Consider the following 144,179-nt stretch of genomic DNA (forward strand, 5'->3'; position numbering starts at 1 on the left):
TTCCGCAGGCACAAACATCCTCCACTGCAACCACTAAACGTTCAAGGTATGGACACTGAGGCTGTGGACAGCTACAGGTACCTGTTTATCTGAACAATAAATTGGACTGGACTCATAATTCAGATGCCTGCTACAGAAAAGGGCAGAGCAAGCTGTACCTGCTGCGGAGACCCAGGTCTTTTGGAGTGAAGGGCCCACTCCTGACGATCTGCTATGATTTTGTGGTGGCCTCAGCTATATTTTACAGTGTGGTCTGCTGGGGTGGCAGCATCTCTGCTGGGGACAGGAAGAGACTGAACAGGCTGATCCAGAGGGCCAGCTAGAGTAAGTGAAATCCTTTTCACTAAATAGAATCTGTAATATTACCCAATTTACATCTAACTGAGTTATTATGCACTTATTTTAAGATCCATGAAAGTTCTGTGAATATACGCAGCTTCAGTATCAATAAACAAACAGCACACACAGTATATGATCCACCTGCAGACATCTTTGAGCATGAAATACATGCAGAGATTCAGGCCTATCTTTCAGAATGTGTATTTTTGTGGAGATGAAACTGGGAAAAAGACAAGTGACTATAAAGACTGTTTTGACACCTCAAGATACTCCCTGCGGCTATCACACACACACACACACACACACACACGCACACACACACAAAGTGGGAATGAAACAGATATTTCTCTTCACTCCACCATGATTGCTCAGGCTCGCCTGTCTCATTTCATCCCTCTCATTCTGTCCCAGATTGTTTCTCCTCTAAGACACAGATTGAAATACAGCATGGCAAGAGAAACCCTGTTCATTGTTTCAGAGGTGCACAATGTGTGTGTGCTGCAACTCCGACCTGTCCCACGATCTGGCTAGATTTTAAGTGAACCCAGCATGTCATCTGTTTTGTAGGATTAGTACCAGTAGTAGTAGTAGTAGTTGTTATGGTTAAATGCCCTATGGACTGCTTGGTCATCCATGATTTAGATTCACCTAAAAATATCTCAAAACGCCTTTTAAATTGGCATAACAATAAAGCCGACCGACGTTAGTGAAAGTGTTTTTGTGTGTGATGTCTCTACAGCTATTGTATGGATTGTGATGGTTGTTTTTAGGACAACCTTATAATAATAAATTTCAGTAGCCCATAAATGCATGAACTAGTTTTTAGCATCTCTCTGTGACAGGATGTTTCTAATTTTAGAGGTATTGTCCAAATGCAAGAAAGCAGTGCTACACGTTTGTTTAATATGTGCATTGAAGGACATATCCTGGTCATAAACGACTCCAAGATTCCCCACAGTATTACTGAGGGCCAAAGTAATGTCATCCAGAGTAAGCATTGGGTTACACACCATGGTTCTAAGACTTTTAGGCCTGAGTACAATAACCTCAGTTTTATCTGAATTTAGAAGCAGAAAATTAGAGGTTAACAAGTCTTTATGTCTTTAAGAAATTCTTGCAGTTTAACTAATTGATGTGTGTTATCTGGCTTAATGGTTAGATAAAGCTGGGTATCATCTGCATAGCAGTGAAAATGTATACTATGCCTTCTATTGATACTGCCTAAGGGAAGCATGTATAGCGTAAATAGAATTGGTCCCGGCACAGAACCCTGTGGAACGCCATAATTAACCGTAGCGTGTCATAAGTCTGTTAAATACCTTCAATTTCTACAGCATGCTCTAATGTCTTTAATAAACTGTTATGGTCAACAGTACTGAGTGCTGTGCTGAGGTCAAGCAGGACAAGCACATAGATGAGTCCACAGCCAGGGGCCATAAGAAGATCATTTGTAACCTTCACTAAAGCTGTTTCTGAACTGTGATGTGCTCTGAATTCCAGCTGAAACTCTTCAAATAAACCATCCCTCTTCTGACTCTCTTAAGACTTTTTGAGATTAAAGGAAATTTGGAGATTGACCTATAATTACCTAAAACAACTGGGTCAAGTGATGTTTTTCTAAGTAATGGATCACTGGAATGGAATACTGACACGTTTAAAGACCTGTGGTATGCAGCCCATTAATTTGATAGATTGATCATATTTAAGACTGCAGCATTCAAAAATCCCATACCAATCTGAAACAAAATCTGCCATTGAAACTGCAAACAAACAGAGCACTATAATACAATACAATGTTTTTTGAGGGTACACTCCCCAGACCTCAAGTCAGATTTGGCCCCTATCCATGCAGTGACTACTGCCTTATACGCATCAGCCTTTATAATTGATAGAAAGCGAAAGCTGAATATAACAGGTCAGCAATTTAGTACATTTCCAGTGTTGTTTGGATTGTTTTTGAACCCAAATGAGGATTTGTCCTTCATGAAAATGATAACTCACCAGAACTTCATGGGGCCCTGAGGATTATCAGCACAGATTTAGGACAGTGTTTAAACGTGATGTATTGTTCATATTGAGGTCATTGCAAAGGGTGTGGTGGAGGTTAAGAGACATGTGCTCTTCAGAATGGACCACACTGATTATCATCAGGTATTTCTGTGTTTGTTTTATGTTCCATTTCAAACAATAGTTTGTTATGTAATGATCTCTTACTCTCCAGGCTTCTTTCACCTGACTCTGGTTTTCCTTTTTTCCTGCTTTTTTCCTTAGCTATCATTTCTTCCCTCTCTGCTCCCCTTCCTTATCCCTTCTCATTCTTCTTTTCTCCTTCCACATATCACTTTACGGATGGTGTCCCACCCCAAGGTACAAGGTGTCTCTGTTTTTCTCTCTCACACACACACACTGGTGTTATATAACTGTGGTGACCTTTCGTTTACTCGAGCAGGGCCCTTTTAAACCTACAAATACCAATTTAACAATTGAAGCTATATTGTGGGAGGTTTTGACCACAGGTGGAGTTTTAATGCTCTTGTTGCAGTAATAATGGAGCAATGGGCCAAAGAAGAAGACAATAAGTTGATTAAAACTGCACAATGTAGATATTTTTGCAAGAGTGTATATATACACTCAACAAAAATATAAACGCAACACCTTTGTTACTGCTCCCATTCCCCATGGGATGGACGTAGAGACCTAAAATTCATCCCAGATACACAATATAACCATCCCTCCCAAACAGTGGTCACAAATCAGTCCAAATGTGTGGTAGTGGGCACATCTGCTATATTGAGATAATCCATCCCACCTCACAGGTGTGCCACATCAGGATGCTGATCTGACATCATGAGTAGTGCACAGGTGTACCTCAGACTGCCCACAACAAAAGGCCACCCTGGAATGTGCAGTTTTGTCTCACAGCAAAATGCCACAGATGCCACAAGCAATGAGGGAGCGTGCAATTGGCATGCTGACAGCAGGAATGTCAACCAGATCTGTCGCTCGTGCATTGAATGTTCATTTCTCAACCATAAGCCGTCTCCACAGGCGTTTCAGAGAATATGGCAGCACATCCAACCGGCCTCACAACCGCAGACCTCGTGTAACCACACCAGCCCAGGACCTCCACATCCAGCAGGTTCACCTCCAAGATCGTCTGAGACCAGCCACCCAGACAGCTGCTGGAACAATTGGTTTGCACAACCAAACAATTTCTGCACAAACTGTCAGAAACCGTCTCAGGGACGCTCAACTGCATGCCCGTCGTCCTCATCGGGGTCTTGACCTGACTCCAGCTCGTCGCCGTAACAGACTTGTGTGGGCAAATGCTCACATTCGATGGCGTCTGGCACGTTGGAGAGGTGTGCGCTTCACGGATGAATCATGGTTCACATTGTTCAGGGCAGATGGCAGCTGAGAATGTCCCAGTTCTTGCATGGCCAGCATACTCACCGGACATGTCACCCATTGAGCATGTTCGGGATGTGCTTGACCGGCGTATACGACAGCGTGTACCAGTTCCCACGAATATCCAACAACCTCGCACAGCCATTGAAGTGGAGTGGACCAACATTCCACAGGCCACAATTGACAATCTGATAGACTCCATGCGATGATGTGTTGCACTGCATGAGGCAAATGGTGGTCACACCAGATACTGACCGGTTCTGGGTCCCCAGACCCCCAATAGCGCAAAAAACTGCACATTCCAGGGTGGCCTTTTGTTGTGGGCAGTCTGAGGTACACCTGTGCACTACTCATGATGTCAGATCAGCATCCTGATGTGGCACACCTGTGAGGTGGGATGGATTATCTCAATATGGCAGATGTGCCCACTACCACACATTTGGACTGATTTGTGACCACTGTTTGGGAGGGATGGTTATATTGTGTATCTGGAATGAATTTTAGGTCTCTACGTCCATCCCATGGGGAATGGGAGCAGTAACAAAGGTGTTGCGTTTATATTTTTGTTGAGTGTATATATATATATATATATACAGTGGGGCAAAAAAGTATTTAGTCAGCCACCGATTGTGCAAGTTCCCCCACTTAAAATGATGACAGAGGTCAGTAATTTGCACCAGAGGTACACTTCAACTGTGAGAGACAGAATGTGAAAAAAAAAAAATCCATGAATCCACATGGTAGGATTTGTAAAGAATTTATTCGTAAATTAGGGTGGAAAATAAGTATTTGGTCACCTCAAACAAGGAAAATCTCTGGCTCTCACAGACCTGTAACGTCTTCTGTAAGAAGCTTTTCTGTCCCCCACTCGTTACCTGTATGAATGGCACCTGTTTGAACTCATCATCTGTATAAAAGACACCTGTCCACAGCCTCAAACAGTCAGACTCCAAACTCCGCCATGGCCAAGACCAAAGAGCTCTCGAAGGACACCAGGAAAAGTATTGTAGACCTGCACCAGACTGGGAAGAGTGAATCTACAATAGGCAAGCAGCTTGGTGTGAAAAAATCAACTGTGGGAGCAATCATCAGAAAATGGAAGACATACAAGACCACTGATAATCTCCCTTGATCTGGGGCTCCACGCAAGATCTCATCCCGTGGGGTCAAAATGATCATGAGAACGGTGAGCAAAGATCCCAGAACCACACGGGGGGACCTGGTGAATGACCTGCAGAGAGCTGGGACCAAAGTAACAAAGGTCACCATCAGTAACACACTACAACGGCAGGGAATCAAATCCCGCAGTGCCAGACGTGTTCCGCTGCTGAAGCCAGTGCATGTCCAGGCCCGTCTGAAGTTTGCCAGAGAGCACATGGATGATACAGCAGAGGATTGGGAGAATGTCATGTGGTCAGATGAAACCAAAGTAGAACTTTTTGGTATAAACTCAACTCGTCGTGTTTGGAGGAAGAAGAATACTGAGTTGCATCCCAAGAACACCATACCTACTGTGAAGCATGGGGGTGGAAACATCATGCTATGGGGCTGTTTTTCTGCCAAGGGGACAGGACGACTGATCCGTGTTAAGGACAGAATGAATGGGGCCATGTATCGTGAGATTTTGAGCCAAAACCTCCTTCCATCAGTGAGAACTTTGAAGATGAAACGAGGCTGGGTCTTCCAACATGACAATGATCCAAAACACACCGCCCGGGCAACAAAGGAGTGGCTACGTAAGAAGCATTTGAAAGTCCTGGAGTGGCCTAGCCAGTCTCCAGACCTCAACCCCATAGGAAATCTGTGGCGGGAGTTGAAAGTCCGTGTTGCTCGGTGACAGCCCCAAAACATCACTGCTCTCGAGAAGATCTGCATGGAGGAATGGGCCAAAATACCAGCTACTGTGTGTGCAAACCTGGTAAAGACCTATAGTAAACGTTTGACCTCTGTTATTGCCAACAAAGGTTATGTTACAAAGTATTGAGTTGTATTTTTGTTATTGACCAAATACTTATTTTCCACCCTGATTTACGAATAAATTCTTTACAAATCCTACCATGTGGATTCATGGATTTTTTTTTCACATTCTGTCTCTCACAGTTGAAGTGTACCTCTGGTGCAAATTACTGACCTCTGTCATCATTTTAAGTGGGGGAACTTGCACAATCGGTGGCTGACTAAATACTTTTTTGCCCCACTGTATATATCACTATATAGGGGTTTAATGACATGTTCTTCCTTTTTTCTCCAATACATGAATCTTACAAATGTAGCTATTGTTAACTTTTGAAATTATACAGACAGAACATACATTATTCCATGCAGTGCAGTCCAAAAGGAAATCAACTACTTCCAAAGTTTTTGCTCTCTTTGTGCTGGTTAGTTCTTTCCTCTCCCATCAATCATCTCAAGACTACTTAGATTTGTCTTTTGACCCTTGTGAGGACACTGGCCCCTAGGCTAGAAACCACTGGTCTAAAATATAAATGACTTTATATAAAGTAGCTCTTTCTCCAACCTCTGCAACAGTAAAATTATGCTAGAGGCTAGACACTACAGGCAAAACTTTTTTTTCTTCCCCATGCACTGGTAAACATGGGCTTACTTTGCTTCTATAAAAATGTGCACATTTTTATTTTAGGTGGGGGAACTTGCACAATCGGTGGCTGACTAAATACTTTTTTGCCCCACTGTATATGGGCGGTCTTCATCCGTCTTCATTTTTCAAGCTCAGGTCCTCTTACCTTCACCCTCCACATCTTCTTGAGCTTTTGTCTCAGCCCTTGGTATCTGTTCCTGTCATTTGATATAGCTACATCTATCGCTACAGCCATCTTCCTCTGCTTGTCCACCACTGCTATGTCCGGTTGGTTGGCCATCACTAGTTTGTCTGTATGTATCTGGAAGTCCCACAGGATCTTGGCTCGGTCATTCTTGGACCATGCTGGAGGGCATGTCCCATTTTGATATAATCTCCTGATTGACTCTGGCAATGAAAAAGAAAAAGAAAAGAAAAGAAAAGAAAAAACAACAACATTTTGTATAATTCTAGCAAATTTGAACGTATGACCACCTTTATTCTTCAGCAAAGCCTGAACTCTCTGAGTCAGCTTTGGTACAAAAATACCGTTTTATGTGTGTCATATTGTATGTCATAAAGATTTAATTAAAGAAATGTGAAGAAACGATACACGTTTGTGACGGGCTGGTAGTAACAAAGTGCCTAAAGATATAATTTGAAATGGTTCTTTGCTAAGTTGTCTGATATTTTAGGCACAACAATGGTTCTTCCCTTGAGTTAGATAACTCAACACTTAGTTAGATAACAAAACTTTGAAAGACCTTCAGATAGAACGATTGCTCAAACCACTTAAAAAAATTATTAAAAAAATTCCTATTGAAAGCAGAAACAGTAAACAGTTGCCCTGCTTTGGCCCTCTTGATAGAATAATCTGTCTCTTTACCTGTTAAATGGTCTTGTTTTTACCAGACAACTTTGCCTACCATGAATGTATATTGTGTGTTTTTCAGACCTTTTCAGTAAAATACAGCCGTCTGCCTGATGAAAGTGCTTAAACCAAAGCATTGGGCTCTAATTTTTCTATTTTGTGCCAACATGTCTCGTCTGCCCTCTGTCCACCAGCCTTTGATTCTGAAATCGATTTCAGTGCTCATCTTTGAAGGATGTCTCAATTCCTAAAGTACATTTCCACCAGAGATGAGCAAGAAGAGAGGATGTTTGCCTGTTGAACTATCCATTGCAGGACTGTTTTTGGCTCCTGTGAAAGAGAAGCAAACAGCTTGACCCATTATGTGACTTTGTGCTTTTTAAAAAAATCCTTATTTCCTCTGTCTAAAACAAGCTGAAAACAAGATAACCTGCAGGGAATGAGAGAGTCAATCTCCTGATTGACTCTGGCAATGAAAAAGACAAAGAAAAGAAAAGAAAAAACAACAGCAGATGGGTGGAGGTTTTGTGTTCACAACCAGAGCTCTGTGTCTGAGATGACCTGGTATGAGATGACCATATTGGGGATATCTCCTCTCACTGGTGTCCTAGTGACCTAAGAGTAGAAAAAAAAAGGCTGACACTGAACCTTTAGAGCAGCCTGAAGCCCGTGGTTTTGCCTCACAAGGATTCCTTGTATATACATTGACATCATTATTTACTTAAACTTTGGCCATATTTAATATTAGCAACCACTGTAGCAACCACAGTATAATTATGACAGATAATAAGAAAAAAGAAGATCACCTCTGATAATCAATTACAAATCTAAATCACTGTTATCTCAAATCACTGCTAATCTCTTAGCAGTGACTTAAATATTTCTAAACTGCAGCTTATGGATGTAAACAATCATTATATTAGCAAAGTCTGAAAAACTCGCTTTGATCAGCAGATTTGAGACATCTTTTTTGGATACAACGTGTTCACTTCACCTGGAAACAGCAGAGTGAGAGACAAATAAAGTTTAACATTTCATTTAATATTAATATATTCAAAGTAGGTGAATAATCTTACTTTTAAGGTATACATTTACATGTGATTAAAGTTTAAGTTGGTCTAACAGCAACACATCTCAGTACAAACTTAAAAGAAACTCAAAGCCTGCTTAAATGCACATGCTTCCCTATTGGCTGTCTATCTGCTAACGTATGTGACAGGCAGCTTGTGATTGGCTGTTTCTATAACGATGCAGGTATGACTCATGTTCTATTCTGAGTCAGAGTTGAAGAGGGGTCCTGACCTTTCATCTCCTTGGTGACCGTTATGATGTCACCACACCTCCTTGCTGTCATCATCCTCTTCTGGCTCCCTCTGTCTCTGTCACTAATCCACACAGGTCGGTTGGCATCACAGGCGAGGAGAGCAGTGACATAAAAGCTCAAAGGCAGAGGACATTCAGTTTATCTCTGCGTGAGTAAATGATGTGCCCACTCTCCACCACACAGTCACTACCAGGCAATTACTATTAACCCTGCCTCTGCTGACCCTGATAACAGGCCTGAGCGCATTCATTCATGGCCAGTAGACACGAGAGGCTGTCCACTGCTGATCTTCATTAATATCCAGTCATACTTTTTTATCACTGACTTTCTTATCCAAGTCTGTTGATGTTAAACTACAGTGTCAGAGCTGGTAGTGAAGATACTGAGGGAAAATATATTTGGTACATAAACAAACAAATTAAATAAATTGTGCACCTGAACTTTTGCCCTTTGCCAGGAGGGATAGGTTCCATCCCCCCATCACGATAAACTGCATAAGCAGTTAAGAATATGGATGGAGGAAAATAATACAGGAAAACATGGAAACAACAGGTACAAACAGGGAAAATAAATCATAACAAATGTATGTTAACACAAAGGCAACCTCAACAAGAAATGCAGTGGAGGAGTGGTTCATAGTTTTGCCTCACTGCCAGAAATTCCTGGGTTCAAATCCACCGTCTGACCATTTTCTCTATGTGGGGTTTGCACTGTGGGGTTGTTTTGATTTGTGATTATAAGTGGGCCACATGTGTTAATGCGACAGATCAGTGACACATCCGGGGTGTGCCCAGCCTGTTGCCCTATGGCAGCTGGAATCTGCTCCAGCGCCCCAGAATTGGATAAGCAGAAGAAAATGAATGATTGGAGTTAATGCCTACAAAATTATTTTAGTGCACATAATGGCCTGATAATTTATCTGTTGAGATGATTATTATTTCTAATTTTGGCACTTTCTGTGCTCCGTACCCACTGACCAATATGTCACAATCTATGCCCAACTAGTGCCACAAGTAATGTATTGAGAGATGAGAGTTGAGCATATCAGTCGTTTGGACTCACAGCACTTAAAAATTAAAAAATGCGCTCCTCCTTAGTTTACAAGAAAAATCAGTTTGTCCCAACAATCCTTCTGTCATCTTGATCAGTAACAATGACAGAAATATAAACAGGTAATCACAGAATTATCATTAACTGAATATCTTTTCACTGTAAACAGCATAACACTGAGGGTTTATGAGAAAAAAATCCAATTATAACTTTAAAGCTAAGATCGGTAATTCTCTGAAGATGTTGATCTCTGTGTTTATATATAAAGCGTTTGGGGTTCTGTGGCTGCTTGTTGGTGGCAACTGGGTGGAGCAGTTGATGGTCACGGAGTGGACAGAGCGGAGTGATGGAGAGCAAGCACATATCCAATTTTCCATTATGTCTGTACGAATAGCCGGAGATAGATTGGTGAGTATGAGCAGTGAAGTCTGTAAGAAGCCCAGTATTTTTCCTCCCTGTTGGAGTCTGACTTATTTTCTGTCTCTCACAGTCTTGCTTTGCACCGTCTGCCTTTTTTAGATGTCTCTCGCTGATCATAAAGTTCAGAAGTTCAGACAAAAGGGGAGATGCATAGGAAAAAGCAGAGACATGGTCGAGTAATGCCAAGACTGTAATGAAAGCCAGCCTCATTCTTCACACACTGTTACATCATCCACACACTCCAACAACAAAGCCAAGTCAAAGTGTTTCTCACACACTGATGAACTCTGCTGACTAGAAGGATTCCAGTGTTGATGAATAAATTATAAATGAAAACATTAAAGCACAAAAATGACCTTGTAAAAATAAATATGTGATTTTCAGTCTTCCATGGCAAAGATATTGGCATTATATTCTGCTATACTAGTCTTTCTCTTTTCAGGGAAGTTTTTTCCACAAGATTTTACAATTTACTGACAAAAAAACCCTGTAAAGGGATTGAGGTCAGGTCTTTGTGGGGGTCACTCAACTCCTTCCACACCAAAGTGGGTGGTTAAATATGTATTGTTTGTGCATGATGTCTGCACCAAACCAAATGATTGTACCGCCCCCTGCTGGTGGGTGGAACATATTTAAAAAACCAACAACATGTTTTTTGTGAATAGAAAATAAATGCAAACGCTTGCGTTTGCACCTAGTAAACATACATACCAGACTAATAACATTAACATATTGTATTTGTGTTTTCAGTCATCCTACATCATTCCAGGGTATCTAAAGTTCAATCTGATTATCTCTAGAGCCACTCCTAATGCCTATAACCACTGGGACCACTTTGGACTTTACCTTCCACATCTGCTCCAGTTGGTACTTCTCTATTATCTCATGCTCCTTCTTCCCGATGTTGCTGATAGATTGCCACATCTATCACAGTTGTGGTCTTCTGCTCCTTGTCAACCATCACTGTGTCTGGTTGGTTGACCAGTAGCCGGTTCTCTTTTTTTAACTGGAAGTCCCACAGGACTTTAGCCCGTTGTTCTCAACTACCTTTGGGGGTGTCTCCCATCAGGATTTGGGGACTTCTGGTCCATATGGGGCAGACATGATCCTGTACACTATCCCAGTCACTTGGTGTGTCAGTGTTCATGGTTCTTACATTCTGCTACTTTATGCAGGATAGTCTTCAGGGCACCTTTGCACAGTCTGCAGCTTGGGTCCTGGTAGATTTTTGACTCGATGGATCTTTCTTCTGAGGCCTGTTCTTGTGCTGCCATGATCAGAGCCTCTCTGCTGTACTTTAAGCCGCTGGTACCTACTTCCTTAATCTGCCAATGGTACATCCCATGCAGGGCTTGGTCATCTATGACAATTCCTCCTCCTTTACTTCATCACCATCTGTCTTCAGCTGCCTCGGGCTTTCTTGGAGTAGCTCATCTCAGGTGGATGTTTCAGATGTATTTATGGATGCTGACACTTTCTAATCATCTCTTATTCTTTCTTTATTGCCTCAGGCTGGACTTTAGAAGGAGACCTCTCTGTGTTGTGAAATGCTTTTGTGTCTTCACATAAGTGGCATCCATCTCCTCTGGTGGCCAGATTCCAAATGAGTATCTGATGAATGATGGCGTGGATTCTGCTGGTTTCTCACGGCCTGTCTTACCTTTTCAAGGTATTTGGCTGTGGCTAACCTTTGTGCATCTTTATCATTGCTTCCTCTGGGATACCCATTTAGTTGTAAATGTCCTGTATATCTGCTATCCTCCCTTCTGGTAGCTCCACCCATTCAGTCTGGATCACCTCTCCTCTCTTTACAACCCTTCGACCACATTTATCCAGTCCAAATCAGATCCTGATGTTCTCGTTGTAGATCCTCGTTAGATAGATCAGTGAGTTAATGTTTCAGTCACTCCTGGGATGCAACGTAATGTCATCCATTTGCAGGTGGTAGCTCACGGTCACTCCACTCCTGAATCTATAACTGGATCCACTCTCAGTGATGAGCTGGCTCATGTGGTTGAGGCCTATGCAGAACAGCAGTAGGTGCATTGGAGCTGGTCTCCAGTGTTGTCTTCCACAGTCCCATTAAGTTCTGAATAAATGTTATTAGTGTACTATTAGCCTTTACAAGTATCCATATGTGGGGCACTGAGTCGTAGGCTTTCTAGCAGTCAGTTCAGACACCACTCAAGTGTATTGCAGCAACTCATGTGATTAGCTGATTGTGTACATGCCTAGACATGGGCATTTTGATCTCATGATCAAAATGGGAAAGAAACGTGATTTTACTGATTTGAGTTTACAGGAAGTCAACTGAATAACCGTTTTTTACAACTCTGAATTTACAAAGCAGATGGGCTACAGCAGCAACACTGAGGCTACAATTTGCACAGGCTCAAAAAAACAAACAAACAAAAAAAAAAAACTGGACAAATGTTACCTGGTCTGATGAATATTGATTTGGCCCAATTAACATGAAAGTATGTTGGAAAGGTACATGTACATTCTGCCTTGTACCGATAATTCAGTGGTAGTTTAATGGGGTGAACGATATTTCTGTTATGTATTATTTAAATGCCACACCAGACCTTGCTGTTGCTGCTAACCATTTCCGTGCCTTTATGACCACACTGAACTCATTTTCTGATAGCAGCATAACACATGATGTGTGACAGAGCTCAGATCATCTCAAACTGGTTTCCTTAACATGCCAGTTTACTGTACTCAAATGGCCTCCACAGTCATCAGATCTCAATCCAACAGAACACATTTGTGATGTGGTGGAGCAACAGATTCAGAGAGTTGACAAATTTGCTGCAACTGTGATGCTGTCATGTTAATGGATCAAAAGAGTCAGTGAAGAATGCTTCCAGTAACTTTTTGAATGTATGCTATAAAGAATTAAGACATTTTTAAAGACAAAAAAAGACTCCAACCCAGTAGTATCAAGGGATAACTAATAAAAAGTGTCTGGCGAGTTTCTATTTTTTAAATCCTGGTCTCATCACCCATAAATCCAGAAACCCAGACGTTGCATGATAACTCTCAGTCTGGATGTGAGATACGGGAGATATCTAACACTAAAAGAACTAAAGCAAAAAACAAACAAAAAACCCCCCAACCCATTTTACACTACAGTTTTTTCCATGGGGGTTTGTTTGCTGTTGTCACCACTGCATGGTCTTAGATCTGGTCAGTTTCCTGGTCAGAGCGTGACGAACAGTCAACATGTAGGAGCGACGTTCAGGCAGAGGGCGCTGCTGATCCAACACCAACCTGTGGCACACACACACACATACACACACACACAATCAAACAGCACATGAAAAAGAATCATAAAATCCTCTGGGCTCTAACAGTACACCCTAGAGAGATGTCTAATTATTGTTTTTGCTTTCCAGTATCGTTCAGGATCTTTCCTATCACCATCTATAAGAAAATCTTTTGTACTACCTTTGTTTATTGCTGTGTGACAGGGCGCAGTCCATCAGGAGCAGTACTGACTGTTGTTTTGAGTATATTTAATTAATAAAAATGTTGCATTCATAGTCGAAACACTGAAAACACGATTAAAATCTGACTAGCATGGATATCACATGTCTGACAAAACACAGAAGAAACAAACCTGATGAGCTGAAGCACTGCTGCTTCCACTGCTAGGACTGCTTCAGCCACAGACAACTCTCTGAAACCACACCTAAAGACACAGAACGAAATCAATGGCTCATTTAGTTAGCATGCAAGGAAATAGTTTTTACTTACTTTATTTAGCACTCAGACTTTGTAGGCACCATATAGTGGAATTCAGGCTGAGCAGAATTGATATCCAATACATACACTACTATACATAAATATTTAATTCTGTAACAAAAATGTGAAATTCATTAATAAAATATTGACCATGTAGTCAAAAAAAGCTTGTTTCCATATAATTTATAGTAGACTACATGCTGTGTGCCTCACCATCCCTCCATGTGTACATTATACATGAAGTAAGAGGGAGTAACAGCAGAAGCTCCAGCTCAGAGCACAGCATGAATCAGTGACAGCAAATTTGGCATGGATTAAGTCAGAAACAGCATAAAAGGGGGCACTGGGGTTGCAAAGTGGTTTGCAGATGGACAGCAAAGATGGGCAGGCTAAAACAGCTTCAGCTGGGATTTGCCAGCTGGTTGTGTACAAGAGTATCAGCTTACGGTTACAGCCCAGCTTGACTGGACTGACATTATTCTTAATCAATGACAAAGTTATTTTATTATCAAGTATAACAAAGACAAGAAAAGCATTGTACAGTATTACCATGCACATATGAAAACATGAGCACTCAAACCTTAAATCCTTGGCTAGTCTCTGTCCTTCGTCTGTTGTCACCTGCCTGCCGATTTCCAAATCTGCCTTATTGGCGACCAGGACCGCGGGAACCACTGACACACAGACACACAAAGTGAAGTGACAATAAACCATCACGATGACCCTATGGCAGCAGTTTGGAGTCATTCTGTCAGCACACTACTAACAGAAGACAGGGTGGCACAACCAAACATGGAATCTACGTCCACTCAATCTGTGAATATGTGGGTGTGTTTATGTGTGTATGTAAAGGTGAAAGAGAGACAGAACAGAGGCCTGATGTTTGTGTGAAGAACAGACTGTTAGTTCAGTTTTCAGCAGCCGTTTTCTCATACAGATCAAAATATCTCCCCACCCAGATTCTGCTTGGTTTGGTCAATGAGCGTCTTGAGTTGTGGGACCTCCAGGAAGCTGAAGCGCTGTGTGATGGAGTACAGCAGCAGGAAACCATCAGCCCAGCGAATGGAAGACTCCAGAGAAGCTACAGAGCTCTCCTAGAGGAGAATATATCATCAAAAAGTTTTCAGATTTATTCATAAATAATAGACATAGCTGGATATGTGTTAACAACAATATGAAATAAACATAAATTTATATATTATGAACATATTATACATACTATATCAGAACAGGAAGCGGTAGAGCCCTACTCCTTTGATCTTTGGAAAGTTAATTAGTATTCTGTGTCCTACCAACACTTAGTCCATGGTTGATGGAATTTAACTTATATGATGTCTTTTTAACTTTCAGCTAGTACTCAAAGCACTTTTACACTCCAAGCTGCATCCACAGGTATTTTTATTTTATCACTCATGCACACCCACAAAGAGGATCTTCAGTATCTTTCCCAAGCACAACATACAGATGCAGAAGCTGGAAACTGAACTACCTACTGGTACTGGAATTAGGAAACAAGCAAGAAGTGTAATGGGTGTAACAACTGAAACAAATGGCATTACTTGTCCAACTACACTGCAGACTGTGGAGGACTGTGAGTGACAAAATGAATGAACTAAACACAACATTAAATAATTAATTTAACATTGAGTAAATTAATTAAAAAAGGAAATAAATAAAACATTTTTCTGAAGTTTTAAAAGAAATGAATTGCTATTTAATTAATTAATTACATATTTATAAAATAATTTCAATTTTAATTACTGACATAGTCAATTAATTATTTAGTGATGCAATTAGTTAATCTATTTTGGCACTTGTGACCCTCCATACAAAACTTGTTTGCAAATTATTTAAAAACAGCAACAACAAACCCCCCTCTAAAGTTGACTTTTACGTGGCAGAACAAAAAACATTTGAAAATTTTGCAAAATAAATGCTTTGATTTGAAAAACATAACAAATAATTTGGACACAGCAAAAGTCTAGCCTTTTTAAAAACTACAAATAAAAGTCAATATTTACCTTCCAAGTTAAGTCCAGAATCTCCAGATCGACAGCTTCCTGATCCACCACCCGGCTGCATTTGTAGGTCACCTCTGAAGAACACACACACACAGACACACGCAGAGAACTGTGTCACTTTCAAAAATCCTGCCAGTGAAGAACTCAGGTAAGTTATGTAATGTTTACTGTCAGCAATGCAAAAATATTTACCCAGGTCTTACCCTTTTTATGGTCGTATTCACCAATAAATCGCTTGGTTATGAAACGAACACACAGCGCTGGAGACACAAAACAGACACAGTGACTGAAGGCGAGAAGCATATTTCTAACACATTCTGCACAGTCGCACACACACAAAGTTCCTTTTAGTCATTTGAATCTGATCTAAAGCATCCCGTGCTCACGTCATGCCTCCTTATGTGAGTGTTGCCTTCAGAACGACCCTCTTTGTGACTTTATTTAAATAAATGCACAAGTGCTTCCTTTGTGTTTGGGTGGAAAGAGCTCAAAGGCTCGTGTCTGTTTGACTTTCATGTCTGCTATTTAAGGCCTTGCTGTATTTTATCAGGATACATTAAAAGGTTAAACACGCTTGTTTAAATCATCACTTGAGCCTTTACACCTGGAAAAACACTGAGTTTATTTTCAGGCATGCTGCCCACCACTGTCACAATCGAATCCCAGCATGCAGACTTTGTTGACATTGTGCATAGATGTTTTGTTCCCTGAAATTTACTCTGGTCCTTCTAATATGAAGGAAATTAATGGAATTTGATGTGTGAGCCTTTAAACCATTGACAAAGTGCCGACAGCTAAATCTGGCATTGCTATTTTTGGAGTTTGCTATTCGCATTAGTCATTATACTGTAAGAATGTATGATAATTTTTACTCATCACACGTCTTATGTTTCCTCAGTTATTTTCGTAGGAATATGTGTAATATTAAAATGTTATGGGTGTGTTGTAATGTCTCTATAACTGTGCCATGAATCTGTCTTCTCAGTGCATGAAAGCAGCTGAGCTCATAGTCGAGCGCACAAACATTTGAAATGAAGCAACAAGTTTGTCTATTACACTCAACTGAAGACGAGCTATTTTTAGAGCTGGACAAAAGTAGCAGACCTATATGACATTCAAAACATAGCAGTGGAGGTGATGGAGGTACATGTCAGTGCTATGAAAGATAAACACTCTAGGTTTTCCATTTTTAGCAAAAACCTTTAAACCGTGGCTCGCAGTTAACCCTAAACTTAACCTCTTTCATGCACTGCTGAGATGTTATCTGATTCAGAACTTAAAAAGCACGTCCCCCTCTCTGCGTGCCTGTGGTTTTCAGCTGCTTTGTCTCCAGCTTACCTGTTTTCCCAGTGTTCTGAGCTCCCAGAATGAGAAGTTTAACTGGAACCATTTTCCTGTTGTAGCCAAAATTAGTCCAGCGTGTGCCCTGCTGTTTGTCCCCGATTGATGCCCTGCAGGGAAGAGCAGAGGATGCTGAGCCAGCTTTGGGAGACAAAACAAAAGTAAATGTAAAAATAATAAAAACTGCACACAGTCTCAAAGAACTGAGAAAGAGCACGAACAATGAAGCTAGAAACTGAATAGAAGACTTACTACTGCCATAGTACTGACCATAAAGTGAAAATAAACTCCAGATATGGGGAGTAGTAAAAAACAATAAATGAACTCGCTGCTTGGTCTTAGACACTGAGCAGACAAAGAGTGGAGAGATGAGACCGTCTCCTCTTCTCTCCTGTGTCCCCCCCCTCTCTCTCTTAGGTAACTGCATATGACAGGAGCCATTTGTCTGTGGGAATGGCGTCCAACTCCGAGCGCACATCCTATTTTGGATCCATTGAGAACAAGCACACAGGCACTCCTTTAACTACTTAATCACATCAAAAGCTCGCCTCTATCTACAGAAGTTCTTTGACAACAGATATCGACCCAGAGTCCAGAACGATCTCGAGCCTCACTATAATAACTTTGAGACTCAGATGAGTGGCTCTGAGTGCACATACTTCAATTTCAGAATGTCAACTGGGCCAAGAGCATATTTTGGAGCTCAAGTGTTTCTTAGAGTTTATTTTTCTGTCTGTTATAGAATGAATATTAAAAAACTTTTAAACAGCTACATTTCAGAAGGAAGGTGTGAAACCCATCGTGCTTTTCTTTACCTTCTGCCATGCAGATATACTGCTTCAATGCTGGATGCTCATATAAAACATGAAGTCACTCTGTGAGTCAAAAGCTCAGGCTTCACATATTGTTTTGTGCACTTGGATCTACATGCCATAGAGATAGGACGTCCTTATATGGTCATCTCAGTCACAGCATCTGCAGTCTTTTGTTTGTGAGGGGCAGCCAGTCAGAAGAAAGGAAGGGAGAGGAGCTAAAACTTGTTTCCAACAGTGGATCAAATGAGGAGCTGCACTGCAGCTCAGTGTAAATAAGGATTATTTTAAACTCAGAACATGCAGAGCTCCTACAGGAGTCCAAATTCTGACTTATTACTTCATTTCTAGAGTCTAGTAATATAATACATATTTTAAAAAACATACATTGCAAAAATAAAGTGAAGAATATGAGGACTCGTTTGATTTTAAAGCATTTGGAAGGCGTCATAAGTGATATAATTTGAATGTTATTAAAATGATGCAATGGAGGAAAAAAAAACACCTTAAAACCGGAGTAAAGACATTTTTAGGATTTTATTTATATTTTGTATGTTTCTCAGATTTATTCCACAAAGCTGGTTCTCAGCGGCGAAAACGATTCAACAGTATACACAAGCATTGAGGGCGACTTCAAGACACAAAGTTCAGAGATGTGTGTTGCTTCAGAGGAAAAAGGCAGAGCTGTCGTCATATCAAGTGTTCAGCAAACAGATGGCTCGTCGACGGCGGCGGCTCCTTCTGTGACGGCTTTGACGCACTTCGCCATTGTTTGGGAAGCCCTGCTGATGGAGTCTGAAGACAGAACGAAGCAGCACAGATTATGATACATATTTGCTTGCACATTATTTTGAGAGAAAAAAAATAGCTATTATATATATAAAAAAATAAGTAAACAAACATACCTGTCATGTAGAAGTCCTTTACTGTAAGCTGAGGCGGCACCAGAGGAGCTGCTAAGAGCTCCTGGTTCACAGTCTGAGAGGAACAGAGTGAGGAGATAAACAGCTGAATCAAGTTGTCAGGTAAATCAGAGGCAGACCAACTAACTGTGTTTCTGTACCATAGCGAGCTCATTGGCTTGTTTAAAGTAGTTCGCCTCCTCTACATCGTCGTAACGGACCAGGTTAGGAGAGACTTCGGCTAGCCTGGATCGGATCTCATCTAAGGAGTCGTAGGGCAGCGTTACACCCGTCAGCTGAAAACGCACAGAGACGTTAAGATGACTGGTTTCGTGTTAATAGTGAACATCAGTACGGAATACTCAAAACACTTCCTGCTTACTTCAGACAAAGCTCTGATGATCTTCCAGTCCTCTCTGGCGACTCCAGGAGCAGTGACGGCTATCTTGGTGTGCTGGCTCCTGCCTTCAGTGTTGACATAAGTGCCGTTTTTCTCCGTGTATGCAGCACTGGGTAGGATGATGTCTGCCATCGGTGCTCCTACGTCACCGTGATGACCTGAAGGGGTTGCAAATTGATGTTCATTCATGTCCCCAGATTAGCAGCATTTGGTTTGTCAAATCTGTGTGTGTGTGTGTGTGTGTGTGTGTGTGTGTGTGTGTGTATACCCTGGTAGATGATGAGGCTGTCTTTGGGCAGGTCAGCTCTGCTGATGCAGCCCGCATCAGCTCCCAGCAGGAAAAGCACTTTAGGTGGATTCTTCCTGATGGCGTCCACTCCGGCCTTGTAGCCTAGATCGAGGGCAGCCACTTGACTCGCCACCCTGCTCTCACACACACACACAGACACACACACACAGTATGAGCATCTACTGTATCTCATTGCATTAGGGTTACTTGAAATCAGCTGCTTAGCTGTACCTGTGCAGGACGTTAAGGACTTTCCAGCTGTCCTCCACTCCGCTGCTGGCTCGAGCGTTCTGAGCAATGGTGGAGACGGCGCTCAAAATTGCAACTCCATCTTCTCTTTGCAGAGCGCCGCTGCCCACAACCACAACTGGACGCTTGGCAGCTGAAAGGACCTGCCAGGAGAGAACGGAAAAAAGATATTCAGTCTGGAAATGACTGCCCCTGCCTGAGCCCGGTTCTGCTGGAGGTTTCTTCCTGTTAAAAGGGAGTTTTTCCTTCCCACTGTCTTCAAGCGCTCACTCATAGCGGGCAATCTGATTGTTGGAGTTCATTCTCTATATATTCAAGCGTTTAAGGCCATTTACCATTTTGAATCTCACTGGACGACGTGAGTGCCCATTACCTTGCAGAAAGCATGTGTGCCATTGGCCAGCTGCTTCAGGACTGAAGTGTCTTCTCCTAGGTGATCGTACGTGTAACTCAGGTCAACCTTGTGGCCCACCGTAGCAATCTGCAGCTCATTATGGAGCCAGCTGACGGAGTGAGACGATAACAATTACAAAACTTTAAAAAAAAAAAAAACAACTTAAAACTTAGACTTAAATAACAAACCGTTAACTGTGATATGTGTTTACCTCTTGCGGATTCTGGCATTGAACAGTGGGGCTTCATAGCGAGGGTTCGTTCCCACGAGCAGCAGCAGGTCACAGTCCTCAATGCCAGCAATGCGAGAGTTTAGCAGGTAGTTGGAACGCAGGTCAGTTCTGCAGAAAGCAAAAAAAGAAGTAAAAAATAACACTGTCAGCTAATAAAGCCATGTATTTTAGCACCTAAGGGATGATGAGAGGTTCTTCCTTACCCTGCACCTGCCATGGGGAACAGCTCCTCAGTGCACAGGTTTTCTGAGTTGAGTCTGTTGAGGAGATCTTTGAGGGCGACCAGAGCTTCAGCGTCCGCCATCCCTCCCACTATGGCTGCCACCTCACTCCCCTGCACGCTCTGCAGCTGCACAAACACAAACATTTATGCATGACGACAGCCCCAAACTTCCTGACTACAAACAACAACAAACCTTAAAGTTTCCCAGAATTTATTTATGATTAATTTAATTACCAAGCAAGAGCCAATAAAGAAGCAAAAGCACTTACTGCTCCAGCAACACGAGTGAGAGCATCCTCCCAGGTGGTCGGGGTCAGCTGACCTGATTCATCCTTCACCATTGGTTGGGTCAGCCTCTGCCTCTTCAACCCATCATATGCAAACCTGCAGATACAGTTTAGTTCAGATACAGTGGAATAGATATATATATTTAAAACAAAAACACACCCAACTGTTTTAAAGATGATTATAAAGTGTGAGACTTTATGTCCAGTTCTGTATTACCTGGTCTTATCAGAAATCCATTCCTCATTGATGTCATCGTGGAGCCTGGGCAGTATCCTCATCACCTCGCCTCCACGTGTGCTCACAACAATATTGCTACCGACAGCGTCCAACACATCGATTGACTCGGTTTTCCTGCAAAGACGGCGGAACAACATGACGTAAAACTGCTCCGGGAAGTTCAAGAGAACTCGTGTTAAATACAATCGAGCATCAGACCCTTTCCTACCTAGTCTCCCACGGTCTTGCAGTGAAGGCGTAGGGCTTGGAGGTGAGCGCCCCCACAGGACAGATATCGATAACGTTGCCCGACAGCTCCGACATGAACATCTTCTCCACGTACGTCCCGATCTGCAAGTCGTTTCCTCTTCCTGTCGTTCCCAGGTCTTCAACGCCGGCAATCTCGCTTGCAAAACTACAAACACACGCAGGCAGGGCAAGCTGTTTGAATATCCACCTCCATGCAAATGTTACAGCTCCATCAAAGCATGAACTGGTTTTAATCACTGTACATCAAATCTTTCAACACTGCTTTTAGTTATTTATTCACCCTTTATTACAGAAGTGCAATATTTTCTTTAATTACTGTGACCTTTCCCTCTTGAAGCACACATTGATGTCTAGCACTGTGCATGTATGTGTGCGTTTTAGATGAATAAGTGTGTTATCGGTCTTTATTATGTCCTCATGTTCGGTTTCTAGGTAGTTTAAAACACAATTATAAAGGAATTGTGGACCTTCCATGAATGTAACGTGTCTTTTGCCACATTACATCGCTGTTAATGCCACATTATTACATTATTCGTGACTGACGTGTACATGGCACTCACCGGACGCAGCGCGTGCACTGAATGCAGCGGGTCATGATGGTTTTAATGAGAGGCCCGATGTTTTTGTCCTCCACTGCTCTCTTTCCTTCTGAGAAGCGGCTGCGGTCTGAACCGAACTGCATGGACTGATCCTGAGAAAAGAGGAGAAAAAGACGGGAAAAAAGCTGATCCTTTGATCTAAATGCACTCATGAGAATAACTTAAATTACACTTCTGCAAGGTTACCTGCAGGTCACACTCTCCTCCCTGATCACAAATAGGGCAGTCCAGTGGGTGGTTGGCCAACAGGAACTCCATTACTCCCTCTCTGATGAGACACAAACACATGAATACACGCCTTTAGTTTTCCTTAGTTTGACTTGTTGTTTTCAAAGTGTGCCCAAAGTTTGAATAACATTAAGCTAGAACCAGAGACCGCTACAGTTTTTACCTGGCTTTTCGTGTTTTCTCTGAGTTGGTGAGGATGTTCCAGCCTTTCATGACGGGCATGGCGCAGGCTGCTACTGGCTGAGGGCACATGACACAATACGCATACATTACAAATAAATTAATCATTAATCATTAATAGATTAATCATTTATGCTGAGATTGGTCCCAAAGCATCTTAAACTCAGTCTCAGCTAAAATCCTTTTCATCAAGTATAAGCAGTAGCCTGACGTTACCTTTGGTGCTTTCTCAATCTCCACCAGACACATGCGGCAGTTTCCTGCCACAGAGAGGCGCTCGTGGTAACAGAACCTGGGGATTTGAACCCCGACCTTCTCACAGGCCTAGCCAGGAAAAGAAACAAGGCAATTTGGTTAATATACGTGATGTGAAATTACAATCCAGGCTTTAGCGAATAGATTGCCAGGTATTTTACGTTTTCTTGCTAATTTTGTGGTCTGCCTTCTTTAGAATTAAAATGTGAAAATGACTAACAGATGAGTCAAAGCTTTGCTAAAATATGCACATTCCTATTGCACTAATATTCCTTTATAAAACAGGAAAGTGACTAAATGTCAGCTGATCTGTCCTAAGTGGTTACTGCCCAGTTGACTGGTGCTTGAAGGAATCATAAATCCAGACTGCGTGGTGTTATTTCACAGTGTTTGAAAACTAGGCCAAAACTTAATCCAGAGATTAGCTAGCTACCTAAAACTGACCCATTTGTTCATCACCCCTATCCTCGCTACTCTACACTGGCTACCTGTTAGATACAGAATTAGTGTATTTGAGCCCATTTTTGAATATGAAGCTCAGATTCACTTTGATTCACATTGATGCACGAAATTACTGTCATGAAAACACAGATACCACAAAGTACTACACAGCATGAGCTGGCAACACTATGTGACATCTACAACAGCTTGCAGTAAAATTGTGTACTGAAGCTTTCGTACCTGCAGCACAGTAGTTCCAGGCTCCACCTCCACTGGTTTCCCATCCACAAATACCTCCACCATGTTGCTGGCTGCACGCACTGGGGTACGCACTTGAAGTGCATGCACATAGAAAGAAAAGATCCTACTCAATCAACAGGCACATTTTTATGCCTGTTACATGCATACAGTAGGTGCTATATTTAGAAACTTGCATTAACTGCTATGTAATCTCTACTCTAACTCACAGACCATACCTGGGTTGGAAGAAGCCAGGCTGCCCTTGGCAGCTCCAGCTAGAGCCCGGCCAACGGTCGGCAGTCGCAACATGACTCTGTGAGAGAAAACATATGAGCGCAACTCAATGTGCTAATGCTGAAGTCATCATAATTACTGAAAGTGTACACAAGTGTTTGCAAAGAAGAAAGCAAGCATAAATGCCAGATCGTTACTTTTGTTTTTATAACACAATCACTACAGTGCAGAAAAACAACAGTGCACTAAAGGCCTCTGCTGTTGCCACTTTTGTCCCCATCTATATTCTGAAAATGCTCTATTACATGGTTGTTATGTTTGATTTAGTAAGTCTAGTTTAGGTGACAAACTCCTACTCCTGAGCCACGGTACCCAGTGCGTCTGGGCTTTGCAGCTGTCAACAATAACAAGTGTTATGGCCGCGATTTCAGTGTTCAGCATTTTAACAAAATAATGCAGAGAAATGAAGAATTTACAAATAATATCGAGACAACAAAACATCAAACAGCACAGCACAACGGCTTTAAATAATACTCTGCTTATGTGGATGTGCTAATGAGCTGCGGGCTAACAGTGACAGCTAACAGTATTACTCAAGGACACAGAGACGCTGCATGTTCGTAGAGGGTAACTGAAGTTATAAGCTCAAATATTTCCTTTTTCGTTTCCTTCCATTTAATTACACATATATGTCGATGCGTTCATGTATGCATCACATTTGTTTGGTTCTTACCTTTCGCTATTTGGCCTTCTTGACCAGAACAGCGGTGATCTTAGTTATACCACCAATTGAAACGGCTATGGCGTTAGCGGAAATAGCAGGATGTCGTGTTTCCGCTTGAATACGAGGTCACACTTTTCACAATAAAAGTCTTAAAATCGTTCAAACACTAATATTCAGCATAAATTGCAGTTTTTATTTACAGTCTGTAGCTTCAATGTAGCAACAAAATGTCCCCGACTTAAAAAATTAAAACAATTAAAGTAAAGTAAATTAAAACTCTAAAATAAAATTTGAAATCTCAATTATTTAAAACATGACGGTGTTTGAAAAAAAAAGAAACTGAACTCGGTTTGTAAATTTTATCTTGTGGACATAAAATGTATTAATAATATGGAACAAAGTAATGATATATTGGTCTGTGTTTTGGGAAAAAACAAAATAAAACAAACAAACAAACAAAAAACCCACTGATAACTACACGGCGTTTTAAATTGCCACACTGGAGACTTTCTCACCGTATGAAAGTTCAAACTTCACCTTTGACTACATTTCCCATGAGGAAGGGAACGTTACCGGAACTATCTACGTGTGCATTTTCGCGACAGTTCAGGAAGCATCATATGCAAACAGCTACAGAAAACGAGCAGTAGTTTGGGCTTTCTCATGTGAAGGACTGCAAGAGAAACAGGTAATTTTGTCGTTAAGTGAGGAATTTCAGTCGTTTACCAAAAAACTAAATAGCTACTGAGCAATTTGCGTTATGGTTATTGCTGGTGAGACTTAACGGGCCGTCTCATCTTATTAAAGTAGCTAGCAACGTGCTAACTGTGTCTGCTAGCAAACAAAGCGACAAGGAGATTAAAACATATCAGTGTTTATGCAGGAAGTCACTATTATTATTTAGTGTGTGTCCTATTTAATTGATACGTATGAGATGACTTTACATAATGTGTAGATGTTTAATCCAACTTAGTGAAAATGCACCAGATAGCTGCTTCTGTGCTGTTCTTTTTAAGCAGTTGTTTTTTTTTTAATTGAAGAAAGCCAAGAATGCTTATCAATCACAACTTGCTGTAGGACATATATAATATTACAGGTTAAGAAGATATAGTGTACAAGTTTGCTTTGCAGGACTATGTGCCAAATTTGAAACCAGAATTTACAGCTAAGGTACAGCTTATATATAACTTACACTAGGCTGTAGGGCATCGTGTCTAGGAGTTAAGCTTGATGAACTTCTCTATGGCTGTCCATGGTTTTCCAAAATGGCTTTATTGTGGGTTCCTTATCAATTTTACAATCACGCACCAAATCCTTCATACTAAGCATTTAAGCACATTTATATGGCAAACGTATCACACAGAGCATGTCAGGTGTAATAAAAATGAGTGGAAATGCACGTAAATCATCCATCATTGCTCTGGAAGCTTTGAGAGTAGGCATAAAATGGCATAATACAGTATAGTTATAAATTCATCCTAATTTTGTCTCAGGTTAGAGTCCTTTTCACTTTTCACTCTTCTCATCTGATTTTCAGCACCATGTTGCCAACCACAAACAGCAACGGTGCCCTGGCTTCCAGGGACGCTGCACGCCACACAGCGGGTGCGAAGCGCTACAAGTATCTGCGGCGGCTGCTTCATTTCAGACAAATGGACTTTGAGTTCGCCCTGTGGCAGATGCTTTACCTGTTTACCTCTCCTCAGAGGGTGTATCGCAACTTCCAGTACAGGAAACAGACTAAAGATCAGTGGGCCAGAGATGATCCTGCTTTCCTGGTCCTGCTCAGTATCTGGCTATGTGGTAAGTCAATACTCATTCCCTAAATAATTAAAGAGCACTGTGGTCAAGGTTTGATGAGGATATTTGTGAATTTTACCTCTAACCTAATCTGTTTGACTACATTTAAACAATCACTTGTCCTGCCAGTGAAACCCCGATGTTGGCTGTCTGCTATGATACCTAAACACTCCCTGTGTTGTTGTGCAGTGTCAACAATAGGCTTCGGTCTTGTGTTGGAAATGGGAGTCGTGGAGACGCTGAAGCTGCTGCTCTGGGTCGTCTTTGTTGACTGTATAGGAGTCGGTCTGCTCATATCAACTATAATGTGGTGAGCAGTAGCATTGAATAAATTAATGAGATGTCCTCTTATTTACTCTAATTAAGGCGTATTGTTTGTTCTTTACTGCATGCCAAATCTTATGTGTTCTTCTCCAGGGTGGTCACCAACAGGTACCTGCTGAAACAACCCAGCAGAAACTTTGACGTGGAGTGGGGCTACGCATTTGACGTTCACCTCAATGCTTTCTACCCGCTTTTAGTCATCCTGCACTTCCTGCAACTTTTCTTCATCAACCGTGAGTAGCCTGTAGATCTGTATGAGTTTAATCAGCATGTGTGAAATTAAATCATCTGATTCAAACCAACAAATGTTTGTCAGTACAGTTAAAATAAAATTTAAAGGGCTAAAGAAATGTTTATGATGCTCTTGCTTCACTACATTTCTCTTTTTCATTTCTTATTTCTTTAATTTCGTACCATGGCAGTTGCTAATATTTAGGCTTGATAATTTCTCCATAGATGCATTACAGCACTGATGACTCTTCTTGTGTGTTGTTTTGTGTGTTTTTTAGATCTTGTGATGATAAGTTCAGATTGGTTCTTGGGATATTTTGTCGGAAACACTCTATGGTTGATTGCTATTGGTTATTATCTCTACATAACCTTCTTAGGGTACAACGGTAAGTACCCTGCACATCATAATGCTGCATGCATTTTCTTAATCTGTTTTTGATTTATTGCTGAAAATTCAATTTCATTATATCTTAGTTACATTAGAAATGAAAAAAAAATCTTATTTTTTTTAATTTATGAATTTTCAGGTTCATCATTTGTTGATTTTCTTAGTCTTAATCTGTGAAAATACTGACTGTTGATTTCTCCAACAATGTGTCACTTTGTTATCACTAAAAAGCTGCTGTAAATTGGTGATTAACGCCAAAAGGTGATCAGAAAAGTAGCATAACATTTTCTACTGCGCATGAAAATGTTTCATAAATTTTTGTAACTTAACAACTATAATTTTGCTATAATTTACAAAGTCCAATCAGCCCTAATTTTCAACATTATTAGTATTTTATGGGCTTAGATGTGCAATAACAAAATGTAATGCAGCACTAAACTGTGATCTTGGTTTTGCTACCATCTAGTGGCCATTTGGTGACATTGACACACATCTACAGGTGTTTTCGCTAAAGTAAAGTGAGAAGGCTTTAACTTATTAGAGATTCATTTTCTTTGTGGCTATAAGGCAGCATGACCACCATGGAGCACGTATACCTTGAGAGAAATGTAGTTCTTGCTGTCAGTGGTTCATGTAAAGAGTCTTCTCTTTCAATCCTCACAGCTCTACCCTTCCTGAAGAACACCGTGGTGCTGCTCTACCCCTTTGCTTTGCTCGGCCTTCTCTACATCCTCTCCATATCTCTGGGCTGGAACTTCACTCGGGGTCTCTGCTCTTTTTACAAGTACAGAGTCATGCAGGACCGGCTTGCCTCTGAGATTGGACACTAGCTGGCTCCAGGCTGACGCAAAATCTGTTTTCAGCTCATCTCTACGTGACAATGACTCCACGTCCAGCTGCTGTCAGACAGGATTTTGCTGAGAGGGACCTCTGGTGGACTCTTGGTAAACTGGTTGATTGATGCCGAGCTGGGTGACACTGCTCAGCTCTCTCTTGATTTTCTGTTTGGCTGTGATGTTGAGCTGCGGCTACAAAGTCCGTAAACGGTGATGTGTTCAGACTGGTGACAGAAACGATGGGGGGGTGGGGATGAGACGCAGCTTTTACTGTTGTTTTTTTTGAATGATTTGTAAATATGACTCTGGCAGGTTGTAATATAAACACAGAGGTTTGTTTTTGATGAGTTTGCTTTGTTTCTTTGAGTTTTCTTAAAAAAAAAATCAGATTCTGCTTATTGAAGAAGGAAAAAAAGTTAAGTTAGAAACATGGGATGCAAACTTATTTTCTTTCTTTTCTTTTCTAAAAGTGTACATTCCAAAGCACTTTCAATAAAAGGTTTTAACTTAAGGTGCCTCAGTTTTATGTGCTGGCACAGGTTCAGCACAGTTTAGTTTAAAGCTCCCAGCAGCAGCAGCGTTTTTGTTCTCTGGATTGCTTTTGTAGTAACACGCTTCAGTCTCATGGTGTCGCTGTTGCAGTTGCAATCACAACTGAGAAACTCGCTGAAGCATCGCTGATGCTTTTGCTTTCTGTGTAAATGAAGAGTGACTATTACAAAGGCTGGAAGATCTTAGCAGATGTGTTCAGTGTGTCCCATCAGTTCATACTGATGATACAAAGCAAAAAAGGGTAAAATAGTCATCGTGCTATCCTGTGATGTTCTAAATAAAATGGAAAATTAATGTAGTCTTAACTTTATGAAAGTTATGTTACCAGTAGGGATAAATAAATAGCCCTAAAGGTAGAAAATTTATCTTAAAGTCCATAAAAATGTAATTTTATTTAAGAAAACATAATATCCAGCCTGCACGCATTAAAGAACTCATTCAAGTAATTTCAATAATTATGGGATGTTTGCCTTTCTGTGTGTGCATGTCAGTGGCCTCATTCAAAATGTCATGAGTGAGAAACTGATTTTCCCAAATTCCGCACCAATAAACTGAACTCAGTTCTGCTTAATATTCATTTTATTTTTTCATAAATGGCTGTTGGTAAGAGCAGATGTTAAAATTAGGCAATGGAAAGGTAAAATAGGCATGTTAAAATGTTATCACTATTTAATCAACATTCCCAGAGCAAAAAGTACATATTTTTGCAAAAAAAGTTTAACTTTATACAAAGTGCAGCTGCTGTTTTGCTTGTAGTTGAATTACTTCATCTGCAGTTTTTTCCCCTTGTAACAGTAACAGAAATGCACACATGAAGGTAGCTCCAAGGAACATCTTCTCAGCATCTCTTAAGTTTTCAGAAAAGATTAAAAGTCCATCAGTGATACTGGTGTGCTCTGACAGTAACAAAAGTGAATAAATCACTTACTGTCATCCATTTCACTGAGTGCATTGATGCCAGCTCCTCTGTAATCTCAAACTCTTTTGTTATCCCACGCTCTCATCGCTCACTGAGTGACACGCAGTCTGACGACGCCACATTTTTGGATTGCCTTGGATCGCTTGGAACCCTGGCTCAATAGGTGCTAAGAAAGGACTTGGTACCAGGTGCTGCCACCTATTAGAAAACCCTTAAATATGTGTTGAGTTGACTCGAGTAGATACTAATGGAGAAGGGCTGTGTGAAGACGTATTAAATGTAGGATTTAGTGTGTGAATGTAATCAGCACCGTCACTTTAACCTCCTAAGACCCGAACTCTTCCACGGCATGCATTTTTAATTTCCCTTTGATATTTGGGCTGATTGGGTCCTGATGAATGTAAAAACAAAGAATTACCAGATTTGTTTTTTTTACCTAATTTTTGTCTCTAAGAAAAATGAGAGCCACATGAGGATATTCGTTTAAAACTTTGATAGAACAGTAGCAGTATAATGTCCTAGTAAGTGGATATCAGGCCCTTGTAGAGCAAAATTGAGTATTTTGGTCTAAATAACCCAAAATGTGATGTCCACATATGTGGACGCCAGGTCCTAGGAGGTTAAATATTTAAATATATTTGATGTTTCCTACTCAGGATTTAACCTAATGACCATGAACACCAAAGCCTGCTCTGTACCAGTCCAATTGTGCATCACTGTGATCTTCACCACAGTTCTGCAAACGAACTAGTTTTGTGTGCACTCGACTGTATCTAACTGCCTGGTACAATATTTCCATGCAGTCTTTCAATAACACAAAATTTTGCATGACGTTTCACAAAAAACACAATTTAATCACATTATGTGATTGAGTTAATTTTCCAGCTGATAAAATGTTTCTCTCAAATGTACAGTTCTAACCTTTGAAAATTACTTACCATCTTCCTCTGCTGTCTTTCTCACACCTTTCTCCATCTCTCAGTGTGCATATTTTTTTCTCTCAATGGGAAATAAAGTAGCTGTACTTTTATCTAGCAGATAAATTTAATGAGAAAGAGCATTCAGCCGTCAAGTCAAGTGGCGTTTTATTGTCATTTCAATCATGTACAGTGGTACAGTACAGAGTAAAATGAAAATAGGTTCCTCCAAGACCCTGGTGACAGACAATCGGCACAGGACTACGTAAAGTGCAATGTGCAAAAATTGCAAAAAAACAAGACAAGATAGTGCAACATTAGACATATCAGGATGATACAGACACAAGACAGTGCAATGGAAATGTGCAAAATACTGACTGCTGGATTTCCCAGAGGACCCCACACGAGGGATTAATAAAGTTTTATCTAATCTGTTGTGCCAAAAGTATCTTGGTGTGAGGGGTCTTTGCAGATGGAGCGGGTGCTATAAGTGTCCGTGATGGAGGGGAGAGAGGCTCCAATGATCTTCTCAGCTGCTCTCACTATCCGTTGCTGGGTATTGCAATCCAATACGGTGCAGCTACCATACCAGACAGATATGCAATTACTTGGGACGCTCTTGATAGTCCCACCGCAGAACGTGGGGAGAATGGATGGAGGGAGATGGGCTTTTCTCAGCTTCCGCAGGAAGTAGAGATGCTGTTTGACCTTCTTAGTTGAGGGATCAGGCCCCTCCTCTGTGGAACCAGCTTCCAGTTTGGATTCAGGAGACTGCCCCTCCCTGAGTCTGCTCTGCTGGAGGTTTCTCCCTGTTAAAAGGGAGTTTTTCCTTCCTACTGTCACCTTCCCTAAATATAATTGTTGGGGTTTTCTCTGTTTTCTTTGTATTGTTGTAGGGTATTTACCTTGAAATGTAAAATGTCTTGAGGCAACTTTTGTTGTGATTTGGTGCTAATATATATATACAGTGGGGCAAAAAAGTATTTAGTCAGCCATCGATTGTGCAAGTTCCCCCACTTAAAATGATGACAGAGGTCAGTAATTTGCACCAGAGGTACACTTCAACTGTGAGAGACAGAATGTGAAAAAAAAATCCATGAATCCACATGGTAGGATTTGTAAAGAATTTATTCGTAAATCAGGGTGGAAAATAAGTATTTGGTCACCTCAAACAAGGAAAATCTCTGGCTCTCACAGACCTGTAACGTCTTCTGTAAGAAGCTTTTCTGTCCCCCACTCGTTACCTGTATGAATGGCACCTGTTTGAACTCATCATCTGTATAAAAGACACCTGTCCACAGCCTCAAACAGTCAGACTCCAAACTCCGCCATGGCCAAGACCAAAGAGCTTTCGAAGGACACCAGGAAAAGTATTGTAGACCTGCACCAGACTGGGAAGAGTGAATCTACAATAGGCAAGCAGCTTGGTGTGAAAAATCAACTGTGGGAGCAATCATCAGAAAATGGAAGACATACAAGACCACTGATAATCTCCCTCGATCTGGGGCTCCACGCAAGATCTCATCCCGTGGGGTCAAAATGATCATGAGAACGGTGAGCAAAGATCCCAGAACTACACGGGGGGACCTGGTGAATGACCTGCAGAGAGCTGGGACCAAAGTAACAAAGGTCACCATCAGTAACACACTACAACGGCAGGGAATCAAATCCCGCAGTGCCAGACGTGTTCCGCTGCTGAAGCCAGTGCATGTCCAGGCCTGTCTGAAGTTTGCCAGAGAGCACATGGATGATACAGCAGAGGATTGGGAGAATGTCATGTGGTCAGATGAAACCAAAGTAGAACTTTTTGGTATAAACTCAACTCGTCGTGTTTGGAGGAAGACGAATACTGAGTTGCATCCCAAGAACACCATACCTACTGTGAAGCATGGGGGTGGAAACATCATGCTATAGGGCTGTTTTTCTGCCAAGGGGACAGGACGACTGATCCGTGTTAAGGACAGAATGAATGGGGCCATGTATCGTGAGATTTTGAGCCAAAACCTCCTTCCATCAGTGAGAACTTTGAAGATGAAACGAGGCTGGGTCTTCCAACATGACAATGATCCAAAACACACCGCCCGGGCAACAAAGGAGTGGCTACGTAAGAAGCATTTGAAAGTCCTGGAGTGGCCTAGCCAGTCTCCAGACCTCAACCCCATAGAAAATCTGTGGCGGGAGTTGAAAGTCCGTGTTGCTCGGCGACAGCCCCAAAACATCACTGCTCTCGAGAAGATCTGCATGGAGGAATGGGCCAAAATACCAGCTACTGTGTGTGCAAACCTGGTAAAGACCTATAGTAAACGTTTGACCTCTGTTATTGCCAACAAAGGTTATGTTACAAAGTATTGAGTTGTATTTTTGTTATTGACCAAATACTTATTTTCCACCCTGATTTACGAATAAATTCTTTACAAATCCTACCATGTGGATTCATGGATTTTTTTTTTTCACATTCTGTCTCTCACAGTTGAAGTGTACCTCTGGTGCAGATTACTGACCTCTGTCATCATTTTAAGTGGGGGAACTTGCACAATCGGTGGCTGACTAAATACTTTTTTGAGATATTCCATTTATGTATTGCAACTGCTGCTTTATCTAGCCTGGACTGTGACTAGATTATGGGAATGACAACTAAAAGAGGGTCAAAGGGGGTCAGTTAACCTCACAGGATGAGCAGAGATTGCATGCTACAAAACTAAATGCAACAGCTTGAGTTCAGCTTTGACTTATGCTATCTAATATAACCAAAAAAAATAATGTTTTAATGTTTAAAAAGTAAAGGTTGAGCATGTAAGCAGACTGTGGGATGACATTATATTGTCATTAGGAACTTAGCAAGTATCTCCAGTAATATGTGTGCACATCAGAACTAATGGGAACAAGTTCTTATCATCAATTGATAGCATCTGAACACTGTACACTTTATCCCCTGAATTATGCTACACATAAAAATAGATAAGTGATAAAATCCAAAGTTTATCACAATTTATTCAACAACGGCTTTTAACTTTATGTGAAGTGCTGTTTCTATTTTGCTTGTAGTTAATTACTTTGAAAGCAACAATGTAGCATTTTCATATTTTACAATTCTTGTAGCATTCGTTGTCATGGTCATCATCCTGATATCCTGTTGCAATTATGACGTAAGTGTTAGGATGTTAGGATGAATGGGTTAGGGGTTAGGGTTTGTTTTTAAGGATTTAGCAATTGCACAATGTGATCATGGCAACTTGGCCTCACAAAACTCCCTGACTGAAATGAGCCATCAATCCCTTTTTCATTTATTGTAATTGTTTATTTGTATATATATACAAAATCTGTACTTTTTAAAGAGTCTTCATATGTTTTTTTTATCATCAAATTTATATTGCAAATGTAAATAAATATACATGATAGTATCGATCCCAAGTCGGCATCGGTATCGGATCGATACTAGCCTGGTGAGATCGATTCTTTACTTTGAGTTCTGCTTGTATGCTATGCTGTGCTTTCGGCAAAAACGAAACAACCAGGTCGCTGGACTCACCGCTCCTGTGTCAGCGGAGAGCACTTTGCTCCCTCTCCCCCACTTTTATGTTTCGGTGTAGCACTGACACGTCACGTGACTTAGACACTTTGGGGGTTGTTAAGTTGTTTACATATTAATTATATATATTTTTTTTGTTTTTGTTGTTGAGAATTTTAATTGTGATTTTTTTTGTATTATAGTTTATCAACAGTATTTGTTTTAATTTGTTTACTGGTTTGCGTGCACTTAAGATTTAAAAAAAAAAAAAAAGATCGCCACCACGGCAGACCCGATGGCATTTTCATAATTAATTCTTACAATAATCACACGGTTGCTGTAACAGTACATTCAACGGCTGCAGCTCTCCCGCTGGCAGCCGTACACATCACCACCACCAAACCTGCAGCGGCATCGCAGAACACGCCCTGCCACATACCCCCATCGCCCGCTTCACCTCACCCCGCGAGCAGCAGAGGGAATCGACTCGGACCATCGGCGCCCCATGCCCCAGCCCAGCGATGGGGAAGTGTCAACTCTGGTTGCCCGCGCCTCGGAACTAGCCTGATGGCCACCCATATCGCAAGCAGCGGCGGCGCAGCAGGCGTGGAAGTGAGCTGGCGACCATGCAGCCTGCCGAAGTGGACAGCATGCCGCCTTCAGGTGTGGCAGGACCCCCACGCACCTCGACCTCCGTCTCCAGCTTGGCAGGTCCTGCTGGCGCGCCATCCTCCGGCTCACCCCGAGCCGCGCGTTGTCCACCCTTACAGTGATCACACGGTTGCTGTAACAGTAGCCTACATTCATATATTGTTTCTCCTAATTATGCCCCGGGTTTTAACTAATTATTAATACCAAAGGAAACATCACAAAAAACACTTAAGGTCATGAAAATTAATTGGATTTAGCAATTCAGTGAGGCATCCACCTTATTTATTGAAAAGTATCGTATCGGTATTGGTATCGGCGATACTGGCCCGAATTTACTTGGTATCGGATCAATACCAAAATATGCAGCATCGCACACCACTACAGGCTACTGAACTGCTGAAATGTTGGACAATGGACAACACTGAGGGGACTAACTTCACTAACTTTCACATTGGTACTTAATGTGGTACTTAAAAGTACCACCACAACACATGAGGTGCAGATTACAATACAAATATCGTGGTTTCATTCAACTTTTAGGTTCATTGTTAAAGAGCATGTACAAAAACATTATGACATCTTTCATTAGCATGATACACCACCTTCCCCCAGAGACAGAGTTGTGCTAAAACAGGTGCACGTGTCTTAATGAAAGAGGCTCACCCCGACATAAAGTCAGACTTTATGTTCATTTGATCACCACAGAACTTGTGTGGTTACATCATTAGCAAAAACCTCGATTTAATTCTTTCACCTCTGCAGTGGAGTTTAGTCTGTGGACACTCAACAAAAAGGTGCTATTGTAATAGGGGGCCATTTCTTACTCCTATGAGAAGCAAGAGTTAACTTGAGGATCAGGTTGTACGTGTCTGTTGGTGGTTGGCATCCCAATGACACTTCTTCCAGGGCTGAAGTGGGACTGTTAAAAAGTGTGTTAACGCATTAGTATTACAGGCTGTGCCAAACTGCATTCTTGACACTTGATTCGGGAAGGTGTGAAAGGTAATCCTGCAGCATATTTTGCCACTCACACTTGACAATACACCTGTGTTTGCTAACATCTTGCTGCCACGGTACAGTGTAAATATAAGCAAATGAATGAATGAATTAAAAAAGGAAAATACATTGATAATTTTCTGCTAGGACATTATGTGTTTTTTAAGAAGTCAGCTAATTGGATTATATTTCAGAAAAGCTTTTTAAGTATTTTTTAATTTTATTTTTAAATTTAATGTTATTTTTTCGCCATTATAAAGCAAGCGACTGCTCCACCAGAACCTGAGTTTTTACATGTTTGCATGAGGAGATTTTGGCTGGACATAAAAAAACAGTTTTGAGGAACACTTTCCCTTTTTATTGTTTGCTTACACGTATATGATTTATTTAAAGATGAAATAACTTGGTGTCATTGTAAAGTGTGGGATCAGATTTATTAATTTAAAAGATGGCTGAGTGCTGTTTAAGTGAACAGTCTGCTCACTGGAGTTCAATCATTAAACCTTCTAATAACTAAAAACAGAAAGATTTATGTAGCTTTAATTTACACATTTCATGCCACAGAGTAAAATCCATGCATAAAAGTGAACTTCACACATAATTTGAGCTTTAAGAAAGTGACATCTGGTTCTTTGACAGTCACTCAGTCAAACAGATACGAAGATTATTTGATAAGACATCCCGAGAAACTGAAACTTCAACACAGATATACCAACAGATGAACTGTTGATGTAAAAGTTTGTACTTGTTTGTAAAGTGACATTGCCATTTTGCTTTTAGTTTAATTATTTTATCTGCAGGTTTTTTCTTGTTAATTGACAGAAATCCAGTCTGCTGTCCACTTATATTTCTGTCAGAGGAGGACAGCTGTCCTTTTCAGATCCCTCAGTCAGATGTGTGTAAATACTTTTAAAAGGTAAACACACGGAAAGCTCCCCGACCAGATAACATCCCAGGTCGTGCTCTCAAAGCATGTACACATGAAGTGGTAGCTGTCTTCACAGACATCTTCAACCTCTCCCTGTTTTTGTCTGTAGTCTTCTCATACTTTAAGAGGACGGCCATCATCCCTGTCCCAAAGAAACCTAATGTGAGTTAACTGAATGACTGTCACCCAGTAGCACTCATCTCTATCGTTATTCACATCTTCACTGCCTGCTACACTTGATCCTTTTCAGTTTTCATACAGGCAAAATAGATTCACAATGAACTTTTTAACTATCAAATAAGGGACACTCTGGCATGCCAGAAGCACAATGCGCAACCAGCTGGGTACAATGTAAATATACAGTGTAAATATACAGAGATTTAAGGTTGACTAAGGGAACCAATTTTTGCTCATCATACAAGACCTCCTGGCTAAAATGGGATAGTTGGCAACCCTAGCTCTCCCACCGGGACCATAACAACACATGTGTGGATGCTGTTTATTGACTACAGCTCAACTTTCAACATTATAATTCCATCCAGACTCATCACGAAGTTTGGGAATCTGCACATCAGCATCTCCTTATGCAGCTGAATTTTGACTTGTTCCTGAGCCATAGCAGTTACATTTTTTTCTTCTTATCTTGGTAGAACGTGCGCTTTGAGCGTCTGAGGTCTCGGTTCTTGGCAGTCACTCGCTTACACAGATAAAAAGATCATCTGATTAGAGATCCAGAGAAACCCAAACTTCAACATACCGACTAACAAGTTGTTGTTGCCAATGTTTATCCATGGCCACTATCCTCAAATCTTTGGTACATTCTTCTTTGTTTACAGTGATCTTATGCAGGAGCAGCAATATTCAAACTTCCTGCTGTCAGATTTTCCCCAGGTGCATTTAACAATAACTGAGTTTAAAAACAGAAAGGACGAAGATGTTGATGGTTTTAACATGATACGTGCTTCATAAAAAACGTACTGGATTTCTCCACAAATGTTCAGTATGTCCCATCATTATTTATTTTCCTGTGTGCAGATCCCGTGGAGAAAACAATGTTGTGGTGAGCTGTTCAGGATTAATTCTAAAGTGTGTGAAGTGTGAAGTGGTTTGGATCTGTCAATGCCCTGTGGAATATCGCTCGCTATCATAATGAACAATAAGCTCATTTTTAACTTTGTTTCTTGAAAGGATATATTTTGCAAACTCTTGAGTCATGAGTTCTGTAGCTGCGTCTTTGGCTCAGTGAATTTGAATATCTTACTTTCACAGCTGTCTGTTGCTTATCTCTGCTCAGATATAGCGTTCTCATTTCTGGTTTTTTAATCAGTATAAAATGGTTTGTAAGGAACTTACAAAGCAGTTTCACCACTGAGCACCATATATGGTTAGTCTTTCTTTTACAGGCATTTATCAGAAATGCATCATCACTACCAGTATGAAGACAATGACTGCAGCGCTATTTGATCAGAATATGTTGTCTTTATATTGCTTGTTTTATGCTAGCATCTTCTTGCAATTGGGGCCTTCATTTGTTTCTCTATTTGGCTCCAGGAAGGCAACTATAAAATACTACAAGGTCAAATATCAACCATGGCTTTCGCTCTAGCATCCACATCACATAGACTATCTAGTCTTTTTATGCGGTACATGATCCCAGTTGTAGCAGAGTAACAAGCACATTACACATTTTAAGATTACTTTGATGCTTTTTTTTCTGATTTTGAAGTTTTCTCAGGTGTATGTTCAGGACAATTACTGGAAGCCACATTTCCTTACCCTTACCTCTAATGAATCTCTGTAGCCAATAAAGGCCCAAATACAGCTGCCCTCAGTTCTTATAACATACCAAAAGTTTGTCATGGCCTGAGGCATCTCATAGTAACGTGAAAGGTATCTTTCCGCATCCTTATGAGATGCTCCAGATTCCCATTTGAAAACAACCGAACGCTGCTCGCAGCAGTAACACACACTTGGAGCAGAGGCTCCTAACATTAACTCTATCCATAACTTTAACCTTAACCCTATCAGGTAGTGTTTTTCAAAGCGATTCATGATTAGAACAAAAAACACATTTACATGTATAGATTCATTCCAAACGGCTCTCATGCCTCCAAACACATACTGATGACTTGTCACATAGCATCGTTACCTGTTGGGATGAGAACGTGTTGTTTCCAAAGCACCATAAATTGGGGTGTCTGTAGCTCAGGTAGGAAACCTACTAATCAGAAAGTTACTGGTTCAATCCCCCTCTGCTCCAGCCTGCATGCCAAATATCCTTGGGCAAGATGCTAACCCCAAGTTGCTCTCCGATGCATCCATCGGGAGGATGAATGTGTATTAATGTTAGATAGAAAGCACTTACAGAGAAAAAAAAGAAGTGATTGGGTGAATGAGGCAAGTTGTAGAGAGTAGAAAGGTTTTATATAAGAACCAGTTCATTTTTATATTTCAGATTTACTTTCAGTTTTCTACTTTTTACATGTAAGATTGATGTACATGTATCACACCTAACTCGGTGACAGCAAATTTGAACAACTGTAATCATTTCTTTCCGGCATCTGAAATATTAGTTTAGTTTGGGGTTGTTGTTGTTTTTGTTTCCTTTTGGCTCCTGATATTAGTCAACTACTATTTGTCAATGTTGAATAATGATAAATGAATTATCTACAGTTGCCTCAAAGCGGTGTATAATGCAATTTCACCAGCTGAGACCGCATCCTTTTTTTAGGTTTGATAGCATTTTTAGTAGATAATGGCAGATGGCTTGAGCATGAATTTAAGCTGCAGTTTGGGGAAGGTCACAGAGGGGACAGCCAGCAACTCCTGAGCTGTGCAGATCCCTGAGTGCTAATGAGAAGTAAACGAATTGGAAAAAGGAGGGAGTGCGGGGCTCAAAAGCAAGAACATACAGCTTGTAGTGCTGAGTGAAAACAAATATGTTCAAATTATACATTTTCACAATTTATTATCAAATGGTCAGAATTTCAAAGTAGTTTTACATGACGCCATGGACCTCCATCTCTCTGGCTCAAAGACAAAGGCCAAGAGCAAGAAAAAAACAAGAGGATGCAATGACAGAAGAAGCTGTGTCAACACACAGCTTCGATGGAAATGATGATGCAGCTTCAATAAGTGGTGCAAAAGTTAACATGAACGGTGCTCTGAGCTGAAACTGCTTTGCAGCTCCCAAAAAAGTTGATTCTGAAAACGTTACATCCAGATGAAGAGAATCAAAGTTTTCGTTATATGGATGATTGAGCAGCGTTTGATTAAATGAACAATAACTGCTCTTATTTGAATAAAGGAAAAAAATGAGTACAACATAATATCTGAACAGAGATATATCGGACCATGAAAGAACTTTCTGCAGCCATTAACAAACACCAGAATAAACACCCCGAGGCTGCTTTTATTGTTGCTGGCGACTTCAACCACACCAACTTAAAGACAGTCCTCCCCAGATTCCACCAACATGTCTCCTGCCACACCAGAGGAGACAAGACTTTAGACCATGTGTATTCCAACCTGGCTGGAGCCGTTTCTGGTCACCACCCAGAAACGGATCACCATGTACCCCAACCAGAAGCCTTGGATGAACCGGGATGTTCGTCTCCTCCTGAAGGCCCGCAACACCGCCTTTAGGTCAGGAGATGCACACGCCTACAGCACAGCCAGGGCTAATCTAAAGAAGGGCATCAAAAAAGCCAAACACCATTATAAAAAGAAGGTAGAAGAACACTTCTCCAACTCCAACCCCCGACGCATGTGGCAAGGACTCCAGACCATTACAGACTACAGGACCACCAAACCCTCCCCCGCATCCTCTGATGTCTCCTTCCTCAACGAGCTCAACAACTTTTATGCTCGTTTTGAGCGAGGGAACCCCACAACCACAACCAAAGCAGACATGACGCCAGACCACCAACCTCTGACTCTCTCCCCCACCGATGTAGGAGCGGTGCTGAGCAGGATCAATGTCCACAAGGCTGCAGGTCCCGATGGCATCCCCGGGCGTGTTCTCAGAGCGTGTTCTGGGGAGCTTGCAGGAGTGCTCACAGACATATTCAATCTGTCCTTGGCCCACGCTGTGGTACCGGCCTGCTTCAAATCCACCTCCATCGTCCCGATACCCAAAAACTCCAACCCATCTTGCCTCAATGACTACCGCCCAGTAGCACTCACCCCCATCATCACTAAGTGCTTAGAGCAGCTGGTCCTAGCACACTTCAAATCCTGTCTCCCCCCCACCCTGGACCCCCACCAATTCGCATACCGCCAGAACAGGAGCACAGAGGATGCAGTCTCCATCGCACTGCACTCTGTCCTCTCACACCTGGACAACAACAACACCTACGCCAGAATGCTGTTTATAGACTTCAGTTCAGCATTCAATACAATCCACCCCTCACAACTCATCAAGAAACTGACAGACCTGGGCATCAGTTCCCTCATCTGCAAATGGTTACTGGACTTCCTGACCAACCGCCCCCAACATGTCCGGCTGGATAACCACTGCTCATCTACCATCACAATGAACACCGGTGTACCACAAGGCTGTGTGATGAGCCCTTTCCTCTACTCCCTCTTCACCCACGACTGCAGACCTGCTGATGGTTCCAACACCATCATTAAGTTTGCAGATGACACCACGGTGATTGGCCTCATCAGTGACAACGATGAGGCCGCCTACAGGGAGGAAGTGGATCGTCTGGCTGAGTGGTGCGACAGAAACAACCTGCTGCTTAACACCGAGAAGACCAAGGAGCTCATCGTGGACTACAGGAGGAATGCTGACCCACATCCACCCATCCACATTAAGGGGACGGCTGTGGAGCGTGTGAGCAGCTTCAAGTTCCTGGGAGTCCACATCTCCGAGGATCTCACCTGGACGACCAACTGCTCCAAGCTGGTCAAGAAGGCTCATCAGCGCCTCTTCTTCTTGAGGACTCTGAGGAAGAACCACCTGTCCTCAGACATCCTGGTGAACTTCTATCGTTGCACCATCGAGAGCATCCTGACCAACTGTATAACAGTCTGGTACGGGAACTGCTCTGCCTCGGACCGGAAGGCGTTGCAGAGGGTCGTGAAAACTGCCCAGCGCATCGCCGGAGCACCACTTCCTGCCATAAAAGACATCTACAGGAAGCGGTGTCTGAAAAGGGCTGGGAAAATCATCAAAGACCCCAGTCACCCATCACATGGACTCTTCACCCTCCTGCCCTCTGGGAGGCGCTACAGGAGCCTCCGGACTAAGACCACCAGGTACCGGAACAGCTTCTTCCCCACAGCTGTCAGACTCCTGAACTCTGCCTCCTGACATCTGACCCACGTTAACATATGGACTGAACATACACACACCCACAATGGACAACTGTACCCTCAAACACACAATAATAACATGGACTGAACCACCACTCACAACCACTAGCACTTTATATAGCCTCTGTAGAAACTATCTACACCCTCACTTATCTTAACTGCACTACTGTATAGCTCTGTGTAAATAATCATTCTGTACATTCGATAATCTTTAACCCTACAACTGTTTACAACTTGCATAGTTCACATTTCTGTATAGCTGTATATCTCAGATTTCTGTAAAGTTATTTATTTCATATTCTGTATAGTTTTTCATATTTATATCCTGTTCATAGCCTGTACATAGCTTGTACTCACTACAGCCTGTACATACTTATAGTTATAGCATATTCACAACATACTTCATACCGTGTACATTATAACATACCATAATAGACCCATTTCTGTAATATACTTACATATCTATACTATGGCTAATATATATTGTAATATATCTATATCACTAAAGCACTTCTGGATGGATGCAAACTGCATTTCGTTGCCCTGTACCTGTGCATGTGCAATGACAATAAAGTTGAATTCTATTCTATTCTATTCTATATAACATGTGCTAAATTAACATTCACTGAGCCAGCCACTTGTTTGCATGAGATCTGAGACACTGGAAGCAGCAAAACAGCTTGTAACATGTTGTTATGTTTGATTCAGGTGGACTAAAGAGTAGAGATGGACCGATCCGATATTACGTATCGGTATCGGTCCGATACTGACCTAAATTACTGGATCGGATATCGGAGAAAAATAAAAAATGTAATCCGATCCATTAAATATCACGAAAGCACCTCACAAAACTTGCAACACGCCGTAACTCACCTCAGAACGTTAGCACGTCGGAGCAGTGTGGTCACGTGATAGAGCGGCTGTGGCATGGGGACCTGTCTGGATAGCATGTGGAGCTTCGCTAGCAACCCGGCATTTCATCTCCGACAAAGTTATCCCGAGAGAAGTAAAGCAAGTGTGTAAGTCCATCTCTGAATGTTTGTAAAGCATTCCTGCGTTAAGCTTAACAAGCGACTGCCTCTTGCTCTCTGGCTGCTACTTCAATCGTGAAACTGCTTAACGATCAGCTGATCGGCTTTTCTGTCGCTAGTCCGTGTCTCTAGTTTGTTTTTGGCCCACTTTGCACCAGAAAGAGGAAACCAGTGGCTGAACAACAGCAGCACGTTTAAGCTTGATCAGCTGTTGTTTGAATGTATTTAATATTACTTTCTACACCAGGATCTTTTTCTACGTAGCTGACGCTGGTAACTGTGCAGGGGCGGATCTAGCAAAGTTTAGCCAGGGGGGCCGATAGGGCATGAACAGGGAAAAGGGGGCACAAAGACATACTTTTCTTTCTTATTCTCATTTAAAATGTCGAGCTTTTAATAAATAATTATCTGACACCCAAAGTTTTAATTTGATGTAAAATGAATAGAAGTCAATTACTGTATATAGTGACTATTAAGTCTAATATATATACCCTAGTAAGCTATAGTACTTTTTACTTTGGGAAGGTACCATCTGTGCAGTCTGCAATTTTGTTGAAGAAAGATGTTGAATCTATTTAATATTTCTTGAAAAATAATTGATTTCTGTGTATTTTTTTCACACTTCATCAAATTAAGGTTGATTACGTCGATTAAGCATCATAAGGTGGAGCGTGAGGGGTGGTTCCCTATTTTTTATTTATTTATTTTTGTTGTTGCTGGGAGTTGGAACCCTATTAGTTAGGTTGCTTAATATTTACGCTAAGTACTCTTTAAAATACCAGAATAGTGAGGATGGTGTAGGTTTAAGTTTATTAGATTGATCAGTATTGCTGAACTATGAAATATTTTTTTTGTATACAGGTATAACAGAATAGCTTTAGTGTAGTTGTTGTTTTAAACTTGAGTATGAACTTGCAGACTTGCAAAATGCAGCAAGATATTTTAAAAAACAGTTTTGTTGATTAAAAAACATTATATCGGATTCATATCGGTATCGGCAGATATCCAAATTTATGATATCGGTATCGGTATCGGACATAAAAAAGTGGTATCGTGCCATCTCTACTAAAGAGTCTAATATGGGTAAACTATTAATGATATCAATAAATGAAAGACTGCAGTCCACTTTAGCTAACTAAAGATCCAGAGGAGGCAGAGCATTAACAAGAACACTGTCAGTGTCTGTGTGTCATGGTTCTGGGTCTTTGTCCCAGTGTTTTGTGTTGGTGGACTTTTGAATGTTGCTTCATCATTATTGTTGTGTTCTTATACTGACTGAAGTTTCCTAGTTTACTTTTCCTGCATTCGTGAATTTTCTGATTATTGTTTTTTCTGTGTCTCCTGTGGATGTCAGTCTTGTTGTCACGTAATGTCTGTCATAGAGTTCGTCTCTGTGTTCTGTCCTCGGCGTCCCCTTAGTGTCCCCAGCCCGTCTTGTGTCTCCCTCTCTTTGTGTCTTAGTGCTGTCTCTGGGTTTTGTCTCCTTTACCTGTTTCCAGTGTCCCTCTCTTTGTGTGTTGTCCTTGTCTCCTCAGTCCGTCGTGTGTTCCCATGTTTGTTTATTTCCATCCTAGTGTCAAGCTCATGTGTCCTTATCTCAGTCTCTGTGTTCGTGCTACTTCTTGTCTTATTTTGATAATCCTAGTCTGTGTTCCCATGTTTGTCCACTCCCGGATCACCCCTCAGTGTATATACTGTATCTGTTTTCCTCTGTCCTTTGTCAGAGTGTCTGTTCACCTACCCCCTGTGTCTCCATATTCCCAGTGTTCAAGGTTTCCGAGTGTTTTCCCAGTTTAGGTTTTCATGGTTGGTTCTGTTTGCTACTCAGCCAGAATAAACAGCTCGCTCTTTTTAAAAGTAGGCTCCAGAATGGATGATGGCATGTTCGCATGTCTTTATGCAACACTGAGTGTGCTGAACTAAAGGTAGGCCTAGTTTCATTTTCATGGTCATTATTATCAAGACAATGATTACGCCTTATTCTGATTATTTCTCCCTTTTGGAGGTGTAACGTTTACATGAGGGGTGTAGGAACATTTCCCCCTAAATATTTTTAGATACATTTTTGTTGAAGTCACAGTTTTTGTCGTATTGATGATGCAGCTAGAATAAGTGCTTTTAAATAAAAGAATAACCATTCAAAGTGCTCAGTGGTGAAACTGTAACTCTTTCAGAGTTTGACAGCTGGACAAGTGATGCCGTATTTAAAGAAACATGAGATGAGTGCAGCATATTATCTGAACAGAGATCATTCAATGAGCAAGAATAAACACTGAAAGAGAAACACTTCACTGTTGATTATCATATGAAGTCTAATGAAAGCTGTTAATCTGTTAATATCCTGTTAATCTGCAAATACAGAACATGCGACTTTAAAGCATCCAGCAAAGTGATAACTGTCCTCTGCCCACTAAGTAGTGACTCTACAAAAGATTATTTTCAATATCATCTTTATATTATATTTAGTTATTCTCCAGCGCAACAATGTAAGGAGCTCTGTGATTGGTTAGGAAAGGACAGACTGGCCACCTGGATTTTTCTTCACTGCACATTGATCCATAGCTTTGCTCTGTAAAGGCTAACAAAGTGCTTTTGCTTTACAAAGACATTCAGCGTCGGTATTCACTCTTTTAAAATGCCACTGAACACTGGAGTGAAATGGAGCCCTGATCCTCAGAGTTTTATTGTTGCTAACATTTCTTATAGATAGCACAGATAGTGCCCCACTGCAGTAATCACTCATGTCTAGATATTCCTGTCAAAAAGGAGTTTTTCCTCCCCACTGTAACATGGCAAACATAGCAAACGGATAAACCAGCTGAAGCTTCAGACAGCCGTCAGACAGTGAAACACTGCCATCTGCTGGACTCCAATAACAAAGACGCTGCTTTGACGGGTGAGGGAGTTTCAACAAGTCTGCAACGACTCAAGCATCAAACTACAGAACTATTATAGCGGACATGGTGCTCTAATGACTGCTTCATTAACGCAGGTCAGAAAGGATCAAACATATCAATAAATTATAAAACACAAAACGTCTCTTATTGCCCAGGGCTCAGGAAGTGAGTGTGTTCCTTATAGCCTATTAAACCTTAGCAGGTTATTTTGATGTGTTACAGATGAAACAGCTATCCAGTAACATTCAGCTACAAAAATGCTTTTTTATAATTACTTTTTTACAGCTTCGCACTTTTACACAAGTTTTATCATCAGTGTCACAATGGCTGCTGCTAAAATTGAGTACAAGATATTTGTTGGCCTGATTAAAGGTCTTGATGCGTGCTCAATCATCCAGGGAAGTAAATCTCCAAAAGTTGATCCTGTTCTTCTGGACGTAGCGTTTTCAGTCAGAGAAACCAGCCGACTGAAGGAACAATGGGCTGGGAGGTCAGTTCCTTAATCATGATTATGCAAATTCTCATGACCATTGATCAACAACCACTGATCAATGGTCTTGAGTACCATTCACAGAGAGTTGGAGAACGGCTGCAATCACAGCATTGTAAGATGGTGACAGATGTACCCTTAGGCCCCCTCCTTGATTCAGAGAGGGTCTTTCCCTTTTCACGTAAATGGCCTCCTTGACTCCGCCCTCAAACCAGCGTTCATTGCAGTTATTGTTGACAATCACATTGTATCGTGTAACCATCCAGCTCACATATTAAATGTAAATGATTTGTTGAACTCAAGACATGATGAATGTTCCTGCATTAAAACACATCCAGCCTAGTGTTCTCACTCTCCCTAAATGGATCTGTTACATTAGTGATATGTGGGAATTGTGTTTCAGTCTTTTCCACATGAGGACATTTACATTTAGTTTTTGCTTTACTGATGAGTGGCTGGTTAACCTGCAGTGGTTGAAGTATGTGTCGGTCGTCTGGAAGAGTAGGTGTAGAAGACGTCTTTAATGAATGTAATGCTCTGAAGGTGTCAGCGATTACTGTGAATTCATTATAAAAGTGGATTTCAGTGAATAAAGACAGGCCCTCATGGTGAAGCTCAGGAGTCCATAAAGTGTAACAGGAGAGCTGTGTCATACTTTCAGATATTTTACATGAGCCAGTCTTTCAAAAAATACATAAATAAATAATTCATTCATTCATCCACAGGAAACACAATGCTCATATCTGAAAGTAAACTCTGATATATATCCCCGACTAGCGTTACTACTAAATAAAGGCTAAATAAATGACTAAATATATAAAGACACTCTCCAGAAGAAGTTAAAGGGATTTTATTTATTGTACAAGCAATATCTTCATAAGAATTACAAATTCTGCAGACATATTACCTTCTTACTGAACCTGAATAACTCACACACAGACGTGTCTGCTGCTTATCTTTGTTCAAACATGATGTTTTATCTTCTCTTCAAAACACATTACTCATCTTTCTGGCATCGTGTTACATGAAAACACCTGCATTCTACCTGTGTCATTGTACCACAAAGACAATGATTGCAACACTGTGCTTGCAAAATAGAAGAAATAAGACGACCAGCAAATACATAAAAGATGGTAAAAGTGATTCCATCTTTGTGTTTCCTCCCATTGTTTCCCCAGTCTGTCTAGTTCCCATATTCCCAGGACACCGCTGGACAACAAGTGGGTATTCCAAGACTGAGAGACAGCCAGAGTTGGCAAAAGATCAGACATTCTTAAGTAGAAGTAAAAATACTATTGTTCCAGTGAAAGTTAAAGTACTGATTCAACTTCATTACTCAGCTAAAGCAAAAAAGTACAGGCTCGAAGCGCTTACAGAGAAAAGCATACAACAGAATGCTGTTCGCGGCAGTAACACACACTTGGAGGAGAGGCTCCAGCCGTCCATTCCAGCCCTATCCCTAACATTAACTCTAACCATAACTTTAACCTTAACCCTATCAGGTCTTGTTTTACAAAGCGATTCATGATTAGAACAAAAAACACATTTACACATACCGATGATTTGTCACATAGCATCGTTACCTGTTGGGATGAGAACGTGTTGTTTCCAGAGCACCACAAATTGGGGTGTCTGTAGCTCAGGTAGAGCAGGAAACCTACTAATCAGAAAGTTGCTGGTTCAATGCCCCTCTGCTCCAGCCTGCATGCCAAATATCCTTGGGCAAGATGCTAACCCCAAGTTGCTCTCCGATGCATCCATCGGGAGGATGAATGCGTATTAATGTTAGATAGAAAGCACTTACAGAGAAAAAGCATAGAAAAAAGTGAGTGCATGAATGAGGCAAGTTGTAGAGAGTAGAAAGGTTTTATACAAGAACCAGTTCATTTACCGTTATATTTTAGTTTCATTTTCAGTTCTGTACTTTTTACATGTAATATTGATTCATTAGATTGACTACATGTATTAGACCTAACTTGCTGACAGCAAATTTAAACGACCGTAATAATTTATTTTCAGCGTCTGAAATATTTATTTAGTTTGTTTTTTGTTTTCTTTTTGGCTCCTGATATTAGTCAACTACTATTTGTCAATGTTGAACTAATAATGAATCTAAGAACAGCTATTTGTCACGGTTGGCCAGCGTCAACCGTGGGGATGTGAGGAAGGAGGAGCCAGGCACGGAGCTCTGAATGCAAGCAGTGCGTTTATTTACAGTGAATGGAAAATAACAATAAATCCGCAGTGCGTTCCCGACTCCCGTGAAATGTCCTCTTCCCAGTGCTAGTGTTCCTTGTCTCCGCTCCTCAGTGTCTGAGCACCCCGTGCTCGCTGCCCTCTCGTCTCCACGCTTCTCCTGGGGAGATAACAAACAGGCAGCCGTAAGACACATACAATGCGGCAGACTATCCGTACTGACTGGCCGAGAGACTAACGTGAAGTCACGCAATGATCCAGCGTCAGAGAGAGCGCCACCGCATTCTTAAGTAGCTCCTCCGACAAGGCTTGATCAGCTGTGTGATGGTCTTCAGGTGTGGCCAACCACCTGGCAGGGCCACACCCACCAGGCCTGAAGGTGCCTGTAAACAGGTGCTCTCAGAAACGCCGGCATCCACACACACACACACACACACACACACACACACACACACACACACACACACACACACACACACACACACACCTGCAAGCAGGGAGAAGGAGGGACAGCACACCAAAAACACACATGTCCATAACTGCTGGGTCGTTTAGACTCCTGAGCTGTGCACGAGGGGTCGACCACCCACTGGAAGGCCGGGCACTTGTTTTCAACCGTAATATACCTGATGTGCTCAGGTAACCTGTAGCGCCATGAAACCTCTGTCACACCAGGGCGCATAAAAAATGATGCTTTAAGAGACTGATGGGATCGGGCAGCAGGGAAAACATCCACAAAATGCTACTTTCAGTTTTTAAGTAGAGTCATTACATGCTTGTTAAAAGCAAACTCTCATATAGTTTTTAATGTGCTTCTTTCATTACAATGACTAGATAAAGAATGTGGCACTGTCTCTATTTAACACTGGCTACCCCAAAATGTTTCCAAACCTACAACCGTAACTTTCACTGAGAGATTTTTAGATACGGTTATTGAAGCTGTGGGGTTAATTTTTTAAGTAACACGAGACGAGAGGCAGCAGCATACACACAGAGCATCAGTGATAGAAAGCTAGGCTAACATAGGGTAGCTACCTGTTCAAGGAGAAACATGTATAGGCCCATCTCAAGTGCCAGTGAACATCTAAATGATTCAGGGAAGACTTTGGAGAAAGTGCTGTGGGGAGATGAAACGAAATTATGTGGCTTTAACTGACCTTTTGAAATAGGAGTGTGATGCAAAAAATAGCATCCCCGCAGTCAAGCAGAGAGATGGAAACATTATGATGTGGGCTACAGGACGACTTAGTCGGGGTTCCAAGCAGTCAGGAAATGTGACATCGTCAAACTGCAGGCCACGGATTGGCTTTTGTCTTTCACTAAAATCAAAACTGCAGTTTTTTTAAAACCCTGCAACAAGGCAAATAGCTGCACAACACCGTGGTTTCCAAGTGTGACAAAAAGCCACAGATACATCATCGCTGCGACGTCTTCCTTTGTTGTGGCATTCGTGTTGCTCATAAATGACAACATGGACATCGGGCCGCTTTGCTGTAATGACCCCACGCACATTAGGTGGTACTTGATTGTAATGGAAAATGAGTCACAGCAAGCTGATCTGAGTATGTACTAATGGAGAAGTGCTATAAGATCACGGAGTGGTCTAGTCAGTCTCCAGACATCAGTACTGTAGAAAATCTGTGGAGGGAGCTGAAGTTTCAACTTTCCAAGTGGCAGTCAAGAAACTTACAGGATTTAGAGAGTTTCTGTAAGGAGCAGAGGGTTAATGTTTGTGTGTCCTCACTGTAAAGACTGCAGGTTACTGGAGCGTGTCGTGTCATGTTTCCTGTTGCTCTGAGGTGCATCCAACAAATACACAAATCATTTACCACTAATAATAACACCTCCCCCACTTAAGTGTGTTCAACAGGAAGCTAAAGACTGGTGCTGTTAAAGTGTTCAAAAAACAGCAGGAGCTCGGTGTGAGGCCACAGTGGGCCAAAAAACACAAGATGACCTCCAGCAAGGACAAAATGTATCTGGACGTCTCTGTGAGCATCTGTCTCACTGTGTAAGTGTAGCACAGTGTCTGTGTGTGCATGGCTGGGCAAGAGAAACAGCACAACTGAAAGCCAGCACTCAGACGAGGACCCGGTGCATCGTCTGTCTCATCTCAGCCAGTTTACTTACAAACTCTTTAAGTTTGAATTTTAAAGCCAACAATGTGCACAGGGCAGTGATATTTAAAATGAAGGTAAACTATTCCAATCTCTGCAGCCCCAATTGTGTATCACACACACACTAAGTTCTCCTCCTGCCTTCAGCCCAACCGTTGAGCGCGATGACAAATAGAGCCGCAGAATTTTGCTGCTGTGTAATTAAATTGAGACGTGGGGTCAAAATTCCCACCTAGATTGAGTGAGATGAAATAGAAATCGGCTCTCCTCTAACTGACTTTATAGAAATAATTACATCAGCTGCATTTATAACTGTTATTAAATAACAGCAGCACACGAGAACTAAAGTGTAATCCCAGCACATTTCGCTTCGCTTGCACTGATTCTTTAGAGATGACGACCGTGGTGGGTAATTAAGGGCAAACAATATACAAGTGGCGTGAAAAATGGAGGCTGCATTACCTTTCCAAAGCTTCCTTTCCCGATGGCCCGCAGTATCTGGAAGTGGTCAAAGTTTACTGTGGAGAAAATGAGAAGCAGTTAGTGAGAACGTGTCAGTTTGAGCTGAGCTATAAAACAGGGAACATGACATGTACAGCACTGTGCAAAAGTCTTGAGCCATCCCTCATTTGCTTCCAGGGATCCGGACTTCCCTGTAATCTTTAAAGTGGTATTAAGGAATAGCTCTCCAGGCTTTTTAAAGTGTTTCTGATTTTTAATCCAGGGCTTGTATTTGACCACTTTTTGTCTGTTAAGACCCTTCACACTAATCTCTGAAACATTCAAACATAAACAGACACCTAAGTCACGGAAAGGACCAGAAAACTTAACAAAGAACCAATTTTAAATTGTATCTGTACACATTTACTTGCAGCCTATTGCAAAAAAACAAAAGCCCACATCATTTGTTCTCACTTCTTTAGTTGAAGAATGCAGTTAATAACACCGTTAACACAGACTGACCTGGCAAAACACGAAAAAATAAGGGGGTGGTTCAAGACTTTTGCTCGGTACTGTATGACAAATGCAAATGTGCACTTCACAATGTATCGCTGCACTTCGGCAGTACTGTGAAGATTAAATGTTTTTTCCTTCCCGATGCATGTGAAAGGTTAAGACTTACATCTCCAAATGTACTGGAACTGATTTGAACCAGAGGACTCAGCCACACTGTTACTATGTACTGCATAAACACGTTTACCGATGAAGGTAAATCAGACGCTGTCCTGACTGTGTGGCTAAATTTTGTGCTGAAAGCATCAAATCAATTGAATATGATTAACTTGCTATGAGAGGTTTTTACTCCAAGTGTGACTTTTTCTGGCTTCATACACCTTTCAGGGTCAAATTCAAGCACTTTGTAAGCACGTTTAATGTCCATTTTCAACATTTTCCAGCACATTACCATAAAAAGGATGCATATTTCACTTCGCATCACCTGAGTAAGACCACGTGAAAGGCCAAATGAATAAGTCTTCTCATCAGATATTGATGCTTCTTTCTTATGTGACACAAAAAACAGGAGGAGACAGATCTTTGCTTGTGTTGTTTTTTAAGTTCATTCATTCAAAACTAACTGTAAGACGCTTAACTACATTGCAGTCTGTGTTATTGTTGTAGACCTAATTATCACCTTTAAAGTGTTTGTGCTAATAACATCATGTAGAGTAAGACAGGCATAGAGAACAGCACTGACTGGGAGAGGCTTTGAACACATGACATACTCAGATCAATTCAACACTTTAGACTTTAAAAATGCACAAGCGTCTTTCAAAAACCCATTTATTTAATCTATCATCATTGATATTATTATGTACAGTTAGAATGTACTGTTCATCTCCCTTAAATAAACAGGCAGCCTTAAAGTGTGAAATAGTCACTTGTCTACTGTCTCAGTGGCTGATAGTGCCCCACAGGCCTCAATGTCAGCTCGAAGCCATTATGTTTCAATTGTTTAATGATAAACAGATTTTGAATGAAAGCGAGGAAACTTCGCTAGCACAAAAAAGTGCCTATTCTTTCTTCCCATATGGTTCAGTCATATTACCGTCATTTCCCCCTAAGCTGTTCCCAAAGACACCAGGTTAATACTTGAAAAGGCTGCAGCGATACACAAAAATATCATCAATATTCTGTTTACTTGGTGACAACGTCGCTTTTAGCCTTCAATCAGAAAGCCTGACGTTGGCTAGTTAAGCATCGGGCTAACGTTTAACGCTTTCACTTGAGGGAAGTAACTCGTATTACTGCTACTGCTGTGTAATCTTGGTTCAATTCACAGCATATTCTACAAGTTACCCTGCAATAACTAACTGTTAGAATAGCGCCACCGTATTGTATCGCACTGAGTGCACTTCAATCCTTTATCCCGCGAGTTTGCTAGCTAGCAAAATAATAATACCAATTTTAAACAAATAACATGTGTAACGTACACACTCGAGAAAATTATTTACTAGTACTTACGCAAACTCCCCCGTTGTGAAAACGTACAAATCCTTCTTGTATTTTTCGTTTTCCAGCAAACACTCATTAAAACGGCCTCCAGGCACATTAGCGCACTCACCCCCGACTGATCAGGGAGGGGGTGGGGGGTCACACATTGAAACAGACTAACGTGCAGAGGTACAGCCCAGGCAGAGAAATGTTGCTTTTAGACTTTGCGACTCGTTTTATTTCTCTATCTGATAAGAAAACTATTCAATCAGATAGTTCTTTGTGGTGAATGAAATACGGTTACAGTTTCAAGAAGTTTTAAGCACCAAATCCGAAATCCAAGCACTGCAATATTAAAATCCAATTCAATTTCTTGTTTGCTCCGAAATCTACGACATGACTATATACAGAAAAGCTTGACATGGTATGCAAAAAAAAATTCCGAAGACAATACAAATACAAATACATGAACAAAAAATGTTTTAACTGTCAGTTATGTCATTTTAAAATTTTCCAAAACTAACATTTTCTTTGATTGACTGATATTAAATTGATTAGGGTCAAGTTTAGTGTGAACAATATTACACAAACAAGCACGTGTGTGCGCATGCGCACATATTAGAATCCCTTCGATCGCTTCTCATATGTGCGCATGCGCACATATTAGAATCGCTTCGATCGCTTGTGACGTGATAACTTTGCTTTGATCCTTTCTGACGTCATAACTTTGCTTTGATCCAAAACCTATAAATAGAAGCGCTCACCTGTTACTTTATGCTTAACGGACGTTGACCTGCAGCAACTAAAACCCTTTTGAGAAGCTTTGAGAGCAATTTACGAGAGAAACCAAAACAAGTTCAGTTTTGTTTCTCACCAATTCACAGCGCAAACAGACACATTACACCATGTCAGCCAACCCAGCCTTCGGCTCAGATGAGCTTGGAATATCTAAAGGGACCATTTTGGGAGATCACCACATGGTGGAGGCTTTCCTTGGAGAAGGAAGCTTTGGTGTTGTAACCAGATGTCGCGATACAAAAAACAACAAAACTGTTGCTGTTAAAGTCAACAAGAGCGACCCTGAAATTCTGCTCCAGGCAAAACTGGAAATTTTCATCCTGGAGCAGCTACGACGCTTGGATCCAGACAGGTGCAACATCGTCGAATGGAACGGCTATTTCCTCGATGGAGAGCGCATTTGCCTGAATTTCGAACTCCTCGACCAAAGCCTGTCAGACTACATAGGGGACCGGAATAACCGAGGTCTCCCAATGAGAGAAATCAGGCCAATTTTGCATCAGCTTGCAAATGCTCTATTCCACCTGGGTTCTGTGGGAATAGTGCATGCTGACCTCAAACCTGTCAACATCATGGTTGTGAACCGCAGTGAGTCTCAAGTCAGAGTCAAACTTATAGACTTTGGCATCGCATGTAACACCTCTGCAGTGATTCCTGGTGACTGTGTGGGGACAATTGGTTATTGTGCACCTGAGATTATGCTTGGCACTCCATATGATGAAGCAATTGACATGTGGTCTCTAGGGCTGGTAGCTGTGGAGCTTGCTACAGGGGTGCCTCTCTATCCTGGGGAAGACGATTATGACGTTTTGAAATTCATAATTGAAACCCAGGGTCAGCTACCAGATCATCTCCTAGAGTCTGGCTTGTACACTGACAGCTATTTCATCGAGGATAACCACAAGGAACAGCGCTGGACATTTAAGACCCCAGAACAATTTCAATACGAGACAGATTATCGATCCAAAGAAACTCGATCGATAAAACTTAAGTGTCTCGATGACCTCGAACAACTGCTGAAGGTTAGGCGAGGACCGGAAAATGGCCAAACATTATTTGTAAGGCTAATCAAAGAAATGTTGGCCTTGGATGCAAATCAGCGCATAACACCCTCGGAGGTTCTGAAGCATCCCTTTTTCCACCCTGGCCTCTCAAGGAGAACCCCCTGCACTGACATGAATAGTACAGGGGGAGAACTCCTTGTGCTCTCTCAGCAGCCTTCAAGCTGGAAAAGTCATGGATCACAAAAATTCAGCTGCAGTTTCCAAAACTCAGTTGAATTTCCTCAAAAAGGAGACATCAACACCTCAGCCAACCCATCTGCCTCTGAAGATGATCTTCAAATAACGGAAGGGACCATTTTAGGAGATCACCACGTGGTAGAGGCCTTCCTTGGAGAAGGAGGCTTTGGTTTGGTAACCAGATGTCGCGATACAAAAAACAACAAAACCGTTGCTATTAAAGTCAACAAGAGCGACCCTGAAATTCTGCTCCAGGCAAAACTGGAAATTTTCATCCTGGAGCAGCTACGACGCTTGGATCCAGACAGGTGCAACATTGTCGAATGGAACGGCTATTTCCTCGATGGACAGCGCATTTGCTTGAATTTCGAACTCCTCGACCAAAGCCTGTGGGACTACATTGGGGACCGGAATAACCGAGGTCTCCCAATGAGAGAACTCAGGCCAATTTTGCATCAGCTTGCAAATGCTCTGTTCCACCTGGGTTCTGTGGGAATAGTGCATGCTGACCTCAAACCTGGAAACATCATGGTTGTGAACCACAGTGAGTCTCCCGTCAAAGTCAAACTCATAGACTTTGGCCTCGCATGTCCTGCTTCTGCAGTGATTCCTGGTGACCGTGTGGGGACAATTGGTTATTGTGCACCTGAGCTTATGCTTGGCATTCCATACCACGAAGCAATCGACATGTGGTCTCTGGGGCTGGTAGCTGTGGAGCTTGCTACAGGGGTGCCTCTCTATCCTGGGGAAGACGATTATGATGTTTTAAAATTCATAATTGAAACCCAGGGTCAGCTACCAGATCATCTTCTAGAGTCTGGCTTGTACACTGACTGCTACTTCATCGAGGATAACTACAACAAACAGCGCTGGACATTTAAGACCCAAGAACAATTTCAATACGAGACACATTATCGATCTAAAGAAACTCGATATATAAAACTTAAGCGTCTCGATGACCTCGAACAACTGCTAAAGGTTAGGCGAGGACCGGAAAATGGCCAAACATTATTTGTAAGGCTAATCAAAGAAATGTTGGCCTTGGATGCAAATCAGCGCATAACACCCTCGGAGGTTCTGAAGCATCCCTTTTTCCACCCTGGCCTCTCAAGGAGAACCCCCTGCACTGACATGAATAGTACAGGGGGACAAAACCTTGTGTTCTCTCAGCAGCAATCATCGTTTGGGTGGCCAGAATTCTAGGGGAGCTAGAAATTCTTGTGGAAAAAAAGCCCAAAACAATAACATCAACAAAAAAAAGCAATGAATGTGGTCTTAAACTTGGGCACAATTTGGCTTGAAATCCATCAACTAATCTCTCAATATTCAAAGCGGAGCAGCAGACAACTTACCATCACATCAGTCCTTCAATCAGACCTACAACAAACGTCTTCCTTCTCTCACCCCAACCGGTCGCAGCAGATGGCCGCCCCGACCTGAGCCTGGTTCTGCCGGAGGTTTCTTCCTGTAAAAAGGGAGTTTTTCCTTCCCACTGTCGCCAAAGTGCTTGCTCATAGGGGGTCATATGATTGTTGGGTTCTCTGTATGTATTATTGTAGGGTCTACCTTACAATAATACATACAGCCTTGAAGTGACTGGTGATGTGATTTGCTGCTGAATCAATTCGGAACTAATTGGAAATCTGGATATTAATTAAATAAACCTGCTTTGAGCATCAATTAATTGTTGTTTGAAATTCTTTATAAATATATAAATATAGTGCCACTCTTCTACTGTTTAAATTGCAACTGTTTCAAACTGACTAATTTATTCATACACTTGAGCATAAACACACGCACAGTAAATGGCCTGTACTTGTACAGCGCTTTACTTAGTCCCCAAGGACCCCAAAGAGCTTTACACTACATTCAGTCATTCACACATTCACACACTGGTGATGGCAGCTACATTGTAGCCACAGCTGCCCTGGGGCGCACTGACAGAACATTGCAGAACCTTCAGCACCTCGTATGAAAAATATTTGACTGTGTGTATGCTTTTAGCACTGTTTGGATTTGAGAAAATCTAAAATAAATTGAAATTTTTTTTTAGAAGTTGTTTTATAAATTTCAGTGGTATATTATGCATACAATAGGACATCTATTTAGATTTACATCTTCCACAGAAAAAACTCCACATTACTGAAACTTAGTATACTGGACTTTGTTGTTGTCCCACACAGGTTCAATTTCGAGTGGTAGATGGCTCAGTGCTCAGTCAACCAAGATTTTATGATAGTGGGCACAATGAGATAGATAAGCTGCTTGTAAACAGTACTTTTATGCTCTCTTTTTCCATTTGGATAAGAAAGAAAGAACCAGGAAACAAAGGCAAACAAATAATCTCTGCCTTTATCCCAGATTCACATTATAGGAACAGCTGCTCAATGACCACTGTAGTCTTTGCTTACTGCACTTTTATCTACATCTATGCAAAGTGATCCACTACACCTACTTTTACAGTTAAATCGTTTTATGAGCACTCATGCCATTTTAATCTGAGTTTCTACTCAAATACAATCAGTAAAGAAAAACACAGTCTGTGACGTTTGTTTTGAAGGAAAAGGTATTCCCTGCAAATGTTTATCTGTGTGAGACTATTCAGAAAACAGTAATTTTCAGCTACTGTATAGCTCTGTGTAAATAATCATTCTGTACATTCGATAATCTTTAATCCTACAACTGTTTACAACTTGCATAGTTCACATTTCTGTATAGCTGTATATCCCAGATTCTGTAAAGTTATTTATTTCATATTCTGTATAGTTTTTCATATTTATATCCTGTTCATATCCTGTACATAGCTTGTACTCACTACAGCCTGTACATACTTATAGTTATAGAATATTCACAACATACTTCATACCGTGTACATTATAACATACCATAATAGACCCATTTCTGTAATATACTCACATATCTATATTATTGCTAATATATATTGTAATATATCTATATCACTAAAGAACTTCTGGATGGATGCAAACTGCATTTCGTTGCCCTGTACCTGTGCATGTGCAATGACAATAAAGTTGAATTCTATTCTATTCTATTCTATTTTGTTTTATAGGTGAGACACTTGGCCTCTTTTTTCCTTGTTCTACGTTTGTCTTTTGTCCGATTACTCTGGAACACAAGATGGAAAACTGATATTCTCATGTTAAAAATATAGAAAAAGGATTTTATCACCCATAAATGTTAACTTCTCATGCCTCTTAGCACAAGCAGGAGCAGAAGAGCCCTCTGCAGTTTGTGTGTGGAAGTGCAAAAGCTTACAGCACCTGGTATTCCCAGGCGGTCTCCCATCCAAGTACTGACCAGGCCCGACCCTGCTTAGCTTCCGAGATCAGACGAGATCGGACGTGTTCAGGGTGGTATGGCCGTAAGCGAAAGCAAAGCTGTGAAAAAGACCTTTTATTGGTGGCAAATGTCTCACAGTTTGATCTATATTATTGTGCTAAACTTCATATGTTACAGCGACAACATGCAAACCTTCGTTATTACAGTTTTTTCTGATTGCTTAAGCACATTTTTTGTAACTATTGGCTAATTTTGCAAAACTCTTCACACAAATAAGAAAACCTGTCACCCAATCATCAAAACATTGTAGTTCTCTTGCAAAAGCAAACACAGCTAGATTAACTCTTCACACCTTCGTAAAAGTGGTGTTTCCGTATCAAACAGTACACACAAGCCATCATCTACTAAGCACACAACTAACCGATTCTCATTTCAAGATGTCCTTATGGTGCTTGCTACAGTGTAGCGGCTCGAGTTAGGCTGGACCCGTTGGCCAGCTACCCTCAGGGTCACTCCACGGTTGATTACATGGTCCACTATTGTAGCTCTGATGTCATCAGCAATTCTATTTCTTACTCTTCCTACCCTTCCTCTCCCCCCTCCTCATTTTCCTCTCCCCCCTCCTCATCTTCCTCTTGCTCCTCCTTGTCCTTGTCGTCCTCTTCATCCTACTTCTTCACCTCCACGTCCTCTTCCTCGGCCTCCTCTACTTCTCACTCTTTCTGCTCCCTCCATTGTACTCCGCACACACAGCTTACCTGTATTATAGTGCTTAGGCTGATTGCAAAGTGAACGAATTATCTAAAAAAGTTTTCACATGTGAAAGTGTGCCAGACAGTTGGCAAGTTAGTGTTAATGATAGCCATACATGTGTATACTTTTGCTAGGAGTGTGTTGGAAATTTGGTAATTGAGTGTTGTGCAGTGAATTGTGCCTACAGTTTTGCAAAGTGTGTGTTACAAAATTGCAAACTGAGTGCAAAGCAGTTTTTGTGCTTTTAGTTTTGCAAACTCAGTGAGTGGTTTTGCTATAAGTCTGAATAGTTTTAGAGATTGTGCTACAGGAATCACAGTTAGGGTTTAAGCATTCAGAAAAAACTGTAACTGCAGCTTCAAATTGAGCTGCAAAAATGCTTTTCCCGCAGTAACATCACGATAAGAAGACATGTTCGTTGATTACAGCACAGTGTTAAAGTGACAGAGAGCACACGGTGTGTTGGGTCGATTTGGAAGTCCAACATTTTTGTCGTTTGGACATTTTAACTTAAATATAGAAAACAAAAACGTAAGCGTGTATGTGTCATTACAGCATGTATAAAAACGCCGTTTCTGAGCTGACCTTTCGCTTGCGGCCATACCACCCTGAACGCGCCCGATCTCGTCTGATCTCGGAAGCTAAGCAGGGTCGGGCCTGGTCAGTACTTGGATGGGAGACCGCCTGGGAATACCAGGTGCTGTAAGCTTTTGCACTTCCACACACAAACTGCAGAGGGCGCTACTGTTTAGTAAGAAACTTCATGACCTCTCTTCTAATTTTTTGCTTGTGTACCGTTAAAAAATTAAAACAACAATCATCTCTGCAGCTTATTGGAGACACCTTTGTGATTCTGTTGTAGAGCAGAGCAGAGGCAGACATTTGATACACCCGGGGCTTAGCCCTAAAGGGTAGTATGCATCTGGGACTTGGGGGGTGGGGGGGAAGAAATGACTGAAAGATTAATTGGCTCTGTTTTGAGTTCATATTCATATAGGGAAAAATATATCACATGTGCAGGACACCTTAAAGTAGTTTTTTAATTAAGCAGCAAGGCAGAACAAAGTCGGGGCTGTATCAAGACACGAGGACTAAACCCCAATTCAACCAGACCCAGAACTGATCCGGAATTAAAACAGGACTACAACAGTTCAGAAGCAGGACTACTTAGGATTTAACCAAGACAGAACCAGAATCAGAGCTAGATGATAGTAGCACTAAAAATCATCATAGACCTGCACTACACTTATTTTTTAATTCTACCAAAGTCCACTATTTAGATTCAGAAAAGTTTAGATAATTATTTAACCTTGTTGTGCAAACAAGCCTGCAAAACTTAATAAATATAGAATTTGAAAAATAACAAACCTAAAAAGAAACACTAGGTACGAGATACATGAGGACCTATGATACGCTGATACTTTTGGTAAACAACCATTTGACTAACATGTGTGTCTCACCTGCTCTTGTTCATCTCTGTTCTGTCCTCTCTCTCTCCCTCTTTGTGCTGACAATCAAACCAAACACCAACATCATCAAATATACAGTTGAAACCAGATATTTACAAACTCTTCAGATAAAAACAAAAACACTTTTTTAATTGTAACATCAAATCAGACTAAATGTTTATTTTTTATGTTGATAAATATAAAAAACATATTTGTTAACTTTAAGAGTAAAGAGAGAAACTGTCTGTATTTCTTAATTGTAAATGGCACCAAATTGTATTCAAACTGAGCCACACTTATGGAGCTCCACAGTTCTTTTCCAGGTGTTTTGGTTGACATCTCTTGATGTTCCCATGTCACAGAAACAGGCTCTGTGTTTTGCCTTATATGCATCCACAGGTGTGCCACCAACCTATCAGAAGCTTCTTCAGCTCAGAATGGAATCGTCTGGAGTTTTCTTATTAATTAACAATAAACTTAGTGTATATGTGCTCCTAAATTTGGTGAAAGTGATAAAAAAGAGACAGCTCTCTCTCTTTAACTAATTCAAAATATATTTCAATATTTATTTATGCAAAACAAAACAAGTTTACTCTAAATTGATGTTGTACAGTAAAAAAATGTTCTTGTGTTTTCCATAAAGTGTATGTAAATATCTGGTTTCAACTGTGAATGTACTGCTGTGTATTGAAATTCCTTTTGTTTTGCATAGAAATATACTGAACAACATACAAAGCCTAATATATAAAATAACATCTACCAGAGTTTTTCTTTGAAAGAAGCTCCTTATGTCCAGTCTTGTATATCAGTGCATAACTGAAACCGATTTATTTAGCCGTGGAGGGAAACAACTGAAAATATGAAATAAACACACATGTAAGCTGAGACTCTCTAAAGAAACAGCATTGTTGTTGTTCGGCTTTTCATTTCACCTTTTGTTGATTCACTTGAAGAGCAAGTAACATAATATGGGTCAAGTGATCAGTTTGATATCAATCTTTTGTGATGCACCGTCATATTTACATTATTTGTACAGTACGAATGATTTCCTTTGGAACCTGGTCAAACTTCAGTTCTCTGTCTGCCTCGCTGCGCTTCTCCAACAGCGCACTCGCAGGCAGCAGCTGCCCCGCCCCCTCGCTCAGTGCCTGAGCTGGGATCATACCAATATTAAGGGGAAAAGTTCACAGCAAATGTCTTTAGTGGCAGGAAGGATCGATTCTTCACCAATAGTGAATGACTTTTTAGCCTTAGCAATATGGTTAGCCACCAAGTATGATGCTCTCAGTGCACTTGTATTTGTTGTTGTGGAGGCCCTCAGTAATGGCTTCTGTCCCTGTTGTTCCTGCTTTTTTCTTTTAAACTAGTCCAAAGGCTTGTTTTTTAATGTCTCCAAGTGACGAAGCAGTTTTGAAGGCTTCATTGCCTCATTGGAGAGCTGGTCTCCACATATATTATGCAGAGCGGGCTTGGTGCATGGGAATCACTTGTTGCAATATATCCACTTGTTGTCTGTTAAATGCAGCTTTCTTTTTCTTAGTAGTTGTCATAGACTCTTCTTCTGTCTCCTCACTGGGCCTTTTTTCCTTTGCAAAGAAACCCTCCAAAGACATCTGTTTTTTACTAATTTTGCTAGTTTGTGGGTTTAATATTAACTAATGTATCTTGACATGCGTCAAGAGTCAGTCATAGACTGAAGTAACTGAGAGAATTCAGTCTTTTTCCAAATAAAACACTGTTCAGAGTCGGATAATAAATAAAACGGAAATAATGTAAGTTATTTATTTTTTCTGTGCGGTACGAGCTTCAACTCTCTTGACCCGGTACCAAACGACTCAAGGCCTGGTACCGGTCCGTGGCCCGGGGGTTGGGGACCGCTGCTATAGACTACAGTGTATGCTCTACACCTACTTACTGGTTTTTGTTGCACCAGTCTGCATCTCCCAATTACTTTGTGTGTTTCGCTTACAGCTCCGCACCACCCAGGCGGCAAAAAATGTGCATGTTCTTTGTGATCTCGTAACCAATGCCCTCTGCCGTCAAAGTCGAGAATTAGTTAATGGGCATCATGTGACTAGTGGAAGCCAGATCCTTTTATTTAGCAAAATTGGGGTTATTAGTTAAATGTTATTGTTGAGGGGCACAGACAGCACATGTACACAGATTAAAAAATAGTAATGCCTCAAGAACAGGGCTCTTGGGACGTCCAAGAGGAAAGGGGCAAATGCTCAAGCCCCCTCCGTTATGGCAACGACGTTTACACTTTTGTCTTTTAGACATTTAGAAAAGTCTTAGAAATGAATCGCATGCCAAAATGAAAACAAAAAAATTGGATGACATTAAAAACAAAAGAAACAAGAGACAGGGCGCTGAATAAGAACTTGTCAGCTTGTGAGTCTTGTAACTGGTGATGCTCCAAATGTTAAAAAATAAATATATAAAAACCAACAAACACCAAAAAGTGACTTTTATTATATGCTTATTCTGTGATCAGATAAAAAAAATTTTATTAGAAGCAAGCTGGATCTAAGAGATTATTTCTACACAGCATCCTACAGTCAGTACAATTAATATGTCGGTATTGGTGGGATGAATATAAAATTCCCTCATCAGAAGGAAATAATAGTTTTATGTTATTTCATGTAACATGTGAAGAAATAGAGGTTGATCACATGTTAAAAAATGTATATACTTATTGCTAAGACAGACTCAAATAAAAACGTATAATGAAGAAGACGTTTCCAGCGACGTTTAGTTAGAGCTGATGATAAATGTTGCTCTTTTGTTATCTCAGAAATGTAAATTTGTGGGTACAGAAGTAGAGCGCATGGGGATTTTTCCTATAGTTGCATTATTGGATTCAAAGGTCATTTCATCACCATAATAGTGCACAGGTAACTTTCCTTCACATTTGACCACAACTATTCTGTTAGTGAGAAGTGTGCCTTTATACTGACACTTGGGTTTCCTGGCTCCATTGTTCTTTAGGTCACATCTAACAATGCGAAACTTTGCTACACTCTTTGTCGTGCCATTCGTCTGATCATATCTTCCTTGACCGTTACAAATGGCTTTGACCTGTTTGTAATCACTGAGGATGAATGTGTTAACATCCTTACATTTGTTTCGATCAGCATATATTTTCTTTTTTTTCATTTCTGTATCACATTTTTTCACGCTCATCTTGGCATCTACATGCTGTCGTCTAAACTTTTCATAATTTGTTTCATTCAGTCGCTTCTCAATTCGGTTGGGTTGAAGATTGGCTGGTTTTGAGAGTCCAGTAACAAAGGGTAGCACAAGCAGCAAACAGGTAAACATGATCCTCATTGTTTCCTGGAGAGAGAAAAACAGGAACATTTTCCAGATCAAGAATTTAATGCAACAAAAGCGTCATCACTGTAGTGGCAGAAGTAAGTATTTGATCCCCTGCTGAATTTGTAAATTTGTTCCCTTATAAAGAAATAAACAGTCTCTATTTTTTGTGGATGTTTTATTTTACTGGAGAGAGACAAGAACACCAACAGAAACAAAACACAATACATGATTTCTTTTCACTGATTTGCATATAATTGAGTGAAGTAAGTTTTTGATCCTCGACAACCCAACAAGAGTTCTGGTTCCCACAGACTGGATTACAGTCAATCAATCAGTCCATTACAGATACTCCCAATCTCAGTTTATTATGTGTATAAAGCACACCTGTCCACAGTACCAAATTCTTCCATTCCAACTCCATCTCCACCACCATGGGAAAGATTGAAGAAGTGTAAAAGGATTAGTTACTGAGGTCTACTCGGGCAAGGGACCTCAGGGACAAGAAAAGTCATGGTCAAGACCAAAGACCTCTTATCTTGCTCCATGTAATATCTTGGCTCATGGGGTGAGGATAATCATGAGAAAGGTGTTGGATCAGCCCAAAACTACAGGCCAGTCTTAAGTTTGCCAGTAAACATCTAAATGATTGAGAGAAGGTTTGGGGGGAAATGCTGTGGTCATTTGAAATCAAAAACTCTGTGGCATGAACTGAGCCCACTGTGTTTGGAGGAAGAGAAATGCTGAGTGTAACCCACAGAACACCATCCCCACTGTCAAGCACAGAAGTGGAAACATTATACTGTGGGGCGCCTCGCCACATTGAGGCGGCCAGTAGATGGAGCCATGTACTGCAAAATCTTGGACAAGAACCACTTTCTCTCAGGCAGAAGACTGAAGATGTGTCATCGATGGGTCTTCCAGCATGACAATGGCCTAAAACATACCACTGATGCATACTTTAGGTGTGGCTAAAGAAGAAGCACAAGGACATGGAGTGGGGCTAAGGCAGTCTCCAAACCTCAGTCCTGAAGAAAATCTGTGGAGGGAGCTGAAGCTTAAAGTTACCAAACAGCAGCAAAGAAATCTAAAGAATTTAGAGAGTTTGTGGAAGGAGGAGTGGAAAAAAAATCCCTCCTGAGATGTGAGCAAACCCAGTGACCAACTACAAGAAACATATTACCGCAGTGCTGGGCAATAAGGGTTTCTCCACCAAGTACTAAGTTGTGTTTGAGATCAAATACTTACTTCACTCAGTGACATATAAATCAATTCATTTATTTTAGCAAATATATTTTTTATTGAATTTTGGTTGATATTCTGTCTCATTACATCAAAATGAAAATACTTAAAAAAATTAGAGACTGATCATTTAATATAAGTGAACAAACTTACAAACTCAGCAGGGGATCAAATGATTATTTCCCCCCAGATAATAGCTTCTTTTTATGACCATCTTTTTTCTTTTTTGTCTTTTTGAAAAGCTGCTGGCCAACAAAGTTTTATTCATAGGTGTTTTTTGCATTAGATAAATTTGCAAACTGAACTCCACGCTTCCAGAACCTCTCAGTTTCTTTGGCAGAGTTTACTTTTCATTTTTAATGGCTTGTTGTTTTTTTTATTGACTTATATAGAAACCCACACAAGTTTAACTTTAAAAACAACTTATGTAACAAAAAAATGAACCAACTTAATGGATCAACATAAATAAAAGGATAATTTCAGTGTTTTTCATCTATTCTTTATGGAGTTTTTCCAAAACATTTTCAAACGTTCAGATCTGTCTTTTATTTTCTTGTTTTAACATTATACATGGTGAACTAAAAACCCTGGAACATGGTTTGAAACATTGAAGGCAGCATGTTTCGCTTTTTGGCAGCTTTTATTTTGAAACTGCAACACTAAGCAGTACTTCTCCACACCTGTGGTGCACGCGCTGCGCAGACCCCGTCGGGCATGCGCGGCAGAGGAGGGGGCTGACTTGAGCAGAAAGCGCGGAGAGACAAGTCGGAAGGAAAAGACAGACGATCTCTGATAAAGCAAAGCAGACAGAAAGAATTTACCTGAGCTCTCTGCTGGACAGGTAATTACCGCAGTTTGGTTTAATATTTTGTTTTAAACAGTGTAACTACGAAGCGAACATAAATACAGGTGATATATTTTCATACAGTTATGTTCCAGTCGGGTTAATGTTTGTGTGTCCTCACCGTAAAGACTGCAGGTTATTGGAAAGTGCCTGAAAATATGTCTGCAAAGCACCCCTCAGTTGAAATATTAATTTTGGCTCGCTATCTACTCTAGAAAATAATTTGCGCGTCTACGTCGCCATTTACGGTTCAATGTGTGGCCGTAAGCAAGGAATTCCTGGTGCTCTGAGGGTCATCTAGTAAACGCCAACCATCATTTAAAAATAACCAAAAACAGCTGTCGTTACTTTAATGTAGTCTTTTAAATCATTAAATGATAAAATAAAGAAAATCAAAATCAATATAACAGCTTCAAAAAATTCAACATCTAAACCAGTCATTTTTTTCTTCAGTAAATATTTTGAAACTTATCAGAGGCACTGGAGGACATGTTGAACAATAATATTGTGTACGTTTTTTAGAGTATTACTGGATATTTTTAAAACAGGCAATTTTAATCATTTACTTACATATGGTAGATATGGTAAACAAGTGAAAATGAACAACAAATTAAGTAATTTAAATAAATTTGATGATTTGTTAACTCTCAGTTGATGAGTTCATGAGGTGTATCTAAAGGCAACTTCTCTACTTGCATCCACACATTGAACCTTACAGAGGGAAACGGTCATTGCACTCAGTCATGACAACATTCTTGTTAAATGTAATTATTATATTAGAAAGTTATGAAACTTTTAAGCAAACTTTTCCAAATGAGGACACTTACCGTATTTTTTGCTTTACTGATCAGTGGTTGGTTGATTAACCTGCAGGAGTTCAGGCACGAGTCAGTCGTCTGGAACAGCGGATGGTGAACATGTCTTCAGTAAATGAAATGCTCTAAAGGGGAATTAAAATTGAACATTATTTGAACATAAATAAAAAAAGATAGGCCTCTGCCTGTGCATGCACATTTCTTATTCACGATATTCATGGTCACAGAACCCAGATGATGCATGTTTTAAAGCCCATATCTGGTTAGTGAATGTGAGTATAAGTGTGGCAGGAGATCGAGTTATTCAAAATAAGCCTGTTGTCTATAAAAGATTTTAAATATACAAATAAAAAGTTCTTACCAAACGAGGAGTCAAGATGAGCAGAGACCAGGTCTAGTGCAGCTCAGCTGTTAGTAAATTCTACCCGAGCAGGTTGGAGCTCATTTGTGTCACAGACAAGTAAAACTTTGGGGGCTTCAGCTTTTAAACATTTCAGCAGCCCCACCTTAAATTAACTAGCATCAGTGTCTACATCACCAGCCCACCAGTTAGCACTGCTCTGTTTGTGGTTCAGAACATGCTGCAAACATGATGTGAGGACCAGTGACCACAGCTGCAGATGCAGGTAGTCTCTCATAGCTCGCGTTACAACAATTGCAGCTATTTTTTTTTTCAATTCAATAAACCACATGTTTTAAAAATAAGTAAATAAAAAAATATTGACATTTGTGAAAAAAGTGCAGAAACTGCCTTTTGGCTTAGTTTTTGTTAAGGCAAGGCAATGCAAGGCAAGGCAAGTTTATTTGTATAGCACAATTCAACAACAAGGTGATTCAAAGTGCTTTACAGAGACATTAGAAACAAGAACAAATAAAAAGCATGATTTAAAATTGATTAAAACAAGCAAATAAACTAACTAACTAATTAACAAACAAACAAAACAGTATATAAAATCAAAACAGATAAAATCAGAACAGTAGATAAAATCAGTAGTTAAATGTAAGTTTTGAAATTTAAGCTTAAAGTGTGGATTTGGTGCTTTATTCAAATGCAGCTGAGAACAGGTGAGTCTTCAACCTGGATTTAAATAAACTGAGTGTTTCAGCTGATCTGAGGCTTTCTGGGAGTTTGTTCCAGATATAAGGAGCATAAAAGCTGAATGCAGCTTCTCCGTGTCTGGTTCTGACTCTGGGAACTGATAAAAGACCGGATCCAGATGACCTGAGGGATCTGGATGGTTCATACTGGGTCAGGAGGTCATTGATGTATTTTGGTCCTAAACCATTCAGAGCTTTATAGGCCAGCATCAGAACTTTAAAGTCTATCCTCTGACGGACAGGCAGCCAGTGTAAGGACCTCAGAGCTGGACTGATGTGGTCCACTTTTTTGGTCTTAGTGAGGACTCGAGCAGCAGAGTTCTGAATGAGCTGTAGTTGTCTGACTGATTTTTTTAGGTAGACCTGTAAAGATGCTGTTACAGTAATCAAGCCTACTAAAGATGAATGCATGGACTAGTTTTTCCAGGTCCTGTTGAGACATCAGATCTTTTATCCTTGATATATTCTTGAGGTGATAGTAAGCTGACTTTGTTATTGTCTTAATGTGTTTTTCTAAGTTTAGGTCTGCATCCATCACTACACCCAAATTTCTCGCCTGGTTTGTGGTTTTTAGATGTATAGATTGAAGTTCTCTGGTGACCTGTAATCGTTTTTCTTTGGCGCCAAAGACTATTACCTCAGTTTTGTTTAGCTGGAGAAAATTGTGGCACAACCAGTCATTGATTTCCTCAATGCATTTACCAAGAGCCTGTACAGGGCCTCGGTCTCCTGGTGACATTGTGATATATATTTGTGTGTCATCTGCATAGCTGGGATAGTTTATTTTGTTGTTGTTTATAATCTGTGCCAGTGGGAGCATGTAGATGTTAAACAGAAGGGGTCCCAAGATGGAACCTTGGGGAACTCCACATGTGATACTTGTCTGCTCAGATGTGAAGTTACCTATTGATACAAAGTATTTCCTGTTTTCTACGTATGTTTTGAACCAGTTTAGTACAGTTCCTGAAAGACCTGTCCAGTTCTCCAGTCGTTTGAGTAATATGTTGTGGTCAACTGTATCAAATGCTGCACTGAGATCCAGTAAAACTAGGACTGACATTTTTCCACTGTCTGTATTCAGACATATGTCATTAAACACTTTGGTCAGAGCGGTTTCAGTGCTGTGGTTCTGTCTAAAACCTGACTGGAAGGCATCGTAGCAATTATTCTGTTTTAAGAAGTAACTGAGCTGTTGAGAAACTGCTTTTTCAATGATCTTACTTAAAAACGGGAGATTTGAGATCGGCCTGTAGTTGTTCATTTGTGTCTTGTCAAGATTGTCCTTTTTCAGTATAGGTTTGATTACAGCAGTTTTTAGTGATTCTGGAAACACACCTGATAATAAAGAAAAGTTGACGATCTGTAACAGGTCTGACTCTAAAGTCTTTGAGACCTTTTTGAAAAAACTTGTTGGCAGGACATCTAAACAGCAGGAGGAGGAGTTCAGTTGACCTAAGATGTCCTCCAGGTCTTTGCTGTTAATAGGTTGAAACTGTTTCATGGTGTTTAAACAGTTTTTTGGTGGACACAGTACATATCCTGGATCTGCTGTTGATGTACCAATTGCTTGTCTAATTTTTTGGATTTTTTCAGTGAAGAATTTGGCAAAGTCATTGCAGGCCATGGTCGAATGAAGTTCAGCTGCCACTGACACAGGAGGGTTTGTTAGCCTGTCAACTGTAGAAAATAAGACCCGAGCATTATGGCTGTTTTTAGTGATGATGTCAGAGAAGTAGGACCTCCTTGCATTCCTCAGTTGTAAATTATAATTGTGAAGTTTCTCTTTATAGATGTCATAGTGAACCTGGAGGTTTGTTTTTCTCCATCTGCGCTCAGCTTTCCTACACTCTCTTTTTTCTTTTTTTACCAGTGTGGAGTTTCTCCATGGAGACTTTTTCCTTCCAGAGATAACCTTCACCTTAATGGGAGCAATAGTGTCCATTACATTTAACATGTTAGCATTGAAGCTATTGACGAGCTCATTGACTGAACCTTTGGACAGGTCAGGTGTTAATGGGAAGACCTGGTTAAAAATTGCACTACTGTGTTCAGTTATACACCGTTTTGTGATCACTGTTGTTGATATATTTGTGTGGGCTGAGATTTTACTTTCAAAGAAAACACAGTAATGATCAGACAGGCCCACATCAGACACAGTAACCTTTGAAATGCTCAGGCCTTAAGTAAATAATGGCACGGTGTAATATATCACGTGTTGTTATTCCCCTGATGTTGTATACACCTAATTTTAAAGTGGGCACTAAGATTCTATTGTAGAGTCTGACAGCAGCTGGAAAGATATCTGAAATTTCTCCTCGCACACTGTTGTTGCAGCAGCGTGTCACTGTAGGAGCTGCTCAGTGCTGCTAGGATGACCTGCATGTGGTGGGAGGTGGGTTTTTGTTTTATTTTTAATATCCTGTCCTATCTGCCAGCTTTTGCAATCAGAATTGTGACCTGAATGCATTGTGGTGCAGAACACATTTTGCTTTTGCAAGATCAGCTACTTAGAATCTCTATAGGCTCCTCTTGTTCAGGTGACTATGTTATCTGTTTATTTATTCATTTCTATTTGTGTTATTTCAGTTATTACACTGGTATAGTATGACTATGTCACCTGCAGCCTCCAGCAGTACCAGTTACCTGAGACCACACATCTCAGCGACGTGTGCGTGCCCATCCCAGCAGGGGAAAGAGGGAAGCCCCAGCTGTCCCAGCAGAACACACCATAAAAGATGATTGATGTCACCCCAGAGTCATAGACGGTCTTCAGAAACTCCAAAACAATTGAATCTAGCCTTCTAGGTGTCCATCAGGTGTGATGTCAGAGCCACCAGCCTGCAGCTGTTGTTCATTTACATCTGCCTAATTGATCATTTATCCTCAGCACACTTTTCAGTTCCCTTGCCTGAAACTGGACAACATGTAAAGTCTAAATTCAAACAAAGGTTGGGGAAACCTGCACTGAGCCGAGACAGAAGAAGTCTGAAGTCGAACTCGGATGAGTGACAGAGCGTTCCTGCTACTGAAAACTCTACGTCCAGATGAACAAAATGAACTTTTCGGGACAGGTCCCCAGATGTTTTCTCTTCTCAGAATCCTCTTCACAGATCGTATCTCTTTTATCTGACATACAGTCATGTGGAAAAGAGTGTTTTCATAGGAATCTATAGAGTACTCTGAAAAACTAAGCACTGTACATGAGTGAGTAGCTTGCAGAGCCACCTTTTAGCAGCAGTAGCGTCACCAAATTGTTTCTATATGACTCTTAGTCTCCATTCGCCTGACGTTTCTTTACATCGTTTTGTCAGTTCATTGAGGTTTGTGGTATTGTTTATGTACAGCCCTCTTAAGTTCCCAGCACTGTTTTTCAGGTTGAGGTGTGGACTGTGACCTGGTCATTGCAACACCTTGATTCTGTTGTAGCTCTGCTGATGTGCTTGGGATCTTTGTCCTGCTGCATTACCAAAACTCAGTTTTGACTGTAGACTACTTGGTATACAAGGGAATTCATGGAAAACTCAATGACTGCAAGGGCCCAGGTTCTGTAGCTGCAAGACAAGCTCAAATCATCACCCCTTCACCACCATGCTATATATATATATATATATATATATATATATATATATATATATAGATATATATACAAAAAGCTTGAATCTAATAAAATAAGTTAAATGTCACCGTTATTATTGTCCAGCCGGAAACAGGCCAGGGGTGTCCAAATTCAGAGTCTGCGTCCACCTGAGGACCCGGCCTTCGTGGTCTAAGTGGGCTGGGTCCTCCAAAAGCCGGGCAGACCGGAAATGAGCAACTGTGAAATTGGACGGTCTAGCCTTCAGAATTATGTCACGAGGTCTCTCGGTGGAGTGAAACTCAGGTGTCTGCTCCTTGCTATCTAAAATATAACCGGACGCTGGCGTAAATTTTTGACCATCTCACACTTCTGTTTAATCAGTTTTCTGTTTGACGTTTATTCAGCTGTGTGAAAACCCCGGAGGAATCCTCCCGAGGGATTAATAAAGTTTTATTTAATCTAGTCTAATCTAATAACTTTAATCTCAGCCAAACCGATTTACTCACGAACAAATAAAACCCAATAACAAAAACATGTTTCAGTTATTTAAGTGACTTATATATCATGTTTAACCTGAGTAGCGAAAGACCGCGGGGGTTTGAAAACGATGTTCCAGGAGTTTGCTGTTCTCCCCGGCTCAGATATTTGAAGTTTACACAGCTATATTGTCGCCTGAAAATATGTTAAAAGTTTATTTTGTGACCCAGAAAGAGTAATAAGAGTAAAATTAAAACTAAGTAGCTGCAGTAGTAGTATCCATTGTTGGAAACTGGAATTGGCTGGGCCAATCTGGGATATGGTTTTTCAATTTTGTTGTCTGGGTGGAAAATCGGGAGAAATTGGGGAGAATGGTGGCTCCGGGAGACTTTTGGTAGGGGCACTGAAATTCGGAATTCTCCCGGAAAAATCGGGAGGGTTGGCATGTATGCATGTGAATCAACATTGCAGTTATTGTTGACAGCAGGCCTAAAATTTTATGATATTGGATCATGAAACTGTCCTCAGATATTAAATGTAAATGATTTGTTGCTGCCACAGGATTAGTCTTTCCTGCTTTGGTTTTGATGGAGCTGATGGTCTGTAGGAACAATGATATTCTCCTCAGAGAGGTGCAGTATAAAACAGGACTTTCCTGCATTAAAAGACATCCAGCGTAGTGTTCTTACTCTACCTAAATGGATCTGTTACATTAGTAATATATGGGAGTTGTATTTAAGTCCTTTCCACATGAGGACACTTACCTTATTTTGTGCTTTACTGATGAGTGGTTGGTTAATCTGCAGTGGTTGAGGTATGTGTCGGTCGTCTGGAAGAGAAGGTGAGAAGACGTCTTTAATGAATGTAATGCTCTGAAGGTGTCAGTGATTACTGTGAATTCATAGTAAAACTGGATTTCAATGAAAAGTTTATTTAAATTTGAGCATAAATCCATAAATTTGGTGTGTATAAATATACATAATATAAATAAAACATTCTTACCAATTGAGGAGTGAAGACTTGATGAGCAGAGATCACGTCTGGTGCAGCTCAGACACGCAGTTCTGTCACACAAGCAGAAGAACTGACACTTGGCTCTGGAGGCTTCAGTTTTTATACATTTTAAGTAGCTCCAAAAATAATCAAGACCTACGTCACTAGTGCACCAATTGTAACACACTTCTCTTTTTGTGGTTCAGAAAAACATTGCAAATATGAGGAGAAATGACCACAATAGCATGCAGATGTGCTTTGTTATTCACAGCTGAGTCCTGCAAGCAGTTCCTGTAGCCAAACTATTGACAATGTCTTTAAATTATTTTTCTTTACATAAATAAACTGAGTGCACCTAAGAATTGCAGGCAATTGCTTTTCAGATTTACATTTCAAATAAGGATCCAAATGCAGACACAACAGAGAAAAGGGAAGAAAAAGGTATTTAATTAAAACAAAAGTCAAGGCTCAACACAGGCACGAGAAAAACTAAATATTCCAAAATTAAATAAGGACATGAAAAACACACAATGGACTGGAGATACAACTTCATATGGCATAAATTTCTTATTGAAAACTAATTTTAAAAGACTCCTAAAATGTAAAATAAAGACACTAAAATCATCAAATAAGAACCTCCAGCAGGTTAAGTCTCAAACACAACTGAAGATGAACACACCAGACCCCCAGGGGCTCTTACTGTTACAGTCCACCCTTTTTGTTCAGTTCAGGAAATCCTGTATTATCCAGTTCTGTATTTCATAGCATTACCAGGCCACTTTCCCTGTAAGAATCCATTATCTCTCTTTACTCCCAGCCAGTTGTCTGTCAGAGGAGCACAGGTGCCATCTCTTACACTTTGTAAGTGATAGTTGGACACAAAAGAAACCTTTGATAATAACCAAACATAATATCTGTGTACTAATAAGCAAACACAATGATCTTTCTTTTACTTTTTACACATGAACACAAACCTGACGAAACAAAGCAAAGATGAAAACCAGCCCAAAGTGACTTTAAAGCGATTGCCACAGTGATTCTACCATAGAAACCTGTACAGGTAGAAACAGAAGCTGCAGTCTGACTGCCCATAACTGTCTTTCCTTAGGGATTATTCAACTATTCTGATTCTGACTGATTGTTACCTGTTGAGGGTCAGGGTCTGGCTGGTTGGTCGGAGTCAGCATGCACTCAGCTGTATCATCACTCTTCTTTGTTAGCTCTTTACGTTAGCATGTTGTCTGTGCTGTTGGTTTGATTTTGTTTTGTCTGTCTGCCTGACATGCAGATTACCGAAGATCATTTCTTAAGCAACAATTAACAACATCATTGTAACAGTAACGTAATTAGCAAATTTAATACAGGATTGAGTTAGATTACTGCATTATTAAAAAATGTAATGAGATTACAGTAACAGTTTGTAACACATTCCTTGTGCTCAGAACATCTTTAACATGAGTTTTCAGGGGACAAAGACACAAACAAAACAAACATATGACACACAAATAGTCAGGTCTGTTTTTTACAGATGCAGAGCAACACTAACATCTGCATTCACTTCTACTCAGTGAGCAATACACATATTATTAAAGTTATATGAAATTATGAACTTCTTTACCTTTTGTGACACTAATTCTGTCAGAAAACAGTGGAACAGTTAGATCAACAATTTAATTCTGAAATCCTCATCTTTGAAAAGCAACACTGTTAAATCATTGAAAAGATTTAATTGTGCATGTCAATACAAATGTGACCTAGGGGTTTGACTGTCTGGTTATAGCTACATGGGTTTCTTTTAGCTTGCAGGTCTTTCACAGAAGAACAAAAAACACCCCTGAAGGCTCAAGATTTCTGATGGTCAGTGCAACCTCACACACTAAGTTCGTCTTACCATCAGATTTCAAACAATTGAAACACAGTAAGTTATTGTTTTGTATGTGTCATGATGATAGATTCATTTACGGGTATCACAATGCTCATATCTGAAAGTAAACTGTGATATATATGTTGCACACTTGGACAAATGACACTTCCAGGCGTGCATGAGTTCAGAATCGTTCTCTTTACTTGCTCATTTGCAACTGCAAATACAAAACACAAGCACTTCAGTTCAGCGTAGCTGCACTCTGCAGGCTATCTGTGCAGTAGAACACACAGGACCCCAAAGCTGCCCGATTCAGTGCCTGCGTGAGCGCCACCCGTGGGAATCATCATTGATCAGAATATCCTAGCTGGATTGCCAGTTATCACAGTATGTGTCAGAAATAGTAATAAAGAACTGAACGCATAACATAACAATGATAAGAATGCATGAAATTATGGGGTGGGGGGCAATATCTATTACAATACTTCCATTACATGAGTCCCACACTCTCCCCTCCAAAAATGAATGTCATCCTGACATTAGAGATTTCCCAGAATACACGTCTTCAACAGAAGGTTACAGCAGTAGCTTCACTGGGAGTCAGCCTCTAAAGATACTTTCTGTCCGGTAACAGTCTTTGGCATGACATACATCTCCCCCTTCATGTCATGTACCAGCAACAGACACTACTGGCCAGGCAATGTGTAAAGTCTCTCCGCCTCTCAGCCGTGCTCTGTATCAGACTGAAGGTGTAGACCTATCACTCTACCATGTAACCTTTTACACAGACACACATTTACTGCTGTATATCTCACATACAAGCCAGTATCTCTCTTTGTGTAGCTAGTCTGGTTCTGGTACTCCCTGTTTAACTCATGTGTACTATTAAACTAATACATGCAGTTGTTGCTCTGTCAAATTTGCTCTTTTTAACATTTGCTACTGTGAACACTTCCCTTTCTGTTTAAACTGTCACCACAGTAAACTCAACATGTGACAATGAACTTAGTTTTTTTTTTTCTTAGCTGTGGACATCATTTGTGTCTGTTTATGACTGATGGCTGACCTAAGGTGTCATATGTGAGTGTCTTGGGTGGATTTCTGCATCGAAAAGGATACTTTCTTATGGGAACTGGCTGTGAGTTGGCCTCTCCCTTGTCTTCCTCATCAGATGACGACACCTGTTCTTGATTTCTTCTGTTCTCCTCCCCAGACAGCTCACTTCGCCCTGCCTCCTCCTCTGCACTTGACTCCAGTCCACCTTTTCCACCCTCGTCTAGGCACTCGCTGCTGACACCACCACTTGACAGTTCTCCGTTAGCTTCTTCTGGCTGGAACTCCTCTGCCTCTGCCCGCAGCTGACTCCTGATCTGGGTGGGTGATTCCGCAGCTTGTGTGGTGATAATTCCCCAGTCACCCTCATCCTCTGAACCGCTGTCGTGGTCACTCTCCTGCTGCTTTTCTTGGGTCTTTCCTTTTCTTTGTTGTTTGGCATCCTCCTTCCCATTCTTGTTTTTCTCCAGCTTCTCCTCCTGAACGGGGAGAAAGTCACAGGGCAGTAGGAGGTTCCTGTACAGAACTCTCACTTTCCCTGGTCCTCTCTCTGGCTGTACGGCATAGACAGGGCTATCTTTGTGCTTTCTTTCTAACACAACATGTACTCGCTCCTCCCAGTAAGACTGTAGCTTTCCGGGCCCACCCCGGTCTCTGAAGTTCTGTACTAGCACTCGACATCCCGGTTGCAGTTCCACTCCATGAGCCTTTCAATCGTACTGCCTTTTCGCTCTGTTCCTCTCTTTCTGAGCTGTTTCTGATGCCAATCTGTATGCCTCTTGCATCCTACTTCTCCACTTACGGACATAATCACCGTGAGAAGTACTCTGGTCACCTGGAACCAGGCCAAACATGATGTCCACTGGTAGGCGGGGGTTTCTGCCATAGAGAAGATAATATGGGGCATATCCTGTTGCTTCACTGCGTGTGCAGTTATACGCATGCACAACTTTGCTCAAGGAGTTTTTCCAGTCTGCCTTGGCTTCCTCTGCCAGGCTCCTCAACATGGAAAGGAGTGTCCGATTAAATCTCTCCGCCTGACCGTTCCCCGCTGCATGGTAAGGTGTTGTGCGTGACCCCTGGATTCCACAGTACCTTTCCAGGGTGGCAAACAGCTGGTTCTCGAACCCCCTTCCCTGATCATGGAGTAACTGGGCAGGGAATCCATATTTGAGCACAAAATCTCCAAAGATCTTTTCTGCTGCTGTTCTTGCTGACTTGTTGGTGCATGCATATGCCTGTGCAAACCGGGTGAAATGATCCATCACGACTAGAATGTACTCATATCCTCCTTTACAACTCTCCAGATGCAGGAAGTCTATTGAGACCATCTCAAAAGGGTATGTGGTGACAATGTTGACCAGCGGTGCTCTGGTTGGTTTGCCTGGACATTTCCGTTTCAAGCAACTGCACACCTTAGTCACATAATGTTCCACATGTCTTTGCATATGTGGCTAATAGAATCGATCACGGACCAAGGCGAGTGTCCGCTCCACTCCGAGATGTCCCATTTCCTCATGGAGCTCCTTGTACACCAGCTGATGGAATTTTGTGGGTAACACTAGCTGAGCTCGAGCAGCTGATTTCCTGTACAGGATGTCGTCTTTGTCGAGATACAGCTTACTCTTTTCCCGGCTTAGAACTGAAGTGTCTTCACCCCTGTCTCTTCCTCTCCAAGGAGGCCATTGTCCTGTCATAACACATTCTCGCACCCTGCCAATGACTGGATCATCCTCCTGTGCTTTCTTTAGTGTCTCTTTGGAGATCTGTGTCACTGGGGCCATTACTCGTTCATGCTCTACATCAGCACATGCTGTGGTTATGGTAACCGGACACATCCATGGCTCATGTTCATGGAATTTCAGCTGAAGTGCCTGTGTCGCAGGTGTGATTATCTCTGGTTTCATTTCCTGCGAGCATGTGCGCATGTAGTCCTCCATGTCTAGTGGCATCCGTGATAAACCATCAGCATCGCCATTAGCCCTTCCCGGCCGATACTTGATTGAGAAGTTAAAATCGGCTAGCTCAGCAACCCACCGGTGTGTTGTAGCATTTAGCTTCGCTGTAGTCAGGACGTAGGTCAACGGATTGTTATCTGTATACACTGTGAAAGAAGGTGCGTAGTACAGATACTCCCGAAACCTCTCACAGATTGCCCACTTCATTGCTAGAAACTCTAGCTTTCCAGAGTGGAGGTGGTAGTTGGTTTCTGGAGCTGTTAGAGTTCTCGACCCATACCCAATGACAACCAGTTGGCCCTGCTGTCTCTGGTACAGGACTGCACCAAGCCCTTCTTGAGAGGCATCGCAGTGCAGCACAAATGGCCTTTCGAAGTCAGGGTATGCTAGGAGTGTTGGACTCAGCAGGTGTTCTATAAGTTGGCATAGCACTGCCTGGTGTTGTTCCGTCCATGTGATTGGCTGGCTTGAGTGGAGTTGGTCTGATTTTTTCCACTGTCCTTTGTGCCTTATTACCGTTGATCTTCTGTCAGTAATCACTTGAATCTTTCTGGTCGATAGCAGCTGGTATAGTGGCTTGGCAGTGCGTGAGAAGTTTGGAATGTAGGGGCGGTAGTATGACAGGAAACCTAGCATTTTCCTTAGGTCTCCCACAGTCTGAGGTTTGCGGTTTTTTAGTGCTTGCACTGGTGCCAATTCAGCAGGGTCCATGCAGTAGCCATCTTTGGATACAATCTTTCCCAAGAATTTCACCTTGTCCTTGAACACTTCACACTTTTTGGGGGTTAGCTTCACCCCGTGCTCTTGATAGCGGCGCAGGACCTCCCTCAGATCACGCAGGTGGTCCTCAAATGATCTGCTGTGGACCAAATTGTCATCCAGATATGGCTGAGATATTTCATCCCTCAAGCCTGCAAGGCACTCTTCCATACTGCGCTCGAACTCTGCTGGAGCCGAGGACAAACCAAAGGGAATCCTTACCCACTCATATAAGCCCCAAGATGTGATAAAGGCTGTGAGGGGTCTGCTACTCTCCTCCAGGAAACCCTGGTGGTACGCCTTGCCCTGGTCCAACACTGAGAACCATGCACTCCCAGTCAGGCTGTTTAACATGTTTTGAACACGAGGGATGGGGTGACCGTCAGGAATGGATTTCCGGTTTAACTCACGGTAATCCACGCAGAGACGCAGACTTCCATCCTTCTTGCGCACGCAGACGATGGGTGATGAGTAGGGGGATCGGGATTTCTGAATCCATCCTCTATTCAACAGGTCCTCCAAATACTCCTTCACCTCCTTGTGCAGTGGCTTGGGGACTGAGATGTATGTGCATCTTACTGGGGTTGTGTCATTTAATCTGATCTTTAACTTCAGGGAGGGGATGCATCCCACATCGCTCTCATCTTTTGAAAATGCAGCACACTCTTCACACAGGACTTTTCTCACCTGCTCCTGCTGATCTGGGGTCAGGTGATCAACTGACACAGGTGGGTCCCATAAATCTTGGCTGCAACTGCCCACCTCTTCATACTCCCCTTTGTGCTGTTCTGGGGCGCTGACGGTGCTCCCTGTGTTTTCACTAGCACACGTCAACTTGCCCATGTTTTCAGCACTTACTGGTCTTACGTCTACTGGGTAAATAGCCTTCACTTGCTATAGTTGTCCCAACACTACATGAGGGAGGAGGGTGATGTCCTGGCTGCCACCATTCGTGACTGGAATAACCACCCTGGACCGGGTTCCCCTCTGCAGGCCAATGACAGTTTCATTCAGGTTAACCCCCTCTGGTAGTTTTGAAATGTCCTCTGGTTTGAAAAGAACCTCCTGTGTCAGGGGGAGGGGACCTGTCCTCACACTGCACTTAACCTCCCTGCTTTGTCCAGCTGGAATCACTATCTTTTGTCTCCCGACTTTCACCACACCCTCCTCGTCATTTTTGTAGCAGCGCTGCACGATGTTAATTAGCACTTCCGCTTTCTTACAATCAATTGAGAAGGCTTCCTTTACCACCGCAGGTGTAACGTCTGGATGCTGCTCCATTCCATCCTTTACAAAATGTTCAATCACATTATAGCCAATGATAGGTGGCTCTGCTACTCCTGGTTCTTTTGAAACAAGCACAGGGACAACTAACTCTGGCTGTGGATCTCTAGTCGACCCCAGTCTAAATTTTAGCTCAACCCAACCTGCGAAGGGTATGGGTGTTTGGTTCGCTGCTTTGCCCACCAGAGCCTCATCCTCACCTAGGAGTTCACTTGTGCTTCTCAGTTGGATATGTGGAAAGCAGGACTTCCTCCAGTTCTCATTAATGATAGTCACCTGTGAACCTGTATCCCACAATGCTTGTGTTTCTACACCTTCAAAGAAACAATCCACCATACACTTCTTCCTGATCAGGGCTCTCAGCTTAGCCTGACAGCGTAGTGAGAGATGACTGGCATACGTGGCACCCACAGTCTCTTTAGCCTTGCCACTCTGCTCTAATTCTGCCTCCAGCTGTCTTATTCGATTCCAAAGCAGTTCATGCAACTTGTCGTCTGCTTCAGCATGGATGGGAATTAATGATTTGGGAGGGGCAATGGTCTGGATTCCCACTTGAGTGCCCTCCGATCTTTCTGTTGCCCCCTTCGCCCTCTACAGCCTCTGGAGGCTGGCCACAGTTGAAGCAGTGTTCACACCCATCATTGGTTCCCTGCTCCTGGCATGCCTTACATCCCCTCCTCCCACTGGTTCTTAGTGGGCGAGTGGGGCCATGAGGGGTGGTGATGCTCCTCCTTAATTCAGCCATCTCCTCTCTCAGCAGCCTGACCGCTTCATGCAGCTCTGACTCTCGGGAAGCAGCTACAACAGGTGTTCTGCGGTTCTTGGGTTTCACCACTTCAGCTGATTGCTCTTGAGTCCTAGTTTCGCCTACACCCAGACCCAATTGACTGGTTGGCCTTTCCGTCTGGAGTTCATTTACTTTTACAGATTTGCTGCCTGTAGTTTTCTTTTGCTTCAATTGCCTTTCTGATTCAACACTAGCTGCTTCATTCATCTTATCAATGAGGGTTTCATCTGATAAGGACTGATAAGGAATGGGAAGGAGAGCTACAGGCAGAAGATGGAGAACCAGCTTCAACAAAACAACGCTGGTGAAGTCTGGAGAGGCCTCAGAACCATCTCGGGCCACAAACAGCAGAACTCTCTGCCTGGGAGGGATGTGAGATGGGCAAATGAACTGAATCATTTCTTCAACAGATTTGACTCAGCCATGAGGCAGTCTGCAACATCGGCTGCAGACTCACCCACCCCCACTGCTGCTGTTCCACCTCAGACACTTCACACCTCCTCTATTCACCCTGCTCACTCCCCCCCACCCCCAACAACAGCATCCAATACACACTCAACACAAGGCTCCAGCCTGTCTCTCTCAACCACCCAGGTTAGGAGGGAACTGAGGAGGATTAATGGCAAGAAGGCAGCGGGTCCAGATGGCATCAGCTCGAGGGTCGTCAGGTCCTGCGCGGACCAACTGTGTGGGGTGATGGAGCACCTCTTCAACCTGAGCCTGAGGTTGGGAAGAGTCCCACAGCTCTGGAAAACCTCCTGTGTTGTACCAGTGCCAAAGACTTCACGCCCCAAGGACCTCAACAGCTACAGGCCGGTGGCTCTGACATCCCACCTGATGAAGACCCTGGAGCGGTTGGTCCTGGCTCAGCTTCGGCGCCTAATAAGCTCATCACTGGACCCACTTCAGTTTGCCTACCAGCCCGGCATTGGAGCGGATGATGCCGTCATTCACCTCCTACATCGTTCCCTCGCTCACCTGGAGACCGCTGGAAGCACTGTGAGAATCATGTTCTTTGATTTCTCCAGTGCCTTCAACACCATTCTTCCCTCGGTTCTAAAGGACAAGCTGGTGAACTCTGGAGTGGACCATCACCTCACTACCTGGATCCTGGACTACCTCACCGACCGACCACAGTATGTGAGGACTCAGGGCTGTGTGTCGGACAGGGTCGTCTGCAGTACGGGGGCCCCACAGGGAACGGTTCTGGCTCCGTTCCTCTTCACCATCTACACTGCAGACTTCTCCCACAATTCCACCCAGTGCTTCCTGCAGAAGTTCTCTGATGACTCTGCAATAGTCGGCCTCATCACTGATGGGGACGACAAGGAGTACAGAGGTCTGACCCAAGACTTTGTGGACTGGTGCCAGCTGAACTACCTCCAGATCAACGCCAGTAAAACCAAGGAACTGGTGGTAGACTTCCGCAGGCACAAGCATTCTCCACTGCAACCACTGAACATCCAAGGTATGGACATTGAGGCTGTGGACAGCTACAGGTACCTTGGTGTTCATCTGAACAATAGACTGGACTGGACTCATAACTCAGACGCCCTCTACAGGAAAGGGCAGAGCAGGCTGTACCTGCTGCGGAGACTCAGGTCATTTGGAGTGGAGGGCCCACTCCTGAAGAAATTCTATGACTCTGTTGTGGCTTCTGCTATCTTTTATGGCGTGGTCTGCTGGGGCGGCAGCATCTCTGCTGGGGACAGGAAGAGACTGAACAGGGTGATCCGAAGGGCCAGCTCTGTTCTAGGATGCCCTCTGGACCCAGTGGAGGTGGTGAGTGACAGGAGAACGGCGGCTAAGCTGTCATCCCTGATGGACAACATCTCCCACCCCATGCAGCAGACTGTGACAGCACTGAGCAGCTCCTTCAGTGGGAGACTGCGGCACCCACGGTGTGGGACGGAGAGATTTCGCAGGTCTTTCCTCCCCACTGCTGTCAGACTCCATAATAAAGACTTTAACTGATCAAGCACACACATCCATACATATGCAATAATACTAAGTGCAATAATCCTTTCTGTCATCGTTGTATTTTTACTCAGTTGTATATAGTATTTGTATTTGTATTCTATTTTTATCTTATTGTATATTTATTTTATTTTATTCTACTGTATATAGTATTTTATTTTATTCTATTCTGTACAGTTGTGTACTGTATTTATTCTTATTGTATTCTAATTTTTGCCTCATAACTTTTGCACTGTCCACTTCCTGCTGTGACAAAACAAATTTCCCACGTGTGGGACTAATAAAGGTTATCTTATCTTATCTTATCTTATCTTATCTTATCTTATCTGTCACCCGAGGGTCATCCAGATAGGGCTTGAGCTGAAACTTGATAGGGTCACTCAGTAGCCCAGTACTAACCGACCTCAAGAATTTCTTCTGGATGAGCTCAGGGCTGTATTGTTCATCGGACCCCGTGTCTTCCGATGCGAGCAGCAGCCTCTCTTTTAACTCAATTGCTCTGAAGAGGAAGTTTTGGGGAGACTCACGGCTGTCTTGTGTGACGTTCACTAGCCTGTGATACAAATCTGTGGTGCTATCTTCTTTAAAATGCCCCTTTAATATGGCCTTCAATTGGGGGAGGGTGAGGTCACGTTTTATCTCAAGCATGTCTCTAAGACTCAAACCTGGGCTGACAGACTTCACCACAGCCTCTATAACCTCCGCTTCACTGTGTCCTTTGTTCAGACCTCTGTCAATCTGATGCATCAGGTTGGTGTATGAGAGTCTGTCCTTTTGGCCCTTCTCCCCAATTTGACCACAGATCTTGAATTCCCTCCTTATCGTCACTTCCGAAAGGCGGTTGGCTGCAACAGGAAACACATTTTGTGGGGTGGTTGGCTGACTTGGTGGTGTCCTCTCCACCCTTTCACTCAGCCTCCTAATTTCTTCCTGCAGTGCTTCGCTGTTTCTCTGGAGCTGTGCGTATCTCTCTGCTAAATCAACTTCTTCCCTTGTTTCCTGAGTTCCCTGTGGCGAGCTCGTTGTATTTGATCCACTTTCTGTGTTTCTGGAGCTCCCTATCGCTGGGTCGACACTTTCTAACATTTTCTTTAGATAGCAGAGTGCAACATCCTGCTCTTCATCATTAATAACCTTGTCCATAGATTCTGTAATTAATTTTATTAACACTCGTCTTGTTGTGACATTTCCACTAGGGATTTTAGCTTCAGCACATACCCCTTTGAGTTGGTCGAGTTGTAGGTTCCAGAGTGTCTGGGACACAGTCTCTGCCAGCTCCTCGAGGTCCATCGTGGTTGCTGTAGCCACGCCCCTTCCTTATTTTCATCACGCTGGACACGGCATTAATAATCCCAGCGGTGCCTCCAATATTTGTTGCACACTTGGACAAATGACACTTCCAGGCGTGCATGAGTTCAGAATCGTTCTCTTTACTTGGTCATTTGCAACTGCAAATACAAAACACAAGCACTTCAGTTCAGCGTAGCTGCACTCTGCAGGCTATCTGTGCAGTAGAACACACAGGACCCCTTTTACACATAACTACTGAACACGTGTTAACAAAGTACTCATTTACTCAGTATTTTCCTACCAATGTTCATATTACAATATTCTGCACACTCGTATGCTCCTCCAACTAGTATTGTTGCGCATGGAGACTACCCTCTCGATCCCCTTATTAATCATTTGCGATGTGACATCCCGTTTAACACCAGTTCAGGTACATCATGTAAATCACAAACTCCGACATTAGCGTTGTGTTCCATTAATGACAGTACCTTACTCTAATACATTTCTCATACGTCAACATCATTCTGTTTATCAACACATAACTTGTGCTCACCTGCAAATACAAAACACAAGCACTTCAGTTCAGCGTAGCTGCACTCTGCAGGCTATCTGTGCAGTAGAACACACAGGACCCCAAAGCTGCCCGATTCAGTGCCTGCGTGAGCGCCACCCGTGGGAATCATCATTGATCAGAATATCCTAGCTGGATTGCCAGTTATCACAGTATGTGTCAGAAATAGTAATAAAGAACTGAACGCATAACATAACAATGATAAGAATGCATGAAATTATGGAGGGGGGGCAATATCTATTACAATACTTCCATCTGTGCCATCCCATTACATGAGTCCCACATATATCCTCAACTAAGGTTACTACTAAATGAAGGATCTGTCACGGAGCAGTCGTAGTGTGCTGTGGAGCAGGCAGGATGGAGGACCCACACACAGGACTCGTAACCAAGAGGTTAACTTAAAGTGCAGTTTATTTACTGGGATGACTCATCCGAGAAATAAACATTACTGAAACACAACCAAAATCATGAACATGAATCTAGACTGGACACTGGAACCTAAACATAGAGAACCCATGGGTTCTCTATGTTTAGGTTGTTTGTTTGTATGTTTAGGAACAGGACTAAGAGCATGAACAACTGCCAAACACAGCACCAGGAGGACATGAACATCAACAACCCAACACAGAGCAGGGAAAACACAGGGCTTAAATACACACTGGGATAACGAGGGCATGAGACACAGAAGGGGAGCACAGCTGGGAGTAATCTGACATGACGAGAGCAAGGGAAGCAAAACTCAATACACTGACATAAGACAACGACTTTCAAAGTAAAACAGGAAACAAAACAGACGCCGACATAATTTAGGGATACAGCAACCATAGAACACAGAACAGAAATAAAAAAGACTAGAAAAGATAAGTGATGACAAAAATTCAATAATGATACAAAACTGAAAACACTGGGTCACCAACCCAGGACCGTGACAGGATCGCCCCAAAATGACTAAATATATAAAGGCACTTTCCAGAAGAAGAAGTTAAAAAGATTTTATTTATTGTACAACCAATATCTGCACAGGAATTACAAATTCTGCAGACATATTACCTTCTTACTGAACCTGAATAACTCTCACGCAGACGTGTCTACTGCTTATCTTTGTTCAAACATGATGTTTTATCTTCTCTTCAAATCACATTAGGCATCTTTAGGGCACCAGTTTGACCACTGAAGAACAAACATGCTTTATCTTACATGAAAAAGTCTGTATTATGCCTGTGTCATTGTACCACAAAGACAATGATTGCAACACTGTGCTTGCAAAATAGAAGAAATAAGACGACCAGCAAATACATAAAAGATGGTAAAAGTGATCCCTGTTTAGTTTCTTGTCTGCTATCAGTGTTGGGGAGTAACAGAATACATATACCAGAGTTACGTATTTAAAATACAAAATATGAGTAACTGTATTCCGTTACAGTTACAGTTTAAAAACTGTAACGGACTGTGAGCTCAGGAGTCGCTGACAGTCCCCTCTGAGGCCTTCCCAAAATTGCAGCCTAAATTCATGCTCAAGCCATCTGCCATTATCTACAAGAAATGCTGTCAAACCTAAAATGAGGATGTGGTCTCTGTCAGAATTAATAATTTAAGATTGTCATTTGTGCTAAGATATATACAACCATTTCTTCTATGTGTCCTAATATGGTTGTCATTGTGCAGAAAGAGCTCGATCAGCTTTAGTTCCATTACTTGCGTGTGTGCTGATTAAAATAAAAATGTACCTTTGTGCAGACAGGAAGCAGCCTCGACGCAATCATTTCCCATTGTAGCTTTAGAAACCAGACTGTTCTGTTCTATTAAAGTGCAAGACTTCACACCTTTAAATGTTCAATAATGTACAAATAAACAATTACAGTCAGTGAGTTAGGTCTGATACATGTAGTCAATCTAATGAATCAATATTAAATATAAAAAGTACAGAACTGAAAATAAAATGAACATGTAATGGTAAATGAACTGGTTCTCATATAAAACTTTTCTACTCTCTACAACTTGCCTCATTCACCCAAGTACTTTTCTCTATGCTTTTCTCTGTAAGCGCTTTGAGCCTGTACTTTTTTGCTTTAACTTGAGTAATGAAGTTGAATCAGTACTTTAACTTTCACTGGAGTATTTTTTAACAGTAGTATTTGTTCTTCTACTTAAGTACAGAATGTCTGATCTTTTACCAACTCTGGCTGTCTCTCAGTCTCGGAACACCCACTTGTTGTCCAGCGGTGTCCTGGGAATATGGGAACTAGACAGACTGGGGAAACAATGGGAGGAGACACAAAGATGGAAACAGTTAAGGGACACGAGACATGGAGGCAGAGAGCGAGAGAGAAGGAACAAGAGACAGAGGGACAAACAGAGAGAGCAAGAGACATGAAGGTGGAAGAGAGGGAAGAGAAAGAGGCAAGACGGACTGGGGAACATACATGAATGCACACGACAGACAGAGGGGACATGGAATGAAACACAAGGAGGGGAATATGTAAAAAGAAAAATTAGACATGACAAACACAGAGAGGCAGCGAGGTACACAGATGATGAAGACACAAAGAGAACCTAATAGACAGTGTTGGTAAGGTTACTTTTAAAATGTATTCCACTACAGATTACAGAATACATGCCCCAAAATGTATTTTGTAACATATTCCAAATACGTTACTCAATGAGAGTGACGTATTCTGAATACTTTGGATTACTTAATATGTTATCATGCTTTTTACAACTACATGAATGTACTATTGCTGTGTGACTTATTACTATTACTGAAGGTTACTCTCCATACCAATACCAACTAGATTTTTAAATCTTAATAAAAATTGAGTAACAGTAGGTGGACATTAGGTAAAGCTGCACTTTTTGCAGCGATCTCGTATAGAAAACTATTCCGCGCGTATATATAAAACAGGTCCGCGGCTCCAAACAGTAGTAAAGGGACCTCTGACTAATACGTCAGTTTCTGTGTCGGGCTCGTAGCTGAAAACTAGCTTTGTTTTGTTGTCTGGGTCAAGTTTGCTAGCGAGAGACAGAGAGAGGCGTTGAAAAGCTGAGGCTACATTCTTTAGGGCTATGCCTGTAACACTTTGCCTATTGCCTTCATATTAAATCATTTTTTGAATAATAATTGTTAGGTTTATATTGTTGATTGTCATTTATGCTTAGAAATATGCACTCATATATGCTTAGAATCTTATAATCGATTGCATATTGATAGTATGTCTGATCCTTAGCAGTCTGCAAAGACCCTGTGTGCCTCCCAGAGCACTCTGGCATACACACACATCTTAAGGTCATGAGAGAGGTCGTGCCTTCTCTTACTGATTTGTGGTATAGGAGGACACCTACTCTGTATCTGTTTAAGTATAAGAGCCCTTTGTTTAGAAGGACCGCTGGACGCCTGGCACCAGCTTTAAGGAGTCTTCACAGGATCACATCTTGACCACACACACACACACACACGCACACATACCTACACGACACACAAACAAGGTACTCTTTGTTTACATGTATACACCTATGTAAGACGTCATATGTTAATGATTCTTATGCATAGTCATATAACCGCAATAAAGAGCAGTGTTACGGGGGAGCAGACGAGAGTGGCTGGGGTTCGAGCGTCAGGAACAGCGCTCGTCACAGTTCTCTCCCTCGTGCACGAGATCAAACAAAGAGCTCTGGTTGGTGTTCAATGCTTTCTGCTGTTGTAGTATAATTGTCTCGTTACAGCGGTGGGTCTGTGCTAGACAGAGCCATCAATAATTTTAAAAAAGTTTTCTATGGGCAGAAATCTGTGCCATCAGAAACTGAATTTGAATAAGTTCAATTTGAATTTGAATTGCTCAGATTGAATCTGAATTGTAACTTGAATAAATGCTTTTGAAAACTGAATTTGAATTAGTCTAATTTGAAATTGAATTTTAAGGCTCCAGGTCCAGACGGCTTTCCTGCAGAATTCTACAAAGAATTCTGGTCGATTCTAGCACCAGTTTTCTACAGAACGTTGTTGGAAATCAAAGAAAAGGGCAGACTTCCATCAAATATGAATTCTGCAAACATTAATCTCCTGCTAAAACCAGGCAAAGACCCTGTATATCCCTCAAGCTATCGTCCAATATCCCTTATAAATGTAGACCTTAAAATAATCTGCAAAGCTCTCTCAAAGAGACTGGAGAAAATAACCCCCCTGTTAATTCATCCTGACCAAACTGGTTTCATAAAAGGTAGGCACTCATCAACAAATACACGTAGATTACTTAATTTGATAGACTACTCATACAGTAAAAACCTAGAAACTACAATATTCTCTTTAGATGCAGAAAAAGCATTCGACAGAGTTAACTGGAAATTTCTATTTGCAACTTTACACAAATTTGGTTTTGGATCCTCTTTCATAAACTGGTTAAAAATATTATATAACTCCCCAACAGCTTGTGTCAGAACAAATGACCAGACATCCTCCAGCTTCTGTCTCTTGAGGGGCACCAGGCAGGGATGCCCACTCTCCCCTTCACTGTTTGCAATTTTTATTGAACCACTAGCAGCAGCAATTAGACAGAATTCAGTAATTAAAGGGCATAAAATGCAAGAACGTGGAACATAAAAGCCTTTATGCGGATGATGTGTTACTCTTTCTCCAAAATTCACAAACCAATTTCTCTGGGGTGATTGAACTCCATAATTCCTCTTCTACACCACTGCAATCGGGAAATATAAAATATTTAGGTATTAATGTTTCTCCCAAGCTTGCAGATCTAACTAAATTAAACCATATCCCACTTTTAAAGAAGGTAGAAGATGATCTGGCTAGATGGAAATGTCTACCCATATCACTCATGGGAAGGGTTGCCGCTATAAAAATGATGGTCTTACCAAAAATAAATTATTTATTCTCAATGATCCCAACTAAACCGCCACAAGATTGGTTCAGATCTCTAGATTCATGTATGTCCAAATTCCTTTGGAAAAATAAACCCCCACGTATAAGCTTAAAAACACTACAAGAGACCAAGGATAAAGGAGGACTAGAACTGCCTAACTTTCAGCACTACTTCTTAGCCAACAGGCTTCAATTTATCTCAGGATGGCTAAAACACACCCTCTTAGATGAACCTTGGCTAGATGTAGAACAAGCACTCTGCAATAATCTAGAGATCTCAGACCTACCATTTATCAGCTCAAACATCCAACGACATGAATGCTTTAAAAGCATCAACATCAGCTCTTCTCTGACAGCATGGTGGGAGTTTCTAAAATTGACGGCGTCTTCATTAATCCCATGCAAACGTACACCTAACTAGAACAACCCTGACATATTACAAAACAATAATATGATAAACTTTTCAGATTGGAGTGGTAAAGGAATCAAATATTTAGAACATATACTAGAAGGAACAGAATTTATTTCATTTGACGGACTAGTTACACAATATGGGATCAACAAGAAAAGATTTTTAGAATATCAACAAATTAAATTCATAGTAAAAAAGAAATTTAAACCGGGTCAAGTTGAACTACAAACACCACCAAGTGTGGTTCAATTTCTTACTCTTAAAACCCCCAAATTACTATCCAAAATATACAGAATGCTTCCTAAAACAGATGAATCAATATCACTTCCTATTGCAAAATGGGAAGCGGATTTATCAGTTAACTTAGACCAAAACTTCTGGTCTCAGATTTGCTTAAAAACCTTTCATCTAATTAGAAATCCCAGTCTTCAATTAATTCAATACAAAATATTACATAGAGTGCACTATACAGTCATCGGATGTTCAAGATGGGCTTTACGTCTACCAACAACTGCTCACACTGCCAAACCAATTCACCGGACAATTATATCCACGCTCTTTGGTTCTGTCCACCAGTTCAGAAGTTTTGGCGCGAGATATGTGAAGACTTATCAAAGTGTCTGAAATGTAACATTCCAACTTCCCCCTTAGTGTGTTTGTTGGGCAGCTTAGATAATGTCACTTCAGAAAAGAATATAGCCCATATGGTTTTCACTGCCCTATGCATAGCCAAGAAAACAGTCCTCATGAACTGGAAAAATAAAAATAATCTTAATTCTAACCAATATAGAAATTATCTATTAGATTACATTAGTCTTGATACAGCCTCTGCCACCACATCAGATCAGTTGCTCTGGGCTCCTTTGATCAGCTCCATCACCTAGTGGGGGTGGGGGGGTCATAGTTTGGTCCCGCCTTCACTGTTGTGATTGGTGTGGGGGTAGGGACAGGCTTAGGGCATCGGGGGTTTCCCCGGAGGCATCTTCCTTGGGGGGCTCAACCCGGGGTAGCGGTCATGTCCGGTTAGGGGCTCTGTTGGCTCTCAGGTGACTGTTTCCTTGTGGCTGCGTGCAGCGGGGCTAGGGGAGGGTCTGTGCTGACGGACGTGGGTTACTGACCTAGTAGCCTGGCTGGCCCTGGGTGGGTCCGGGATGGGCGTGAGGTTCTGGGGGCGCTCCGTCTCTGGGCTGGGGCCCTGGCCGGGCCTCGGGGGCTTGGGTCCTGGTTGGTGTGTTGCCGGGGTTGTGGGCGGGTGGGTGCATGGGGGCCCAGCCCTGGCGCAGGGTACCGCCGGTGCGTCGAGCCACCTGGGGGGCTCTTCAACTGGTGGGGGAGATTGTCACATCTTGCAGGAGCTTTCCTCTCTTCAGGAACTCTCTCTGCAGGAAGGGGAGATACAGGAGAGGTGGAGGAAGATCTCAGCCTGGGCGTCTATGTAGTCTGGAAGATGAGTGGATGGTGGGGTGGGTGCAGTTTTCTCTGTGGTGGGGTTGGGTGGACTGTCCCGGGCTCTGTGGGGCCGGGAGGCGCTGCTGCACTGGGCGCTGGTCTGGATGGGCCTGGGCCCTCTTTCCCTGGCGGGTCGCGGAGTATGGGGGTGCTGTTGCCAACTCCTCAGTAAGGAAAATCGCTATTGGTTGTCCTAAAAGTCACTAGAAGTCGCTAAATGACGGCATCGCCTAATTTGCATAATTGGTCATGCTAATGTAATTGTAACCTACGTTGTTGAAGAGAGAAATAACAACATGGAACAAGACATAAAGTGAGTAAAGCACGTCTTAAATGCATTTAGAATTTATTTAGAACTACAAATTAAATTTCTTTTAGCAATTATTGTTTTTTAATGTCACAATTCCAACCCTGCTCCTTTACCCGGGCTTGGACCGGCAAAAGTGACCCGAAATAGGCACTCTGGTGGAGTTACTTTGTGTGTGTGTGTGTGTGTGTGTAAGTAGTTTTAAAACGTGTGTGTGTGTGTGTAAGTAGTTTTAAACCTTGTGATCCACGAAACAGCATCACTGTAAAACAAGAATTGACTGCGTTACAGTCAGTGCGGGAGCGGCGGCTTTGCTCGTGCGCGATTCATTTGCAGTTTGGATGCATGGGTGTGAACCGATAGCAGCTGGGGAGGACTATCCTCCGCCTGTGAGCGCTTTGGCACGAGCGAGGTGCCCACGGCAGCATCCGCTGCTTGCTGAGAGTAAGAGCAATACGTGCTTTCACGCCAAAAAGTCATCATAAATAAGTCGCCAATAACACCAGAAAAAGTTGCCAGATTTGTCGCTAGTCGCTTTTTAGAAAAAAAGTCGCCCTAGGGGTCTGAAAACTCGCTAAATATAGCAACAAAGTCGCTAAGTTGGCAACACTGCTGGACATAGCGTAAAAGAGTTAGTAGTTTATTTTCTTACTACCTGTACTTTATTGAAGATTACTTGTATTTGCTTAATTGTTTACTAAATGTGTGAGGTGTGAAATTAACCGCAATGGTGCAAAATATGGGTGTGTGTGGTTGGAAGATGTGTTCTTGCGTGCGCACACGAGGGGGGAGGGGGAGCGCGAACATTTTTCTTGTAAAACAAAGGGGGGCCCAGCAAAAAAAGTTTGGGAACCACTGCAGTAAGGACATCTCCTGGTTTCATCTTCATGTTTCCCTCTCACCAGATAAACAAACCATATCATGACCAGCAGCTTTTACAGCTGTGGCTCCAGCAAACATCAGCTGATACTAGAAATTAATATTAAATAAATCTAACAACAGCTGATCAAGCTTAAACATGCTGCTGCTGTTTAACGCGACATCCGCTGGTTTCCTCTTTCTGGCGCAAAGTGGGCGATAAATAAACGAGAGAAAAGCCGATCAGCTGATCATTGATCAGTTTCATGATTGAGCAGCAGGAGAGGAAGGGAGAGAGAGAGGCAGTCGCTCCATATATCGGTTGTAAAGCTTAACGTGGGAATGCTTTACAAACATTAAGAGATGAACTTAGGGTTGCCAACCGTCCCTTAAAAAACCGAATCGTCCCGTGTCCCGTGTCGAGTATGAGAATTCAGATTACCGCTCATCTCATTGGTCGAGGAAAGGTCGCTTGCGGAGAAAATACCGGAAGACAACGGATGACCACAACAAGAAGCATGGCCAACAGGGAAACAAACGCCGACACTGCGGTGCAAGTCTCGGACGACAGTACACCTAAAGCTGGGCAAACACTGTGCAATTTTTTCAGTCACGTTATTCAGCTCCTGCTCAAACTGCACGATTGACTCGCAGGGGTTAGAAGTTGGTAGGTCACGATGCAGGTCTCACACTATACGACCCGATGCTCTGATGCGACCTGAGTGCTCACACTGTGCCTCCATAAAAGGAAGGTTATAACAGAAATTCTGTCGCTCACTCTCCCTCTCTGTCTTTCACCCTCACGAGCGATTGATGACCGGGAGCTGCTCGAGGTGTTAATCGCTTCTCGTTACCCCACGTATACTAAACGATGCACGATGAAGGCCAAAATCGGGCCGATCACCAATTCGGTCGCACGACTCAAAATTCGGCTCAAAATGGGCCAAAAATGGCACAGTGTAAGCCCAGCATTAGAGCAGCAATGTTTGTTCCCCTCAGAGAAAGAAAAAAAAAAGGCTGCAAAAGTACAGGGAGGAATGGGAAAAGGGAAACACCTGGCTGGCAAAGTGCACGATAACACCTATAAAGCACACTTTTTCCATAGGCATGCTCCTAGTGGTGGGCACATGAAGAACATGAGGGGCGTGAAAGCTCGGGGAACCCTTAACCAATTTTTTGTCCACCAGGCCACGGCAGAAGCAGATATGGTATGTAAACACTGGTGTGTTTGTTTTTAAACCCTCTGGTTAAGGTTAATATGGGCATGTGCAGTGAATATCAGCGCTATGTGGCCAGAAGTGTGATAATATAATTTATTTTGTGTAATAAACAACTGCAAGGATAGATGATTACAACAAATAGATGACTAATACATAAAAATAATACATAGATGAATAATGATGATGAGTTAAGATGCGTAATCATGGGAACAAGCGGGTTTACAAACAGGAGCAGCTGATTAGCATTAGAAAAGCTGAAATAATACCTCAACTGAAGCCAATTGTACTAAATGCACTATATGTGCACTGTTACAAGAATATTTTTCGTTCTATTATTTTCTATTAATTTATATAATTTTAAGTTAAGCAGGACAGAGTTCTTTTAAAGAAAGACTTACTTATATTCTCAAAAGCTAAGCATGACAGGCTTCTGTTTAAGAAAGAGACCTGTTTTACTGTGTTAATGTTGTCATTTTGAGTTAAAAATAAATGGCTAAATGATCATTTGTTTCCCATATGGTCATATCACAAAGAATATGCATCTGCTTAAATCAAATTCAAGTCAAATGGTTAAAAAATAATTTCACACACAAAAAAAAGAGCTACCACACTGGGAAGGGTGAAGACAACTGGGTTGCCCGGCCCTGGCCACGAGGTGTCCCTTATTTATTTTTCAGGGAGTTGGCAACCCTAGATGAACTTACACACTTGCTTTACTTCTCTCTGGGATGACTTCCTCGGAGATGAAATGCTGGTTTGGTAGTGAGGCTACAAATGCACACAGCCGCTCTATCACGTGACACGTACTGCTGCCACGTGCTACGGTTATGGTCTGAGTTACGCCATGTCGCAAGTTCTGTGAGGTGCTTTTTTGATATTTAATGGATCGGATTACATTTTTTATTTCTCTCCGATATCCGATCCAGTAATTTACGTCAGTATTGGACCGATACCGATACGCAATATCAGATCGGTCCATCTCTAGTAATAACCTCTCCATCTCTGGAGAAAACCCTTTCACGTGGTACTAAGTAGGCAGGGGTTTAAGGGTATCCCACAGAAAGCCTGTAAAGATTTGGATAGATGCACCTCTGCTTAGATTATATAGATTAGGTGTTGTTGTACCCCAGTTGCTTGGCACAACACACAAAAAGAGGTGAAAAAGGTGAATCTCCAACATGAGCAGAAGAATTTTGCAGGGATCCAATAGCACATACAGTGGTCCCTCACTGTTTCGCTGATTTTTTCTTTTTTGTTGCATTTTTTATTTATTTTTTTAAGTGCATTGTATTCTGCGTCCTGACTGGCTGTAGACAATTAGACCATTGTCAATCAATCTCGTGTTGTGTCTCCTGTACAGTACAGAATGCGTTCAGCTGGTCAAATTTACATAAAGCTTCGATCGCTAGCAGTGTGACTCTGACGTGCTGTACTGTATGTTTGTAAGTTTTCTCCCCAACAAACACAACAATGTCGACAAAACATCGTCACCGGCGGGTGCCTTTGGTTTCCTTCTATAACACTGGACTTATTTTTCTACAAGACTTTGAGAGTGTTCAAACAAGAGAGAAAAGTGTGAAAATGTTCATGCCTGCCTGGGAAAAGTGTATAAAGTGTGTAGTGAGGGGTTTTACAGCCTTAAAACATCTATAATAATTGTAAAAAATAAAGTTGGCTACTTCATGGATTTCATCTATCAGTGACTCCTGCGATAAACGAGGGACCACTGTATATGGTCATTAATCACACCAGCACTCAAACCACTTTCTGAAACAGCAAGACTCTAATAATTTTCTTATCAGAGACATTACTCACTCTTAAATAAGCAAGCCTTGATACGTGCTTCATAAAAAACGTACTGGATTTCTCCACAAATGTTCAGTATGTCCCATCATTATTTATTTTCCTGTGTGCAGATCCCGTGGAGAAAACAATGTTGTGGTGAGCTGTTCAGGATTAATTCTAAAGTGTGTGAAGTGTGAAGTGGTTTGGATCTGTCAATGCCCTGTGGAATATCGCTCGCTATCATAATGAACAATAAGCTCATTTTTAACTTTGTTTCTTGAAAGGATATATTTTGCAAACTCTTGAGTCATGAGTTCTGTAGCTGCGTCTTTGGCTCAGTGAATTTGAATATCTTACTTTCACAGCTGTCTGTTGCTTATCTCTGCTCAGATATAGCGTTCTCATTTCTGGTTTTTTAATCAGTATAAAATGGTTTGTAAGGAACTTACAAAGCAGTTTCACCACTGAGCACCATATATGGTTAGTCTTTCTTTTACAGGCATTTATCAGAAATGCATCATCACTACCAGTATGAAGACAATGACTGCAGCGCTATTTGATCAGAATATGTTGTCTTTATATTGCTTGTTTTATGCTAGCATCTTCTTGCAATTGGGGCCTTCATTTGTTTCTCTATTTGGCTCCAGGAAGGAAACTATAAAATACTACAAGGTCAAATATCAACCATGGCTTTCGCTCTAGCATCCACATCACATAGACTATCTAGTCTTTTTATGCGGTACATGATCCCAGTTGTAGCAGAGTAACAAGCACATTACACATTTTAAGATTACTTTGATGCTTTTTTTTCTGATTTTGAAGTTTTCTCAGGTGTATGTTCAGGACAATTACTGGAAGCCACATTTCCTTACCCTTACCTCTAATGAATCTCTGTAGCCAATAAAGGCCCAAATACAGCTGCCCTCAGTTCTTATAACATACCAAAAGTTTGTCATGGCCTGAGGCATCTCATAGTAACGTGAAAGGTATCTTTCCGCATCCTTATGAGATGCTCCAGATTCCCATTTGAAAACAACCGAACGCTGCTCGCAGCAGTAACACACACTTGGAGCAGAGGCTCCTAACATTAACTCTATCCATAACTTTAACCTTAACCCTATCAGGTAGTGTTTTTCAAAGCGATTCATGATTAGAACAAAAAACACATTTACATGTATAGATTCATTCCAAACGGCTCTCATGCCTCCAAACGCATACTGATGACTTGTCACATAGCATCGTTACCTGTTGGGATGAGAACGTGTTGTTTCCAAAGCACCATAAATTGGGGTGTCTGTAGCTCAGGTAGGAAACCTACTAATCAGAAAGTTACTGGTTCAATCCCCGCCTGCTCCAGCCTGCATGCCAAATATCCTTGGGCAAGATGCAAACCCCAAGTTGCTCTCCGATGCATCCATCGGGAGGATGAATGCGTATTAATGTTAGATAGAAAGCACTTACAGAGAAAAAAAAGAAGTGATTGGGTGAATGAGGCAAGTTGTAGAGAGTAGAAAGGTTTTATATAAGAACCAGTTCATTTTTATATTTCAGATTTACTTTCAGTTTTCTACTTTTTACATGTAAGATTGATGTACATGTATCACACCTAACTCGGTGACAGCAAATTTGAACAACTGTAATCATTTCTTTCCGGCATCTGAAATATTAGTTTAGTTTGGGGTTGTTGTTGTTTTTGTTTCCTTTTGGCTCCTGATATTAGTCAACTACTATTTGTCAATGTTGAATAATGATAAATGAATTATCTACAGTTGCCTCAAAGCGGTGTATAATGCAATTTCACCAGCTGAGACCGCATCCTTTTTTTAGGTTTGATAGCATTTTTAGTAGATAATGGCAGATGGCTTGAGCATGAATTTAAGCTGCAGTTTGGGGAAGGTCACAGAGGGGACAGCCAGCGACTCCTAAGCTGTGCAGATCCCTGAGTGCTAATGAGAAGTAAACGAATTGGAAAAAGGAGGGAGTGCGGGGCTCAAAAGCAAGAACATACAGCTTGTAGTGCTGAGTGAAAACAAATATGTTCAAATTATACATTTTCACAATTTATTATCAAATGGTCAGAATTTCAAAGTAGTTTTACATGACGCCATGGACCTCCATCTCTCTGGCTCAAAGACAAAGGCCAAGAGCAAGAAAAAAACAAGAGGATGCAATGACAGAAGAAGCTGTGTCAACACACAGCTTCGATGGAAATGATGATGCAGCTTCAATAAGTGGTGCAAAAGTAAACATGAACGGTGCTCTGAGCTGAAACTGCTTTGCAGCTCCCAAAAAAGTTGATTCTGAAAACGTTACATCCAGATGAAGAGAATCAAAGTTTTCGTTACATGGATGATTGAGCAGCGTTTGATTAAATGAACAATAACTGCTCTTATTTGAATAAAGGGAAAAAATGAGTACAACATAATATCTGAACAGAGATATATCGGACCATGAAAGAACTTTCTGCAGCCATTAACAAACACCAGAATAAACACCCCGAGGCTGCTTTTATTGTTGCTGGCGACTTCAACCACACCAACTTAAAGACAGTCCTCCCCAGATTCCACCAACATGTCTCCTGCCACACCAGAGGAGACAAGACTTTAGACCATGTGTATTCCAACCTGGCTGGAGCCGTTTCTGGTCACCACCCAGAAACGGATCACCATGTACCCCAACCAGAAGCCTTGGATGAACCGGGATGTTCGTCTCCTCCTGAAGGCCCGCAACACCGCCTTTAGGTCAGGAGATGCACACGCCTACAGCACAGCCAGGGCTAATCTAAAGAAGGGCATCAAAAAAGCCAAACACCATTATAAAAAGAAGGTAGAAGAACACTTCTCCAACTCCAACCCCCGACGCATGTGGCAAGGACTCCAGACCATTACAGACTACAGGACCACCAAACCCTCCCCCGCATCCTCTGATGTCTCCTTCCTCAACGAGCTCAACAACTTTTATGCTCGTTTTGAGCGAGGGAACCCCACAACCACAACCAAAGCAGACATGACGCCAGACCACCAACCTCTGACTCTCTCCCCCACCGATGTAGGAGCGGTGCTGAGCAGGATCAATGTCCACAAGGCTGCAGGTCCCGATGGCATCCCCGGGCGTGTTCTCAGAGCGTGTTCTGGGGAGCTTGCAGGAGTGCTCACAGACATATTCAATCTGTCCTTGGCCCACGCTGTGGTACCGGCCTGCTTCAAATCCACCTCCATCGTCCCGATACCCAAAAACTCCAACCCATCTTGCCTCAATGACTACCGCCCAGTAGCACTCACCCCCATCATCACTAAGTGCTTAGAGCAGCTGGTCCTAGCACACTTCAAATCCTGTCTCCCCCCCACCCTGGACCCCCACCAATTCGCATACCGCCAGAACAGGAGCACAGAGGATGCAGTCTCCATCGCACTGCACTCTGTCCTCTCACACCTGGACAACAACAACACCTACGCCAGAATGCTGTTTATAGACTTCAGTTCAGCATTCAATACAATCCACCCCTCACAACTCATCAAGAAACTGACAGACCTGGGCATCAGTTCCCTCATCTGCAAATGGTTACTGGACTTCCTGACCAACCGCCCCCAACATGTCCGGCTGGATAACCACTGCTCATCTACCATCACAATGAACACCGGTGTACCACAAGGCTGTGTGATGAGCCCTTTCCTCTACTCCCTCTTCACCCACGACTGCAGACCTGCTGATGGTTCCAACACCATCATTAAGTTTGCAGATGACACCACGGTGATTGGCCTCATCAGTGACAACGATGAGGCCGCCTACAGGGAGGAGGTGGATCGTCTGGCTGAGTGGTGCGACAGAAACAACCTGCTGCTTAACACCGAGAAGACCAAGGAGCTCATCGTGGACTACAGGAGGAATGCTGACCCACATCCACCCATCCACATTAAGGGGACGGCTGTGGAGCGTGTGAGCAGCTTCAAGTTCCTGGGAGTCCACATCTCCGAGGATCTCACCTGGACGACCAACTGCTCCAAGCTGGTCAAGAAGGCTCATCAGCGCCTCTTCTTCTTGAGGACTCTGAGGAAGAACCACCTGTCCTCAGACATCCTGGTGAACTTCTATCGTTGCACCATCGAGAGCATCCTGACCAACTGTATAACAGTCTGGTACGGGAACTGCTCTGCCTCGGACCGGAAGGCGTTGCAGAGGGTCGTGAAAACTGCCCAGCGCATCGCCGGAGCACCACTTCCTGCCATAAAAGACATCTACAGGAAGCGGTGTCTGAAAAGGGCTGGGAAAATCATCAAAGACCCCAGTCACCCATCACATGGACTCTTCACCCTCCTGCCCTCTGGGAGGCGCTACAGGAGCCTCCGGACTAAGACCACCAGGTACCGGAACAGCTTCTTCCCCACAGCTGTCAGACTCCTGAACTCTGCCTCCTGACATCTGACCCACGTTAAACTCATGGACTGAACATACACACACCCACAATGGACAACTGTACCCTCAAACACACAATAATAACATGGACTGAACCACCACTCACAACCACTAGCACTTTATATAGCCTCTGTAGAAACTATCTACACCCTCACTTATCTTAACTGCACTACTGTATAGCTCTGTGTAAATAATCATTCTGTACATTCGATAATCTTTAACCCTACAACTGTTTACAACTTGCATAGTTCACATTTCTGTACAGCTGTATATCTCAGATTTCTGTAAAGTTATTTATTTCATATTCTGTATAGTTTTTCATATTTATATCCTGTTCATAGCCTGTACATAGCTCGTACTCACTACAGCCTGTACATACTTATAGTTATAGAATATTCACAACATACTTCATACCGTGTACATTATAACATACCATAATAGACCCATTTCTGTAATATACTTACATATCTATACTATGGCTAATATATATTGTAATATATCTATATCACTAAAGCACTTCTGGATGGATGCAAACTGCATTTCGTTGCCCTGTACCTGTGCATGTGCAATGACAATAAAGTTGAATTCTATTCTATTCTATTCTATATAACATGTGCTAAATTAACATTCACTGAGCCAGCCACTTGTTTGCATGAGATCTGAGACACTGGAAGCAGCAAAACAGCTTGTAACATGTTGTTATGTTTGATTCAGGTGGACTAAAGAGTCTAATATGGGTAAACTATTAATGATATCAATAAATGAAAGACTGCAGTCCACTTTAGCTAACTAAAGATCCAGAGGAGGCAGAGCATTAACAAGAACACTGTCAGTGTCTGTGTGTCATGGTTCTGGGTCTTTGTCCCAGTGTTTTGTGTTGGTGGACTTTTGAATGTTGCTTCATCATTATTGTTGTGTTCTTATACTGACTGAAGTTTCCTAGTTTACTTTTCCTGCATTCGTGAATTTTCTGATTATTGTTTTTTCTGTGTCTCCTGTGGATGTCAGTCTTGTTGTCACGTAATGTCTGTCATAGAGTTCGTCTCTGTGTTCTGTCCTCGGCGTCCCCTTAGTGTCCCCAGCCCGTCTTGTGTCTCCCTCTCTTTGTGTCTTAGTGCTGTCTCTGGGTTTTTGTCTCCTTTACCTGTTTCCAGTGTCCCTCTCTTTGTGTGTTGTCCTTGTCTCCTCAGTCCGTCGTGTGTTCCCATGTTTGTTTATTTCCATCCTAGTGTCAAGCTCATGTGTCCTTATCTCAGTCTCTGTGTTCGTGCTACTTCTTGTCTTATTTTGATAATCCTAGTCTGTGTTCCCATGTTTGTCCACTCCCGGATCACCCCTCAGTGTATATACTGTATCTGTTTTCCTCTGTCCTTTGTGAGAGTGTCTGTTCACCTACCCCCTGTGTCTCCATATTCCCAGTGTTCAAGGTTTCCGAGTGTTTTCCCAGTTTAGGTTTTCATGGTTGGTTCTGTTTGCTACTCAGCCAGAATAAACAGCTCGCTCTTTTTAAAAGTAGGCTCCAGAATGGATGATGGCATGTTCGCATGTCTTTATGCAACACTGAGTGTGCTGAACTAAAGGTAGGCCTAGTTTCATTTTCATGGTCATTATTATCAAGACAATGATTACGCCTTATTCTGATTATTTCTCCCTTTTGGAGGTGTAACGTTTACATGAGGGGTGTAGGAACATTTCCCCCTAAATATTTTTAGATACATTTTTGTTGAAGTCACAGTTTTTGTCGTATTGATGATGCAGCTAGAACAAGTGCTTTTAAATAAAAGAATAACCATTCAAAGTGCTCAGTGGTGAAACTGTAACTCTTTCAGAGTTTGACAGCTGGACAAGTGATGCCGTATTTAAAGAAACATGAGATGAGTGCAGCATATTATCTGAACAGAGATCATTCAATGAGCAAGAATAAACACTGAAAGAGAAACACTTCACTGTTGATTATCATATGAAGTCTAATGAAAGCTGTTAATCTGTTAATATCCTGTTAATCTGCAAATACAGAACATGCGACTTTAAAGCATCCAGCAAAGTGATAACTGTCCTCTGCCCACTAAGTAGTGACTCTACAAAAGATTATTTTCAATATCATCTTTATATTATATTTAGTTATTCTCCAGCGCAACAATGTAAGGAGCTCTGTGATTGGTTAGGAAAGGACAGACTGGCCACCTGGATTTTTCTTCACTGCACATTGATCCATAGCTTTGCTCTGTAAAGGCTAACAAAGTGCTTTTGCTTTACAAAGACATTCAGCGTCGGTATTCACTCTTTTAAAATGCCACTGAACACTGGAGTGAAATGGAGCCCTGATCCTCAGAGTTTTATTGTTGCTAACATTTCTTATAGATAGCACAGATAGTGCCCCACTGCAGTAATCACTCATGTCTAGATATTCCTGTCAAAAAGGAGTTTTTCCTCCCCACTGTAACATGGCAAACATAGCAAACGGATAAACCAGCTGAAGCTTCAGACAGCCGTCAGACAGTGAAACACTGCCATCTGCTGGACTCCAATAACAAAGACGCTGCTTTGACGGGTGAGGGAGTTTCAACAAGTCTGCAACGACTCAAGCATCAAACTACAGAACTATTATAGCGGACATGGTGCTCTAATGACTGCTTCATTAACGCAGGTCAGAAAGGATCAAACATATCAATAAATTATAAAACACAAAACGTCTCTTATTGCCCAGGGCTCAGGAAGTGAGTGTGTTCCTTATAGCCTATTAAACCTTAGCAGGTTATTTTGATGTGTTACAGATGAAACAGCTATCCAGTAACATTCAGCTACAAAAATGCTTTTTTATAATTACTTTTTTACAGCTTCGCACTTTTACACAAGTTTTATCATCAGTGTCACAATGGCTGCTGCTAAAATTGAGTACAAGATATTTGTTGGCCTGATTAAAGGTCTTGATGCGTGCTCAATCATCCAGGGAAGTAAATCTCCAAAAGTTGATCCTGTTCTTCTGGACGTAGCGTTTTCAGTCAGAGAAACCAGCCGACTGAAGGAACAATGGGCTGGGAGGTCAGTTCCTTAATCATGATTATGCAAATTCTCATGACCATTGATCAACAACCACTGATCAATGGTCTTGAGTACCATTCACAGAGAGTTGGAGAACGGCTGCAATCACAGCATTGTAAGATGGTGACAGATGTACCCTTAGGCCCCCTCCTTGATTCAGAGAGGGTCTTTCCCTTTTCACGTAAATGGCCTCCTTGACTCCGCCCTCAAACCAGCGTTCATTGCAGTTATTGTTGACAATCACATTGTATCGTGTAACCATCCAGCTCACATATTCAATGTAAATGATTTGTTGAACTCAAGACATGATGAATGTTCCTGCATTAAAACACATCCAGCCTAGTGTTCTCACTCTCCCTAAATGGATCTGTTACATTAGTGATATGTGGGAGTTGTGTTTCAGTCTTTTCCACATGAGGACATTTACATTTAGTTTTTGCTTTACTGATGAGTGGCTGGTTAACCTGCAGTGGTTGAAGTATGTGTCGGTCGTCTGGAAGAGTAGGTGTAGAAGACGTCTTTAATGAATGTAATGCTCTGAAGGTGTCAGTGATTACTGTGAATTCATTATAAAAGTGGATTTCAGTGAATAAAGACAGGCCCTCATGGTGAAGCTCAGGAGTCCATAAAGTGTAACAGGAGAGCTGTGTCATACTTTCAGAGATTTTACATGAGCCAGTCTTTCAAAAAATACATAAATAAATAATTCATTCATTCATCCACAGGAAACACAATGCTCATATCTGAAAGTAAACTCTGATATATATCCCCGACTAGCGTTACTACTAAATAAAGGATCGCCCCAAAATGACTAAATATATAAAGACACTCTCCAGAAGAAGAAGTTAAAGGGATTTTATTTATTGTACAAGCAATATCTTCATAAGAATTACAAATTCTGCAGACATATTACCTTCTTACTGAACCTGAATAACTCACACACAGACGTGTCTGCTGCTTATCTTTGTTCAAACATGATGTTTTATCTTCTCTTCAAAACACATTACTCATCTTTCTGGCATCGTGTTACATGAAAACACCTGCATTCTACCTGTGTCATTGTACCACAAAGACAATGATTGCAACACTGTGCTTGCAAAATAGAAGAAATAAGACGACCAGCAAATACATAAAAGATGGTAAAAGTGATTCCATCTTTGTGTCTCCTCCCATTGTTTCCCCAGTCTGTCTAGTTCCCATATTCCCAGGACACCGCTGGACAACAAGTGGGTATTCCAAGACTGAGAGACAGCCAGAGTTGGCAAAAGATCAGACATTCTTAAGTAGAAGTAAAAATACTATTGTTCCAGTGAAAGTTAAAGTACTGATTCAACTTCATTACTCAGCTAAAGCAAAAAAGTACAGGCTCGAAGCGCTTACAGAGAAAAGCATACAACAGAATGCTGATGGCGGCAGTAACACACACTTGGAGGAGAGGCTCCAGCCGTCCATTCCAGCCCTATCCCTAACATTAACTCTAACCATAACTTTAACCTTAACCCTTCAGGTCTTGTTTTACAAAGCGATTCATGATCAGAACAAAAAACACATTTACACATACCGATGATCTGTCACATAGCATCGTTACCTGTTGGGATGAGAACGTGTTGTTTCCAGAGCACCACAAATTGGGGTGTCTGTAGCTCAGGTAGAGCAGGAAACCTACTAATCAGAAAGTTGCTGGTTCAATCCCCGCCTGCTCCAGCCTGCATGCCAAATATCCTTGGGCAAGATGCTAACCCCAAGTTGCTCTCCGATGCATCCATCGGGAGGATGAATGTTAGATAGAAAGCACTTACAGAGAAAAAGCATAGAAAAAAGTGAGTGCATGAATGAGGCAAGTTGTAGAGAGTAGAAAGGTTTTATACAAGAACCAGTTCATTTACCGTTATATTTTAGTTTCATTTTCAGTTCTGCACTTTTTACATGTAATATTGATTCATTAGATTGACTACATGTATTAGACCTAACTTGCTGACAGCAAATTTAAACAACCGTAATAATTTATTTTCAGCGTCTGAAATATTTATTTAGTTTGTTTTTTGTTTTCCTTTTGGCTCCTGATATTAGTCAACTACTATTTGTCAATGTTGAACTAATAATGAATCTAAGAACAGCTATTTGTCACGGTTGTCCAGCGTCAACCGTGGGGATGTGAGGAAGGAGGAGCCAGGCACGGAGCTCTGAATGCAAGCAGTGCGTTCCCGACTCCCGTGAAATGTCGTCTTCCCAGTGCTAGTGTTCCTTGTCTCCGCTCCTCAGTGTCTGAGCACCCCGTGCTCGCTGCCCTCTCGTCTCCACGCTTCTCCTGGGGAGATAACAAACAGGCAGCCGTAAGACACATACAATGCGGCAGACTATCCGTACTGACTGGCCGAGAGACTAACGTGAAGTCACGCAATGATCCAGCGTCAGAGAGAGCGCCACCGCATTCTTAAGTAGCTCCTCCGACAAGGCTTGATCAGCTGTGTGATGGTCTTCAGGTGTGGCCAACCACCTGGCAGGGCCATCTCAAGTGCCAGTGAACATCTAAATGATTCAGGGAAGACTTTGGAGAAAGTGCTGTGGGGAGATGAAACGAAATTATGTGGCTTTAACTGACCTTTTGAAATAGGAGTGTGATGCAAAAAATAGCATCCCCGCAGTCAAGCAGAGAGATGGAAACATTATGATGTGGGCTACAGGACGACTTAGTCGGGGTTCCAAGCAGTCAGGAAATGTGACATCGTCAGACTGCAGGCCACGGATTGGCTTTTGTCTTTCACTAAAATCAAAACTGCAGTTTTTTTAAAACCCTGCAACAAGGCAAATAGCTGCACAACACCGTGGTTTCCAAGTGTGACAAAAAGCCACAGATACATCATCGCTGCGACGTCTTCCTTTGTTGTGGCATTCGTGTTGCTCATAAATGACAACATGGACATCGGGCCGCTTTGCTGTAATGACCCCACGCACATTAGGTGGTACTTGATTGTAATGGAAAATGAGTCACAGCAAGCTGATCTGAGTATGTACTAATGGAGAAGTGCTATAAGATCACGGAGTGGTCTAGTCAGTCTCCAGACATCAGTACTGTAGAAAATCTGTGGAGGGAGCTGAAGTTTCAACTTTCCAAGTGGCAGTCAAGAAACTTACAGGATTTAGAGAGTTTCTGTAAGGAGCAGAGGGTTAATGTTTGTGTGTCCTCACTGTAAAGACTGCAGGTTACTGGAGCGTGTCGTGTCATGTTTCCTGTTGCTCTGAGGTGCGTCCAACAAATACACAAATCATTTACCACTAATAATAACACCTCCCCCACTTAAGTGTGTTCAACAGGAAGCTAAAGACTGGTGCTGTTAAAGTGTTCAAAAAACAGCAGGAGCTCGGTGTGAGGCCACAGTGGGCCAAAAAACACAAGATGACCTCCAGCAAGGACAAAATGTATCTGGACGTCTCTGTGAGCATCTGTCTCACTGTGTAAGTGTAGCACAGTGTCTGTGTGTGCATGGCTGGGCAAGAGAAACAGCACAACTGAAAGCCAGCACTCAGACGAGGACCCGGTGCATCGTCTGTCTCATCTCAGCCAGTTTACTTACAAACTCTTTAAGTTTGAATTTTAAAGCCAACAATGTGCACAGGGCAGTGATATTTAAAATGAAGGTAAACTATTCCAATCTCTGCAGCCCCAATTGTGTATCACACACACACTAAGTTCTCCTCCTGCCTTCAGCCCAACCGTTGAGCGCGATGACAAATAGAGCCGCAGAATTTTGCTGCTGTGTAATTAAATTGAGACGTGGGGTCAAAATTCCCACCTAGATTGAGTGAGATGAAATAGAAATCGGCTCTCCTCTAACTGACTTTATAGAAATAATTACATCAGCTGCATTTATAACTGTTATTAAATAACAGCAGCACACGAGAACTAAAGTGTAATCCCAGCACATTTCGCTTCGCTTGCACTGATTCTTTAGAGATGACGACCGTGGTGGGTAATTAAGGGCAAACAATATACAAGTGGCGTGAAAAATGGAGGCTGCATTACCTTTCCAAAGCTTCCTTTCCCGATGGCCCGCAGTATCTGGAAGTGGTCAAAGTTTACTGTGGAGAAAATGAGAAGCAGTTAGTGAGAACGTGTCAGTTTGAGCTGAGCTATAAAACAGGGAACATGACATGTACAGCACTGTGCAAAAGTCTTGAGCCATCCCTCATTTGCTTCCAGGGATCCGGACTTCCCTGTAATCTTTAAAGTGGTATTAAGGAATAGCTCTCCAGGCTTTTTAAAGTGTTTCTGATTTTTAATCCAGGGCTTGTATTTGACCACTTTTTGTCTGTTAAGACCCTTCACACTAATCTCTGAAACATTCAAACATAAACAGACACCTAAGTCACGGAAAGGACCAGAAAACTTAACAAAGAACCAATTTTAAATTGTATCTGTACACATTTACTTGCAGCCTATTGCAAAAAAACAAAAGCCCACATCATTTGTTCTCACTTCTTTAGTTGAAGAATGCAGTTAATAACACCGTTAACACAGACTGACCTGGCAAAACACGAAAAAATAAGGGGGTGGTTCAAGACTTTTGCTCGGTACTGTATGAGAAATGCAAATGTGCACTTCACAATGTATCGCTGCACTTCGGCAGTACTGTGCAGATTAAATGTTTTTTCCTTCCCGATGCATGTGAAAGGTTAAGACTTACATCTCCAAATGTACTGGAACTGATTTGAACCAGAGGACTCAGCCACACTGTTACTATGTACTGCATAAACACGTTTACCGATGAAGGTAAAGCAGACGCTGTCCTGACTGTGTGGCTAAATTTTGTGCTGAAAGCATCAAATCAATTGAATATGATTAACTTGCTATGAGAGGTTTTTACTCCAAGTGTGACTTTTTCTGGCTTCATACACCTTTCAGGGTCAAATTCAAGCACTTTGTAAGCACGTTTAATGTCCATTTTCAACATTTTCCAGCACATTACCATAAAAAGGATGCATATTTCACTTCGCATCACCTGAGTAAGACCACGTGAAAGGCCAAATGAATAAGTCTTCTCATCAGATATTGATGCTTCTTTCTTATGTGACACAAAAAACAGGAGGAGACAGATCTTTGCTTGTGTTGTTTTTTAAGTTCATTCATTCAAAACTAACTGTAAGACGCTTAACTACATTGCAGTCTGTGTTATTGTTGTAGACCTAATTATCACCTTTAAAGTGTTTGTGCTAATAACATCATGTAGAGTAAGACAGGCATAGAGAACAGCACTGACTGGGAGAGGCTTTGAACACATGACATACTCAGATCAATTCAACACTTTAGACTTTAAAAATGCACAAGCGTCTTTCAAAAACCCATTTATTTAATCTATCATCATTGATATTATTATGTACAGTTAGAATGTACTGTTCATCTCCCTTAAATAAACAGGCAGCCTTAAAGTGTGAAATAGTCACTTGTCTACTGTCTCAGTGGCTGATAGTGCCCCACAGGCCTCAATGTCAGCTCGAAGCCATTATGTTTCAATTGTTTAATGATAAACAGATTTTGAATGAAAGCCAGGAAACTTCGCTAGCACAAAAAGTGCCTATTCTTTCTTCCCATATGGTTCAGTCATATTACCGTCATTTCCCCCTAAGCTGTTCCCAAAGACACCAGGTTAATACTTGAAAAGGCTGCAGCGATACACAAAAATATCAATATTCTGTTTACTTGGTGACAACGTCGCTTTTAGCCTTCAATCAGAAAGCCTGACGTTGGCTAGTTAAGCATCGGGCTAACGTTTAACGCTTTCACTTGAGGGAAGTAACTCGTATTACTGCTACTGCTGTGTAATCTTGGTTCAATTCACAGCATATTCTACAAGTTACCCTGCAATAACTAACTGTTAGAATAGCGCCACCGTATTGTATCGCACTGAGTGCACTTCAATCCTTTATCCCGCGAGTTTGCTAGCTAGCAAAATAATAATACCAATTTTAAACAAATAACATGTGTAACGTACACACTCGAGAAAATTATTTACTAGTACTTACGCAACTCCCCCGTTGTGAAAACGTACAAATCCTTCTTGTATTTTTCGTTTTCCAGCAAACACTCATTAAAACGGCCTCCAGGCACATTAGCGCACTCACCCCCGACTGATCAGGGAGGGGGTGGGGGGTCACACACTGAAACAGACTAACGTGCAGAGGTACAGCCCAGGCAGACAAATGTTGCTTTTAGACTTTGCGACTCGTTTTATTTCTCTATCTGATAAGAAAACTATTCAATCAGATAGTTCTTTGTGGTGAATGAAATACGGTTACAGTTTCAAGAAGTTTTAAGCACCAAATCCGAAATCCAAGCACTGCAATATTAAAATCCAATTCAATTTCTTGTTTGCTCCGAAATCTACGACATGACTATATACAGAAAAGCTTGACATGGTATGCAAAAAAAAAATCCCGAAGACAATACAAATACAAATACATGAACAAAAAATGTTTTAACTGTCAGTTATGTCATTTTAAAATTTTCAAAAACTAACATTTTCTTTGATTGACTGATATTAAATTGATTAGGGTCAAGTTTAGTGTGAACAATATTACACAAACAAGCACGTGTGTGCGCATGCGCACATATTAGAATCCCTTCGATCGCTTGTCATATGTGCGCATGCACACATATTAGAATCGCTTCGATCGCTTCTCATATGTGCGCATGCGCACATATTAGAATCGCTTCGATCGCTTGTGACGTGATAACTTTGCTTTGATGCTTTCTGACGTCATAACTTTGCTTTGATCCAAAACCTATAAATAGAAGCGCTCACCTGTTACTTTATGCTTAACGGACGTTGACCTGCAGCAACTAAAACCCTTTTGAGAAGTTTTGAGAGCAATTTACGAGAGAAACCAAAACAAGTTCAGTTTTGTTTCTCACCAATTCACAGCGCAAACAGACACATTACACCATGTCAGCCAACCCATCCTTCGGCTCAGATGAGCTTGGAATATCTAAAGGGACCATTTTGGGAGATCACCACATGGTGGAGGCTTTCCTTGGAGAAGGAAGCTTTGGTGTTGTAACCAGATGTCGCGATACAAAAAACAACAAAACTGTTGCTGTTAAAGTCAACAAGAGCGACCCTGAAATTCTGCTCCAGGCAAAACTGGAAATTTTCATCCTGGAGCAGCTACGACGCTTGGATCCAGACAGGTGCAACATTGTGGAATGGAACGGCTATTTCCTCGATGGAGAGCGCATTTGCTTGAATTTCGAACTCCTCGACCAAAGCCTGTCAGACTACATAGGGGACCGGAATAACCGAGGTCTCCCAATGAGAGAAATCAGGCCAATTTTGCATCAGCTTGCAAATGCTCTATTCCACCTGGGTTCTGTGGGAATAGTGCATGCTGACCTCAAACCTGTCAACATCATGGTTGTGAACCGCAGTGAGTCTCAAGTCAGAGTCAAACTTATAGACTTTGGCATCGCATGTAACACCTCTGCAGTGATTCCTGGTGACTGTGTGGGGACAATTGGTTATTGTGCACCTGAGATTATGCTTGGCACTCCATATGATGAAGCAATTGACATGTGGTCTCTAGGGCTGGTAGCTGTGGAGCTTGCTACAGGGGTGCCTCTCTATCCTGGGGAAGACGATTATGACGTTTTGAAATTCATAATTGAAACCCAGGGTCAGCTACCAGATCATCTCCTAGAGTCTGGCTTGTACACTGACAGCTATTTCATCGAGGATAACCACAAGGAACAGCGCTGGACATTTAAGACCCCAGAACAATTTCAATACGAGACAGATTATCGATCCAAGGAAACTCGATCGATAAAACTTAAGTGTCTCGATGACCTCGAACAACTGCTGAAAGTTAGGCGAGGACCGGAAAATGGCCAAACATTATTTGTAAGGCTAATCAAAGAAATGTTGGCCTTGGATGCAAATCAGCGCATAACACCCTCGGAGGTTCTGAAGCATCCCTTTTTCCACCCTGGCCTCTCAAGGACAACCCCCTGCACTGACATGAATAGTACAGGGGGAGAACTCCTTGTGCTCTCTCAGCAGCCTTCAAGCTGGAAAAGTCATGGATCGCAAAAATTCAGCTGCAGTTTCCAAAACTCAGTTGAATTTCCTCAAAAAGGAGACATCAACACCTCAGCCAACCCATCTGCCTCTGAAGATGATCTTCAAATAACGGAAGGGACCATTTTAGGAGATCACCACGTGGTAGAGGCCTTCCTTGGAGAAGGAGGCTTTGGTTTGGTAACCAGATGTCGCGATATAAAAAACAACAAAACGGTTGCTATTAAAGTCAACAAGAGCGACCCTGAAATTCTGCTCCAGGCAAAACTGGAAATTTTCATCCTGGAGCAGCTACGACGCTTGGATCCAGACAGGTGCAACATTGTCGAATGGAACGGCTATTTCCTCGATGGAGAGCGCATTTGCTTGAATTTCGAACTGCTCGACCAAAGCCTGTGGGACTACATTGGGGACCGGAATAACCGAGGTCTCCCAATGAGAGAACTCAGGCCAATTTTGCATCAGCTTGCAAATGCTCTGTTCCACCTGGGTTCTGTGGGAATAGTGCATGCTGACCTCAAACCTGGAAACATCATGGTGCTGAACCACAGTGAGTCTCCCGTCAAAGTCAAACTCATAGACTTTGGCCTCGCATGTCCTGCTTCTGCAGTGATTCCTGGTGACCGTGTGGGGACAATTGGTTATTGTGCACCTGAGCTTATGCTTGGCATTCCATACCACGAAGCAATCGACATGTGGTCTCTGGGGCTGGTAGCTGTGGAGCTTGCTACAGGGGTGCCTCTCTATCCTGGGGAAGACGATTATGATGTTTTAAAATTCATAATTGAAACCCAGGGTCAGCTACCAGATCATCTTCTAGAGTCTGGCTTGTACACTGACTGCTACTTCATCGAGGATAACTACAACAAACAGCGCTGGACATTTAAGACCCAAGAACAATTTCAATACGAGACACATTATCGATCTAAAGAAACTCGATATATAAAACTTAAGCGTCTCGATGACCTCGAACAACTGCTAAAGGTTAGGCGAGGACCGGAAAATGGCCAAACATTATTTGTAAGGCTAATCAAAGAAATGTTGGCCTTGGATGCAAATCAGCGCATAACACCCTTGGAGGTTCTGAAGCATCCCTTTTTCCACCCTGGCCTCTCAAGGAGAACCCCCTGCACTGACATGAATAGTACAGGGGGACAAAACCTTGTGCTCTCTCAGCAGCAATCATCGTTTGGGTGGCCAGAATTCTAGGGGAGCTAGAAATTCTTGTGGAAAAAAAGCCCAAAACAATAACATCAACAAAAACAACCAATGAATGTGGTCTTAAACTTGGGCACAATTTGGCTTGAAATCCATCAACTAATCTCTCAATATTCAAAGCGGAGCAGCAGACAACTTACCATCACATCAGTCCTTCAATCAGACCTACAACAAACGTCTTCCTTCTCTCACCCCAACCGGTCGCAGCAGATGGCCGCCCCGACCTGAGCCTGGTTCTGCCGGAGGTTTCTTCCTGTAAAAAGGGAGTTTTTCCTTCCCACTGTCGCCAAAGTGCTTGCTCATAGGGGGTCATATGATTGTTGGGTTCTCTGTATGTCTTATTGTAGGGTCTACCTTACAATAATACATACAGCCTTGAAGTGACTGGTGATGTGATTTGCTGCTGAATCAATTCGGAACTAATTGGAAATCTGGATATTAATTAAATAAACCTGCTTTGACCATCAATTAATTGTTGTTTGAAATTCTTTATAAATATATAAATATAGTGACACTCTTCTACTGTTTAAATTGCAACTGTTTCAAACTGACTAATTTATTCATACACTTGAGCATAAACACACGCACAGTAAATGGCCTGTATTTGTACAGCGCTTTACTTAGTCCCCAAGGACCCCAAAGAGCTTTACACTACATTCAGTCATTCACACATTCACACACTGGTAATGGCAGCTACATTGTAGCCACAGCTGCCCTGGGGCGCACTGACAGAACATTGCAGAACCTTCAGCACCTCGTATGAAAAATATTTGACTGTGTGTATGCTTTTAGCGCTGTTTGGATTTGAGAAAATCTAAAATAAATTGAAATTTGTCTTTAGAAGTTGTTTTATACATGTCAGTGCTATATTATGCATACAATAGGACATCTATTTAGATTTACATCTTCCACAGAAAAAACTGCACATTACTGAAACTTAGTATACTGGACTTTGTTGTTGTCCCACACAGGTTCAATTTCGAGTGGTAGATGGCTCAGTGCTCAGTCAACCAAGATTTTATGATAGTGGGCACAATGAGATAGATAAGCTGCTTGTAAACAGTACTTTTATGCTCTCTTTTTCCATTTGGATAAGAAAGAAAGAACCAGGAAACAAAGGCAAACAAATAATCTCTGCCTTTATCCCAGATTCACATTATAGGAACAGCTGCTCAATGACCACTGTAGTCTTTGCTTACTGCACTTTTATCTACATCTATGCAAAGTGATCCACTACACCTACTTTTACAGTTAAATCGTTTTATGAGCACTCATGCCATTTTAATCTGAGTTTCTACTCAAATACAATCAGTAAAGAAAAACACAGTCTGTGACGTTTGTTTTGAAGGAAAAGGTATTCCCTGCAAATGTTTATCTGTGTGAGACTATTCAGAAAACAGTAATTTTCAGCTACTGTATAGCTCTGTGTAAATAATCATTCTGTACATTCGATAATCTTTAATCCTACAACTGTTTACAACTTGCATAGTTCACATTTCTGTATAGCTGTATATCCCAGATTCTGTAAAGTTATTTATTTCATATTCTGTATAGTTTTTCATATTTATATCCTGTTCATATCCTGTACATAGCTTGTACTCACTACAGCCTGTACATACTTATAGTTATAGAATATTCACAACATACTTCATACCGTGTACATTATAACATACCATAATAGACCCATTTCTGTAATATACTCACATATCTATATTATTGCTAATATATATTGTAATATATCTATATCACTAAAGAACTTCTGGATGGATGCAAACTGCATTTCGTTGCCCTGTACCTGTTCATGTGCAATGACAATAAAGTTGAATTCTATTCTATTCTATTTTGTTTTATAGGTGAGACACTTGGCCTCTTTTTTCCTTGTTCTACGTTTGTCTTTTGTCCGATTACTCTGGAACACAAGATGGAAAACTGATATTCTCATGTTAAAAATATAGAAAAAGGATTTTATCACCCATAAATGTTAACTTCTCATGCCTCTTAGCACAAGCAGGAGCAGAAGCGCCCTCTGCAGTTTGTGTGTGGAAGTGCAAAAGCTTACAGCACCTGGTATTCCCAGGCGGTCTCCCATCCAAGTACTGACCAGGCCCGACCCTGCTTAGCTTCCGAGATCAGACGAGATCGGGCGTGTTCAGGGTGGTATGGCCGTAAGCGAAAGCAAAGCTGTGAAAAAGACCTTTTATTGGTGGCAAATGTCTCACAGTTTGATCTATATTATTGTGCTAAACTTCATATGTTACAGCGACAACATGCAAACCTTCGTTATTAACTGCAGCTTCAAATTGAGCTGCAAAAATGCTTTTCCCGCAGTAACATCACGATAAGAAGACATGTTCGTTGATTACAGCACAGTGTTAAAGTGACAGAGAGCACACGGTGTGTTGGGTCGATTTGGAAGTCCAACATTTTTGTCGTTTGGACATTTTAACTTAAATATAGAAAACAAAAACGTAAGCGTGTATGTGTCATTACAGCATGTATAAAAACGCCGTTTCTGAGCTGACCTTTCGCTTGCGGCCATACCACCCTGAACGCCCCCGATCTCGTCTGATCTCGGAAGCTAAGCAGGGTCGGGCCTGGTCAGTACTTGGATGGGAGACCGCCTGGGAATACCAGGTGCTGTAAGCTTTTGCACTTACACACACAAACTGCAGAGGGCGCTACTGTTTAGTAAGAAACTTCATGACCTCTCTTCTAATTTTTTGCTTGTGTACCGTTAAAAAATTAAAACAACAATCATCTCTGCAGCTTATTGGAGACACCTTTGTGATTCTGTTGTAGAGCAGAGCAGAGGCAGACATTTGATACACCCGGGGCTTAGCCCTAAAGGGTAGTATGCATCTGGGACTTGGGGGGTGGGGGGGAAGAAATGACTGAAAGATTAATTGGCTCTGTTTTGAGTTCATATTCATATAGGGAAAAATATATCACATGTGCAGGACACCTTAAAGTAGTTTTTTAATTAAGCAGCAAGGCAGAACAAAGTCGGGGCTGTATCAAGACACGAGGACTAAACCCCAATTCAACCAGACCCAGAACTGATCCGGAATTAAAACAGGACTACAACAGTTCAAAAGCAGGACTACTTAGGATTTAACCAAGACAGAACCAGAATCAGAGCTAGATGATAGTAGCACTAAAAATCATCATAGACCTGCACTACACTTGTTTTTTAATTCTACCAAAGTCCACTATTTAGATTGAGAAAAGTTTAGATAATTATTCAGCCTTGTTGTGCAAACAAGCCTGCAAAACTTAATAAATATAGAATTTGAAAAATAACAAACCTAAAAAGAAACACTAGGTACGAGATACATGAGGACCTATGATACGCTGATACTTTTGGTAAACAACCATTTGACTAACATGTGTGTCTCACCTGCTCTTGTTCATCTCTGCTCTGTCCTCTCTCTCTCCCTCTTTGTGCTGACAATCAAACCAAACACCAACATCATCAAATATACAGTTGAAACCAGATATTTACACATTCTTCAGATAAAAACAAAAACACTTTTTTAATTGTAACATCAAATCAGACTAAATGTTTATTTTTTATGTTGATAAATATAAAAAAACATATTTGTTAACTTTAAGAGTAAAGAGAGAAACTGTCTGTATTTCTTAATTGTAAATGGCACCAAATTGTATTCAAATTGAGCCACACTTATGGAGCTCCACAGTTCTTTTCCAGGTGTTTTGGTTGACATCTCTTGATTTTCCCATGTCAAAGAAACAGGCTCTGTGTTTTGCCTTATATGCATCCACAGGTGTGCCACCAACCTATCAGAAGCTTCTTCAGCTCAGAATGGAATCGTCTGGAGTTTTCTTATTAATTAACAATAAACTTAGTGTATATGTGCTCCTAAATTTGGTGAAAGTGATAAAAAAAGAGACAGCTCTCTCTCTTTAACTAATTCAAAATATATTTCAATATTTATTTATGCAAAACAAAACAAGTTTACTCTAAATTGATGTTGTACAGTAAAAAAATGTTCTTGTGTTTTCCATAAAGTGTATGTAAATATCTGGTTTCAACTGTGAATGTACTGCTGTGTATTGAAATTCCTTTTGTTTTGCATAGAAATATACTGAACAACATACAAAGCATAATATATAAAATAACATCTACCAGAGTTTTTCTTTGAAAGAAGCTCCTTATGTCCAGTCTTGTATATCAGTGCATAACTGAAACCGATTTATTTAGCCGTGGAGGGAAACAACTGAAAATATGAAATAAACACACATGTAAGCTGAGACTCTCTAAAGAAACAGCATTGTTGTTGTTCGGCTTTTCATTTCACCTTTTGTTGATTCACTTGAAGAGCAAGTAACATAATATGGGTCAAGTGATCAGTTTGATATCAATCTTTTGTGATGCACCGTCATATTTACATTATTTGTACAGTACGAATGATTTGCTTTGGAACCTGGTCAAACTTCAGTTCTCTGTCTGCCTCGCTGCGCTTCTCCAACAGCGCACTCGCAGGCAGCAGCTGCCCCGCCCCCTCGCTCAGTGCCTGAGCTGGGATCATACCAATATTAAGGGGAAAAGTTCACAGCAAATGTCTTTAGTGGCAGGAAGGATCGATTCTTCACCAATAGTGAATGACTTTTTAGCCTTAGCAATATGGTTAGCCACCAAGTATGATGCTCTCAGTGCACTTGTATTTGTTGTTGTGGAGGCCCTCAGTAATGGCTTCTGTCCCTGTTGTTCCTGCTTTTTTCTTTTAAACTAGTCCAAAGGCTTGTTTTTTAATGTCTCCAAGTGACGAAGCAGTTTTGAAGGCTTCATTGCCTCATTGGAGAGCTGGTCTCCACATATATTATGCAGAGCGGGCTTGGTGCATGGGAATCACTTGTTGCAATATATCCACTTGTTGTCTGTTAAATGCAGCTTTCTTTTTCTTAGTAGTTGTCATAGACTCTTCTTCTGTCTCCTCACTGGGCCTTTTTTCCTTTGCAAAGAAACCCTCCAAAGACATCTGTTTTTTACTAATTTTGCTAGTTTGTGGGTTTAATATTAACTAATGTATCTTGACATGCGTCAAGAGTCAGTCATAGACTGAAGTAACTGAGAGAATTCAGTCTTTTTCCAAATAAAACACTATTCAGAGTCGGATAATAAATAAAACGGAAATAATGTAAGTTATTTATTTTTTCTGTGCGGTACGAGCTTCAACTCTCTTGACCCGGTACCAAACGACTCAAGGCCTGGTACCGGTCCGTGGCCCGGGGGTTGGGGACCGCTGCTATAGACTACAGTGTACGCTCTACACCTACTTACTGGTTTTTGTTGCACCAGTCTGCATCTCCCAATTACTTTGTGTGTTTCGCTTACAGCTCCGCACCACCCAGGCGGCAAAAAATGTGCATGTTCTTTGTGATCTCGTAACCAATGCCCTCTGCCGTCAAAGTCGAGAATTAGTTAATGGGCATCATGTGACTAGTGGAAGCCAGATCCTTTTATTTAGCAAAATTGGGGTTATTAGTTAAATGTTATTGTTGAGGGGCACAGACAGCACATGTACACAGATTAAAAAATAGTAATGCCTCAAGAACAGGGCTCTTGGGACATCCAAGAGGAAAGGGGCAAATGCTCAAGCCCCCTCCGTTATGGCAACGACGTTTAGACGTTTAGAAAAGTCTTAGAAATGAATCGCATGCCAAAATGAAAACAAAAAAATTGGATGACATTAAAAACAAAAGAAACAAGAGACAGGGCGCTGAATAAGAACTTGTCAGCTTGTGAGTCTTGTAACTGGTGATGCTCCAAATGTTAAAAAATAAATATATAAAAACCAACAAACACCAAAAAGTGACTTTTATTATATGCTTATTCTGTGATCAGATAAAAAATATTTTATTAGAAGCAAGCTGGATCTAAGAGATTATTTCTACACAGCATCCTACAGTCAGTACAATTAATATGTCGGTATTGGTGGGATGAATATAAAATTCCCTCATCAGAAGGAAATAATAGTTTTATGTTATTTCATGTAACATGTGAAGAAATACAGGTTGATCACATGTTAAAAAATGTATATACTTATCGCTAAGACAGACTCAAATAAAAACTTATAATGAAGAAGATGTTTCCAGCGACGTTTAGTTAGAGCTGATGATAAATGTTGCTCTTTTGTTATCTCAGAAATGTATATTTGTGGGTACAGAAGTAGATCGCATGGGGATTTTTCCTATAGTTGCATTATTGGATTCAAAGGTCATTTCATCACCACAATAGTGCACAGGTAACTTTCCTTCACATTTGACCACAACTATTCTGTTAGTGAGAAGTGTGCCTTTATACTGACATTTGGGTTTCCTGGCTCCATTGTTCTTTAGGTCACATCTAACAATGCGAAACTTTGCTACACTCTTTGTCGTGCCATTCGTCTGATCATATCTTCCTTGACCGTTACAAATGGCTTTGACCTGTTTGTAATCACTGAGGATGAATGTGTTAACATCCTTACATTTGTTTCGATCAGCATATATTTTCTTTTTTTTCATTTCTGTATCACATTTTTTCACGCTCATCTTGGCATCTACATGCTGTCGTCTAAACTTTTCATAATTTGTTTCATTCAGTCGCTTCTCAATTCGGTTGGGTTGAAGATTGGCTGGTTTTGAGAGTCCAGTAACAAAGGGCAGCACAAGCAGCAAACAGGTAAACATGATCCTCATTGTTTCCTGGAGAGAGAAAAACAGGAACATTTTCCAGATCAAGAATTTAATGCAACAAAAGCGTCATCACTGTAGTGGCAGAAGTAAGTATTTGATCCCCTGCTGAATTTGTAAATTTGTTCCCTTATGAAGAAATAAACAGTCTCTATTTTTTGTGGATGTTTTATTTTACTGGAGAGAGACAAGAACACCAACAGAAAAAAAACACAATACATGATTTCTTTTCACTGATTTGCATATAATTGAGTGAAGTAAGTTTTTGATCCTCGACAACCCAACAAGCGTTCTGTGGCATGAACTGAGCCCACTTTGTTTGGAGGAAGAGAAATGCTGAGTGTAACCCACAGAATATCATCCCCACTGTCAAGCACAGAAGTGGAAACATTATACTGTGGGGCTGTTTTTCTGCCAAGGATACAAGACGACTTCACCACACTGGCGGCCAGTAGATGGAGCCATGTACTGCAAAATCTTGGACAAGAACCACTTTCTCTCAGGCAAAAGACTGAAGATGTGTCATCGATGGGTCTTCCAGCATGACAATGGCCTAAAACATACCACTGATGCAACAAAGGTGTGGCTAAAGAAGAAGCACAAGGACATGGGGTGGAGCTAAGGCAGTCTCCAAACCTCAGTCCTGAAGAAAATCTGTGGAGGGAGCTGAAGCTTAAAGTTACCAAACAGCAGCAAAGAAATCGAAAGAATTTAGAGAGTTTGTGGAAGGAGGAGTGGAAAAAAATCCCTCCTGAGATGTGAGCAAACCCAGTGACCAACTACAAGAAACATATTACCGCAGTGCTGGGCAATAAAGGTTTCTCCACCAAGTACTAAGTTGTGTTTGAGATCAAATACTTACTTCACTCAGTGACATATAAATCAATTCATTTATTTTAGCAAATACATTTTTTATTCAATTTTGGTTGATATTCTGTCTCATTACATCAAAATGAAAATACTTTAAAAAAAAATTAGAGACTGATTATTTAATATAAGTGAACAAACTTACAAACTCAGCAGAGGATCAAATGATTATTTCCCCCCAGATAATAGCTTCTTTTTATGACCAGCTTTTCTCTTTTTTGTCTTTTTGAAAAGTTGCTGGCCAACAAAGTTTTATTCATTTATTCAAAAAAAAAAAAAAAATAATAATAATAATAATAAAAAAGTTTTATTCATAGATGTTTTTTGCATTAGATAAATTTGCAAACTGAACTCCACGCTTCCAGAACCTCTCAGTTTGTTCTTGTTTCTTTATTGACTTATATAGAAACCCACATAAGTTTGTTTAACTTATGTAACAAATGAATAAAGCAACTAAATTTAAGTAAAAGGATAATTTTAGTATTTCTGATCCATTCTTTACAGAATTTTTTCAAATCATTTTCAAACATTCAGATTTGTCTTTTATTTTCTTGTTAAACCTCATAAACGGTGAACTAAAAACCCTGGAGTATGGTTTGAAACGTTGATATTTTAGTCTGAAAAGGAGCATGTTTCGCTTTCTGGAAGCGTTTATGTTGAAACTGGAGCACTAATCAGTACTTCTCCACACCTGTGGTGCACGCGCTGCGCAGACCCCGTCGGGTATGCGCTGCAGAGCATGCGCGCCAGAGGAGGGGGCTGACTTACTTGAGCAGGAAGCGCGGACTGAGAGACAAGTCGAAAAGAAAAGACGGAAGATCGCTGATGAGGAAAAGCAGAAAGAAATAATTTAACTGAGCTTGAAATGAAACAAGAGCTAGCGAATCTCTGCTGGACAGGTAATTACCGCTGTTTGGTTTAATATTCTATTTTAAACAGTGTAACTATGAACTAAGACGAATACGGATCATATATTTTCATACAGTTATGTTCCAGGTTGATGTTTGCGTGTCTTCACTGTAAAGACCGCAGGTTATTGGAGAGTGCCTGAAAGGAATATATGCGCCAAGGATCATTTAAAAAATAATAATTAAAGTAAATGAAACTAACTAAAAACATGTGTCATTACTTTCTTATTCCTTTTAATGATGACTTTTAAAATCATTAAATGATAAAATAAAATAAAAATAAAAAATCAATATCAATATAACAGCTTCCAAAAATTCAATATCAAAACCAGTCTAATTTTTACTTTAGTAAATATTTTGAAACTTTTCAGAGAGGCACGGAGGACATGTTGAACAATAATATTGTGTAATTTTTAAAAGTATTACTTGATTTTTTTAAAACAGGAAATTGTAATCATTTACATACATTTGGTAGCATGTAGACATTATGAAGGGGCTGCTTTACCTAATAATTTTTTACATTCACAAGATTAAACTTGACTTTTTTCACGAAGACACAAATAAAATTGTGGAGTTTGCTGGTAAGACCTTATAATCTTAGAAATATTTGAATATGCCTGCATAGCAGCTCATTTGGGGTGATCGTGGCTCAAGAGTTGGGAGTTCGCCTTGTAATCTGAAAGTTGCCGGTTCGAGCCCCGGCTCGGACAGTCTCGGTTGTTGTGTCCTTGGGCAAGACACTTCACCTACTGGTGTTGGCTAGAAGGGTCGATGGCGCGATATGGCAGCCTCGCTTCTGTCAGTCTGCCCCAAGGCAGCTGTGGCTACAACTGTAGCTGCCTCCACCAGTGTGTGAATGACTGGGTGTGTAAAGCGCTTTGGGGTCCCTAGGGGGGACTAGTAAAAGCGCTATACAAATACAGGCCATTTACCATGTGACAGAAGTTTTTATGTAAAGTAGTGGAAATTAACAACAAGTCATTTAAATAAATTTGATGATTTTTTTAACTCTCAGTTGATGAGTTCATGAGTAGGGCAGGGTATCGTCACTGATTTCTAGAATCGATTCGCTTCCAATTCACAAGGTACCGAATCAGTTCGATCCACGATTCGATTCGATTTGAATCTGGGAAATTTGGACAGTCAGAAATATTATAATTCAGATCAGTACAGTACATTTTATTGTATCTATAAAAAGGAAGCTGACACACACAAGACGTTATCAGAGGCGTGAGCGTCACAGCAGATGCCTTTGTGTCAAAGTAGCTGAAGATAAAACACAGAAAAACATGAAGGTGGTTTTACTGTTCTGGGATTTTATAAAAATATTCTGCAGTACATCAAAAATGAAAGAAAACCATTAATCAACATATGAACGTTACCTCTGACATTACCGCGGTTTTATTAGAGACACGGCTAAGCGTTTTGCATTTTGCATAATTTTAAAAAGTTTACATTTGTTTAGTATTGAACGGCAGAAATTGGGTTTTCTTTTCGGAAGTAAGTAAAACAGCAGCTGACAGCCTGTAAACAACGGTAGACTTCTGTGTAACAACCAAGACAACAGACAGACAGAGAGAGAGAGCTGTGCATCGTGGTGGAAGCAAAACAGCAAAAGTCAGAGTGAATTCATGACGATGTTTATGTGAAGCGTAGTTTGCTGCTTCGTTTGCTGCTGGTTCAGTCAATGTTGTTTGGAGAGAGATAAAACTAACAGCTTTATGATCAGCGCAAAAAGGGCGTGAACACAAAGCGCGGACCCGCCGACAAATCAGAATCAGCGAGCTGTCGGCTTTCAGCCCCGACTGTGAGAAAGGCGACATCTAACTGATTCTGATCCGCGCTGTGTGTTTACATCTTTGTGCAGAATCCGTGTTCCTGCTCTCATTTACTGTCTTAGCTGTTTGGTGGTTGTTGAAAGTTTGTGATCTTTCACCAGAGATTCTGATATTTTGGGCAAAATAAATTTATATTAAAAAAAATCAATTCAGGATTTTAATGGATTGATTTCACGTTATCCAAGCCAGAATCGATTTTAATCGATAAATCGATTATAAAAACCCACCCCTATTCATGAGGTGTATCTAAAGACAACTTCTCTACTTGCATCCACACATTGAACCTTACAGAGGGAAACGGTCATTGCACTCAGTCATGACAACATTCTTGCTAAATATAATTATTTATATTATAAAGTTATGAAACTTTTAAGCAAACTTTTCCAACTGAGGACACTTACCGTACTTTTTGCTTTACTGATCAGTGGTTGGTTGATTAACCTGCAGGAGTTCAGGCACGAGTCAGTCGTCTGGAACAGCGGATGGTGAAGATGTCTTCAGTAAATGAAATGCTCTAAAGGGGGAATTAAAATTGAACATTATTTGAACATAAATAAAAAAAGATAGGCCTCTGCCTGTGCATGCACATTTCTTATGCACGATATTCATGGTCACAGAACCCAGATGATGCATGTTTTAAAGCCCATATCTGGTTAGTGAATGTGAGTATAAGTGTGGCAGGAGATCGAGTTGTTCAAAATAAACATGCTGTCTATAAAAGATTTTAAATATACAAATAAAAAGTTCTTACCAAACGAGGAGTCAAGATGAGCAGAGACCAGGTCTAGTGCAGCTCAGCTGTTATTAAATTCTACCTGAGCAGGTTGGAGCTCATTTGTGTCACAGACAAGTAAAACTTTGGGGGCTTCAGCTTTTAAACATTTCAGCAGCCCCACCTTAAATTAACTAGCATCAGTGTCTACATCACCAGCCCACCAGTTAGCACTGCTCTGTTTGTGGTTCAGAACATGCTGCAAACATGATGTGAGGACCAGTGACCACAGCTGCAGATGCAGGTTGTCTTTCATAGCTCGCGTTACAACAATTGCAGCTATTTTTTTTTTCAATTCAATAAACCACATGTTTTAAAAATAAGTAAATAAAAAAATATTGACATTTGTGAAAAAAGTGCAGAAACGGCCTTTTGGCTTAGTTTTTGTTAAGTAAATAATGGCACGGTGTAATATATCACGTGTTGTTATTCCCCCGTTGTTTTATACACCTAATTTTAAAGTGGGCACTAAGACTCTATTGTAGAGTCTGACAGCAGCTGGAAAGATATCTGAAATTTCTCCTCGCACACTGTTGTTGCAGCAGCGTGTCACTGTAGGAGCTGCTCAGTGCTGCTAGGATGACCTGCATGTGGTGGGAGGTGGGTTTTTGTTTTATTTTTAATATCCTGTCCTATCTGCCAGCTTTTGCAATCAGAATTGTGACCTGAATGCATTGTGGTGCAGAACACATTTTGCTTTTGCAAGATCAGCTACTTAGAATCTCTATAGGCTCCTCTTGTTCATGTGACTATGTTATCTGTTTATTTATTCATTTCTATTTGTGTTATTTCAGTTATTACACTGGTATAGTATGACTATGTCACCTGCAGCCTCCAGCAGTACCAGTTACCTGAGACCACACATCTCAGCGACGTGTGCGTGCCCATCCCAGCAGGGGAAAGAGGGAAGCCCCAGCTGTCCCAGCAGAACACACCATAAAAGATGATTGATGTCACCCCAGAGTCATAGACGGTCTTCAGAAACTCCAAAACAATTGAATCTAGGCTTCTAGGTGTCCATCAGGTGTGATGTCAGAGCCACCAGCCTGCAGCTGTTGTTCATTTACATCTGCCTAATTGATCATTTATCCTCAGCACACTTTTCAGTTCCCTTGCCTGAAACTGGACAACATGTAAAGTCTAATTTCAAACAAAGGTTGGGGAAACCTGCGCTGAGCTGAGACAGAAGAATTCTGAAGTCGAACTCGGATGAGTGACAGAGCGTTCCTGCTACTGAAAACTCTACGTCCAGATGAACAAAATGAACTTTTCGGGACAGGTCCCCAGATGTTTTCTCTTCTCAGAATCCTCTTCACAGATCATATCTCTTTTATCTGACATACAGTCATGTGGAAAAGAGTGTTTTCATAGGAATCTATAGAGTACTCTGAAAAACTAAGCACTGTACATGAGTGAGTAGCTTGCAGAGCCACCTTTTAGCAGCAGTAGCGTCACCAAATTGTTTCTGTATGACTCTTAGTCTGTCACACGGTTGTGCAGGACTTTTGGCTGACGTTTCTTTACATCGTTTCGTCAGTTCATTGAGGTTTGTGGTATTTGTTTATGTACAGCCCTCTTAAGTTCCCAGCACTGTTTTTCAGGTTGAGTTGTGGACTGTGACCTGGTCATTGCAACACCTTGATTCTGTTGTAGCTCTGCTAATTTGCTTGGGATCTTTGTCCTGCTGCATTACCAAAACTCAGTTTTGACTGTAGACTACTTGGTATACAAGGGACTTCATGGAAAACTCAATGACTGCAAGGGCCCAGGTTCTGTAGCTGCAAGACAAGCTCAAATCATCACCCCTTCACCACCATGCTAACAGCTGGTATGCGGTGTTTGTGCTGTTATGCTTTGCAAATTTGCTACTAAACTTGCAGCCATGCTGTCATGCTGTTTTTAGAGAGCAGAGACTGTCTCCTTGCAACCCTTCCAAACAAGCCACACTTATTCAAACTTTTTCTAATTGTCATGGCCTTTAACATTTAACTTGCTAACTGAGGCCTGTAGAGTCTGAGATGTAGCTTGTGGATTTTTGAGCTTTTTCTGAGAACTGCACAGTTTGACCCTGGGGTGAATTTTCTGGGTCATCCGTTCCTGGGAACATTATGACATTGTGTTAACAAACACCTGAATACTCCAGACCAGCAAACTGACAAAATGTTTGCTTTTATAGAGCTGCTCACATATGCTGATGAGCAATTATTCAAATGCAGTGGATTAGCAGCATCTGGCTGTTAATCACCTTCTAATTTGCATTGAAGCAATAAAGGTGCTTTCTGAATAATATGAGCTGTCTGGTGTGGTATTCATATTTAAAGTGAATAATCAGAATCAGATTACTTTAATAATCCCTAAGGAAATTATGTGGATTACAGTTGCTCCAAGTGTGTGTGTGTGTGTGTGTGTGTGTGTGTGTGTGTGTGTCTATCTATCTATCTATCTATCTATCTATCTATCTATCTATCTATCTATCTATCTATACACACGAATCACACAATCACAAATATCAAGAGGTGAGGGGAAATGTGTGTGACTGACATTTACAGTTATTCTCAGTCGCTTTGGTGCGTTTCTCAGAACACCATTAACATTTGCACAGCAGTTAGTGCATTTCCCAAAACAATTAGTGCAAACTGCAAAACCTAGTGGATAGCCTGCAAAAGCACGTCACATGCACAGAATTGATTATCCATACCTCAAAAGCAAGTATCCATGTCAATGAAACTGTCAGTGCCATCAAAATGAAAAGTCTTGACACCATCTTTATGAACAAGATAGTCAAATGGCATTGTCATGTTTCCACTATGACAGTTTATAATTTCAGTGTTTCCCATTGCAAAAACAATTGGTGACACCTGAAAATGCTGACGACAGCACTATGGCCTACCTGTACAGCCATCTGAAATGTGCAGTAAAGTCACTGTAGATGTTATGGGAGTCTTGGGAGTAACTGAGACACTGAATACGTACGTTTCACATTTCCATTGTGTAGAAGTGTTTGTAATCCTACAGAATTGTGCAAAAGAAAAATATGCTACAGTCACTTGTTCACTGTAGAATACATGTAAACATAAAATCACCCATTTAGTAGAGCTGTGCACTAATGTGAACAATAAACAGCACATGTAACAGTACAGTAAATCATTCTGGCACATCCAGACGTTCCTGTCTGTCTGGCCACATATGTTCATCTACATCACAACAGATGTTATCCCTCGCAATGCAGCGAGGAAAGTATCTCCTGGAGTGGCGAATCCATCCTCTGCAGGACCCTGCTGTGATGTCGTCACATGCTGCATCCATGGCTGCTAGCAGGGCCATTTGCTCATGTGGATTTAATTTTTCTTGAGTACTCTGTCAATTGTTGAAATTGGAACAGATTCAATATTGCCAAATACCGTGTAATTCTCTATGACAGCGCTTTGTATGTCTCTCAGCTTTATTGCATTGTTTGCAATGACCATTGCACAAATGGCTTCTTCTTGCTGTGGGGTAAAAAGGGGCCCTCTTCCGCCTCCGCGAGGTTGTCTTACAATCCTATGTGGTGCAGAGTGAACTTTTTGTGAAATTGCAAATACAGTACAGTAACATGTGATGTGTCTGAGATGGCACAGTACAGTACAGTGTATTACTGTTTGCATACCTGTTTTCCCTACGGAATGTTTGAATGATTGAACTGACAGTAGTTCTTCCAATATTGGGTTGCACCCTTCGACCAGCCTCCTCCATGGTGAGGCCGTGATTGACAACATGGTCCACAATTGTAGCCCTTATTTCATTAGGAATCCGCCTATATCTGCCTCTTCTCCCTCTTCCCCTTCCCCTTCCTCCCCGCATCCTCACCCCTCTTCCACGTTGCTGACCTTCCATTTTGTGTCACAGAAGTGTAGAAATGGTACACACTAGCTCCTGCGCAGTTTATATATGCTTGCCAATTGGGGATTCACAGGATTCATCCATTATTGACAGTGAACAAGTTGTTTGTCATTGGTTACAACTAAACTTTCACACGCCTCCTCATGAGTGACAGCTGTAATTCACCCGAGATCAATTGTTCAATTTCGGAGACATTTCCAGGAACAATGATACAGAAAGGTATAGGATTTGCTTGACAGATGGCCAATATTTGGCATGTGATAACTAGTTCAACAATTTTGTGTGTGATGACTCAAGCAATGGATGTATGACTATTCGTTTTATTGGGAACGACTATTCAGCATCCATAGGTATGATTACTTTTGACTGACATGACATAAGCAAATGGAAATGTCAGAAAGCAGCAGGGAAATGTATGGAAGCAACTGATTCATGTCCAAAATCATTTGCAGTTTGTTCAGAGAGAGGAGAAATTGCTACTATGATGTGCACAAATGACTGAGTGTTGTGGAGGTTGAACTAATAGTTATGAGAATTTCAATTCTGATCTGAGAAACGCACCAAAGCGACTGAGAAAAACTGTAACTCTAACTTGTGAATTATGTCATTTGTTATTTTACTGTAGAACATGTGCCAGCGGGTATAACTGTATTAGATGGAGGAGTTGTGCAGGGAGATGGCCACGGGCAGGAATGATTTCCTGTGTTGTTCAGTGGTGCATTTGGGTAATCTCAGTCTCTCATTGAATGATCTTCTTTTCTTGGACGACATCTGCCTCTCAGACACCCTGAAGGAGTCCATCTCCATCTCCACTCATTACTGGCCTTGCGGATCAGTTTGAGTCTGTTGGCACCTGTGACCGTCAACCTGTTGCCCCAGCATGCAACAGCATAGAGGATGGCACTGGCCACAACAGATTTGGAAAAAATCCTGAGCATTGTCCTCAGAAAATAGAGACGACTCTGGCCCTTCCTGTAGAGTGAAGCTGTGTTCTTAACCCAGTCCAGTTTATTATGCATGTATACTCCAAGTCCAGTTAAAAGCATCAGCAACTTAAACATAGTTTTGAAATATACAATTTATATTTTTCAATTCATATTAAAATTGACTGATTAAAAACGTTTTTATAGAGATTAAAAAACATTCCTGCTTAGATTTAGTCCCAATGAAATGATGACTGTAAAGTTTTAAAAGTGAAATATATAAAGGTAAACTCAAAAGTTGTCAAAAACAGCCATTTATAACCTTGACTTCAGAGTTTTACATGACACAAAGTGTTACATTATAACATGTAGTTAGTGTGATAACATCTAGAGTTATTGCATTCATAGAAGTTTCTTCTGCTCTCAGAACAGATTCAGTTGTTCACAGTTTCGGGTCACGGTGCATTACCAGGCTGCAAACACTCACAAGGTGTTGAGTTGTGGTCACGAAAAGAACAAAGTGTTTAAAGACAAGTCTCTGATGCAGTGTCATCAGACTGTTGACAAACCCTCAGTCTAACCACACTGTGACAGCAGGCCTTTGCTGAAAGTCACGTTTTGCATTGCTTCTCATGAAATGTTTTCTGCTCTTTATTTCACTTGACTTGAATATATTTACTTGAACAAACCTCTGATGTGTAAATCAGATCCAACTGAATGTCATCAGAACATATAATAATTTTTTTTCTTTTGGTAATAAGTCAAGAATGAGGATTTTGAGTATCATTGAATATAAAAGTTTTCCATCTCAGGGGGTCAGTTTCTATGTTGGATTGTAAACTCACTTTAGTGCGGTAGTCCTCCTCCTTCATTATTCATCCATGATCACTGATGAGAAGTTAATAGGCATTAGCCATGTCAATTTAAGACATTGTACAACCTCATATTAAAAGATTTTAATGTGTATACTTTTTAATATTTCACCATGAGATCAAAGCCCATCTCTGACAACAACGAGACGGCCTACCTGAAGGAGATTAGGAATCTGGAGAACTGGTGCCAGAGGAACAACCTCCTTCAGTAAGACAAAGGAGCTGATAGTGGACTTCAGCACTAAGCAGGAGAGGAACTACCAGACCCCCGTCATCAACGACTGCCCAGTGGAGAGAGTGGACAGCTTCAAATACCTCGGAGTTCACATCACGCGGGACCTGTCATGGTCCTGTCACATCAACACCGTGGTGAAAAAGGCCCGTCAGCGTCTCTACCACCTCAGACGCTTGAGAGACTTCCAACTGCCCTCCAAGGTGCTCAGGAACTTTTACTCGTGCACCATAGAGAGCATCCTGGCGGGAAACATCTTAACCTGGTTCGGGAACAGCACCATGCAGGACAGACGAGCTCTACAGAGGGTTGTGCGGTCAGCTGAGCGCACCATCCGCTCCGAGCTCCCTGACCTGCACTCAATCTACAGCAGGCGGTGCTGGACCAAGGCCAGGAAGATGGTGAAGGACCTCAGCCATCCCAACAACAGACTGTTCTCTCTGTTGAGGTCAGGAAAGCGATTCCGCTCCCTGAAGACCAACACAGAGAGACTGAGGAGGAGCTTCTTCCCGCAGGCGATACGGTCTCTCAATCACACCACCACACAGTACTGACCCACACATATGGTTCTTACACACACACTGGACATTCTGGACATTGTTTTCACTTCATCACTTAAATCACTTTAAGCATATTTGCTCTGCACAAGACATAATGTGGATTGCACAACACTGGACATTATATTTCTTCATTTCCATAAATTTTCATATTTATTTCCTATCTTATTCATAGCCTTTTCTTTTTTCTTTAGGTCACGAGCAGTTGTGTAAGCATTTCACTGCATATCGTACTGTGTATGACTGTGTATGCGACATATAAAATTTGAATTTGAATTTAATGGGATGTTGAAGCTCTTCTAAATCCTCACCAGGTTTTGCTCAAATGCTACTGATATAAACTCACAATATATCGGCAGTAAATAATAGAGAGGAGAAAGGAGGAAACAAAAGTCAATTATAAAGTTAATAGGGCTGCTTGGAGCCATATCAACAGTTTAAATGATAAAGTTACAGATATCAGGGGGAGAAAATAAAACAACAGCTGTGGCTCATCAATAAGGCTCTGCAAAATAGAAAACAGGAGGAAGACTGATATTTACTGTGAGTAAATATCAGTCTCCCTCCTGTTTTGAAACCTAAAGTTAGGAAATAATAATGATGCTCTCTGACATCCACAAAATGTCAGACACTTGACACAGAGCTAAACCTCTGCTGGAAAATACACACCAGAAAAGTAGATAGAGTGAGATGATTATCAACTTTTGCACAAAAGCGAAATGCCTTATTTTTATAAGCATTTTAATGAAGTTTTTTTTTCTGGTTCTGTTTTCTGTGAGTGAGCAGCAGCGCCCTCTGCAGTTTGTGTGTGGAAGTGCAAAAGCTTACAGCACCTGGTATTCCCAGGCGGTCTCCCATCCAAGTACTGACCAGGCCCGACCCTGCTTAGCTTCCGAGATCAGACGAGATCGGGCGTGTTCAGGGTGGTATGGCCGTAAGCGAAAGCTTTGCTATATAAAGGGCATTTTATAAGTGGCAAGTGTCTCACAGTTTGATATATATTATTGTGCCAAGCTTTATATGTTACAGCGAAAGCATGCAGCTATTTGTTGTTAACTGCAGCTTCAACACTGAGCTGCAGAAATACTTTTCCCACAGTAACATCTCCATAATAACATATGTTAGATTATTATAGAACCGTGTGTTTTGTAATTCTAACATTTTTGTCGTTTGGAGACTTTAACTTCTATATAGAAGAGAAAACGTGTGCATGTGTCATCACAGCATGTTTAAAAAGGCTGTTTCTGTGCTCTTCTCTCGCTTACGGCCATACCACCCTGAACACGCCCGATCTCGTCTGATCTCGGAAGCTAAGCAGGGTCGGGCCTGGTCAGTACTTGGATGGGAGACCGCCTGGGAATACCAGGTGCTGTAAGCTTTTGCACTTACACAAACTGCAGAGGGCGATAAAACTCTCACTACTCCTTCCTGTAGTCTCTAGTTTCCTCCTGCTTTCCTTGAAGCACAAAAGCGCCTCAATGATCATTTCCTAGATGCTAATCAAGGAATATTTAAGTTATGTTTCTTTTTGACAGTAACTACTATAAAACCTAGAGCAGCACCTCACTGTCAATAACAGATTAAACGCACAAATCACAGTACTATTGCAGAGTATAACATGGAGACAAGTTAGTTAGAGAAAAAACAACAACAAGATGTGACATGTTGAATTTAATATAATTATAAAAAGCAGAAGCACAGTTTTGGTTTATAGTTTACAGAATTTTACAGGGAAAAAAAAAAAAACACTGCGTCATATTCATATAAATGCACCGATCTGACAGACTTGCACAGGTACAAAGCTTTTGGCTGTCATATTTTCCTTTTTTAAAAAACGGCATCTTGAAATATAAAAATGTGCTCGACAGTCCTGCTACTTTAACCACAAATCATTTCCTGAAACTTGGAAAGTGTCCCTGTTGCTGAAAATCACACACCTTCATCATATTTGGAGGAAGTGGCTTGCAGCTCTGGTCGGTAAGATGTTTCCCTGGAGGAGAGAGAAGGACATTTGAGAGATTGATGACTCACAAGAGTCTAATCACATCAGTGCAACCAGTGGCTACTTGTATTAGTTTATTAATTAGAGATGAACCGATCTGATATTATGTATCGGTCTGATACTGACGTAAATGACTGGATCGGATATCGGAGAAAAATTAAAAATGTAATCCGATCCATTAAATATCAAAAAAGCACCTGACAAAACTTGCAACATGGCATAACTCGGCTCATAACCATAGCACGTCAGAGCAGTATGCGTCACGTGATAGAGCTGCTGTGGCGTGCCAGACCTGTCGGCGGTCTGGTTGAGCAGTTGGAGCCTCGCTACAAACCGGCATTTCATCTTCGAGAAAGTGATCCCAGAGAGAAGTAAAGCAAATGTGTAAGTTCATCTCTGAATGTTTGTAAAGCATTCCCACGTTAAGCTTAACAACCGATATATGGAGGGACTGCCTCTTCTCTCTCCCTCCCTCTCCTGCTGCTACTTCAATTCCGTCTCTCTTGTTTGTTTTTGGCCCACTTTGCACCAGAAAGAGGAAACCAGCAGCTGAACAACAGCAGCACGTTTAAGCTTGATAAGCTGTTGTTTGAATTTAACCCTCACGTCATCCTTTAAAAAATTATTACTTTCTACACCAGGAGCTGACGGCTGGTAACTGTGCAGGGGTAGATCTTGCAAAGTTTAGCCAGGGGGGCCGATAGGACATTAACAGGGAAAAAAAAAAAGGGGGGGGGGGGGGTGTCACGGCGAGTGAGATGAGCCGTGTGGAAAATAAAGGAGGATCCAAACGCAGGCACTTGTATGGGTGTGAGGGTGGTTTATTAAACACAAAAAGGAAATGGACAAACGGCGAACGGAGCAATGACTAAACTAAACTGGGAACAAACTAACTATAGAACACGAACCTGGACATGAATGAGAGCGGGCAGAAACAGATGATGGTAGACTGCAGGGAAACACACAGATGAAGCAGGGTGGAAACACAGACGGACCAGCAACTACAATGACGGCAGACATGACTTAAATACACAGAGAATCACAGGGGAATTACACACAGGTGGTGGACACAGCTGGGAATAATCAACAAGACGAGACAAAGGTAAAACTGAACACACTCACCGAAACAAAAAAACAAGGAGCACAAGAGACCAGAATAAACCAAAAACAGGCCAACACAAAACAAGACCATTCACGAGTCCACAGTAAAGTCCGGGGGCCGACAACACAAGAGCCGAAACAGTTCAGGGGGCCGACCCTGCACACAGCAACGGCGGCGACAGGCAAACAGTTCAGGAGGCCGACCGTGCACACGGCAACGGCGGCGACGGGCAAACAGTTCAGGAGGCCGACCGTGCACACGGCAACGGTGGCGACCGGCAAACAGTTCCGGAGGCCGACCGTGCGTGCAGCAACGGCGGCGAGGAAGCAGGTCCGGGGGCCGACCGTGCGGACGGCAACGGCGGCGCGAATGCAGTTCTGGAGGCCGACCGTGCACACGGCAACGGCGGGCAAACAGTTCCGGAGGCCGACCACGTGGAAGGCAGTGGCGGCCACCGAGCAGGTCCGGAGGACGGCCGCGATGCCAGCGGCGGCGACAAACACCTTCCGGAGGCAGTCCCCGAAGGCCATGACGCCATCTTAGAGGCCCGGAAAACGGCCGGCAGAGGCAAGGCGGAACGGGTCGAGCTGGCACCGACGGCGGCGTGGCAACCACAGGACCAGACGAGGCAGGACCAGACGAGGACGAAGCAGTGGCTGGACCAGACGAGGACGAAGCAGTGGCTGGACCAGACGAGGACGAAGACACGGAGGCTGGACCAGGCGATGCTGAAGACACGGAGGCTGGACCAGGCGAAGATGATGAAGACGGCAGCGGGACGGCTGCGGAACCTGACGGCAGCGGGACGGCTGCGGAACCTGACGGCGGTGATGCTGCAGGAGGTGATGTGGAGATGTGCTGGCTGGGTCCTCCAGGACCACCAGCAGATGTGAGGATGTGCTGGGTGGGCTCCACGGGCCCTCCAGCAGACGTGGCTTGAGGCTGGACGGGCTCCTCGGGCCCTCCAGCAGACGAGGCTTGAGGCTGGACGGGCTCCTCGGGCCCTCCAGCAGACGAGGCTTGAGGCTGGCTGGGTTCTCCTAAACCCCCAGCAGACGACGCTTGAGGCTGGCTGGGTTCTCCTAAACCCCCAGCAGACGACGCTTGAGGCTGGCTGGGTTCTCCTAAACCCCCAGCAGACGACGCTTGAGGCTGGCTGGGTTCTCCTAAACCCCCAGCAGACGACGCTTGAGGCTGGCTGGGTTCTCCTAAACCCCCAGCAGACGACGCTTGAGGCTGGCTGGGTTCTCCTAAACCCCCAGCAGACGACGCTTGAGGCTGGCTGGGTTCTCCTAAACCCCCAGCAGACGACGCTTGAGGCTGGCTGGGTTCTCCTAAACCCCCAGCAGACGACGCTTGAGGCTGGCTGGGTTCTCCTAAACCCCCAGCAGACGACACTTGAGGCTGGCTGGGTTCTCCTAAACCCCCAGCAGACGACACTTGAGGCTGGCCGGGCTCCTCAGGCCCTCCAGCCGACGAGGCAGGACGCTGGCTGGGTTCACCTGAACCCCCAGCTAACATGACTTGAGACTGGACGGGCTCCTCAGGCCCTCCAGTGAAAGCAGTCCCTGAAGCAGCAGGTACGGAGACCTCTGCCAGTGTGGACACTGGCTGGGACTGAGCAGTACCGTGGCTAGACTCAGGCAGCAACAGTGGGATACAGTCCTCAGAGGGCTGGAAGTGTTCCCCAATACACTCAGCAGAGGACTGAGGCGGACGGGTGAACTCACTTGAGCTCTCAGGGGGTGCTGAGAGCCGAGACTGTTCAGGTGAGTTCTCCGGTGAGGCTGCTGGTGCTGGTGTCTTGACCTCTAGGGGTCCAGAGTTGGCTGGTGACTGACACCCAGCCTCTGGGGAGGCCCTAGAGGGAGCAACTGTCTCTGAGATGGCCAGCTTAAATGAACCAGCAAAAGTTTGTGTGGAGTGTGTTCCCTGCTTGTAATGAGGCTGTGAGGATAAAGGCTGGGTAAATGAGTGGGCAGGCTGCTGAACTGGTGGTAACTGAGCTACAGGTAGCGAAGTAGTAACAGGTGGTGGAGTGGCTGGCTGAACTGATAGCGGCGTTACAGGCCTGGCATTTGACTGGGATGGAATTGAGGAAGGGACAATGGAACGGACACGGTCATAAACATGGAACGCGGGTTCAGAACAGGCAGTCTTAGATGCTATGGGCATGGATGAAAAATCATTGTTATCCTCAGTCGAAACACGAAAAAATGCCCCAGAAACAACAGTCACAGAAGCAACAGAGTCAACAAAAGTGTCCCTTTCACTCACCACAGCTGGCCGATTTGACATCCTGAAGTCCGGCTGCAGGGCGCCGCGCCGGTGACGCGAACGTCGCTTCCTCCCTGCCGACTGCTCCGGCGGGCCGGGCAAAACCTCCGGCGGGCCGGGCAAAACCTTCACCGGCGGGCTGGGTTGGGAAGCGGTAGCGGCAGCGCCTGGAGGGTGGAGGTGAAGTTCGTGGAGAATGAAGTTTTGTACCAGAGGGTGCAGTGAGTCCAATAGCCAGGGATAATCCGTGATAAGCTGTTGCAGCCTGACTTCCAGAACGTAGAGAAACGCTTCTCCCTCATGCTTGAGCCACAGGTTGATTAGTTTTGACACAGAGTCCGTTATGAGCTTTCGAAGCTCTGTGGGTGGGGTGAATGCCGCTGGATCCATATCTGGCTGGTCCGTACTGTCACGGCGAGTGAGATGAGCCGTGTGGAAAATAAAGGAGGATCCAAACGCAGGCACTTGTATGGGTGTGAGGGTGGTTTATTAAACACAAAAAGGAAATGGACAAACGGCGAACGGAGCAATGACTAAACCAAACTGGGAACAAACTAACTATAGAACACGAACCTGGACATGAATGAGAGCGGGCGGAAACAGATGATGGTAGACTGCAGGGAAACACACAGATGAAGCAGGGTGGAAACACAGACGGACCAGCAACTACAATGACGGCAGACATGACTTAAATACACAGAGAATCACAGGGGAATTACACACAGGTGGTGGACACAGCTGGGAATAATCAACAAGACGAGACAAAGGTAAAACTGAACACACTCACATGAGACGCAGACCATCACAATAAAACAGGAACAAGCAACCATCACACTAAGACACAAACTCGACATAGAGAGACAGACAGAAAATGGCACATGGAGCTAGACAAATACTAAGCAGACACAACTGAAGAACAAATCCTAAACACCACAGAAACATGAAACTCAAATAATAAACATCATCATAATCAACACTACAAGAGAACAAGAAAACAATCCCTGATGCAAACTAAAACCAAAACATAATAAAACTCAAACTACTGGGTCCGACGGACCCAGAACCGTGACAGGGGGGGCACAGAGACATACTTTTCTTTTATTTAAAATGTCTCGCTTTTAATAAATAATCTGATGTAAAATGTATAGAAGTCCATTACTGTATATAGTAACTATTAAGTCTAATAAACCCTAGTAAGCTGTAGTACTTTTTCCTTTGGGAACCATCTGTGCAGTCTGCAGTTCTGTTGAAGAAAGATGTTGAATCTATTTAATTATTCTTGAAAAAATAATTGATTTCTGTGCATTTTATTTCACACTGCATCAAATCAAAGTTGATTACGTCGATTAAGCATCATGAAGTGGAGGGTGATTCCCTGTTTTCTTTTTGGGGGGGGGGGGGGGGGGTGCTGGGAGTTTTAGAACCCTATTAGTTAGGTTGCTTACTCTTTAAAATACCAGAATAGGGAGGATGGAGTAGTTTTAAGTTTATTAGATTGATCAGTATTGTTGAACTATGAAATATTTTGGGTGCAGTGTATTTTTTGCATACAGGTATAACAGAATAACTTTAGTGTTTCTTTGTTTTTTTTAACTTGAGTATTAACTTATACAAAAAGCAGCAAGATATTAAAAAAACAGTTTTATTGATTAAAAAACACACTATATCGGATTCATATCGGTATCTGCAGATATCCAAATTTATGATATCGGTATCAGACATAAAAAAGTAGTATCGTGCCATCTCTAGTTTGTATACTTTCTGCCCAGTTTGACCCATTTAGCAGAAGTCTGCCTGTTTAAGGCTCTGATATCTATTCTGTATGACTTAAAGCAGTTATGACATGGTCTGATTTTCTCACCCAATAAAGGAATATTTTATATATGAGTCTACTCTTCATTCTATCAGACACAGTTATCACAGCTCGTACATTTTGTTTTTACATATATGTAAGCACTGAGTCAAATTTAGTAATGCCAACATATTAAAAGAACAATATTTGTCTCTTATATATATAATACATCTATATATATACACTGTCAAAGATACTTGTCTTTGAGTGAAGATTTCAGGTGATAGGAAATATAAATAACTGCAACTTGAATCTTTGACCCCGAGTTCAAGTTTAATGCTGTAATAACTAATAATGATTAATATAATAACTATAATATTGGCCATATTATATTTACATTACCAAAGTGAGTTGACTTTAGTCCAGAGGTAGGCAACTCCAGGCCTCGGGTTGGCATCTAGACAAATGCGATTGCATTTGTCCCTAACCATCGGGAACCCTATTTTTTATGGAGTGGAAAAAAGTTAGCATTTATCCTCCAGCTTCACTGTGGTTATGTTATGCTAACATAGTTGTGTCACTAGCGATCAGGTAGCACATCATTATATACCAGCTAGCCCAACTTCAGTACCAAGAGTCACTGTTGTTGTTTTTTTCTGTCTTCGTTTATGTTGGAAGTGATAGCAGAGCTGTACGTTAGAATTTTTTCAGAAATCTCTCAGTCAGAACAGGCTTATGTTTAGATGGAAACTAGCGAGCTAACTTCCTGCTAACTTCTAACTCCATTAAATTTAATAAATTATGTTTATGCAAAATTAATTAATTAAAATTAATTATGCAAAAGCCAACGAGTTCTTACCGAATGAGAAGCCTGGAGATGAGCAGAGATCAAGTAAAGTGCAGTTCAGACACGCTGTTATTAAATTCTACCTGAGCAGGTTACAGTTCATCTCAGTTATGGAAGAACAAATAACATTTGGCTCTGGGAGCTTCAGTTTTTATACATTGCTGTAGCACCGCCTTAAGCAATCATTTACATCAATACCTACATCACTAGCCCACCAGTTCTAAGAAACGTCTCTGTTTGTGGTTCAGAACCTAATGTGACACCAATGACCACAACAGCATGCAGCTGCAGGTTGTCATTCACACCTGGCTTAATGGTAAAGAGGCATATTTGCAGGCAGCTGTTTGAAATTATTTTTATATAAATAAAAAAAAGGTGTCTAAAAAATAGGTAAACAATCAGAATAATTACATTTTTTTAAAATACCGAGAACGCATTTGGCTTAGTTTTTGTTAACTTGGGTGTAATATGTCATGTGTTGTTGTTCAGCTGAAGTCTTCTTCCACACAACATGATGAGTGCCGCCTGCTGCAATCAGAGACAATGTAAAATGCAGCACTGTTAAAACAATAAGATTAACACTGCATTAAAACAAACATTTAGCACATAGAGAGGATTAAACAGATTAAATTGAGTTAATTATTTATAAGGCAGTTGCTACACATTAAAGCTCTGAAACATCAGATTGGACACATTCAAATGTTAAAGCTTACTCTCTCACAGACTAACAGAAGAGATGTGGAATCACTTTAGTTTGTCTCCAGATACAGTCTGTGCCTCATTCAGTGGAATGGTGCAAAGTTTAAGAGTAAAGACAAAATATAAAAAGAGAATTCAGATATGGCTCCAGTCTGGGACAGATTGGGTCTAAAGCACAAGTTACCATGGCAATATACCCCAGTAAAAAGCAAATCACCTTTGTAGGACATAAGACCCAGAGCTAACCCTAAAGTTACCTGGTTAAGACAAAATTGTGCTTCATTTTCGTGACTATTTACATTGTAGATTCTCACTGAAGGTATCAGAACTATGAATGACACATATATGGAATGATGTAGCAAACCAAAATGTTAAAAATAACTCAAAACATGTTATATGTTAGATTCTTCAAAACAGCCACACTTTGTTGTGATTATTGCTTTGCACACTCTTGATCTTCATGAGGTCATCACCTGAAATGGTTTTCCAAGAGTCTTGATGGAGTTTCCAGAGGTGCTGAGCACTTGTTGACTCTATTGCTTTCACTCTGCGGTCCATCTCATCCCAAACCATCTCAATATGGTTTAGGTCAGGTGACTGTGGAGGCCGGGCCATCTGCCACAGCACTCCATCACTCTCCTTCTTGGTCAGATAGCTCCTACACAGCCTGGCGGTGTCTTTGGGGTCATTGTCCTGTTGGGGGGAAAAAAGACGGTGGTCCAACTAAATGCAAACTTGTTAGGATGGCATGTTGCTGCAGGATGCTGTGGTAGCCATGCTGGTTCGGTGTGCCTTCAGTTTTGAATAAATCCACAACAGTGTCACCAGCAAAGCACCCCCACACCATCACACCTCCTCCATGCTTCATGGTGGGAACCATGCATGTAGAGACCATCAGTTCACCTTCTCTGTATCAGTCAAAGACATGGCAGGTGGAATCAAAGATCTCAAATTTGGACCCATCAGACCAAAGCATGAATGTCTACCGGTCTAATGTCCATTCCTTGTGTTTCTTGGCCCAAACAAATCTCTTCTGCTTGTTGATCTTCCTTAGTAGTGTTTTCTTAGCTATTTGGCCATAAAGGCCTGATTCACACAGTCTCCTCTGAACAGTTGATGTAGAGATGTGTCTGCTACTGTTTATTGGTCAGATGAACACACTGCTTCTGAGTCCTCTATCTTAATGTTTATTCCCTGTTCACTTTTCTTAGGTGGAGAATGTTTGTCCTACCAGCTTCTTGGTTTTCCCAGTGCTAATCTGGAGGCGGAGCTGCTGGCACCAGTCATCAAAGTCTTCAGTCAGTCTTCTGTACTTCCTGTCGTCCCCATTTACCAGTAATTACTGAATCATCAGAGAACTTTTGCAGGAATCATTTATCAAAAGTGTAGGAGAAGTCTATTGTTTATATTGTGAATAGAAATGGAGTCAGGACTGTTCCCTGTGTGACGTACCTATACTGCAAAATTCCCATTCAGACACATAATTATGGGCACTTGTGTACTGAGGGTGGTTGGTAAGACTCACCAGGATCCATGTGGTGATGGTCCACACCTGTGTAATCCAGCTGGTCCTTAGGGATTGTGGGTATAATGGTGTTGAAAGCATTGGAGAGATCAAAGGACATGATTGTCATAGAGCCCCAAGCACTTTCCAGGCGAGCGAGGGATTGATGTCAGAGGTGGATGACAGCATCATCTACCCTAATGTTGGTGTAGTAGGTGAACTGAAAGGGGTTCAGCAATGAGCTCACCTGGGGCCGAAGATGAGCAAGAACCAGCTCTCCGGGGTGATGTCAGAGCGACCAGCCTGAGGCGATGAGTTCATTTACATCTGCCTAATTGATCATTTATCCTCAGCACACTTTTCAGTTCCCTTGCCTGAAACTGGACAACATGTCAAGTCTGAATTCAAACACAGGTTGGGGAAACCTGCACTGAGCTGACTGACAACAATTTCCTGTATGACATTTGATCAGGTCTTTTAAAACTTCCTGTTAACCAGGAAGCTGCTGCTGCACTGTTAAGAACAAACAACAAACAAACATACAGTCATGTGGAAAAGATTGTTTTCATACGCATCTATAGCATACTCTGAAAAACTAAGAACACTCTATGATTCAGTCATTTATAGAGCCACCTTTCAGCAGCAATAGCGTCACCAAATTGTTTCTGTATGACTATCAGTGTTTCACAAGGACGTTTGGCTCACTCTTCTTTACATTGTTTCTTCAGATCATTGAGGTTTGTGGTATTTATTTCAGTACAGCTCTCGCAAGTTCCCTGCACTGAATTTTAGGTTAAGGTGTGGACTGTGACTGGGCCTTGAATGCAGGAAGAAATAAGGATGCAAGAAAAAAACAAAAAAAACAACAAAACTTTAAAATAAAACATGACTCCCTTTTCCTATTGGGAAAAAAAAATATCAGTGTGTGGCATTTGGTACACAAAGATTGCATTATCACGTATCTAGTTAGTGTGATAACATCTAGAGTTATTGCATTCATAGAAGTTTCTTCTGCTCTCAGAATAGATTCAGTTGTTCACAGTTTTGGCACATGGTGCATTACCAGGTTGCAAGGTGCTGAGTTGTGGTCATGAAAAGAACAATGTGGTTAGCAAAAATTCTGTGATGCATTGTCATCTGACGGTTGACAAACCCTCAGTCTAACCACAGTGTGACAGCACGGCTTTGCTGAAAGTCACGTATTGAATATTTTCTCATGCAGTGTTTTCTGCTCTTTCTTTAATGTTCATTTACTTGACCAAGCCTCTGATGTGTAAATCAGATCCAACTGAATGTTATCAGAACATATTATATAATGAAATTTGTTTTCTTTTACTAATAAGTTGAGGATTTGGCGTAACATTGAATATAGAAGTTTTCTATCTCTGAAGGTCAGTTGCAATTATGGATTGTAAACTCACTTTAGTAGTCCTCCTCCTTCATTATTCCATCCATTTTGTGCAATTGATCAGTACCACTGGTAGCAAATCGGCCCCAGAGCATGATCCTTCCACCACCAGGCTTAACATCTGGTGCAGTGTTCTCAGATTTCAAAGGATCACCTTTGATACACCAAACATACTGTTGTCATTGTGGCCATATAGCTCAGTCATAGTCTAGTCTTCCCATAAAGCTTTCTTTCCAGAAGCAAATGGCTTTTTTGTGGTTGGGATCCTCTCAGTTCACAGTAATGACAAATCCCCTCTGATCTAAAGCTGGTCAAAGTGGTTAGCAAAAATTGGGCCAGATTGTGGGATTTTTGGCCCAATTTAAGATGAATTTTCAGTCGTGCACCTTAGTCGTGTGTCATATATCGTGTAGTACACATGGGGTAACGAGAAGCAATTAACACCTCACGACCAGCTCCCGATCAGCAATCATATGGTTGCGACCAGAATTTCAAACCTCTTAGAAATTCTGGTCGCCCCTCATGAGGGTATCGCACCGTTGAAGCGGTGCCACGAGCTGATTTAACACAACCTGTCACACTGCACACGGACAAACACAGAAAAGGAAATGAAAAAGACGTAGCATGGCAGTGCAGTGTGTGATCTGGACACAAGCGATGGAGGCCCAACTCGTCCAAGCCTCTTCAATGTGGCCTCACAAAATTATCACGACTGCAACAACCGTGAAAAGAGGTGGATGGACATTGCTGCTCAATTGCAGCTGTCTGGTCAATGTTTTTCATTAGCAAGTTTGCAAAGTTGATGGTGGTGTGTGTGTGTGTGTGTGTGTGTGTGTGTGTGTGTGTGTGTGTGTGTGTGTGTTAAAGATAGAGAGGGAGAGACAGATTTTGTGTTATAAGCTTCACGTTATACACGCACAGTGTGAGCATTCAGGTCGCATCAGAGCATCAGGCCGCATATTGTGAGACCATGCATCGTGACCTACGACCTTCTAACCCAGGGGTGGGCAATCTCAGTCCACGAGGGCCGGTGTCCTGCAGGTTTTAGATCTCACCTTGGGTCAACACACCTGAATCACATGATTAGTTCACTACCAGGCCTCTGGAAAACTTCAGGACATGTTGAGGAGCTAATTTAGTCATTTAAATCAGCTGTGCTGGTTTGAGGACACATTTAAAACCTGCAAGGACACTGGCCCTCGAGGCCTGGAGTTGCCCACCCCTGTTCTAACCCCTTCGATTCAATCATACAGGGTTGAGCAGGAGCTGAATAACGTGACTGAAAAAAATCGCACAGTGTATGCACAGCTTAAGAGGGACACTTCGGGTCTTCTTGCAGACCTTGGCAAAGTGGTAGCACATCCAAATAACTTGTTTTCTCTAGTCAACTGTATCCCTCTATTTTAGTTGAGATTGCTCATGTCACACATTTAAGAGTTTAGACTGTTTACTGCGAGTTTTCCTACAATTGACACAAACACAAATATCATCTGGCTTTTAGTATCGCAATATATCGTATCGTCTCCCCTGTATTGTGATACATATTGTATCGCCAGATTCTTGTCAAACACACCACTAGCATTTACACTGCAGTCTGCCTTTGGTGGCTTTTTTGAGCAACTGTGACATTCATCAGTATAACTGACAAACAAAACAACAACTGCACTACACACTAACTGCACACTAACTATAGACTCCAAACACGCTAAATGTCACAAAACTCTTAAATGCAACATGTGGAACACACAAATCTAACTGGTTAACATTTTAGCTGGAACACTGGAGCTGTGAGCTCGGTGCACTCTGTCAGCTGACTGTTAGCTGAGCTAGCAACATCTCCAAAAACATCAGAGCACTTTTGCAAACATGTTCTATTTTGACCAGCTGACCAGATGGGAACTTTACGCCACTACATTCACAAAAAAAATGGGTAGTACACATTTCCTGTAAAATTAAAGTAACATAATTACAAGGAACATTTTTATTAACTCATTCACTGCCAGCCATTGGCAGTGAATGAGTTAAACCCATTGACTCATTCACTGCTATTGACGTCTATAGACGTCAATGGCAGTGAATGAGTTAATCAACTTCATGTAATATTTATTATGTTTGGTGCATTAATTAACAGTTCATGACCTTGTGCTATTAAGTATTAAACCAAACATGTGTAAAACTGTACACAGACAGAGACTCATATCTTTACATATTTGGCTGTGCAGACAAACAGCTTATAAATTTTTTTTTTTGTAGTCATGTTTGTGTAGCGCTTCATGTTGATGTATATATGCCATATATGGGCTCAAAGACGCAAAGTTGACAGGAAATGTGGTTGCTAAGCTGCTGCTATGTGCGCTGAATCTATTTATGGCTAAGGCAGTTGTGTAGTATAAAAAGGGCTGACATGGAAATCACTGATCTTTTTTACTCTTGTCCCTTGGCTTTCTTTCATGGTCCTTTTTGAGTGATCCTCAGCTTGACACAGGTCAGTCTTTAGACTTGTTATATTTTAACTTTGATTTTATGTCTCTTTACTTTTGCATAACCTTTTACTTGTAATAAAACTTCAGGTCACGATTAACTTTTTCATCCGAGTATTAAAAACAATTTTTATATTTAAAAAGATGTTAGTTTGTCCAATTGCTCATGAGTGCAGATGTGGTAAAACACATATTTTTATCATTTAAGTACAAGTACATGTACTTGGGTTAAAATTAGTCTAGTAAACTTTGAGATTCAACTTCTTTACTCTTCAGTGAGGAGAATAAAATCTCTAAAATGTACTTGAGTGCATTGTAAAGCCTATTTCTACAATCTATTTTGGTGCAAAGCTAAACAAACCTCATTACTAATATAATAAAAAATATAAAGAAATTAAAACTTTATTTAAACTTAAATTATAATTATAATGAATATAATATGTTATCTTGTAATCTTTTGTAACACAAGTAGAGAAAAACAAAGTTTTAAAAAAGTTCTATTTGCTGTTGTCAACATCGTAAACAGGCCAACTGACCTCAACACCTAAATATTTGAAGTTTCTATTGTGAGCTCCAATAGATGTGGCAGACATGGCAGAAACACACCAGACAGAATAATACAG

At 41.6% G+C, this 144,179-nt stretch overlaps 6 protein-coding genes, 5 long non-coding RNA genes and 6 other non-coding genes across 17 annotated transcripts; 8 read left to right on the forward strand and 9 right to left on the reverse strand.

The window, feature by feature from the left end:
• Positions 1 to 12,456: 12,456 nt before the first annotated feature.
• LOC146681774 (ras-related and estrogen-regulated growth inhibitor) lies at positions 12,457 to 17,193 on the reverse strand. The gene is made up of 7 exons (XM_085448909.1): positions 17,097 to 17,193; positions 15,962 to 16,018; positions 15,759 to 15,832; positions 14,693 to 14,831; positions 14,318 to 14,411; positions 13,613 to 13,684; positions 12,457 to 13,263 (listed from the first exon to the last, which is right to left on the reverse strand). Exons 1-7 carry the CDS (start codon positions 17,146 to 17,148, stop codon positions 13,155 to 13,157), a joined length of 597 nt encoding a protein of 198 aa, XP_085305035.1. The 5' UTR covers positions 17,149 to 17,193; the 3' UTR covers positions 12,457 to 13,154.
• A 1,236-nt stretch (positions 17,194 to 18,429) lies between these two features.
• Positions 18,430 to 24,377, reverse strand: ndufs1 (NADH:ubiquinone oxidoreductase core subunit S1). The gene is made up of 19 exons (XM_085448194.1): positions 24,285 to 24,377; positions 23,554 to 23,630; positions 23,318 to 23,409; positions 22,598 to 22,705; positions 22,365 to 22,441; positions 22,160 to 22,241; positions 21,935 to 22,065; positions 21,334 to 21,519; positions 21,105 to 21,239; positions 20,870 to 20,984; positions 20,581 to 20,726; positions 20,357 to 20,485; positions 20,125 to 20,254; positions 19,734 to 19,894; positions 19,482 to 19,636; positions 19,196 to 19,371; positions 18,975 to 19,109; positions 18,817 to 18,889; positions 18,430 to 18,706 (listed from the first exon to the last, which is right to left on the reverse strand). Exons 2-19 carry the CDS (start codon positions 23,624 to 23,626, stop codon positions 18,615 to 18,617), a joined length of 2,196 nt encoding a protein of 731 aa, XP_085304320.1. The 5' UTR covers positions 23,627 to 23,630; positions 24,285 to 24,377; the 3' UTR covers positions 18,430 to 18,614.
• A 452-nt stretch (positions 24,378 to 24,829) lies between these two features.
• On the forward strand, positions 24,830 to 28,365 carry unc50 (unc-50 homolog (C. elegans)). Its single transcript, XM_085448195.1, has 6 exons — positions 24,830 to 24,963; positions 25,813 to 26,078; positions 26,265 to 26,385; positions 26,493 to 26,632; positions 26,909 to 27,016; positions 27,682 to 28,365. The coding sequence occupies exons 2-6, from the start codon at positions 25,817 to 25,819 to the stop codon at positions 27,846 to 27,848; spliced, it is 798 nt and encodes a 265-aa protein (XP_085304321.1). The 5' UTR covers positions 24,830 to 24,963; positions 25,813 to 25,816; the 3' UTR covers positions 27,849 to 28,365.
• Positions 28,366 to 53,479: 25,114 nt separating this feature from the next.
• Positions 53,480 to 56,530, forward strand: LOC146681777 (uncharacterized). The gene has a single exon (XM_085447365.1). The coding sequence runs from the start codon at positions 53,717 to 53,719 to the stop codon at positions 56,051 to 56,053; it is 2,337 nt and encodes a 778-aa protein (XP_085303491.1). The 5' UTR covers positions 53,480 to 53,716; the 3' UTR covers positions 56,054 to 56,530.
• A 1,589-nt stretch (positions 56,531 to 58,119) lies between these two features.
• LOC146681778 (5S ribosomal RNA) lies at positions 58,120 to 58,238 on the reverse strand. Its single transcript, XR_014918346.1, has one exon. It is a non-coding gene; the product is annotated as a 5S ribosomal RNA (ribosomal RNA).
• A 1,255-nt stretch (positions 58,239 to 59,493) lies between these two features.
• Positions 59,494 to 59,612, forward strand: LOC146681779 (5S ribosomal RNA). Its single transcript, XR_014918337.1, has one exon. It is a non-coding gene; the product is annotated as a 5S ribosomal RNA (ribosomal RNA).
• Positions 59,613 to 63,261: 3,649 nt separating this feature from the next.
• Positions 63,262 to 67,001, reverse strand: LOC146681780 (uncharacterized). Its single transcript, XR_014917825.1, has 3 exons — positions 66,929 to 67,001; positions 66,580 to 66,692; positions 63,262 to 63,687 (listed from the first exon to the last, which is right to left on the reverse strand). It is a non-coding gene; the product is annotated as an uncharacterized LOC146681780 (long non-coding RNA).
• Positions 65,603 to 71,253, forward strand: LOC146681781 (uncharacterized). The gene is made up of 3 exons (XR_014917826.1): positions 65,603 to 65,749; positions 70,000 to 70,057; positions 70,252 to 71,253. It is a non-coding gene; the product is annotated as an uncharacterized LOC146681781 (long non-coding RNA).
• An 11,453-nt stretch (positions 71,254 to 82,706) lies between these two features.
• LOC146681782 (uncharacterized) lies at positions 82,707 to 83,995 on the reverse strand. Its single transcript, XM_085448796.1, has 2 exons — positions 83,986 to 83,995; positions 82,707 to 83,710 (listed from the first exon to the last, which is right to left on the reverse strand). The coding sequence occupies exons 1-2, from the start codon at positions 83,993 to 83,995 to the stop codon at positions 82,707 to 82,709; spliced, it is 1,014 nt and encodes a 337-aa protein (XP_085304922.1).
• Positions 83,996 to 109,378: 25,383 nt separating this feature from the next.
• Positions 109,379 to 112,369, forward strand: LOC146681783 (uncharacterized). The gene has a single exon (XM_085447366.1). The coding sequence runs from the start codon at positions 109,556 to 109,558 to the stop codon at positions 111,890 to 111,892; it is 2,337 nt and encodes a 778-aa protein (XP_085303492.1). The 5' UTR covers positions 109,379 to 109,555; the 3' UTR covers positions 111,893 to 112,369.
• A 1,584-nt stretch (positions 112,370 to 113,953) lies between these two features.
• On the reverse strand, positions 113,954 to 114,072 carry LOC146681784 (5S ribosomal RNA). Its single transcript, XR_014918329.1, has one exon. It is a non-coding gene; the product is annotated as a 5S ribosomal RNA (ribosomal RNA).
• Positions 114,073 to 114,428: 356 nt separating this feature from the next.
• LOC146681785 (5S ribosomal RNA) lies at positions 114,429 to 114,547 on the forward strand. The gene has a single exon (XR_014918338.1). It is a non-coding gene; the product is annotated as a 5S ribosomal RNA (ribosomal RNA).
• Positions 114,548 to 117,763: 3,216 nt separating this feature from the next.
• LOC146681786 (uncharacterized) lies at positions 117,764 to 123,076 on the reverse strand. The gene is made up of 3 exons (XR_014917827.1): positions 122,962 to 123,076; positions 122,612 to 122,724; positions 117,764 to 118,609 (listed from the first exon to the last, which is right to left on the reverse strand). It is a non-coding gene; the product is annotated as an uncharacterized LOC146681786 (long non-coding RNA).
• Positions 119,737 to 125,269, forward strand: LOC146681787 (uncharacterized). Its single transcript, XR_014917828.1, has 3 exons — positions 119,737 to 120,363; positions 123,525 to 123,582; positions 123,777 to 125,269. It is a non-coding gene; the product is annotated as an uncharacterized LOC146681787 (long non-coding RNA).
• Positions 125,270 to 130,266: 4,997 nt separating this feature from the next.
• On the reverse strand, positions 130,267 to 130,385 carry LOC146681788 (5S ribosomal RNA). Its single transcript, XR_014918340.1, has one exon. It is a non-coding gene; the product is annotated as a 5S ribosomal RNA (ribosomal RNA).
• A 319-nt stretch (positions 130,386 to 130,704) lies between these two features.
• LOC146681789 (5S ribosomal RNA) lies at positions 130,705 to 130,823 on the forward strand. Its single transcript, XR_014918351.1, has one exon. It is a non-coding gene; the product is annotated as a 5S ribosomal RNA (ribosomal RNA).
• Positions 130,824 to 131,248: 425 nt separating this feature from the next.
• LOC146681790 (uncharacterized) lies at positions 131,249 to 137,368 on the reverse strand. Its single transcript, XR_014917829.1, has 2 exons — positions 137,021 to 137,368; positions 131,249 to 131,435 (listed from the first exon to the last, which is right to left on the reverse strand). It is a non-coding gene; the product is annotated as an uncharacterized LOC146681790 (long non-coding RNA).
• Positions 137,369 to 144,179: the final 6,811 nt, after the last annotated feature.

The sequence above is a fragment of the Copadichromis virginalis genome, linkage group LG23, assembly GCF_057382275.1.
Source record: "Copadichromis virginalis isolate Kocher_CV1m ecotype Utaka linkage group LG23, C_Virginalis_male_GT1.1, whole genome shotgun sequence".
In the NCBI taxonomy this organism is placed as follows: Eukaryota; Metazoa; Chordata; class Actinopteri; order Cichliformes; family Cichlidae; genus Copadichromis; species Copadichromis virginalis.

Bases quoted from the DNA above. Each gene is read 5' to 3' on its own strand.
- LOC146681774 (XM_085448909.1), bottom strand. From the start codon at position 17,148: ATGGTTCCAGTTAAACTTCTCATTCTGGGAGCTCAGAACACTGGGAAA. The intron at 16,019-17,096 runs GTAAGCTGGAGA...TTGTGTCTCCAG, and splicing joins TCAGAACACTGGGAAAACAG to CGCTGTGTGTTCGTTTCATA. The intron at 14,832-15,758 runs GTAAATATTGAC...ATTCTCCTCTAG, and splicing joins TTCTGGACTTAACTTGGAAG to GAGAGCTCTGTAGCTTCTCT.
- ndufs1 (XM_085448194.1), bottom strand. From the start codon at position 23,626: ATGTTGCGACTGCCGACCGTTGGCCGGGCTCTAGCTGGAGCTGCCAAG. The intron at 19,372-19,481 runs GTATACACACAC...CAACCCCTTCAG, and splicing joins CAGCCTCATCATCTACCAGG to GTCATCACGGTGACGTAGGA. The intron at 18,890-18,974 runs GTACAGAAACAC...TGTTCCTCTCAG, and splicing joins AAGCCAATGAGCTCGCTATG to ACTGTGAACCAGGAGCTCTT.
- unc50 (XM_085448195.1), top strand. From the start codon at position 25,817: ATGTTGCCAACCACAAACAGCAACGGTGCCCTGGCTTCCAGGGACGCT. The intron at 26,386-26,492 runs GTGAGCAGTAGC...GTTCTTCTCCAG, and splicing joins CTCATATCAACTATAATGTG to GGTGGTCACCAACAGGTACC. The intron at 27,017-27,681 runs GTAAGTACCCTG...CAATCCTCACAG, and splicing joins AACCTTCTTAGGGTACAACG to CTCTACCCTTCCTGAAGAAC.
- LOC146681777 (XM_085447365.1), top strand. From the start codon at position 53,717: ATGTCAGCCAACCCAGCCTTCGGCTCAGATGAGCTTGGAATATCTAAA.
- LOC146681783 (XM_085447366.1), top strand. From the start codon at position 109,556: ATGTCAGCCAACCCATCCTTCGGCTCAGATGAGCTTGGAATATCTAAA.